Consider the following 144,179-nt stretch of genomic DNA (forward strand, 5'->3'; position numbering starts at 1 on the left):
ATTAGACAATCCCATGGTATATCGTATTTCTCTACAACTATTCTAAATAGTCAGAGAAGGCAATGGCACCCCACTCCAGTACTCTTGCCTGGAAAATCCCATGGATGCAGGAGCCTGGTAGGCTGCAGTCCATGGGGTCACTAAGAGTCGGACACAACTGAACGATTTCACTTTCACTTTTCACTTTCATGCACTGGAGAAGGAAATGGCAATCCACTCCTGTGTTCTTGCCTGGAGAATCCCAGGGACCGGGGAGCCTGGTGGGCTGCCGTCTATGGGGTCGCACACAGTCGAACACGACTGAAGCGATTTAGCAGCAGCAGTAGCAGTATTCTAAATAGTAGATAGACTTGTTATATTTTAAATGCAGACTAGTTTACTCCCCATAATGCAGACTAGTTTACTCTCCATAGTTTCAAATGAGATAGAAGAACTGTTGTCTTCCTTCAAGACATGGGAAATGGATTTTTATTATTCACTCTGTTTCCTCAATCTATTGCAATGACTTTCAAACTTTTTGACCTGGGATATGAAATTACTTTTACCCTAAGTATACATATTTGCATCTAGATGAAACTACTGAGCAGTTCATATATAATGCTAATTTATTGGTTTTCCCAGTCACAGGGAGTTTAATACAGGAGCTTGCTGTGTTTTTTTTCCTAGTTTATTTTCACAGAGTTTGTGTTTTATCATCCTTAGGTCACACTTTTAATATCTAAATTTGACCTCTATTTCCAGTAATATGGCTGGAAAGTCTATCTTAAACAAATCCTCTCATTAAAGACAACTGAAAATGCAGATTATATATTTAAATTAAAGAGTAATAAAGAGCTAATGAGATAAGAAACACCAGTCTAAGGTCAAAGAAAAATAATACCCCAAATGTTGAGGAGAAAAATTAAACTTGTTTTTTCATGTGAGCATTTGTCCAACCAATGAATCTCAACTGTATATTTGACAGAATTGTGTGCAGGGAACTAGAAGTGGGGAGATAGAAGTGAAGATACAGGTCCAGCCAAGCAAGAAGACTAATAAAGTGCTTTCTGCTGCATAAAGTTAGGGGTTAAGGAAGTAAATTCACAGAATAAGAGGGATCCAGTAATGAATGACACCACTTAATTGCAGAAAGTGAAGAGGAATTAAAGAGCCTCTAGATGAGGGGTGATAGATAAGAGTGAAAAAGCTGGTTTAAAAGTCAACATTCAAAAACTAAGATCATGGCATCTGGTCCCATCATTTCATGGCAAATAGAAGGAGAAAAAAAGAAAAGTGGAAGCAGTGACAGATTTTATTTTCTTGGACTCCAAAATCACTGTGAACAGTGACTTCAGACATGAAATTAAAGGACGGTTGCTCCTTGGAAGGAAACCTATGACAAACCTAGATAGCATATCTAAAAGCATCACTTTACTGATGAAAGTCCATAGAGTCAAATTTATGTTTGTTCCAGTAGTAACATATGGATGTGAGAGCTGGACCATAAAGAAGGCTGAATGCTGAAGAACTGTGATGCTTAAGAGTTCACTGGACTACAAGGAGGTCAACAGTTAATCTTAAAGGAAATCAACCCTGAATATTCATTGGAAGGACTGATGTTGAAACTTCAACACTTTGGCCACCTGATGTGAAGAGTCAAGTCACTGGAATAGACCCTGATACTGGGAAAGATTGAAAGCAAAAAGAGAAGAGAGTTGGCAGAGGATGAAATGGTTAGATATCACCAACTCAATGAGCATGAATCTGAGCAAACTCTAGGAGATAATGAAGGACAGGGAAGCCTGGCATGCTGCGGTCCTTGGAGTCGCAAAGAGTTGGACACGACTTAGTGATTGAACAACAAAGTAATAAATCTACATGCTTCCTACTTCCAAAGGTTAAACGGAATTCACAGTATTGAGCAGTTCAAGCAAGGAAAATGCTTAAATGAAAAAATAAACTACCGAGAAACCTTTCATCCTATATGTAAAAATGGTAGTAATCAAAGTTAATCATGTATTTGATATGCTTAATAGCAGCTAATACATGATTGAGACCCATTGGGTAAATGGCAGATGGAAAAGAAATTATCCAGAATGTAGTTCAAAGATACAAATGTGAAAAAAATCTGATTCAGTATCAAGAATTCAAGGTTCAATGCATTCTAGAAAATATTCAATTCACTGCATTAACAGATTAAAGTGGAAAAACTATGATTTTCTAATAATTTACTCCTTGGAAGAAAAGTTATGACCAACCTAGACAGCATATTAAAAAGCAGAGACATTACTTTGCCAACAAAGGTCCGTCTAGTCAAGACTATGATTTTTCCAGTGGTCATGTATGGATGTGAGAGTTGGACTGTGAAGAAAGCTGAGCTCTGAAGAATTGATGCTTTTGAATTGTGGTGTTGGAGAAGACTCTTGAGAGTCCCTTGGACTGCAAGGAGGTCCAACCAGTCCATTCTGAAGGAGATCAGCCCTGGGATTTCTTTGGAAGGAATGATGCTGAAGCTGAAACTCCAGTACTTTGGCCACCTCATGGGAAGAGTTGACTCCTTGGAAAAGACTCTGATGCTGGGAGGGATTGGGGGCAGGAGGAGAAGAGGATGACAGAGGATGAGATGGCTGGATGGCGTCACTGACTTGATGGACGTGAGTCTCAGTGAACTCCGGGAGTTGGTGATAGACAGGGAGGCCTGGCGTGCTGTGATTCATGGGATTGCAGAGTCAGACACACTGAACGACTGAACTGAACTAAACTGAACTGATGAAATGTATTATTGTTAAAGAAAAATTTGATGATATTTAATGTTTTTCTCAGTTCCCTTTTAAGGAAGCACATACTGCCCCCAGAACTGGAAATGCTGTCAGCAGGTTGCCTTTAATTCTAACCCTTCAGTCTGCTTTAATACAGCGAGCTGCCTCACCCAAGGGAACAGCTTCTCTAGAAAAGTCCATATCCAGTGACTGATCACAGTAGGGGAATACATTTTGGACACTGAGCTTTATGTGAGACAACTTTAATAGGACATGTCTCTGCAGGGGACTCTCCTGAGTCACCCAAGGTTGGGTCACATTGCAGTTTGATGTTCACTTCTATTCAATCCTGTTTCTGCCAACTCTCCTCCATGCATTGACAATTGAGGATATTCTGAATGTCAAACGTTTGCTTCAGGAATTGCTTCTAGGAAATAAGTGTGTAATAATAACCTATCTAGTAAAACTATGGACTAATAAAACCACAACTTCTATATGGTGAATCATGGAAAAAAGTAATCTTCAAAAATTTGGCAAAAAGAAATACTATTGGAAACTGCATTAATGGCCATAATCCTTCCTTCTGAAATTTTTTTGTAGCAGTCCTCCCCACTAAAAAATAAATGGAATTTATTTCTTTGTACCTTGATCTCAAATTTGGCCATGTGACTTGTAACCAACAGAAAAAGACAGAAATGATGGTATGCCAGTTACAAGCCTACACTTTGTTCATCATTATAGCTTTTAATCATCTTTGAAATAAAGCATCTAGCCAGTACCATAAGGCAAAGAATAATTTAAAAAATACAGTACAAGTTAGAAAAATAACAAAAATTAGTGTAATTATTTGTAACTGTTTATACACACACACACACATATATATAATGATTTGTATTTTAAAATAATTTTTGCTAAAGAACTTTATATAATTGTTATGTGTGGCATAAAGAAAAATAAACATTGCAGAATCTAGGAAATAAAGTATCAGAAGGACAATTTAGGATACTTCATCACTGAATTAATATATATTTGTTATATACATTTGTATGTGGTAGAATATCAAATAGTCTAAAGAATAACGTTCAAATTCAAAGAAGTATCTAAAAAGGTTTCTGGATACGAAAAATATACAAATTATAGCCACAAACACCAGCAATATTTTAAAATCAAGCAGTGTTAATATGTCAGATATTATATTTTGGAAAAGCTAATATTTTAGGAGCATAAAATTTGAGATGTAGCTTGGTATTTATTTCATAAAGTTTCAAAACAATCCATAAAAATAGAAAAATCATTTTTATGATTAAAGATGAATCAATATACGGAAACAAAGTATTCATGAACTGGAGAACCCCAACAATTTATATTCTTTCCAAAATAATGTGTGAATTGAATGTAATCTTAATAAAAATTCAAAGATTCTTTCTGAACAATTTGCTAGTTGGCAAAACAATTTCATAAATCTACAAAGGGTCAAAAAATCAGTTAAGTATTGCTTAAAAAAGAATTGTAAGATGAGAGAAATTGTTCTGTAGGGTCTCAAGATATATTATGGAAGCGTGATGTTGCTACAAGTATAAACACACAGACATGTATAAGAGAATTACAATATTGAAACAGCTATGCTTAAAAGGGCAGTAAATATATGATATAAGGGGCAGTACAACTCAGTGGGAAATGAATATGTCAATGGAATCATTATACAATATTGGTGAAAAAAAATGATCACTACTTTTACCCTACATAAAAATAAGTGTAAATATAGAAAAAAATATATAAAAACTTAAAGGGTGATATCGGAAAAAACCCTTCATTTTGTATACTTGAATTTATCTAATAAAGCACAAGAAATAATAACCACAGAAAGTAATTTGCTAAAGTAATTTAAATGAATGACATTAATACTCAAAGGAGGGTAAAAAGACAAACCACAGTAGGAAAATAATATTTTAACACGTATCATGAGCAAAGAATTAGTTTCCAAATAGGTTAAAAAAAATTGACAAGTCAAAAACACACAGTAAAAAAATTTGGCAAAAGAAATGAATATGCACTTCACTAAAGAGAAAATCCGGACAGCCTATATATAAATTGAAAGTGCTCAGCTTCTTTAGATATCACTGAAATAAAAAACAAATTTATAAAATATTACTACACAGTCACTGAGCTAAGTGAAATTTTAGCCTCAGAACACTAAGTGCTGGTGAAAATGTATAGTAATAGAAAGTCTCATCTAGTTGGTGAGAACAGAAACTACTGTAATGACTCTAAAAAAAACATGTAGTAGGATCAAATCAAAATGAATTTGCACCCAGTATAACTGAAAATATATATTCACACATAAATTTGTATAGCACTGCTCAGAGCAACATTATTTATAATAGCTCAAATGTGGAAACAACCCAAATAGTCATCAACTATTAAATAAATAATGAAAATGTGGTATATCCACACAAATAGTATTTAGCCATAAGAAGAATGAAGTACTGATATATGAACGGATGCATCTTGAAAATATTTTGCTCAATAAAAACATGCTGCATAATTCTATTTACAGGAAATTTCCAAAATAGGCAAATCTATAGAGATAACAGATTAGAAGTCCCCTACAGCTAGGAGTGGGATAAGCTAAAGTGTTTCTCCAGTAGTCATGTATGGATGTGAGAGTTGGACCATAAAGAAAGCTGAGCACCGAAGAATTGATGCTTTTCAACTATGGTGTTGGAGAAGACTCTTGAGAGTCCCTTGGACTGCAAGGAGATCCAACCAGTCAATCCTAAAGGAAATAAATCCTGAATATTCAGTGGAAGGCCTGATGCTGATGCTCTAATACTCTGGCCATCTGATGCAAAGAGCCAACTCATTAGAAAAGTCCCTGATTCTGGGAAAGGTTGAATGCAGGAGGAGAAGGGAATGACAGAGGATGAGATGGTTGGATGGCATCACCGACTTGATCAATGGACATGAGCTTGAGCAAACTCTGGGAGATGGTAAAGGACAGGGAAGCCTGGTGTGCTGCAGTCCATGTGGTCACAAAGAGTCAGACATGACTGAGTGACTGAACAACAATAAAAATGAGGTTGCTTTGGGGTAATAAATATATTAAAAATTAACTGTGATAAAAGTTTCCCAACATCAAACCTATAAAAAGATCAGTGAATGTTACACTACAAATGGTGACTATCATGATGTATGAATTCTCAGTCAAAGAAAGGAATCTTAGCATTCCCAAAGACTCAGCAATTCTATACATACATACATACATATATATATATATATATATATACACACACACACAGTGTATATATACACAAATGCTACAGTCCTTGGTGTCACAAAGAGCTGGACACAACTGAGTGAGCACATATGTGTTAGATATATATGTTTAACATAAATTCATATTTTATGCATCTCCTCTATATACATGTAGAGCTCTAACAGAATTATTTATAATAGCTGCAAAATTTTAAGAGGTTTATTAAGAGTGAATGGGTTAATATGTTTTGATAAATTCATACAAATTAGTCTATACTGCAGCAAACATGATTCCACAAGAAAATATGGATGGATGTCACAAACAGTATTGAGTGAAACGAGGCACAAAAAGCATCTAGTGTACTTTCATTTCTGTTCAAAAGACTAGCATAACTGAACTATAAATAATAGAGATGCATACATTGGTGGTAAAATCTGTAAGATAAACATTGATTATCACAAAGGTCAGGAAAAGTAGAGACTGTTTCTTTGGGGTAGAAAAGGACTTTCAAAAGCACAAAGGCATATAAGAGTATTCTAAGATGTTGGTAATGGTCTATGATGACTTCAGGGATTTTAATATTCATAATTACTCTTCTCAGTATTCATATATACTTTTTCTACTCATAATTATTTATTATATAATGCAAGGAAATGCAATATTTTTAATGTGCAACACAATTCCACAAGTGATCATTAAAATACCTTGAATATTAATTCTCTGCTTACAAATAAAATTTAGCAAGCAGGTAAAGTTGCAAAAACTGAATTTTAATAAAGGGATAGATGGTATATGTGCATAAATATATAATATATATAGCTTGATATATAGCTTGTCCCACTTGTTGATTTTGCCTTTGGTACTATGCTTTTGGTGTGATATCCAAAAAATCCTTGGCAATACTCAAGTCAAGGAACATTTTCCCTATATCTTTACCTAGAAATTTTAAAGGATCAGGTCATTTAAGATTTCAAATCAATTTCAAGTTAATTTTTTGGTGGCTTTTTATAAAGTAGAAATCTAATTTCATTTTCCTGAATATTGTTATTCCGTTTTCTCAACACTATTTGTTGACAAGACTATTACTTTCACATTGAATGTTGTTCTTGGCTCCCAGCAAATATTAGTTGACTATCAGTTCAGTTCAATCACTTAGTCATGTCCAACTCTTTGTGACCCCATGGAATGCAGCATGCCAGGCTTCCCTGTCCATCACCAACTCCCAGAGCTTGCTCAAACTCATGTCCATTGAGTCAGTGATGCCATCTAACCATCTAATCCTCTGACGCCCCTTCTTCTCCCACCTTCAAGTTTTCCCAGCATCAGGGTCTTTTCCAATAAGTCAGCTCTTCACATCAGGTGGCCAAAGTACTGAGGCTTCAGATTAAGCATCAGTTCTTTCAATGATTATTCAGGATTTATTTCCTTTAGGATTGTCTGGTTGAATCTCCTTGCAGTCCAAGGGACTCTCAAGAGTCTTCTCCAACACCACAGTTCAAAAGCATCAATTCTTTGGTGCTCAACTTTCTTTATAGGCCAACTCTCACATCCATACATGACCACTGGAAAAACCATAGCTTTGACTACATGGACCTTTGTTGGCAAATTAATGATCTGCTTTTGAATATGCTATCTAGGTTGGTCATAACTTTTCTTCCAAGGAGCAAGAGGCTTTTAATTTCATGGGTGCAGTCACCATCTGCAGTGATTTTGGAGCTACAAAAAACAGTCTCTCACTATTTCCATTGTTTCCCCATCTATTTGCCATGAAATGATGGGGCCAGATGCCATGATCTTAGTTTTCTGAATGTTGAGTTTTAAACCAACTTTTTCACTATCCTCTTTTACTTTCAACAAGAGTCTTTAGTTCTTCTTTGCTTTTTTCCATAAGGGTGGTATCATCTGTGTATCTGAGGTTATTGATATTTCTCCATTAATCTTGATTCCAGTTCGTGCTTCATCCAGGCCAGCATTTCTCATGATGTACTCTGCATATAAGTTAAATAAGTAGGGTGACGATACACAACCTTGACTTACTCCTCTCCCTATTTGGAACCAGTCTGTTGTTCTATGTCTGGTAAAATAACTGTTGCTTCTTGACCTGCATACAGATTTCTCAGGAGGCAGGTCAGGTGGTCTGGTATTTCCATCACTTGAAGAATTGTCCACAGTTTGCTGTGATCCACACAGTCAAAGGCTTTGGCGTATTCAATAAAGCAGAGGTAGATGCTTTTCTGGAACCCTTGCTTTTTCGATCATCCAGCAGATGTTGGCAATCTGCCTTTTCTAAATCCAGCTTGAACATCTGGAATTTTATGGTTCACATACTATTGAAGCATGGCTTGGACAATTTTGAGCATTACTTTGCTAGTGTGTGAGATGAATGCAATTGTGTGGTTGTTTGACCATTCGTTGGCATTGCCTTTCTTTGGGATTGGAATGAAAACTGACTTTTTCCAGTCCTGTGAGCAGTGAAACCATTGCTGAGTTTTCCAGATTTGCTGGCATATTGAGTGCACTTTCACAGCATCATCTTTTAGAATTTGAATTAGCTCAATTGGAATTCCATTACCTCCACTAACTTTGTTCGTAGTGATACTTCCTAAGGCCCACTTGAGGATGTCTGTCTCTAGGTGAGTGATCACACCACTGTAGTTATCTGGGTCATGAAGATGATTTTTTTTTATAGTTCTTCTGTGCTACCTCTTCTTAATATCTTCTGCTTCTGTTAGGTCCATACCATTTCTGTCCTTTATTGTGCCCATCTTTGCATGAAATATTCCCTTGATATCACTTATTTTCTGAAGAGATCTCTAGTCTTCCTCTTTCTATTGTTTCCTCTATTTCTTTGCATTGATGACTGAGGAAGGCTTTCTTATCTCTCCTTGTTATTCTTTGGAACTCTGAATTCAAATGGGTATATTTTCCCTTTCTCCTTTGCCTTTTGCTTTCTTTTTTCTTGGCTCATTGTAAGGCCTCCTCAGAAAACCATTTTCCCTTTTTGAATTTCATTTTTTGGGGGCTGGTCTTATTACTGCCTCCTGAAATAGCAACCCACTCCAGTACTCTTGCCTGGAAAATCCCATGGATAGTGGAACCTGGTAGGCTATAGTCCATGGGGTCTCAAAGACTCAGCCACGACTGAGAAAACTTAACTTTCCCTTTCATACAATATCACACACCTCCATCCATAGTTCTTCAGGTACTCTGTCTATCAGATCTAATCCCTGAAATCTATTTGTCACTTCTACTGTATAATCGCAAGGCCTTTGATTTAGGTCATAACTGAATGGTCTAAGGTTTTCCCTACTTTCTTCCATTTAAGTCTGAATTTTGCGATAAGTAGTTCATGATCTAAGCTATAGTCAGCTCCTGGTCTTGTTTTTGCTCACTGTATAGAGCTTATCCATCATTGGCTGCAAAGAACACAATCAATCTGATTTCGGTATTGACCATCTGGTGATGTCCATGTGTAGAGTCTTTCTTCTCTTGTGTTGTTAGAAGAGGGTGTTTGCTATGACCAGGGCATTCTCTTGGCAAAACTCTATTAGCCTTTTCCCTGCTTCATCCTGTACTCCAAGGCCAAATTTGCCTGTTAATCCAGGTATCTCTTGACTTCCTACTTTTGCTTTCCAGTCCCCTATAATGAAAAGTACATCTTTTTTGGGTGTTAGTTCTAGAAAGTCTTGTAGGTTTTCATAGAACTGTTCAGCTTCTTTAGCATTCCTTTTTGGGGGATAGACTTGGATTACTGTGATATTGAATGGTTTGCCTTAGAAATGAACAGAGATCATTCTGTTTTTGAAATTGCACCCAATTACCGCAGTTTGGACTCTTTTGTTGACTCTTTAGTTGACTATATGTGGTGGTTTATTTCTGGTCTCTCTATTCTTTTACATTGGACTATGTGTCCCTTTGTATTACAGTACCATAGTATTTTAATTACTCTAGCTTTCTAGCATAGTTTGAAATGAGGACATGTTATGACCCCATCTTCATTCTTTTTTCTCAGTGTTGTTTTGCTTATTTGAGATCTTTTGTGATTCTACACAAATCTAGGACTGTTCTTTCTATTTCTGTGAAGATGTTTTATACACATGTACACAAATACAGATACACAATGGAATGTTATCTAGCTATGAGAAAGAAGAAAATCCTGGCATATGTGATGACATGGATGCACCTTGAGGGAATTATACTAAATGAGATAAGCCAGGCAGACAAAAAACAAAAAAAAAAGATATTTTATTATATCATTACATGTAGAATCTAAAAAATCTGAACTCTCTAGAAACAGAAAATAGAACAGTTACTGAGGCCTGAGGATGAGGGAATTAGGAAGATGTCATTTAAAGGTATAAACTTTCAAGTAGTAGATAAATAAGTCCTGAAGGTCTAACACACAGCACACTGGTTATAGTTGAAATTAAAATTTTTATACTCTTTGACATACTCATCATTTTCAAACAGATAATTATTTCTGTAATAGGGACAAAGCAAATAATTCTTTGTGTAATGAAATATTCAATATGAAGTAAGTTTGATCCAAATCATTTGACTTAGCTTCTAGATATTTTCTTTGCTCATTGCAATCAGAGAGGCATACAAATTACAAATCAGATATATTTCCTTGTTTATATGATCTCAAATTGAGAAAATAAATATTTTCCTAATGTATATTTAACAAAATATTAAAATATAAGAATTCCTACAGATATCCAATTTACATTTTAGAGATGTTTATATATGTGTGTATACATATATAATATATATTTATATATATGCTTGTTTTTCCTTTTGTAAAAAGTTTAGTCAACTACATAGCATAACTGTCAATAAAAAGAATAATGTAACCATGCTCCCTTAAGATTTTACTGATATTTGAATGTCCACCTATTAGAATACTTCTGAAAAGACCAAGCCTAATATTACAAATATTCTATTTTGTGCCAAATTTAATAATTATTTAAAATAACCTATTTAATGTCATTTTACTTTTATTTAAATATGTAAATTAATATGATTTTTATTATATATATAAATATATATTAAAAATATGTTTGTATTTATGTTTGGAAATCTTTTATTTCAATACGAACTCTGTGGTTTAGAATGAGTTAACATTTGGTAACCTAGATTTTTCTTTTTTTTTTACTATAATTATTACATTAATTTCACTGTTCTATTAAAAATAAATGACAATTCAGTAAGATTAAAAATATAAAACCTTATCCAAATGACTATCAAATAATGCTAGCTTATATTTTATTTATAAGTAACTTTGAAGATACAAATAAAACAATTATTTATTTCTACTAATCTGGCTCCACCTACATGGGTATATTATATAATTATGAAAGTATTGAGTCCTTTGACCAAGGGTGTTTAGTATCTTGGAGGGAAGTAGACTTTGAAATATGGAAGACCTTCTGTAGTTAAATTTTAATTATTCATCTCTAGTTCTCAATCAGGAATGTGGCTGACATGGAAGCCATTCCCCATTTTAGGTAAGACCAAAGTTCATACTTGTGAATTTTTAGACAGTGTTGTCACCAAAAGAGAGTAGTTTGAGAGGAAAAATGAGACTTTAATCAGACTATGTGAAATATTATGATAGATTCACATTTTTCATCTTGAACACTAAAGTGTGCATTTCTGAGAAATTTTAGAGATGAGAGAAACTAGAGATTTGAAATTCTTTTTTAGTATTTTACTAGGATAAAACTACTCATTATACTATACCAATATCTGAAAAGAAAATTACCCCATCAATGGTAACTTACTAAAAATGGAATCAATTATCCATTTTAGAAAACAATGAATAACTGTGATGATTCAAGGAGTTCTTTTATAAAGCTTTGTCAGTTATCTTAAATATAAAGTTAAACTGAAACTCAAATCAGCATGTTTGGGATATATTTGGTATATATGTCATGATAGGTGAAGCCTAGAAAGTCATAATTTTCATATTACTATGAAAGTGAGCACATATATTAAATATAGATTTTGGGAAAAATTAATAAGTATGAAAGCTTTATTGAATCCTTAGTTTTACTCTTTTCCTTCTTTTTTACATTGTTTTACTATGTATATGTGTGTATATATTCATATGCATACCTGCATATATATTCATATGCACGTATCCTACTGGCTCTGTTTGTGTTAGAACCCTGACTTTCAGTATTTCTGTTAGGAGTAGGAGAAATGAAAAGAAGTGTTTTTAGGACATGAGTTGAGGGTAATAGGTAGCCAGATGATAGGAATGTGGTCAAAGTTTTGGCAGTCTCTATGAAACTAAAGTCAAGAGTCAAGGCTATGGTTTTTCCAGTGGTCATGTATGGATGTGAGAGTTGGACTGTGAAGAAAGCTGAGCACCGAAGAATTGATGCTTTTGAACTGTGGTGTTGGAGAAGACTCTTGCGAGTCCATTGGACTGCAAGGAGATCCAACCAGTCCATTCTGAAGGAGATCAGCCCTGGGATTTCTTTGGAAGGAATGATGCTAAAGCTGAAATTCCAGTACTTTGGCCACCTCATGCAAAGAGTTGACTCATTGGAAAAGACTCTGATGCTGGGGCATTGGGGGCAGGAGGAGAAGGGGACGACAGAGGATGAGATGGCTGGATGGCATCACTGACTCGATGGACATGTGAGTGAACTCCGGGAGTTGGTGATGGACAGGGAGGCCTGGCGTGCTGCAGTTCATGGGGTCGCAAAGAGTTGGACATGACTGAGCAACTGAACTGACTGACTTACTGATGAGACTAAAGAAATTTTTAGAAGGTGGTAATAGATTCAGCGGCAGCTTGGGAAGATAGGTAGTAGAAGTCAGGAATGAGTTGCATGAAGACTGTGGAGATTGTTCAGTTATTGATAATGTTATTTATCTAGGTAAGGTGGATGAGTACAAGATATTGAAAATGATGGAAAGGAGATGAGGAGCCAATTGAAAAGACTCTGTGCAATGAGAAGATACTGAAGTAATGTAAGGATAAAGACGATAACCCTGGTGAAAACATTTATGATGAATTAGAACTTAATGCAAGTTTTGTAAATGTTTAAAATTGCAAAGTTTTCTGTGTAAATGTGATGCCATGCACCTCAAAAGGGCTGTGGTATTTGAAGGAAAGAAGGGAAATAGCTTGGAAGTGAGAATGAAAAACAAGGTAAGTAAAGTATGTCTCAGATAGCTCCTGTGCAATGCTGATGGCTTAAAAAGAAAAAAAAAAGCAGGATGTGCAAAATATCTCATGAGCTTAGGAATACAGGGAGGAAGTATTCTCAGGAGAGAGTGAAGTTTCTTCTAAAGCCTGAAAGTGATGGGGAAGCACACAGCAGAGATTGGGAATATATAAAATGATAATGTTGATGGAAGATGTTCCATTGAGAAGAGTAGAAGTGTCTGAATGATAATGACAGGTGGAGAATTGGGTCATCTTTCCATGCTTTACATATAAAGCCTAAATGATTGTAAACTTCCTGGGACAATTGAGTTTCTGGTAATGAAAACAGTTCTAAATAGGCTTCTACAGTAAGATGGTATTAGTTTCATTAGTTTTTAGGGAATCTGTTTAGTCTTTGTGGATTTTGGGGAAAGAATGATTGTCTGATTAGAAGCAAATCAAATTACATAGAAATGCCTTAGTTCCTGCTGATGAGACATTTAGACAAGACCTCATTTTCTAAATTCCTATTAGAATTCTTTTTAAAAGGGAAATAATAAAAGCCAAAATAGACATAAAATGAGAATAAGTAGGTGGTATGGGGAATATTAAAACACAAACATGCCCTGTATGATATTGTTTAATCCACTTATTGATATAAATATAAATTGTGAAATACATGAAATATATATCAGGTGTTCCATACATGTTTTTGAAGTGATAAAATCTTAGTTTAAGTGAATTATGTCCATCCATTTTTAAAAACAAAAAATCAGGTATATTCATGATTGATTAAATTACTTTGATGGATATTGTCAGAAGAATTTTCGAACCTCTACTGACTTTAGTCAAGGTTTCAATTTTTGAAAGTTATAATTGGAATGCTTTAGGAACATATTTTTTTGCACCCACTTTTATGAATAAGGAAGTAGAGGCTTCATGGTATGCTGATCTCTTTTTACTTTTTCTACAAATATAAGAAAACAAGAAAATTCTAAAAGGGTAATGGACGGAATTAATACCTATTACATTCTATCGCCAAGCTTATCATGAATTAGAGTACTTTCTATATCATAAAGAGACTATCCAGTGTTCAACAATATTTATTTTTGTCTATTAGTAAGTCCTTGGCCAATACACTAAAGATAAAAAGGATTGCTAAAATATAATTAATTTATTCATTTGCTTGTATACTAAATACTTAATTTTGGAAAGATTATTCTTAATAAAATGTTGAAAAAAGTCTGATGGAGGAGAAACTGCCTTCAAGGGAAGCAGAGAAAAATCAAAATTACATTAATATTCAACCAAAAGCAAAATGAAGAGAGAAATATATGAGAACAAATAAGCAAAAACAACAAGAAAAAAGCAATAAGAAAAAGTTATGAGAATAACAATATCAAAAAAGTCAAGAATGACAAGAAAAATAAGTGAAGAATAAATAGAAAAATGCAGCTCTAAATTAAAAGGAATATAAGTAAATTCTATATGGTAGGGATTGCTTATTATCCAGACTTGCATTGTCCAACAGTCACAAAGCCCATGAGAGTATGTAAAATTGTTACTTAAAATTAAATAAAATTTAAAATTCAGTTCTTTAGCCCCCACTCAATGACTTGTATGTAACAGACAGTGAACCTGTTTTGAAGTTGAATGATAAGAAAGTTAACTTTGTGGACAAAATGGATAAAATTCTCCTAAACATTCAGAGAATTTATCAACTTAACAACTAAGAGCAAATATTAATTAAAAATCAATATTAATAATAAGACCTACATGGTTTTAGTCATTTGTTTAAAAAAAAAATGCATTTCCCTGGACTCTCTTTGCATCCCCAATTAAATCTCAGTGATTCAAAACTACTGAGCACATTAATTAAGGTGCCCAAGGCAGTTCTTCAGAAGCCTCCTGTTACTTGTTGTAGCAACATATTCTCTTGCTTCTTTAAAAAAAAAAAAAAATCACAGTTGAGAGAAAAGGAACTCTATTTATTGATATATAAATAGATGAAAATAGAAAAGATAGGTTAGACATTGTGATTTTGATTCAATTTAATCTGCTGCTATTTCAACTACTGTACTAAGCCCTGGGAATATAAAAATCTATATACCAGTATTCAAGAAACTCTGTCTTAAACAATGGTCTTTGACCAGTATGACAAAGCATGGCACAGCACAATGGTGTTTCCTAAACCCTCTCCAGCTATGTGCCACATTTTGATAGACGTATAACATGTACTTTGATTTTAAACTATATACACCTATTTTTATGGCCACATCTGTCAGGCTGAATGCTACACTGTTTGCAGAGCAAGGTACAACTTGTTTTGTGTCAGAGGTAAGAGATGAAGCATAAAACTAAATGAAAGTCAAAGAAAGTATTTTCTGGAACATGCAAGAAACTTGGCCTCATGAGAACATAAGAGAGTTTATTCAAGGCAGTAAACATTCCTCTCTAAAAAACAACCTGGTGTTGAAGGGTGAACATTAAGTGCAGTAACTGGATTCTTTTATAGACACTCTGAGACATTGTTATATTGTAGAGATTTTGTTACATTATAACTGACTTGTGGGTAGTATTGTTTTCAGTCTTAATTCTGTCAAGCACAGTTGCCAAAACTTCTAGTAGAGTACTAACCAGTAAGTCATAACATAAAAATAGTATGAAACACATATAAACAAAACTTTAAAAGCAGTTTAATAGACACATTAGCATATGTATATGATTGGAATCCTAAGGCTTCAGAGAAAGTGCCATAAAAGAGGTAATATCAACAAAGAGCAGAAAGAAATTTCTTGGAAAAGAAGTGGTGAACTGTTGCAAATGAAATTGAGAACCAGTATTGGTTTTGCCTGAAGGTAATTTGAAATGTAGGAGTACATGGACCATGGGGTATGAGGCTCGTTAAAAAACTATGAATACAATGCCATGGAACTCTGTATATCTCAAGAATTGATTAAGATATTTTAATTGAACAGTGAAACCCATGATGTAATAGTTTAGGATTGGTACTCAGTAAGACAAAGCTTTTGAGATGAGGGTTTTGAAGCAAGCTTATGGAGTGATGAGCTACTTTATGTAATATATTGAAAAAGATAGCAAGTGTCATGATTTTTAATAATGTCTTCAGAATGTTCCTGAAATTAACAATAAGGTTATTTGCAACTTTTATCTTCCAGAGATTAGTAAAGTCATGTTAAACAATACTGGAGTGGCTAGCCTATCCCTTCTCCAGGAGATCTTCCCGACCCAGGAATTGAACCGGGGTCTTTTGCATTGCAGGCGGATTCTTTACCAATTGAGCTATCAGGAAAGCCCATTAAACAATACACTAGATTGCAAAACCATGTTAGTGAAGGCAACCAAACAGCAAAATTATACTAGAGCAGGCAAGAAGTTGGAGCTTCCCATGAGGCTCAGTGGGTAAAGAATCCACCTGGAAAGCAGGAGACACACACAATAGCCAGTTTGATCTCTGGGTCAGGAAGATCCCCTGGAGGCGGGCATGGCAACCCACTCCAGTATTCTCACCTGGAGACTCCCCATGGACAGATTTGCCTGGTGAGCGATAGCCCATAGTATCACAAAGAGTCGGACACGACTGAAGCAACTAAGCAGCACACAGGCAAGAAGTTGAGTGTTTGATTGTTTCTGTTGACAGTGCACCACCCGCAACCCCCAGCTTCCAGTCTAAAACCTGAGCTGAAGGTGGACCATTCATACCTGTGAACATAACCGATCCCACTCTTCACTACTATTTGAGGTGTCTCAATGTTGTATCGAGTTCCAGGAGTTGTTGTTTGACCTTTTTAAGTGTCGTGTTTTCCTGTCTTTTTGCTTGATGACTTTGTTAGAATATCTAATCGTACAGCAGCTATGCAGAAAATTATTTTTTTTTTCCACAGAAACATTTAAGACAGTGGAAATCATACATCTACACAGCACACAACAGATGAAAAATAAGAGAATTATTATCAGAGTTTATAGTCTGTGTTTAAGTCAGTAGCCAAAAGTGCTCAAATTAAACCAAAAGAATAGATCCCATTTCCAATCCAATATGTCCTCAGAGCCCAATTTAGTTATATTAGCCAAGTTGCCTAATTAAAATGTCTTTGTTTTTTCTCAGATCTTTTTTTATTAATATTAAAGAGCCTAGAGAGATCTGCATGGATATAAGGATCCCATTCTTTCCTTAAGACAGCACATATTTTCCCTCGAGAGGCTAATATTGTACCTGAACTGTTTCTATTCAGAATCACTGCCTGTTCAGTTTCATGGGTGAAGACATTGTCTAGCACTTCTTCTCTTCTCTGACCGAATCACTTAGGATTTCCCCATATCCTGGGCATCTTGTAAAGCACAGAATGAAGAGGTTTGAGGAGAGGAGAAAATAGAACCACCTCGATGGGTTAAGAATTTCAGTTCTGAAAATGAGGTCCAGTATCTAACAACAGGGCACGGCTCACCTGTAATGGCATATCTCCAGGAAATCAAAATTTTAGTATTAAAATAAATAGATAGACTTAAGCAAAAGAAAAGTAAAGCTTCTTACTCTTAAGACAATAGCCAGGACATGGAAGCAACCTCGATGTCCATCAGCAGATGAATGGATAAGAAAGCTGTGGTACATATACACAATGGAGTATTATTCAGCCATTAAAAAGAATACATTTGAATCAGTTCTAATGAGGTAGATGAAACTGGAGCCTATCATACAGAGTGAAGTAAGCCAGAAAGAAAAAACACCAATACAGTATACTAACGCATATATATGGAATTTAGAAAGATGGTAACAATAACCCTGTACATAAGACAGCAAAAGAGACACTGATGTATAGAACAGTCTTTTGGACTCTGTGGGAGAGGGAGAGGGTGGGAAGATTTGGGATAATGGCATTGAAATATGTATAATACCATATATGAAACGAGTCACCAGCCCAGGTTCGATGCACGATACTGGATGCTTGGGGCTGGTGCACTGGGACGACCCAGAGGGATGGTATGGGGAGGGAGAAGGTAGGAGGGTTCAGGATGGGGAATACATGTATACCTGTGGCAGATTCATTTTGATATATGGCAAAACCAATACAATATTGTAAAGTTAAATAAAATAAAATAAAAAAAAACAGACTGAAGGGAGATGGTTTCCAAATGTTCTATAATTTTCTTCTAAGTTTTATTTCTATGAAGGCAATTTCATCAATGTTAAAAAAAAAAAAAAAAAGCTGGCTCTAACAAGAGATCCTGCAGTATTGTTTTTGGTGGAGATAGGAATTTCCTTTTCTAATAATGAAGTAAAAGAAGAATTTAAATTTATGGCTATTTAGCCTGTTGGAGCATGTGTCATTTAAAAGTTACCTAATGACTGAATATGGAGAAGGCAATGGCAACCCACCCTGGTACTCTTGCCTGGAAAATCCCATGGATAGAGGAGCCTGGTAGGCTACAGTCCATGGAGTCTCAAAGAGTCGGACATGACTGAGCACCTTCCCTTTCACTTTTCACTTTCATGCACTGGAGAAGGAAATGGCAACCCACTCCATTGTTCTTGCCTGGAGAATCCCAGGGACGGGGGAGCCTGATGGGCTGCCGTCTATGCGGTCGCACAGAGTTGGACATGAATGAAGCAGCAGCAATGACTGAATAAGCCAGAAAACAAACAAATTCATCATAAAGAAATCATACAAAGGTAAGCTCAGTGGCTCCCAAAAGAAAATGCTTACAAACCCAACAATTCATTTTATTATATGCATTAGCCAGTACCTGAATAAATTGTGTCCAGGTATTAGACTCATACCAAGGCACGATTAAAGCTTCAGAAACAATATTAAGAAAGATTAAAGGGTGACATTTTTTTGCCCCATGTATCTTGGGTAGAAGTTGTCTACATCTCATATAACCAACTACTTGATTCAAAAGTCTAGGGTATAAGCAAGATCCTACTGTATAGAATATAGATTCAATATCTTATATAAATCATAATAGAAAATAATATAAAAAAGAAGATATATATGTATAGCTAAATCACTTTTTTGTACAGCAGAAATTAACACAAAATTGTAAACCAACTATAACTTCAATCAAAAAAAAAAAAAAATGTTGGGTAGAAACTACCTCTACTTGGGTAGAGAGACCTCTGAGGTCTCAATGGAAAATGATTCCAGACAGTTACTAAGAGTTTTCAACTCGAGATTAGTAACAGAGACCATCTTTCAGTGATACAGGATTGTTTTCCTTCTTTAGCTGAAATACATAAATAAAAGCATCAATTCCTCAGTTTCATTACTGAAATAGCTAAGAATATCTGACAAGATTATTTCTATCAGTGTTTGAGGACTGTCTACTGGCTCTTCCATCACACCATTTCTCCAGGTGTTGAGACATGTCAGGATGGTTTAGGGAGATGCTGAGAAGGGCTGACTGTATCTGGTGCTAACAATGGGTGTGTTACAAGAATCACCTGAAATATATGGTTATGTCTGCTTGCAAGAATGTGGAGTGTAGAATAGATTCTATCACTGACCTGTTATTAACTAACTCATGATGGGAAAGTTAAAGCATCCAGTAGGAATTTCATTAAAACCAAAGACCATTCCTTCAGCCAAGAAAGTTTGAAAATCTCTGAGAGTATGACTAATTTAATTTTCAGAATTCCATTTCTTCATTATACCTTTGCTGAATAATCAGCTTTATATGAACTGTAAAGTGTCTGAATAGTGGTAGGGTTTTGTAACACTCTCTAAGAACAGTTTCAATCATATGGGTGCCTCTGTCACTAGGCTTCCGTGATAGCTCAGTTGGTAAAGAATCCGCCTGCAATGTGGGAAACCTGAGTTCGATCCCTGGGTTGGGAAGGTCCCCTGGAGAAGGGAAAGGCTACCCACTCCAGTATTCTGGCCTGGGCAATTCCACGGACTATACAGTCTATGGAGTCAAAAAGAGTAGGACACAACTGGGCAACTTTCACTTTCACTTTCTGTCACTAGAAAGACGCCTTGGAATTTCTGAGTTTGGGAATACCAAATCAATTTTTTTTTTTTTTTTTGCTACCATGTGAGAGATAGCCCTTTGAAGAGAAAATGCTAACAGAGAATAAGCAAACAATGACCATCATGTATTCAAAACCCACATCAGAGATAGTTTTATGAAATCCAGTTGGATATGCTCAAAGGAGTCCTAAGGTTTGGGCTCTTCTATATCATACCTTTATTTTTCATCATTATGGTGATGACATACATCAGAGGCAAATCTAGGAGCTTCACTATAAATTTTCCACAACAATTTTCATTAAGTACTGTGGCTAGCTTGTCCTTGCTGGGGTGGTAATTTCATGTCAATTTTTTGCAAGTCTCTACTTGAGGTCGTCCAGGCCTACTTAACCTCTTGCCCTAGAGTGCCAAGTGTTATTCTCATGCTTGGCATTTAGATTCTTCCACTATCCCTTTTCTATTCAGGAGACAATGCTGGGAATTCTAAAACTGTCTCTCTCAAATTTTCCAAATATTTGGTCTCTTTGGTGTATCATGAGGGCTAGGATTGTATTATTGTAGACTGTCTGGAAAAGCCAAGGAATTTATCTTTCTTATCAATGCTTTTTTGTATAAAGTACAGTTATGATAGCCACAGCTATAGAAAATTTCTTTAATCTCTTGATCATTCTTAATTGGGGTGCTGTTGAAGTTAGAAAGCTTTGTGGTTTTCAAAATTTTCCAAATTCATGGATGACTCCAAAATAGTATCTTCTATCAATATACAAATTATTAGTCTTATCACCAGCTAACCAACACATACTCTAATGAGCTTGATTTAGCTCTGTCCCTTAGCAGATTGTCCTATGAAAAGAATTACAGTAAATTCCACTTTATATTCCTGTTTCATTTTTAAAGTATAACCCATTTGCAAATAAGATTTTGTCTTACTTTTACTAAAGGTACTTCTAATAAGTCTGTTTTGTTTATTTCTGTTGTTGCTGTTGTTTATGTTTTCTGTGTTTAGTTTTTGCCTGCGAGGATACTAGTAGAAGGATTGTGAAAAGATAAAATAAGTCCTTCTCTCAGGCTTTGACTATTGGCTTTAATGCTTTTTTTAGCTTCTGGTTTTAAAGCGTATTGTGAAAGTTTCAGTCAAAGATTTGTTAGGTTTAACTAAACCTTCAGGGGTTCAACCCCCATAATCCTATCTATAACAGGAAATTTTGCCTACAAGTCATCCAGCACTTTCTTGAGATATTTAATCTGGGTTTTAGGTACAGGATACCTGACAGTTAATGTTCAAATTAAATACAACCACATTGGGAATAGAGGAGGCCTCAGGGATTTCTAGGAAGAGATCAAGATTTCATTAATATGGCAATTCTATTTATACTGTAAAGTATTCCCTATGAAGTTATTGGGTGTGGCATAGAGAGGAGGAACAGATATTCCCTGGTTAAGGTGTGAACATAGGGATGTTGTCCAGGGTACAGAGAATGTGTTAGAATTATTGCAGGTAACTATCATACAACCTGAGTAGTTTTTGACTCCATAAAGCATTTCTTTAACAACTGTAAGTTAAGGTCAATACTGTAGCACCTGCAACAATTCAATTTTTTGCAGAATTGTTCTCTAGCATATATAGAAATTTATCCTTCTGAATTCAAGGACAAAATGGGAAACTGGGTGTTTGATTTCTCCTTAGTACCTTCACTGATTATTCCATTTTTTTTCACCATCACTTTCTGTAGGCCAATTTTTTTTCTAATAGTGTTTTTCTTCAGTGTATCTACAACTATCTTTCTCGAGGGACTTCCTACTCTGGTGTTTAATGCCTGGGGTAGGAGCACCTGGTTGTTTTATCTGAATGGCCATCAATTTATTCTTAGTTTTATTCTGTTCTGGTAAGGTTTTTTGAAAATGTTCAATGATATTGGAGGTCTGACAAATATTAAGGTTTGTTTACAATAACAATATAAAAATCATATTATTACAGCACATACTTTTAGAAAGTACTTATAAATACTGTTGCAGAGATGTGAAGATTTCTTTCCTGAATATTTTATACTCAAAACCATACTATAACAAACCCTTAATGTATCTGTCCATCAATGCATATTGATTGCATTTTTATCCATGATATATTACAGTGTTTTTACTGTGAATCCACACTTTGTTGTCAAAGCAACATAGAGGTTCATTTTTAATTTAAATGATCAACTAAATACAAATAATGTGACAGAACACATTACAATGGTATGTGTTCAGAAAACAAATGTCTAGGAGTCAAACTATAGGTTAAAAGTTATTTAATTTTATTCCTATAAGCATCATAAAAGAGATCAATTTAAAAATGAGATTTGATTTTAGCATTTCATTAGGGTACGTCTTAAAAGAAGAAGGAACCAATTCAAGGACATTGTACATAGATGCATATCCTACGTGTATAGAAACAAAATGTGAGACAATCAAATAAAAATTTGGACTCTGTGGGAGAGGGAGAGGGTGGGATAATTTGGGAGAATGGCATTGAAACATGTATAATATAAGAAACGAATCGCCAGTCCAGGTTCGATGCAGGATACAGGAAGCTTGGGGCTGGTGCCCTGGGATGACCCAGAGGGATGGTTTGGGGAGGGAGGTGGGAGAGGGGTTCAGGATTGGGAACATGTGTACACTCGTGGCGGATTCATCTTGATGTATGGCAAAGCCAATACAATATTGTAAAGTTAAAAAAATAAATAAATTTAAAAAAAGGAAAAAAAATATGTTTTCATTAAAAAGACTCAAGTTTCTCAGATCCATCAAAATCTAAAGAGAGACTCAATGCTGAGTGACCTATTTGTATGAATACATAGTCATCCTTAGAGATATACTATAGGACAACAATGTTGGAATTACCAGCAATAGTCTTTTCTTTTGGAATCTGCTCAGATGAAATCTTTAGGGAAAGTAAAAGTGTAAACAACCATGATACATTCTTTAGGAGGCAAAGATCTATAATCCCACAGCCAGATTAGGAAATGATAGCAGCCATTAGACCATGTTACCAATATATTCCTCAGGGTTCTTATTCATGATGGAAGAATATGAAGGTAAATTAAGTGGCTGTTTACTTTTTTTAAAGCTAAGCATAATATTTTAACCAGGCTCTCTAGTTAAAATTCTGCATGTACTTCATCATTAGAATGCTAGAAATACAAAAATAAAAAAGAAAATGAAAACTAAGTAGTTTAAAACATTGTCTGTCATATATGGAAGATGAAAATCTCAGTGAGCATTGACGTTTAGAGGTACACAGTACAAATTTGCATTCAACAACAATAATTCAATGCCATGCATAGGATAAAGTGCACTCTTCTGATTTGCAAACATTATATTCATATATGTATATATGTATCTAGGTTTCTATGTATTATGTATGCATGCATCTCTCACATGCAGTTGTAGACACATATGTATATACTTTTATTTATATATATGACATATATATGTATAATAATTTTAGTTATATACATGTTTATCTGTATTTATTTTTATATGTGTATAAATCATATATATATATACACACAAAATTTGGAGAAATATTTCTCTATAGATCTCTCACATTTCTGTCCATATTGAACACATTTTAATGTTCTTTGTTCCAAACCTACTTTTCTGGAATGTCTGTATAGAAAATAGCATTAAAGATGAATTTTCTCTTCTAAGCAAAGGGCGTCTTTGCTCAAAGACTGGAAAGAGAGAGTGTCTCCCTTAGGAGTAACAGGCAGGCAAGCTTATTGTCCATTATAAACGATATAGGTTTCCTAAGTGCATGATTCTTCTTCTATATCTCAACCTGCTGTATGTGCAGGTATCATCCATCTTTCTTTGTCACCCTGTGGGAATTGGGGTGTGCCAAACTGGACCAAAAGTGTTCATGCTCTGACTACTGCCATTGCTGTGAATATATTCTCTGACCTAGGAGTCTTGTATCTTCTGTCTGAATTCATGAAACTGTTGGAAGCAGGATTGTTCATTTGCAAGTTAGGTCAAATCTCAGACCCTTGCTACTCTTGACGTCTATTAGATATGCCATTTGAGAACATAGCTTTATGGGTATAATTGCTGTAATAATGGAGGGTTGGCTTGTATTTTCTGTGTTTTCACACTTTAGGATACTCATGATAATCACAACATGCCTACTGGCTCTTTATACCTTTTATAAAATAGGATACATGAGAGAATTCTGATCATATTACTATAGCTTTGGAAATGTTAAAGTAACTATATTCATCCCAGGTTATTTGGTCTCAAAGGATACACAAAGAAGCAAAGTTAGTTTTAATAGAAAAACTTCAGGGAGCCAGACTGACCTCAGATTCTGTTGCTATCTTATCCCAAAGGAAACATCACATCATTGGTTGACTACAGATTTGTTGCTAAGGTAAGAATCTTAGGAGAAAAACAATTTGGAGAACGCTAGGGGAAAGTCTTGTTCTTAAGGTCTTTATGAGTGGCTTGAAAGAGTCTGCCTTAATTCTAGAGAATGAGAAATATGAAGGGATGTTTAGGTTTCTCTCTTTCTCTGTGAAGAAAATAATCTCATCTACTTAGTGAGAGGGAATGCCTGACTTTTAGGAGCCAAGTCGATCTGGAGGTAAAAACTTTCCATTTAAAAATCATCCCTGTAAACCAGAATACCACCCACATCTTAATTCATAGATTCTTGTGCTAAAATGTGCAGCAAATCTACATGTTAGCAGCTCAGATAAAGCCCCAGCCATGTATCTGCTCCCCAAATTCTAATTTCTCAGTTTGAAACTGGATATAGTTAGTCAGGATTGGAAAGATATGAAAGCTTAGGCTTAAGATAAAAAGGTGATTCTGCTAAGTTTTTTAGATTTGGATATATTAATTAAAATCAGATGGATGCTATAGGTTGATCCACAGTTGGACTTTGCTTTTGTTTTTTTATTTGTCAAGAACCTGGAAATGAGAAGTGATTAAAATCATCACAAACCTATAATCATGAGAATACAAAGAAGGTCTTGCCAATGTAGTTTACTTCATGCCAAATAAAATCTTCCTATGATTAAACTCTTGCTTTCCATTCTGATGGGATCCCCATGATGTAATCATATGAACATTTTTAAATCACAAAAGGATTTTACTAATGTCCCATGCAGATACTTTAAACTGCTTCTCTATTCTTAGGATAAAAGCCAGTTCCCATAGAAGGTTGCAGAAAGTCTTCAGGTTGCTGATGCCTGTTTATTTTCTTAGGCTCATTTTCCCTTCCAGCTTCATTAAATGCCTTCCCCTCCAATTTCCTTTAAGAATCAGGTCAGTGTCTCTCCTTAAAGTACACGCAATGCCCTTCTCTTCCTCAATTTAGTTTAAGTACTCTCTTGGTATCTGGTCATAGCACTTAGTGTATTAAATTGCAAACATTTTTCTACTTCTGTTTCCTTCAGTCAACTGAGCTCCTTGAGAACAGGAAATTTGACACTCATTGTACTTACTCCACATTCCAACCCTCAGCATATAGTAGCTGCTGAATAAATGCTTTTAGAATAATAGACCTCCATGACATGCCAACTAAGTCACAGGACAGCATTCTAAATCCTAAGGAAGTGATGGGAATGGAAAGAAAGATTTCTGACAGAACTTGTGAAGGATGAAGTCTAGAATCTATAGTTTTAAACCTCTAGGTAAATATGAAAACTCACCTGATTGAGAACCTCTTCTCTAGCTCCTGTGTCCTGTGATTTATTTAGCTTTTGATTTTAGGTACTATTTTAAATTTTCTCGATCATTCCCTCATCATTTTATAAGTAGATGATTGTATTGGATTTTCTAGGTTAAACACTATAAAATTCTAATAGTATTAATACAGCAGATTAAATATTTGAATTAATCTGGTCATGATGTTTTTCTTTTCCTAGACAACAAGAAATGCCATCTTAAAGAGCACAGTTTTTTTGTTTCCTCTGAGTGAAAACTTTGAAATGATTAGGCACTTGTAAATGTCTGTCCAATTTGTATAGGTAAGTTGTATTTGCATTGTTAATTGTCTATTATTCTGTTCATTGACTAGTTCCTTTATAAAAAAGAGCGGGATACTTAACATTTTTGAGAAAAAATGGTATAAATGTTTAAAATGCACAATTAAGTTATAAATTGTATCATCAATTCTGTTACCTGCCAGTGTTAAATTTAACTGGGTACCATAAACATTTCTGTGAAAATAATGAAATAATGATACATATTTGGGATTACTATCTGGCACACATAAAAAGATAAATGCAATCACATGGTTACAGAGTATGTATTCTACAGAGTATTGATTCTATTTTCTTTTTTCTTACAGTATGCTTGCTTCACCTTCACCTGTGTTCATAACTGTGAGCCAAAAGTATTACATTGTTATCAGCAAGTTAGATGAGATAAGAAATCATGGCAGCAAGCATGTTAGGTTAGTCTTTTCTACTTTTGAAAATGCTAATTATTGGTCAAATGAAGAAAAACTTCTGCAAAGAATACCAGACTTTGTAACTGTTTATTATTTTCTCCATCTCCACCAAAAGCCATCTTTTTTAAAACCCTTTAAAAAGCTCCATTTAAAGTATTACTTTTCAAAGATTTTAAAATACTGGCTGTATGAATCAATATATGATGAGCCATGCAAGGTGTATCAAATCAGAACAATTTAATTATGCTATGACTAACATAACTATATGATAACAATTATAATTATGATATAACATATATATATATATAACATAAATATAACTATGATATAACATATAACTTATGATAATTATGAGGGCAGAGAATAAGAAATTAGTGTGCTGGGCTGTGCTGTGCTTAGTCGCTCAGTCATGTCCAACTCTTTGCTACCCCATAGACTGTAGCCTGACAGGCTTCTCTGTCCATGGGGATTCTCCAGGCAAGATGCTGGAGTGGATTGTCATGCCGTCCTCCAGGGGATCTTTCCAACCCAGGGATTGAATCCAGGTCTCCTGCATTGCAGACAGATTCTTTACCATCTGAGTCACCAGGGAAGCTCAAGAAATTAGTGTAGGCAATGATTGGAAAAAAAAAAAAAAGACCTGTCTGGTTTCTATGTCCTATTCAATTAAGATATCTCACTTTTTCTGATAGGGATTACTCTGGGCAACACTTCTGCTCTACCATTTTGAAACTATAGCTCCTTAAGAGGGAAAAATAAAATAGATGAGAAATTAAGAACAGTGATGGAGTTGTAGTTGGAGGGAATTTGAATTTGAACTAATTGTCCTATACCGGCATGACTTAAAGAAGCGTAACCATCTTTGGCTTATCAATAGTGTGATGATTTTAAAAATAGTAACACAATTCTTTGATGCTACTGCCTTCAGGCTGCAATGGCTCTGCTCCCTTTCCTTCAATCTGGTGATTGCTTTCACCAATACAGTTTGATAGAAGTGACTTTACATGACTTTCTAGACCAGGTCATAAAAGGGATAAAGCCTCTGACTTATTCTCTTGGCTACTCTTGCTTGAGATCTGAACTCAGAAAACTGAGTATTATAAAGACTGCAAAGAAGCCAGTCCACATGGAGAGGGCATATTTAGATATTCTGTTGGAAGGTCCTTGTTAAACTCAGTGTTGCGATCATTCCAGGTCAGGTAGCAATCATGTGGGTGAAGAAATCTCCGAATGGTTCCAGGATCCATTCATTCAGTTATCCTGGGCCTGAAGTCTTTTGCAGGTGTAGTTTCTGGCATGAGGAGGAAAGATAAACCATCTCCTCTGCAATTAATTCCTCATCCACATAATATGTGAGCATGACACAAAGTTTGTTTGGTGCCACTAAACAATGGGGTACTTTGAATATCAAAGTTACACTATGTACTGGAAGCAGTATAATTCTAAGCATAAAATATGTAGTATGTATTAATACTATTATCCATTACTATTCCAACATTGTAACTGTTGACTCTTTAAGAAAATGTGACAAAATAAACACAGAAGCATATATACCATTCTAACAATTTATATTTATGAAATAATCATAGTCATGGTTAACATAAACAGTTATTTTAAATAAAAATACTAATTTTAAACATGAGGATAAATGTTTATAAATGTTTCATTATTTGCATGTTTCTTTAGCCTAGTTCTAAACTGCTTCAAGTTCTGCAAACTAATTTGGGAGTAAACTAATGGATATAGATCCTCACCACTGAATTTATTCAGTTGTTTTCTACAATCTAGTAAAACCATTCACCATGCTAATGCCTGTCTTTAATAATCTGAATTAATATAGGCAGAGAGAAGTTGCTTGCCAGTTCTTATAATCACAGGCTTTCAGAAGCTAGTGAGAGAGATGTAAATGTGAAGCAGTTTGAAAAGATTCCACACAGCATTTCCATAGAATTAAGAGTTTTTACAGGATGAGAATGAGAACAGGATCTTTTTCTGCCTTATGTAATAAACCTATATTATGTTTATGCTCTCATGAGAGGATCTTCAATCTCTAGAAGACCTGAATCATACAGCTTAGAATTAAAGCCCTGGCGACTAGTTTATGGATTTGTACCCCAATCTCATCCAGCTAGTAAGTGAATAAATGACATATGAATTGCCCATAGGATAGAATACTACTCGTGTCTCAGTCATGTCTGATTCTTTGTGACCCCATGGACTGTAGCCTGACAGGCTCCTCTGTCCATGGAATTCTCCAGGCAAGAGTATTGGAGTGGTTGCCATTTCCTCCTGCAGGGGATTTTTCTGACCCAGGGATACAACCCGAGTTTCTTTTGTGTCCTACATTGGCAGGGGCGGGGTGGGGTGGGGGGTAGGGGGGTGGTTCTTGACGACTAGGCTAGTGCCATGTGGGAAGCCCGGGAAGCCCTAGAATACTACTAGGGTGTAACAAAATGTTGATGTATATCTATCTTAGATGGAACTCAGAATGACTACAACATTTTTTCTCTATGGGGACTTTCAACATTTGTTCTGATTTACCTCCAATTTCGAGATACCAAATGAAAGACAAGAGACAATGATGCCCAAGTGATGGGAAGGAAATGAGATGGGTACTAGGTTTTCTCCAACTTTTGATCTTGAGAGAGTTTCCAGAAGGCAGTGCAGGAAGAGAGACTTCAGTTAGGACCCCCTGGGTTCCATGAGGTAAAGAGAGAAAACCAAGAGACCAGGGAGAAAAAGGTCATTACCAGAGAGATGAGACATCCTGTAATGGGAAGTCTTGAGATCCACAGATGGAAGTGCCCAAGGATTCACCAGAGCATTCATCAGTCCAGGCATGAGTACATTACCTGGGACTGGGGAAGAAACACCCTTGAAGGTTAGAGGTAATAGTGCCTGATGCCAGGGCAGTGCATATGCTAAACAGATTGAAAATTTCTTGATTCACTGGGGAGAATACACAGAAGGGTCCTGCCTCTGGAGGCACTGTTCTGGTCCTGCCTAAATAAATCTTGAAGCAAGACTTGAGAGGATCAAGCTGATTCCAAGTAACCTAGCTATGCCAGACAAGAAGTTTCAGGAATAATTCTAAACATACAAAAATATCCAGCTTCCAACATTTAACAATTTAACATTCCAAATTTAACAATTTCTAGCATCCAGTAAGAAGCTAGCAGGCATTCAAAGAGCAAAGAGAGCACTTATGATCCATAATAATATTAACAGAATGTAATCAATTTAAACTCAACCCAAAATGACTTAAGTGTTAGAAATAGGAGACAGGAATTTTTAGATGGTTATTTTACCTGTATTCTATATATTAAAATGGTAAGAGGCTCAAAAGATACAAATTATGTCTATAACTCCTAAAGATAAAAATTATAAGGTCTAAAGGTGAAAAATACACTGGATGGGATTAAAAGATTAGATGTTACAAAAGAAAAGATAACTGAACTTAAATACATAGTTATGGAAAATATTCAAAATGAAATAAAGCAAAGAGATGAACAAAGAATTAGTGAGCAGTGAGACAATGTAACAAAGTTCCAACTATGTGCACAATTGGAACCCTCAAAAGAAAAGAAAAGATAAATTTAAATCATGGCCAAAGATTTTTTTTAAGTTGTACAAAACAAAGAATTCAAAGATCCATGAGGCTCAGCAAACCACAATAATAAGAGATATGAAGGAAATTACAACAAATCACAATGCCAAAAGTAGTGGTAAATAGAAAATTGTAAAAGCAACTGAACTAAACCAGGGAAATTGAACAAGATCAGTGGAATAAACCAAGTTAAACATCCTGGGTGGGATATTGTACCATAGCCTGTAAGTCGTCCTTAAGAAGGGAAGTGATAAAATATAAATGAGATAATTTTTGGAATTTCTTACAATAGAATATAAATCAAAGTAATTTCAAAAAATGTTTGTCTAAAAATGAAATAAAATACATAGTAAAACACATGTTACTTCATAGCTATATAATCACTCTTTAATTTCATAACTATAAAACATAAATAGACTAACCAGAAAGAATCAGTTTATTATACACCGTATGATAGGCTGAATCTGTTTAACCTATGTGCCTCTCTTTTAAGAAAATGAGACGAGAAGGATTTTTGAATGCCTTTCTTTGTTCAAATCATTTTAAGCAATTTATGATTTTGTCCTGCTTGGAACTTGTTTACCTTTGTGTTAACAATCCTTTCTTCTTCTTTTAAAACAGCCTAACTACTGTAGTGCGGACTTCTGTCAGCCATCACGCACTGAATCTAGAAATGCTGGAACAATAACTCAGGGCTCCTGATTGACAGTGACTGCTACCAAATTAGCATTTCCATGGAAGCCAGCATCAGTTATCCTCAACAGACATTATCCTCATCTGAGATTTTCTGAACTGTTTTTCAAAACAGGCCAAATCACCCAGCATGCAAATAAAACAAAAGAAGCTTTCTCTGAATATACTATCAGGATATAAACAAGGGTCTTGTGTTGTTTTAGGCTATACAGGGATCTTTAAACTTTAAGACATAAAACAGAGAAGATTTTTTGTATTAGACACACTTCTTGGAGTGGGATGATTTCACTTTAGCATATTTAATAAATAACACTTGCACTGAGTTGAGAAAATTTATGTTTTAAAGCTGATTAGTAATGAATTGTCAGTACATCTGTCATGAAAATAATGAACCACGTTAGGGTTAAATCTGAGCAGAAGTAAAGTAGCATGAAAGAACACCTCATAAGGAATCAAAGTGGACTTTTTGTATTTTGAAACCTTTGGTAAGTCAAAAAAAAATGCATCAATATTTAAATTACAGTAATTTTCACTAGATGTTATTTGAATTCTCTTTTAGCTTTCAGACTTGGAATTTAAAATACACACAAACACATATGTTCTTTGGTCTCCTCTATGTCCAGTGTTATCTTCTATTTGAATTACCCCATTTAAAGTGGATTTGATAACAAACCTTAGGATTACCTAGTTTAAATTTTGTGTCAATGATATTGTTTAGAACTGCCCAACTCCTCAAAATCAGCATTGTGTGCTGTCGGATATCTCAACAGATTACTTTTTTTCTTTGAACTCTGAATAGTATCTGGAGGTTCTGAAACAACTAAACGCACTTCTTAAAGTTAATGTCTTATGAATTAAGAAACCAAAGTTATGATGTAATACAGAACAGAATTCTGAATCAAATCTAGTATAATATCAGTTCTATGATAACTGGCTGCAATTTTATGTATTATCTTTTAATAGATACACTGCTGCTGCTGCTAAGTCACTTCAGTCGTGTCCGACTCTGTGCGACCCCATGGACAGCAGCACACCAGGCTCCCCCATCCCTGGGATTCTCCAGGCAAGAACACTGGAGTGGGTTGCCATTTCCTTCTCAAATGCATGAAAGTGAAAAGTGAGAGTGAGTTGCTCAGTCGTGTCCGACTCTGAGGGACCCCGTGGACTGCCACCCACCAGGCTCCTCTGTCCATGGGATTTTCCAGGCAAGAGTACTGGAGTGCGGTGCCATTGCCTTCTCCGATAGATACACTGACCTGAGTCATATTCAAGTAAAGCTTATGCTTACTCTGTAAATGTGTGTGTGTGTGTGTGTGTATATATATATATATATATATATATATATATAGAGAGAGAGAGAGAGAGAGAGAGAGAGAGGCTTCCCTTGTGGTTCAGACAGTAAAGAATCCACCTGCAATGCAGGAGACCTGGGTTCTATCCCTGGGTTGGGAAGATCCCCTGGAGAAGGGATAGGCTATCCACTCCACTATTTTTGCCTGCAGAATTCCATGGACAGAGGAGCCTGGCAAGTCAGGGTTAGGGGTCAGAAAGAGTCTTAATTATGTTCTCAATGTAAATTCATAACTGAATAAATGCATAATTCATTTTTCAGGGGTCCAAATACAGAAAGGCATCATTTAAACTATACTGTCATTGTTGGTAGTCTTGATTAAAAATTTCAGAATGCATATTTCCTATATGTAGTATATTTACAAAATAATGATAATAATATGTACAAATAAAAAATAAGATTGTGTATGGTGCTGTTGCTTCAGTCGTATCAGACTCTTTGTGACCCCATGAACTGTGGCCCACCAGGCTCCTCTTCCATGGAATTCTCCAGGAAAGAATACTGGAGTGGGTTACCATGCCCTCCTCTAGGATCTTCCCGACCAAGGGATCAAACCCATGTCCCTTACATCTCCTGCATTGGCAGGCAGGTTCTGTATCACTACCTTCACCTGGGAAGTACATTGAGTTAGATTCCAAACAACTGAAAGTAAGTATACTATTTGTACACTTTATTTTTTTATTAATTTATTTTTTACTAAAGGATCATTGCTTTACAGAATTTTGCTGTTTTCTGTCAAACCTCAACATGAGTCAGCCATAGGTACACATATAACCCATCCCTGACAAAGAAAATTTGTATTTGAGAAATTGTCTAGATTAATTGCTCTACATTTTTTACTACGTATTTCCAACTTGGATGATTAGTATTATCATCAACTGACATTGGCACTTCCATCTTAAATTAATCATCTTTGCTTGGAATTATTTCATTTAAACTTGCTTTGATAATTAGAAATTCCTTGTCTAGAACTCATTTTTTAAAAATTATTATTCTCACTGTGATAGTAACTTCTTAAGTACCAAGTCTTCAAAAATCTCTCTAATATGACTTCATAACATGTGAAACATTTTATCCTTTTACTTTAAAGGAAAACATATATAATTTTATCTATGTTCTAAATATAATTTTATTAAATAAAATACATACATAAATAACTATTGTAGGAAATAAAAAAAAGTTAGGGTATGTACTTTAACAGAATGATGGAAATTTGATATATTCTTTTGGTTTAAAATTTTAAAAGTTGCCTGTTATATCATTATAGCTCTTATTTTTATGCACCTATTATAAAGAATAAAACATAATCCCTGGTGGCTCAGATGGTAAGACATCTGTCTACAATGCAAGAGACCTGGGTTTGATCCCTGGGTCGGGAAGAGTCCCTGGAGAAGGAAATGGCAACCCACTCCAGTACTCTTGCCTAGAAAATCCCATGGACAGAGGAGCCTGGTGCAGGCTACTGTCCATGGGGTCGCAAAGCGTCAGACACGACTGAGCGACTTCACTTCACTATAAAGAATAAAGAGATTTTTCATTTACAAGTAACAGTAAATTAAATGCTAGTTTTTATTGCATCTAAAATTTTTAATCAGACACCCCAACTACTTGGCTAAAGTAATGCCACATATTCCTGTTAGTACATGATTAACTAGTATGATCTGATTCCTTGAATTGGTTGTAAGTAAATATGGCTGGTTCTCTTCTACTTTTGCATTTATTTGCTAACTACTTACTCCTCATAACAAGAAATCTACTATTGCTACCATGAATTATCTGAAGAGTATAGCCTGCTTCTATACATCAAGCAGTTGGATTTTATATTGCTGTGACATTGGTATTAAAAATGGATCCATGGTACTGAAGCATTTATTTACAGGGCAGCAGTGGAGAAACAGACATAGAGAATAGACTTATGGACAAGGGGAGAAGAGAGGAGAGGGTGAGATGTATTGAAAAAGTAACATGGAAACTTACATTACCATATGTAAAATAGATAGCCAATGGGAATTTGCTGTATGACCCTGGAAACTCAATCAAGGGCTCTGTATCAACCTAGAGCAGTGGGATGGGGAGGGAAATGGGAGGGAGGTTCAAAAGGGAAGGGATACATGTATACCTATGGCTGATTCATGTTGACGTTTGACAGAAAATAGCAAAATTCTGTAAAGCAATTATCCTTCAGTTACAAAAGATAAATTAAAAAGAAAAAAAGTGGATCCAGCTCATTCTTATTTAATGCCTTCTGATCTTCTGCCCTTTGGTTGTTCTTGCATCTCCAGTGTTACTACTGTACTGAACTCTTGTACATTTTGGCTCACAAGAGATTACAGTCCTTGAATCAAAGTTTAATGATAGCTGACTGAGTCAAGAAGCCAAAAAAAGAACAAGGTAACCCCCAAAGAATTAGACTATAGGAAACAATAAAGAAATGATCATAAATTAGTCAACAAGAAACAGATGAATGAATGTGGGATTGACACAGGGTATGAGAAACTACAGAAGAAAACTGTGATTAATATTTCAAAATATTTTCCTGCCACAATTATTGCTTTTACTAACAAGACAATTCCACTGTATATGATGTAATATTTTACTTGAATTTACTATGCTAACTTCATTCACCAAAGATTTTCTCACCATAGAAAATTATTTCCATCTCTATAACTACTATTTTTTTTAAGTTAGCAGAAATTTTAGAAAACCTGACACCATAAAACTTCTAGAAGAAAACAGAGGCAGTTCACTTTTTAATATTCATTTTAGGAAAAAAGTTCTTTGATATGTCTCCTCAGGCAAGGAAAACAAAAGAAAAAAATAAACATATGGGACTACACCAAGCTAAAAAAACTTCTGCACAGCTAAAGAAACTATCAATAAAAAGGCTGCCTACTGAATGGGAGAAGATATTCATAAACTATATATAAACTATATATCTGATAAGGGGTTAATATCCAAAATATGCTTAGAACTTATGCAACTCAACATCAAAAAACAAAAAAACACATGATTTGATTAAAAAATTCATAGAAGGACAGACATCTTTTTTCCAAAGAGAACATACCAGTGCCAACAAGACATACGAAAAGATGCTCAACATCACTAATCATCAGGGAAATACAAGTCAACACCACACTGAGATATCACTTCACATCTGTTGGATTGGCTATTATCCCAAAGACAACAAATAGCAATTATTGGTGAAGGTGTGGAGAAAAGGGAATCCTTGTACACTCTTAGAGGGAGGTCATGATGGAAAACACTATGCAGATCCTCAAAATATTAAAAATAGAACTACTATAGGATCCAGAAATTCCACTGCAGGGTATTTATCCAAAGAAAGCAAAAAAACTAATTAGAGCAGAATTATGCAGCCCATCTTCAGTGTAGCATTACTCACAATAGCCAACATACAGAAGTATCCTAACTGTTCATCAATAGATAAATGGATAAAGAAGATGTAGTATAAATACACAATGGACTATTATCTAGCCATGAAAAAGAATGAAATAGTGCCGTTTGTGACAACATAGATGGACCTAGAATGTAATATGCTAAGTGAAATAAGTCAGACAGAGAAAGACAAAGACTGTATGATACCACTTATGAGTGCAATTTAAAAATAAAAGAAATGAGCAGGCACAACAAATCAGAAATAAAGTCACAGATACAGAGAATGAGCAGGTAGTTGCCAGAGGGGTAGAGAGTTGGGGAAGGAAAGCAAGAAGTGAGGGATACAAAGAAGTATAAATTACCAGTTACAAAATAAATGAGTCACAGGTGTGAAAAGTTCAATGTGGGAAATATAGTTAATAATTATACAGTATCTTTGTATGATGACAGATGGTAACTAGACTTATTATAGGGTCATTTTGAAATGTACACAAATACTGAATCACTAGCTTGTGTACCAAGAATTAACATAGTGTTGTAGGTCAATTATACTTCAAATACAAACAAACTCAAAGAAAATTAATCAGATTTGTGGTTATCAGAGGCAGGGGCTGGGGAAAGGGAATTGAATGAAGGTAGTCAAAGCATAAAAACTTTCAATTAAAAGATAAACAATACCAGGGATACAACGTTCAATATGATAAATATAATTAACACTGTTGTAGGTTATATATGAAAGTAAAGAGATTAAATTTTAAGTATTTTGAGAGGAAAAATTTTTTCTATTTCTTTAATTTTGTATATTCATAAGATCATGGTTATTCACTAACCTTGTGGTAATCCTTCCTTGATGTATGTATATCAAAACATTATGCTGCACTTCTAACTTCTGCAGTGGTATATACCTATTATATCTCAGTAAAAAATGGAAGAAAAAATAGAAAACACTACTTAACATTATTAGAAAACATTAACTAATAGCATGGCTTAATAAAAACACAAAATATATTTAAATTTATTCAATTTAACACAGTGATTTTTCTGTCAGTTAAAAAAATTATGATAACCACGGAAAGAAAAAGAAAAATAAGTAAGGTCAACTCTCTGTGCTCAAGGAATTTATAATCTAGTAAGGCAGGAAAGAAGAACACTTAAAATAAATATACTATAATAATTATATTTAAGGTTGCCATGATTACAAGAGTAATAAAATAATATAATTTACATTTAATAGAGAGGGATATTATTTTTGCTTGAATAATTATGAATGGATTTATAATTTGAGGTGGTTTATGCAGTTTAAAAAGTAATTATTATAGATCAATACAAAGAATTCTTTTTAATGAAGAGGAAAGAAGACATTTATCTAAAATTACCGGGCATTCGAAGAGCACACTGATGATAATATACCTAATTGGTCTCAATCAAAAATGGAAAACAAGATACACTATTTAGGATAAGTATAAAAATATGCCATTGACATAAACAGGTATTTTGTGGAAAGAAAAACCCCGAGTTAATGGGTGATTATTAATTTACCAAGAAAACATGATTTTTACTGGTGATGGCTTTATATAAGTTAGTCTAAATATAAGATTCCTATTATACTAGTGAACTAGAGCTGCCATTGAGGCTTCCCTTGTGGCTCCCCTGGTAAAGAATCCGCCTGCAATGCTGGAGACCTGGGTTTGATTCCTGGGTTGGGAAGATCCCTGGAGAAGGAAAAGGCTATACACTCCAGTATTCTGGCCTGAATGATTCCACGGACTGTGTAGTCCATGGGGTCGCAGAGTCGGACAAGACTGATCGACTTTCACTTTCACTTTCATAGCTGCCATAAAAAATAGCACACGCTGGACAGCTGAAACAACTAGCATTTATTTTCACAAAAATCTGGAGGCTGGATGTCCAAGATCAGGGTATGGGCAGGTTGGGTTTCTCTAGAGATCTTTCTCCTTGGCTAGCATATGGCTGCATTCTTGCTTTATCCTCATATGGCCTTTTCTCCGTGCATATGAAATATTCTCCAAGTGTTTCTACCTCTTACAATGCTATCTTACAATGATATCAGTCCTGTGGTATTAGGATTAGGGATTGGCCCTGAAGGACTTCCCTGGTGGCTCAGACGGTAAAGCGTCTGCCTACAATTCGGGAGACCTGGGTTCAATCCCTGGGTCAGGAAGATCTCCTGGAGAAGGAAATGGTAACCCACTCCAGTACTCTTGCCTGGAAAATCCCATGGATGGAGAAGCTGGGTAGGCTACAGTCCATGGGGTTGCAAAGAGTTGGACACGATTGAGTGACTTCACTTCGCTGAAGGCCTCATTCAAATTTAACCTCCTTAAAGGCCCTGTCTTCACATATAGTGACACTGAGGATAGTGGCTTCAGCCTGTGAATTTTGAGGGAACACAATCGGCCCACAACGTAAGTTTGACAGATTTTTATGAAAACAGAGTAGATAGTGATATGCACAAATGTAGACAGCAGAAGTGGATGGAATGGCTGAAACCCAGATTTGGCAGCAGAGTGAAAATCAGAGGAGAGACCATGGAGTCTCAAATAATGCCCAGGTTTCTTCTTGCTATGTGGACACAAAGACTAGATCACTTGAGATCAACTATATATTCTTTCATGGAAGTTTACCGAACAATTATTAGTTTGAGTAACTTAGTAGATGCAGTACATCTGCCTGGTGAAGGTATTTCACAAGCTCCCACATAATGTCCTTAGGAATAAGAAGTCATTTTGTTGGAAGGCAGGGCATTGGGGCGGAATTGTCAATGGTTGATCATGTTCAAAAAAATGTATAATTACTGAAAAATCTGTCAAGAGAGAAGATAGATTCTGGTAGTATGCAACAGAGGTTTTTGCCCCTGCTCTGTTTCACATTTTTATCAATGGCTTGGATGATTAAAATTGCAGACAGCACAAAACTAGAAGTGATAGCTATTATGTTGATGACAGACATCAGATGCAAATAAAACAAAGGATATCAGATGTCCTATGAGAGTTACATCTGAAAATCAACACAGTGTATCAAAGCAGATTTATACAAAGTCATCTAACAGACAGACAATGTCCTAAGCTTCATGAAAACCTACTTGTAATTTGGCTGAATGCATTATCTTGTGTCTGAAAAGAATTTGTCAATCAAAAATATGAAATATCTATCATGAGATTGTAAGAAAAATTTTAGTCCCAAAGGCAAACATTGGTGGTTGTCATTCTTACTCTGGTCAGAGGATAAAGAATCTTTGTCAATGGGTTTTGAATATTCATGTTCCATCAGCAAGATGATAATTATTAATATTTGTATGAACATATTAATTGTTGTTATCTTGATACCAATAAATATCTGATTCATCTAACTGTGCTTATCCTTATAAAATGCCCTTAAAACAACTTTCTGATTCTGTTATTGTTTTCCATCATGGGTCTACCTAGGGGGAGAAGATAGGCTGCTAATACTGAGTCCTTGATTCCTTCAATCCATTCTTTTAAGAGTTCTAATTTTATTTTGAACAGGTAAACTGAAGTGCACAGGCTGTGACGGACCTCGCAGAAGCATGGCCAAGAGGAGCTACCCCATGTCCGAGGTCAGGGGCTGTGGCCAAGAAGAGCAACCCCACGTCCAAGGAGCCATGGCTGTGCAGATGCAGGAGGGCCAAGAGAATCTACTTGATGTTCAAGGTGAGGAGGACTGGCGGTGAGGAGATACCCCTTTTCCAATGCAAGGAGCAGTGGCTGCGCTTTACTGGAGCAGCCCTGAGGAGATACCCCATGTCCAAGGTAAGAGAAACCCAAATAAGATGGTAGGTGTTGCAAGAGGGCATCAGAGGGCAGACACACTGAAACCATACTCACAGAAAACTAGTCAAGCCAATCACATGGACCACAGCTTTGTCTAACTCAATGAAACTAAGCCATGCCCTGTGGGGCCACCCAAGATGAGCGGGTCATGGTGGAAAGTCTGATAGAATGTGGTCCACTGGAGAAGGGAATGCCAAACCACTTCAGTATTCCTGCTTTGAGAATCCCATGAACAGTATGAAAAGGCAAAATGATAGGATACTGAAAGAGGAACTCCCCAGGTCGGTAGGTGCCCAATATGCTACTGGAGATCAGTGGAGAAATAACTCCAGAAAGAATAAAGGGATGGAGCCAAAGCAAAAACAATACCCAGCTGTGAATGTGACTGGTGATAGAAGCAAGGTCTGATGCTATAAAGAGCAATATTGCATAGGGCCTGGAATGTCAGGTCCATGAATCAAGGCAAATTGGAAGTGGTCAAACAGGAGATGGCAAGAGTGAACGTCAACATTCTAGGAATCAGTAAACTAAATGGACTGGAATGGGTGAATTTAACTCAGATGACCATTATATCGACTACTGTGGGCAGGAATCCCTCAGAAGAAATGAAGTAGCCATCATGGTCAACAAAAGAGCCCGAAATGCAGTACTTGGATGCAATCTCAAAAATGACAGAATGATCTCTGTTCATTTCCAAAGCAAACCATTCAATATCACGGTAATCCAAGTCTATGCCCCAACCGGTAATGCTGAAAAAGCTGAAGTTGAATGGTTCTATGAGGACCTACAAGACCTTTTAGAATTAACACCCAAAAAAGATGTCCTTTTCATTATAGGGGACTGGAATGCAAAAGTAGGAAGTCAAGAAACACCTGGAGTAGCAGGCAAATTTGACCTAGGAATACGGAATGAAGAAGGGCAAAGGCTAATAGAGTTTTGTCAAGAGAATGCACTGGTCATAGCAAACACCCTCTTCCAACAACACAAGAGAAGACTATACACATGGACATCACCAGATGGTCAACACCAAAACCAGATTGATTATATTCTTTGCAGCCAAAGATGGAAAAGCTTTATACAGTCAGCAAAAACAAGACTGGGAGATGACTGTGGCTCAGATCATGAACTCCTTATTGCCAAATTAAGACTTAAATTGAACAAAGTAGGGAAAAACACTAGACCATTCAGGTATGACCTAAATCAAATCCCTTATGATTATACAGTGGAAGTAAGAAATAGATTTAAGGGACTAGATCTGATAGATAGAGTGCCGGTAGAACTATGGATGAGGAGAAGGGGACGACAGAGGATGAGATGGCTGGATGGCATCACTGATTCAATGGACATGAGTCTCAGTGAACCCGGGGAGTTGGTGATGGACAGGGAGGCCTGGCGTGCTGCGATTCATGGGGTCGCAAAGAGTCGGACACGACTGAGCAACTGAACTGAACTCAGAACTATGGATGGAGTTTCGTGAATTTGTACAGGAGACAGGGATCAAGACCATCCCCATGGAAAAGAAATGCAAAAAAGCAAAATGGCGGTCTGGGGAGGCCTTACAAATAGCTGTGAAAAGAAGAGAAGGGAAAAGCAAAGGAGAAAAAGATAGATATAAGCATCTGAATGCAGAGTTCCAAAGAACAGCAAGAAGAGATAAGAAAGCCTTCCTCAGCAATCAATGCAAGGAAATAGAGGAAAACAACAGAATGGGAAAGACTAGCGATCTCTTCAAGAAAATTAGAGATACCAAGGGAATATTTCATGCAAAGATGGGCTCAATAAAGGACAGAAATTTTATGGACCTAACAGAAGCAGAAGATATTAAGAAGAGGTGGCAAGAATACACAGAAGAACTGTACAAAAAAGATCTTCATGACCCAGATAACCATGATGGTGTGATCACTCACCTAGAGCAAGACATTCTGGAATGTGAAGTCAAGTGGGCCTTAGAAAGCATCACTACGAACAAAGCTAGTGGAGGTGATGGAATTCCAGTTGAGCTATTTCAAATCCTGAAAGTGATGCCATGAAAGTGCCACACTCAATATGGCAGCCAATTTGGAAAACTCAGCAGTGGCCACAGGACTGGAAAAGGTCAGTTTTCATTCCAATCCCAAAGAAAGGCAATGCCAAAGAATGCTCAAACTACTGCACAACTGCACTCATCTCACACATTAGTAAAGTAATGCTCAAAATTCTCAGGAACCAGGCTTCAACACTAAATGAACCGTGAATTTCCAGATGTTCAAGCTGGATTTAGAAAAGGCATAAGAACCAGATATTTAATTGCCAACATCCACTGGATCATTGAAAAAGTAAGAGACTTCCAGAAAAACATCTATTTCTGCTTTATTGACTATGCCAAAGCCTTTGACTGTGTGGATCACAATAAACTGTGGAAAATTCTGAAAGAGATGGGAATACCAGACCACCTGACCTGCAACTTGAGAAACCGGTATGCAGGTCAGGAAGCAACAGTTAGAACTGGACATGGAACAATGGACTGGTTACAAATAGGAAAAGGAGTACATCAAGGCTGTATATTGTCACCCTGCTTATTTAACTTATATGCAGAGTACATCGTGAGAAATGCTGGGCTGGAATCAAGATTGCTGGGAGAACTATCAATAACCTCAGATATGCAGATAACACCACCCTTATGGCAGAAAGTGAAGAGGAACTAAAAAGCTTCTTGATGAAAGTGAAAGAGGAGAGTGAAAAAGTTGGCTTAAAGGTCAACATTCAGAAAACGAAGATCATGGCATCCAGTCTTGTCACTTCATGGGAAATAGATGGGGAAACAGTGGAAACAGTGTCAGACTTTATTTTTCTAGGCTCCAAAATCACTGCAGATGGTGACTGCAGCCATGAAATTAAAAGATGCTTACTCCTTGGAAGGAAAGTTATGACCAACCTAGATAGCATATTCAAAAGCAGAGACTTGCCAACAAAGGTCCATGTAGTCAAGGCTATGGTTTTTCCAGTAGTCATGCATGGATGTGAGAGTTGGACTGTGAAGAAAGCTGAGCACCGAAGAATTGATGCTTTTGAACTATGGTGTTGGAGAAGACTCTTGAGAGTCCCTTGGACTGCAAGGAGATCCAACCCATCCATTCCAAAGGTGTTCTTTGGAAGGAATGATGCTTAAAGGTGAAACTCCAATACTTTGTCCACCTCATGTGAAGAGTTGACTCACTGGAAAAGACTCTGATGCTGGGAGGGATTGGGGGCAGGAGGAGAAGGGGACGACAGAGGATGAGATGGCTGGATGGCATCACTGACTCGATGGACGTGAGTCTGAGTGAACTCCGGGAGTTGGTGATGGACAGGGAGGCCTGGCGTGCTGTGATTCATGGGGTCGCAAAGAATTGGACACAACTGAGTGACTGAACTGATCTGAAACTGTTGTTCTGGCTTTATAGATGAGTTTTAAGAGCTTGATTAAATTATGTCACAAGCGAATGATGAATCAATTCTGAATGTAATTATACAGTTTACTAACCCTACAAATATGAAGGTCAGATCTTGAACCACAATAAATTCATGAACATACAAGTAGGATAATGAAAAGACTGTTGAGGGACAACCCCTGGCAATTCCCAGGGGACACATCACTAAGCACACCATTGTTCTTTACTCCTCAAGGTCCATGTTTATTTTAGTTTTATTTCTAGCATATATTCAAATCAACAGTAAAAGCAATAGTGATAGTAATCCTCACCAACAAACAAGGAAAAGGTTTAGGTTTTCTGACTACAAGATAAGACAGTAACACACAATATGAAAGGAAAGAAAGACTATTGCACTTTTAATAACCTTAAGCAATCAATGTATACAGATAAATTAATATATTAGACTTTATGCTTTTAAAACCAGTATGGTAATGAGAGCTTCTTGTACAATGTTTTAAGAAATATATTACACAAAATCCTGTTAAGAGAGAAGCAGCTAGATTGATAAATCTAATATATACAATTAAAATGTAGTTATAAAACATCAAAAAGTGAAAGTCACTCAGCTGTGTCCGACTCTTTGAGACCCCATGGACTGTCCATGGAATTCTCCAGGCCAGAATACTGGAGTGGGTAGACTTTCCCTCCTCCAGGGGATCTTCCCAACCCAAGGATCAAACCCAGGTCTCCTGCGTTGCTGGCGGATTCTCTACCAACTGAGCTATCAGGGAAACGCATAGGCAAAATGTTAAGAAATAAAACAACATATGCCTGAATATCCATCAACTAGCTTAACATTATCAATCCTGTTGAATTTTCCTCCCCAATCTACTTCCTTTATTCTCTTCAGAAAAGCTTCATTTATCCTGCGTTTTATGTGTATTATTCTGGTTCATTTTCTGCAACTTTGTGAGTTACAAGGATACTGTGATATTACTTTATATGTTTTAAAACTTTCGAGAAGTTGAACTTATATGTCCTCTGCAACTTACTTTTTTCAAGAAAAATTATTTGTAAAGTTCAGCAATATTAAGATGTTGTGCAATATCATTCATATTTGCTTCTGTGCAGTGTCCCATTATATGAATACACATGAATGTGAATTATTATTCTCTGTCAATAGATATAGAGACTGTTCCTCCCACTTTTTTTTTTATTTCAAGTAATGCTATGAATACTTCCATACATGTATCCTGTGTACTTTTGATTTTATCTAGTATACACACCAGGAACAGAATAACTGGTACATAGATTATACATATTTAAAAAATTTTACCAGTATTTTTTTCTACTTTTTACATTACCAGTAATTAGTTGTCCAGTAATCTCCTAACTTATCTTTATACTTGGTACTCCGACCACAGATGAATATGAATACTGCTCCACATTCTCACCAAACTTTGATACTGTGGTTTTGGTCATTACAATAGGCATGAAAATATAGCTGAATTTGCAATTCTACAATTACTAATGAGGTTGAATTTCTTAGATTTCTTCTATAAACCTTTGATGTGTCACTTTCTGTGTATTACTGCTTATAACTTTTGTCCCTTCCAACTGATTTTTTTTTCTGAGTCTCATGATGTAGTTATTTATGTTTATTATATTTTAAACTTTTGCCATTTTAACATGTTATCAGGATTCAATTTTTTAAAACAATTTTTTTTATTGTTAAATGAACTTAGATTTACAGAAAAGTTGCAAAGATGAAACAGAGTTCCCAGTTCAGTTCACTCACTCAGTTATGTCAGATCTCTGCAACCCCATGGACTGCAGAATGCCAGGCTTCCCTGTCCATCACCAACTCCCGGAGCCTACTCATACTCATGTCCATCAAGTCGGTGATGCCATCCAACCATCTCATCCTCTGTAGTCCCTTTCTCCTCCTGTCTTCAATCTTTCCCAGGATCAGGGTCTTTTCCAGTGAGTCAGTTCTTTGCATCAAGTGGCCAAAGTACTGGATTTCAGCTTCAGCATCAGTCCTTCCAATGAATATTCAGGACTGATTTACTTTAGGATGGACTGGTTGGATCTCCTTGCAGTCCAAGGGACACTCAAGAGTCTTCTCCAATAGCACAATTCAAAGCATTAATTTTTTGGTGTTCACCTTTCTTTATAGTCCAACTCTCACCTCTATACATGACTACTGGAAAAACCACAGCTTTGACTAGATGGGCTTTTGTTGGTAATGTTTCTGTATTTTAATATGCTGTCTAGTTTGGTCATAGCTTTTCTTCCAAGGAGCAGGTGTCTTTTAATTTCATGGCTGCAGTCACCATCTGCAGTGATTTTGGAGCCCCCCAGAAAATAAAGGCTGTCACTGTTTCCATAGTTTCCCCTTCTATTTGCCATGAATTGATGGGACCGGATGCCATGATCTTAGTTTGTTGAATGTTGAGCTTTAAGCCAACTTTTCACTCTCTCTTTCACCTTCATCAAGAGGCTCTTTAGTTCTTCACTTTCTGCCATAAGGGTGGTGTCATCTGCATATCTGAAGTCATTGATATTTCTCCTGGCAATCTTGATTCCAGCTTGTGGTTCCTCCAGCCCAGCGTTTCTCATGATGTACTCTGCATATAAGTTAAATAAGCAGGGTGATGATATAGAGCATTGACATACTCCTTTTCCTATTTGGAACCAGTCTGTTGTTCCCTGTCCAGTTCTAACTGTTGCTTGCTGACCTGTGTACAGGTTTCTCAAGAGGCAGGTCAGGTGGTCTGGTATTCCCATCTCATTCAGAATTTTCCACAATTTATTGTGATCCACACAGTCAAAGGCTTTGGCATAGTTAATAAAGCAGAAATAGATGTTTTTCTGGAAATCTCTTGCTTTTTCGATGATCCAACAGATGTTGGAAATTTGATCTCTGGTTCCTCTGCCTTTTCTAAGATCAGCTTGAACATCTGGAAGTTCACAATTCATGAATTGCTGAAGCCTGACTTGGAGAATTTTGAGCATTACTTTACTGGCATGTGAGATGAGTGGAATTGTACAGTAGTTTGAGCATTCTTTGGCATTGCCTTTTTTTGGGGTTGGAATGAAAACTGACCTTTTCCAGTCCTGTGGCCACTGTTGAGTTTTCCAAATTGGCTGGCATATTGAGTGTAGCACTTTCACAGCATCATCTTTCAGGATTTGAAATAGCTCAACTGGAATTCCATCACCTCCACTAGCTTTGTTCGTAGTGATGCTTTCTAAGGCCCATTTGACTTCACATTCCAGGAAGTCTGGCTTTAGGTGAGTGATCACACCATTGTGATTATCTGGGTCGTGAAGATCTTTTTTGTACAGTTCTTCTGTGTATTCTTGCCATCTCTTCTTAATATCTTTGGCTTCTGTTAGGTCCATACCATTTCTGTCCTTTATCGAGTCCATCTTTGCATGAAATATTCCCTTGGTATCTCTAATCTTCTTGAAGAGATCTCTAGTCTTTCCCATTCTGTTGTTTCCCTCTATTTCTTTGCATTGATTGCTGAGGAAGGCTTTCTTATCTCTGCTTGCTGTTCTTTGGAATTCTGCATTCAAATGGTATATCTTTCCTTTTCTCCTTTGCTTTTTGCTTCCCTTCTCCTCACAGCTATTTGTAAGGCCTCCTCAGAGAGCCATTTTGCTTTTTTGCATTTCTTTTTCTTTGGGATGGTCTTGATTCCTGTCTCCTGTACAATGTCATGAACCTCCATCCATAGTTCATCAGGCACTCATTCAGATCTAGTCCCTTAAATCTATTTCTCACTTCCACTGTATAGTCATAAGGGATTTGATTTAGGATTATTCAGCCATAAAAAGAACAAAATATGCCATTTGCAGAGACAGGGATTGACCTAGAGACTGTCATACAGAGTGAAATCAGAAAAACTAATATATTAATGCATGTATGCTTAATCTAGGAAAATATTATAGATAATCCTATTTGCAAAGCAGAAGTGTAGACAGACAGAGAATAAATATATGGCTGTCAAGGGGAAAGAAGAGGGGTGGCATGAACTGGGAGATTGGGATTGACATACATTCACTATTGATGCTATGTATAAAATAGATAACTAATGAGAATCTACTGTGTAGAACAGGGAACTCTACCCAATGTTCTGCAATGACCTAAATAGTAAGGAAATCCAAGACAGGGGGGCTATATGTAAACAATATAGCCAATTCCCTTTGTTGTACATCAGAAACTAAGACAACATTGTAAAGCAACTAAACTCCAACAAAAATAAAAAATAAAGCTATCAGGTTCCTGGCTCTAAAAATTAGTAATAATAAAGGCTCTATTTTTACCATCTTTGCTGACATAGGTAAAACTTCAGCTTTTCAGTTTAGACAATGCAAATTTATTTGAGTATATGCCAATTAACTCACAATGATCAATACAGATTTAATTGAAGTACAAAATGGAATTTGGAAGGCAGAAATAACTGAAATGAACATTACATTTGTTGAAGAATGTTAACAGTTGTCATCAATTTCCCTTAAAGATTAGTAAGGTAGAAATATCTTTATTCAAAAAAACCCAGCACAGTCTCCACAAACATTCACAAATCCGTATTTTCATTTATTCCTAAAATTAGGCTAAACTCTTCAGCACTTTGTATATAGAAAAACATATTGGCCTCATTAAGGTTAGTAATGAGAATTGATTTTCAGGGTATAATCTCAATTTTATGCATGTCATTCTAACTGGGCTAATGAAATTATTTTGGTAACCAGAAGCATTTCAGTCTGGCTATCTGAAGAGCAGCATTTTACATGAGCTGCCAGAAATAAAAGCATTCATTTGCACTTCTAGACAGAAAATGTGGGTGTCTACAGGCTGCCATATAGAACTAGAGAAACCAATTGGACAATAAAAATCTTTAAAGTGTCTCTCCAGATGGCTGAGCTGCTGTTCCTTCACGTGAAACCACAACACCCTACTTGAGGTGATGGCATTTCTGGTTGTGTATGACAATTCAAAAGAAACGTTTAGAATTCAAAGAACAGTATTCAGCTCTGTTGGCGGCCAATATTTTTAGAATGATTTTTGGAGGTGTAATATTTATTATACCCCTGATGATTGGGATATACAAGTTTCTTCAAAAAACTAAGTAAACATGAGCTTTCTTTACAAACAGAAGCAAATTTCTAATATCATACAAAAGAAAAAATATGGCAAAGAGATGGTAAGATTAACAAACGATATTCCATTGACAGTCAACAGCACTTTTTTTTTTTTTTTTAAGAAGGAATGAATCAAAAACATGCTTTGTGTTTGGCATGATAAAAATATGTGGGTGTCAGGATAGCTTTTATGAAAAATGACTAAATGATTATACAAATTTTATTCTCAGAGACTGTTGTCTGAAATGGCAGCCAATAGCTTCTGGATATATTAGATTTTATTGGTATTATACAGATGCGTATAATTACTGCTTTGCTTTGCTTGAATAGAAGCCATCTGTTTATCTTAGGATGATTAGAGCATTTAACAAATTTAGTCCCTTTAGCATAAGCAGAATCTGAAATTGCATTTATTTATTTATTTATTTTTTCATTTCATGAGATTTAAGGGAGAACTATAAGAAGGAGTCCCTCGATACCTAAACTTTTAAAACCCTGGACTGTGAAAAATATTGACATTGACAGTTAAAATGTTTTTTTTTTTTTTTGTACAGAAGATTGCATTCAATTCATTTTATTAAAATGTTAGATTAAATATGAATTTGTTCTACCTCTAAATTGACCCAATGTGTTTTATTGATTCCTTTATTTTACTGAAGTTGAAAAAAAATTTTTTATTGATTCAACTTCTTAATGTTATCGACTACATGAATCAATTTTCCAATATTGATTCTTGAAAATGTAGAAAAGAATGGTCTGATCTGATTTATACTTTTTAAAACAGTGGTTGTTCTAATTATTGCTGCATAATAAAACAGCCTACAATATTAACCAATAAATATCTTGCTATATTTAAAAATTTTGTACATCAAGAATTTGGGGACCATTCTACTGAGTAATTCTTCTGCTTCAAGTGGTGCCAACTGACATCATTTGATGGTATTCAGCTGATGGATGGAATCAACCAGCAGTCTAAGATGGTTAATCACATTCATATTTGAGGGCCTTGGTGGGAATAGTTACAAAATAGTTACTCCACTGGGAGCCTTTATACATGGCCCATTATGTGTTGTGGGCTTCTTCAGAGCATGGCATCCTAGGGGTTGTTGAATTTCTTATATGACAATTCAAGACCCCAAAGAAGAGTAGAAACTGTTAGTGTTCTGAAGTCAAAGTGTAGTCACTCAGTCATCTGACTTTTTGTGACCTCATGGACTATAGCCCATAAGGTTCCTCTGTCTGTGGAATTCTCCAGGCAAGAATACTGGAGTGGATAGTCATTCCCTTTTCCAGGGAACCTTTCTGACCCAGGGATTGAACCTGGGTCTCTTGCATTGCAGGCAGACTAGTGTTCTGAAAGACTAGACTAGTAATGCTGTAGATCACTTGACAATATTCTATTGTTCTACCAAGTCATTAAAACTAGGTCATGTTTAAGGGAAATGAATGAGATCCCACCTTTGAATATGAGGAATGCAATTAGTTTGGTATTATGTTTTATCTTCTATAAGGTTGAAGGCACATGTCTTAGCATTTTCCTTGGCATGTATTTTAATAAATGAGTTTGGTTTCTCCTTTATCAGTTTAAACTGTAATGAATACCTTTTCTATACATGTACATTAAAGTTATAAAATTTTGTATAACTGCTTAAACAATTTATATATCTATGGAAGTATAATAAAATATCTACTATGATTGTGGCCTTAGGCTTAAGATTTTTTATCACATATTTTGGGTCTGGTTTAATAAAATATTTACTATGATTGTGGCCTTAGACTTAAGATTTTTTTATATATTTTTAGCTCTAGTTTTAGGTATATAAAACTCATTTATTTGTACACTATTGTGGAATGCTTCTTTTATCATTAATTACCTATTCTATCATTTCTTTAATACTTTATTTAAATTATATTTTTATAATTTTTGTGTGGAAAATTCTACTTTCTTTGGGTTAGCATTTCATAAAACTTTTTTTTCCAAACTTTTACTTTAATTTTGTTTTAACTATGTCTTAAAAGATTTAAATAGCCTTAATAGTTCTATAAAATTATTTTTAAACATTCTGAATATAATTGAGTATAATCCTAAAAACTTACAAATAAATTCATGTTTAACATCCTTTATCTTAGTTTATCTTTTCCTGTGAAAGCATTCATTCTAATGTTAAAGTTTTTCTATATGCAATCTTTGTTTAATCTGTGGATTTGGAAACAACACATATTTTAACTCTTTTATTGCCTGGCCATATATATTTAACATCAATACTGAATTATAACTATAATGAAGTCTGACCTTTTTTGGTGCATTGATTTCAGAATAAGTCCCTCAGAATGAGATTAAGTCCTTAGCCCTTAGCATCAGTATTCACTAAACAATATCTCGAGTCTGCCATCCCCCAATTCGTTTGTTAGAGTTGTCGAAACTTTTAACTTCAGCTTGTTAGGCTATACCATTTAGCCATGCATTTAATATTTTTATTTTATATTATTGATTAACTAAATTCACCAACATTTCCTATCAATATCTTAGCTTAGTTTTTTGTTTGGAGAAGGCAATGGCACCCCACTCCAGTACTCTTGACTGGAAAATCCCATGGACGGAGGAGCCTGGTAGGCTGAAATCCATGGGGTCGTTGAGAGTCGGACATGACTGAGCGGCTTCACTTTCACTTTCCACTTTCCACTTTCATGCATTGGAGAAGGAAATGGCAACCCACTCCAGTGTTATTGCCTGGAGAATCCCAGGGATGGGGGAGCCTGGTGGGCTGCTGTCTATGGGGTCGCACAGAGTCGGACACGACTGAAGCCATGCAGCAGCAGCAGCAGCAGCAGCAGTTTTTTGTTTATTGTATCTTACACCTTTGTTTGTATGCGTTTTTCTTTTGAAACCACATCATTCTGTTTTTCTTTGAGTGAATAACTGTGTCCCAAAGACTATGTTTCCCTTAATAATAATTTAATTCAATTCAATATTCTAGCCTGAAAATTACTTTCCTTCATTACTTTTATGTTTACTGTCATTGTATTATGTTTTTAGTGATAACATATTTAATAGATATGAGTTCAGTTCAGTCACTCAGTAGTGTCTGACTCTTTGCAGCCCCATGGACTGCAGCATGCCAGGGTTTCCTGTCCATCACCAACTACTGGAGTTGCTCAAACTCATGTCCATCGAGTTGGTGATGCCATCAAACCATCCAATCCTCTGTCGTCCCCTTCTATTCCTGCCTTCAATCTTTCCCAGCATCAGGGTCTTTTCCAGTGAGCCAACACCACAGTTCAAAAGCATCAATTCTTCGGTGCTCAGCTTTCTTTATAGACCAACTCTCTTGTCCATACATGACTACTGGAAAAACCATAGCTATGACTAGGCAGACCTTTGTTGGCAAAGTAATGTCTCTGCTTTTTAATATGCTGTCTAGGTTGGTCATGGCTTTTCTTCCAAGGAGCAAGAGTCTTTTAATTTCATGGTTGCAGTAACCATCTGCAGTGATTTGGGAGCCCAAGAGAATAAAAACTACAACTGTTTCCATTGTTTCCCCGTCTATTTACCATGAAGTGATGGGACCGGATGCCATGATCTTAGTTTTCTGAATGTTGAGTTTTAACCCAACTTTTTCACTCTCCTCTTTCACTGTCATCAAGAGGCTCTTTAGTTCTTCACTTTCTGTCATAAGGGTGGTGTCATCTGCATATCTGAGGTTATTGATATTTCTCCCAGGAATCTTCATTCCAGCCTGTGCTTCATCCAGTCTGGCATTTTGCATAATGTATTCTGCATATAAGTTAAATAAGCAGGGTGACAATATACAGCTGTGATGTACTCCTTTCCTGATTTGAAACCAGCCTGTTGTTCCATGTCTGGTCCTAACTATTGCTTCTTGACCTGCATACAGATTTCTCAGGAGGCAGGTAAGGTGGTCTGGTATTTCCATGTCTTGAAGAATTTTCCGCAGTTTTTTTGTGATCCACACAGCCAAAGGCTTTGGCATATTCAATAAAGCATATTTTTTCTGGAACTCTCACTTTTTCCATGATCCAACAGATGTTGGCAACTTGATCTCTGGTTCCTCTGCCTCTTGTAAATCCAGCTTAAACATCTGGAAGTTTATTGTTCACATACTCTTAAAGCCTGCCTTGGAGAATTTTGAGTTTTACTTTACTAGCATGTGAAATGAGTGCAATTGTGAAGTAGTTCGAACATTCTTTGGCATTGCCCTTTGGGATTGAAATAAAAACTGGCCTTTTCCAGTCCTGTGGCCACTGCTGAGTTTTCCAATTTGCTAGAATATTGAGTGCAGCACTTTCACAGCATCATCTTTTAGGATTTGAAATAGCTCAACTGGAATTCCATCCCCTCCACTAGCTTTGTTCGTAGTGATGCTTCCTAAGGCCCATTTGACATTGCATTCCAGGATGTCTGGCTCTAGGTGAGTGATCACACCATCATGGTTTCCTGGATTGTGAAGATCTTTTTTGTACAGTTCTTCTGGGTATTCTTGCCACCTCTTAATACCTTCTGCTTCTGTTAGGTCCATACTATTTCTGTCCTTTCTTGGTGCCCTTCTTTGCATGAAATATTCCCTTGGTATCTCTAATTTTCTTGAAGAGATATCTCGTCTTTCCCATTCTATTGTTTTCCTCTATTTCTTTGCATTGATCACTGAGGAAGGCTTTCTTATCTTTCCTTGCTATTCTGTGGAACTCTGCATTCAAATGGTTATCTTTCTTTTTATCCTTTGCTTTCAGCTTCTCTTCTATTCTCAGCTATTTGTACGTTAGCAATTCTATAAACTTTAAATGTACACAAATCAATCTTTTAAATAGCATGTAAAGGATATTATTATTGTTTCCTCTTCATAGATCACAGACTAAATCATGGTGAAAGGGGAATGCAATTAGTATACCAAATCTAATCTTTATGTATGTAAACACATTGGTACCAAGATATTGGAATTTTTTTAAAAATGCCATTTAGTTTTGATTAAAGAAAGTGCTATCCAGACAACTGTCACCTCCTGTATATATTCTGTATTTTGCCTCCACTGAAAGTTAGTTGCTCAGTTGTGTCCGACTCTTTGTGACCCCATAGACTGTAGCCTGCCAGGCTCCTCTGTCCATAAAATTCTCCAGGCAAGAATACTGGAGTGGGTTGCCCAGTAGTTTATATATATATATATATATATATATATATATAATCCCTGAATAATTTCTCCTTACTCTCTATTTACATTGTTGTTTTTTTTTTTTTTTTTTTTTTTTACTTTAGCACCTGAAATATATCTCAGTTTTAGGATCTAAGTTATGAAGTTTCTGTGTTCTTTTATAGAAATTCTTATTAAACATTTACAAAGAACTCTTAATCTAGTCTTTCAAAGTTGTTAATTGGACTTTTATTTGCTTAACATTTACCTTCCTCTCTCATGGGGTTTCTCTGGTGACTCAGATGGTAAAGAATTCACCTGCAATGTGGGATACCTGGGTTTGATCCCTGGGCTGGGAAGATCCTCTGGAAAAGGAAATGGCTATGCAGTCCAGTACTCTGGCCTGGAGAATTCCATGGACAGAGGAGCCTGGCAGGCTACAGTTCAAGGGGTCACAAAGAGTCAGACACAACTGAGTGACTTTCACTTTCCTCTCCTGCATCTTAATTGTCAGTATCTCATTCACAATTGGAACATTTAATTATTTTTGATGATAGTCAATTGATATTTTTCAGTTTTTTTTTGAAAGAATTTCTGTTGCCTTCTATATTTTTGAATAACTTTTTATAAACACTCACTTGAAAGTCTATTCAGATTAATCTTATATTTGAAATTCATATGGAAGCATATATATTTTGCTTTTTTACATCTGTCTTATGCTTAGAGTTCTTTTTATACTATTTACTGTCAGATTTCTTTGTGTGAATTGTAGTTTGATCATTTTTTCCATTACTCTCTATCTCTCTGAATACCTTTATCTCTTTAAACACTTTTTTATTTTTCAGTTAGCTCTTCCCTTGTGGTTTCCTGTCCAAAATAAAGTTCTTTAATTTTGGTTTGGGGTGATTTTGTGGGCTTATTTTGGGGATGTAGAAAATCTGTTGTTCAAAATAGCAGGTGGCCTGGCTCACTCTCTGGTTAAGGGTTTGTGATTTCTTTTCCCACCTGCCTAGACTATAGTTTCATAAAAGCTTTAGCTCTGGGAGAAGGTCAGTATAAGCTTTATGAAGCCCTCTTTTTAAAGCTGGGGAGAGATTATGAACTGCACACTTGATCTCTAGTTTCTATCCATGAGCCCGACTCTAGTCATTTTCAAGGTTTGAATGGAAGTCTTTTATACATTTTTTTCATGGTTTCCCTGTAAGAACAGAACTCCTGGCAACTCCCACCCACTTCCAGATCAAGAGTACAACAGGCCATGGTTTCAGCTCTGCTCTCTGCTATCTATTTTAGTGTTAACTTTGATTCTCAAAAATCTCACTTGGGAGTGCTGACTTCCATATTTTCATTTTATATATTTATGTTATATTTCATTTTATATTTATTATACGTTAACTTAGGATTTCTATGATTTGGAATAGAAATGGAGTGATTAAAATTACATGACAAAATTATCATGAATGAGAGTTGAAATTTAAATCATATAAATTTTATAATTATTAATTGAAATATTTTATTTTCAATCTTTATAGTTTGCTTCATAGAGTCATAAAGGAAATAATTTGATAAAATGTTTGGGTAAGTTTTGTTTTAATTTTAGATACCACAAAAAAACAGTTTAGTTTGCTTTAAATTTCTGCCAAGTAATGTATGATTAAACATATACATAAAATGTATAATATAGAAACATATATATTTTATATGTAATATTTTTCAAAAGACAATACTGATAATTTGATACAATGTTTGGGTAAGTTTTAATTTTACATACTACAAAAAAACAGTTTACTTTGCTTTAAGTTTCTGCCAAATAATGTATGATTAAACATATACATAAAATGTATAATATATAAGCATATATATTTTATAGGTAATATTTTATATTTTTCAAAAGACAATACTGAGAGAAGTATTTAGGAATTTCCATTAATGCTTTTTAAAGAAAATCATAAGCAGTTATATACAGTATCCTTAATTTTGTCAATTATCAATTTCTTAATAAATCTGCATACTTATGAAACATAGAATTAAACAAAGCAGTTCCTGTTCATATTTTGTTTCTGTGAGGTATTAAAATGAACACAACAAACATAATATGTATGTACCTGCTAAGTCACTTTAGTCGTGTCTGACTCTGTGCGACCCCATAGACGGCAGCCCACCAGGCTCCCCCGTCCCTGGGATTCTCCAGACAAGAACATTGGAGTGCGTTGCCATTTCCTTCTCCAGTGCATGAAAGTGAAAAGTGAAAGTTAAGTCGCTCAGTCGTGTCTGACTCTTGGTGACCCTATGCACTGCAGCCTACCAGGCTCCTCCTTCTACGGGGTTTTCCAGGCAAGAGTACTGGAGTGGGGTGCCATCACCTTCTCTGAATATGTATCTAACCAGTCCCTAATAGACTTAAATCAGGAGTATCATCTCCCCAGGACTAAAATTGTGTCCTCTGGGTTTAACCCACTTCATTAGTATGTTCCCAATTTATAGCTCTAATGTTTGTAAAACTGTATGGATGATCAAGATTTTTTGAGTTTTGTTTTCTTCTAATATTTCTTAAGAAATAGAATGACATAAGAAGGGGAAAACATTTAGAAATGGGGACAATATAGAAAAAATTAAGTTTGCAAGTGGAACAATTTATTATTTCCTCATCCATACATTCAGCAAAATGTACTATTTTCTAGATGCTGATATATGAATGAACGTATGAATATGGGGATGAGAGATGGCTTAAAGGATAATCACGTAAGGACATTCAGCAGGGCATCAAAACTGCTTAAGCTTAGGAAGTTATATAATTTTAGGTCTTACATTTAAGTCCTTAATCCATTTCCAGTTAATTTTTGTGTATAGTATAAGATAAGGGTCCTGTTAATATTTCATTCATTTGCATAAGGATATCTAGCTTTCTCAACACCATTTATTAAAGAGACTACTCAGAACTTAATACAATGGTATCCATAAGGCCACAGTGAATAGTTTAGTAATTCTATCATTCACATTAATCCAAATCTTTTAGAATGATTATAATAAATTTTCAACTCTTCTATTACCCAATTTTGAAGATTTATAGGAGACCTCAAAAGTACATATATTTTAGGTTACTTCTGAGAATATAGATATTGGATACGTAGGATATTGATGGAGACTGGGGTTAATTACTGATATTATTAACAGATGCTATCATTGTCAACACTATGGAAAACAGTATGAAGTTTCCTTAAAAAGCTGAAAGAAAATAGAGCCAACATATGATCCAGCCAACATACAACAAGGATCCAGTAATCCTTGTTATATGTCTGGAAAAAAACAAAAACTCTAATTTTAAAAGGTATACACACCCCAGTATTCATAGCAACACTATTTACAATAGCCAAGGAACAGAAATGGCCCGAGTGTCCATCAACAGAACTTGATGATGGCCTAAGAAGATGTGGGCCAACGGAATGTTTATCAACTATATAAAATGAACTGTCATTTGCAGCAACGTGAACCATGAGAACTTATGCTTAGCAAAGTAAGTCAGAGAAAGACAAATACTATATGGTGTCACTTATATGTGGGGTCTTAAAAAAGAAAACGAATGAAATAAATATACAAAACTGAATCAGACTTACAGACAGAAAAAAAAAGAAGTATGGTCACCAAAGGGGAGAGGGGAGTGGGGAGAAACAAGTTAGAAGTATGGGGTTAACAGATACAAAATACCATATGTAAAACAGATAATCAACAAGGATTTACTATATAGCACAAGGGAATGTATGATATCTTATAATAACCTACAATGAAATGCAATCAGAGGGAAAAAACAAGCTGAATCACTATGCTGTATACCTGAAACTAACACAATACTGTAAATCAACTGTACATCATCAACAACAAAAAATTAGTAGGCAACAGAACTTTCTTTATAACTCTTGACCAAATAGGACAAAATCCTTCAAGAAGGTGATGAAGAATGTTAAAATTAAAAAAAGAAAACAATCCAGACATTAGCCTCTCCTCTGATACAAATTCAAGTACCTTAGGTCTCCCAGTTAAGACCCTTCTGAAAATAGACTTACTCTGGATAACAAAAGATCATCATTGAAGAACCCACATTTCTGAAAATCCTTCTGTTCCTCTTCCAAAAGTGACCCATTGTATACAGAATTCATCCTAAAAATCATCTGTCAATGTTCCATTTCTCTTGTGTGGTTCTTAGACTTTCGCTTATAGTAATTATTTTCTGCTGCTGCGTTTCCTTAGATTGACAACCACGATCATCCATACTTTGCCAGCATCATAAAATGCACTCAGTCTTTAGCATGGCTAACTGTCTCCAATGGTTTTCATCACTTTCAGATCAGCAGCTGTCAGAATTACCTAGAGAATATGAGTTCCGGTACATTTTCCTTTAGCTCATAAGAAATGTGAAATGTAAAAAGCAAATATACGAGTCTCTGATTTTAGAAAATTAGAGATCGGTACAAAATGTGTGTATGTGTGTATGTGTGTGGGTACACATGTGCTAAGTCGCTTCAGTGTTTTCCAACTCTGTGCGACCCTATGGATTGTAGCCTGCCAGGCTCCTCTGTCAATGGGATTCTCCAGGCAAGACTACTGGAGTAGGTTGTCCATGCCCTCCTACAGGGGATCTTTCCAACCCAAGGATCCAACCTGGGTCTCATATCTCCTGCATTAGCAGGCGGGCTCTTTACCACCAGTGCCAACCCCTGGGAATCCCTCAATACAAAATGCTGACTGCTAAAAATTCTTCATTACACTCAAAAGCTTCACAATGTATTTCACTATTCTATATGGTCTTTTTAGTATGTTAGTAACCTGCCTTAGGAGAACACTATCTGTACTTTTTTATATCTACTGAAATTTTACTTCAAACTTTGCCATTGTGTTTCCTTTATTTTTTCACATTATAGTCTGCTCTATGTGGCATTTCCTTTCTTGGTATTTTTACTTTTTTCTAAGCAATCCAGTTCACAAAATCATGTACCAATTTTTTTTCTGAGTTTATAAAAATATTAATAGATTCCACTGGAATATGAAAGTAGAAATATGCTTTATTATACATTTTTTGGCACCATTACCTGTGTTTTCCATCTGGCATGCAACTATCCTTCAAATATTTCATTGCACAACACAGCAGCTGGTTGTAAGAGTGGATTATGTAATAATATTCTTGGACGTTGGAAAAGGATGAAGAGAAAGGGGCAAGGAAAAAGCATTATGAACACTTGCTATAATAATATGCAATTTATATACATTTCTTACATTAGAAGTATTAATTGAATGTCTATCATATTTTTCAATGATAATTTTATACTTAATAATAAACTTTTAGAATAGCAATTAGACATAAATTTTTAATAAATATCTGCCATTCCCTTACCCTCCAGTGTAAGGGATTCCGTTTCTTAGATGACTGAGTTAATGGTAATTGCAATTATTTGTCTAATATCAAGCAGTATTTTCCCACATATTATACAATTTATGCAAATAAGAATTTAGAAATGTTTTAACATATGGTTATATGTGTCCCTGGTGATTAAGTCCCTGTAGGTAAAGTGGTCTTCCCATGATGTGCTCTAATGTCTATGGTTTCATTTCTCCTTCCTGCTAACATAAGCACCAAATCTGCTTTCCATATCCTCAGAGTGTTACTCTGGAAAAACTCTTTAGCCAGCTGTCCTGGTTGATTACATTTTAGAGGTGATATTTCAAGAAACATTAATGGTTGTAAAATGTTGTTTTAATTTTTTCTTATTTTTCATTCCTTTGGTCTCTGTCTTTCTTTGGTGGTGTTTTTGCTGGGGGGAGATGTTAGAAAGTACTTTTGGAGATATTTAAACTAATCAAGTTGTTAATATCCAATAATGTTTGTCAAGCACTTAAATCTGAATCTCTAGTTGTAATCTAGTCTTGACATACCTTGGTTGTCTTAATCAATCTTTACAAAAATCCTAGAATACAGGTTTTATCGTGATCATAGGATATAAATATTATGCCCACAGCCTCCCAGTGAGACTGGGAAGAACTAAGATTCTGGTCCTCCTCTGTATCCTGACACAATCTCCTCCCTCACCCTAGGTCACCTCATGCAGACTGAAGTGAAGTGAAGTGAAAATTGCTCAGTGATGTCCAACTCTTTGAGATCCCATGGACTATACAGTCCATGAAATTCTCCAGGCCAGCATACTGCAGTGGGTAGCATTTGCCTTCTCCAGGGGATCTGCGCAACCCAAGGACTGAACCAAAATTTCCTGCATTGCAGGTGGATTCTTTACCAGCTGAGCCACCAGGGAAGCCCAAGAATACTGGAGTGGGTAGCCTATCCCTTCTACAGTGGGTTTTACTGATCCAGGAATTGAACTGGGGTCTCCTGCATTGCAGGCGGATTCTTTACCAACTTAGCTATCAGGGAGGCCCATATAGACTGAAAACATTCAAATGTATATTTCTTGCCATGACCTCTTTCTTGCCAATTCAGGGATTCTATTTTTTTTTATGTTAATGGGTTTCTGAAACTTAAAATATTCTGCCCCAAATTATTTACTGTATGTATTTATGTATGCACATATATGGGGCTTCCCTGGTAGCTCAGCTGGTAAAGAATCTGCCTGCAATGCAGGAGACCCCAGTTTGATTCCTGGGTCTGGAAGATCCCCTGGAGACAAGATAGGCTACCCACTCCAGTATTTTTGGGCTTCCCTGGTGGCTCAAATGGTAAAGAATCCACCTTCAGTGTGAGAGGCCTGGGTTCAATCCCTGGGTCAGGAAGATCCCCCAGAGAGGGACATGGCAACCCACTCCAATATTCTTGCCTGGGGAATCTCAATGGACAGAGTCGAGTTGGATACAACTAAGCACAGCACAGCACATGTACATATATGCTGTAACCTGATCTATTTCAGAGCATGACAATTTCATTTACCCAGGTGTTCAAGGCAAACATGTGAGAATATTTTCTTTCTCTTTTGCCCTACATACAAGCAATCAGCAAATCTTCTCAACTATGCTTACAATACAGCATGCACTGCTGTGCTTAGTCACTCAGTTGTGTCCTACTCTTTGTGACTCAATGGACTGTAGCCTGCGAGGTTCCTCTGTCTATGTAAATTCAAGATATCTGAGGCTATTTTACATTGCTTCGTATATATAAACCGAAGGATTCCACTTAACTGGGAACTTTTGTGTTGCTATAAGAATATACATATGCAGACCACTTAACTTTATGTACTGTCATCCTAGAGAATTAGTCATTTCTGTGAGAGGAAAAAAAAAGATATATTAAATACGTACAGATACATATTGTCACATCTGTGCAATATAGTGTTTTTTGAAATTTCATCTCTTAAGATGGGACCTAGAATGCATTGAATTCTTGAAAAAAATTTCATAGTTAAGGAGTCATTTTTACCTTAAAAAGTTAAAAATTAAAGCACAGAATATCGTACATTGATGATATGAAAGCAACTTTCATTTAAGTGTGACTGATTAGGGAAGTGGCCTTTTTTATTTTCTATTTATTTCCTCCCAAATAAGACGTTTGCAAAGTCCACTGTTACATCATTTCTTTGATCTTTTAGGTGATTTTCATTTTCAATTTAAATTTATTTACTTTAATTAGAGGCTAATTACTTTACAATATTGTATTGGTTTTGCCGTACATCAACATGAATCCTCAATGGGTGTACACGTGTTCCCAATCCTGAACCCCTTCCCACCTCCCTCCAGATACCATTCCTCTGGGTCATCCCAGTGCACCAGCCACAAGCATCCTGTGGATCAAACCTGGACTGGTGATTAATTTCTTATATGATATTATACATGTTTCAATGCCATTCTCCCAAATCATCCTCCCACTCCCTCTCCCACAGAGTCCAAAAGACTGTTCTATACATCTGTGTCTCTTTTGCTGTCTCGCATACAGGGTTATCATTACCATCTTTCTAAATTCCATATATATGTGTTAGTATACTGTATTGGTGTTTTTCTTTCTGGCTTACTTCACTCTGTATAATCAGCTCCAGTTTCATCCACCTCATTAGAACTGATTCAAATGTTTTCTTTTTAATGGCTGAGTAATACTCCATTGTGTATATCTACCACTGCTTTCTTATCCATTCATCTGCTAATGGACATCTAGGTTGCTTCCATGTCCTGGCTATTATAAACAGTGCTGTGATGAACATTGGGGTACACGTGTCTCTTTCAATTCTGGTTTCCTCAGTGTGTATGCCCAGCAGTGGGATTTCTGGGTCGTATGGCAGTTCTATTTTCAGTTTTTTAAGGAATCTCCACACTGTTCTCCATAGTGGCTGTACTAGTTTGCATTCCCACCAACAGTGTAAGAAGGTTCCCTTTTCTCCACTTCCTCTCCAGCATTTATTGCTTGTAGACTTTTGAATAGCAGCCATTCTGACTGGTGTGAAATGGTACCTCATTGTGGTTTTGATTTGCATTTCTCTGATCATGAGTGATGTTGAGCATCTTTTCATGTGTTTGTTAGCCATCTGGATGTCTTCTTTGGAGAAATGTCTGTTTAGTTCTTTGGCCCATTTTTTGATCGGGTCGTTTATTTTTCTGGAATTGAGCTGCAGGAGTTGTTTGTATATTTTTGAGATTAGTTGTTTGTCAGTTGCTTCATTTGCTATTATTTTCTCCCATTCTGAAGGCTGTCTTTTCACCTTGCTTATAAAAAAAAAAAAAAAAAAAAACTTGTTTGCAAAAGTTTTTAATTTTAATTAGATCCCATTTGTTTATTTTTGCTTTTATTTCCAATATTCTGGGAGGTGGGTCATAGAGGATCCTGCTGTGACTTATGTCGGAAAGTGTTTTGCCTATGTTCTCCTCTAAGAGTTTTAGAGTTTCTGGTCTTACATTTAGATCTTTAATCCATTTTGAGTTTATTTTTGTGTATGGTGTTAGAAAGTGTTCTAGTTTCATTCTTTTACAAGTGGTTGACCAGTTTTCCCAGCACCACTTGTTAAAGAGATTGTCTTTTCCCCATTGTACATTCTTGCCTCCTTTGTCAAAGATAAGGTGTCCATATGTGCGTGGGTTTATCTCTGGGCTTTCTATTTTGTTCCATTGATCTATATTTCTGTCTTTGTGCCAGTACCATAATGTCTTGATGACTGTGGCTTTGTAGTAACGCTTTAAGTCAGGCAGGTTGATTCCTCTGGTTCGATTCTTCTTTCTCAAGATTGCTTTGGCTATTCGAGGTTTTTTGTATTTCCATACAAATTGTGAAATTATTTGTTCTAGCTCTGTGAAAAATACCGTTGGTAGCTTGATAGGGATTGCATTGAATCTATAGATTGCTTTGGGTAGTATACTCCTTTTCACTATATTGATTCTTCCGATCCATGAACATGGTAATTTCTCCATTTATTAGTGTCCTCTTTGATTTCTTTCACCAGTGTTTTATAGTTATCTATATATAGGTCTTTAGTTTCTTTAGGTAGATATATTCCTAAGTATTTTATTCTTTTCATTGCAATGGTGAATGGGATTGTTTCCTTAATTTCTCTTTCTATTTTCTCATTATTAGTGTATAGGAATGCAAGGGATTTCTGGGTGTTGATTTTATATCCTGCAACTTTACTATATTCATTGATTAGCTCTAGTAATTTTCTGGTGGAATCTTTCAGTTCAGTCGCTCAGTCGTGTCCGACTATTTGCGACTCCATGAATCACAGCACACCAGGCCTCCCTGTCCATCACCAACTCCTGGAGTTCACTGAGACTCACGTCCATCGAGTCAGTGATGCCATCCAGCCATCTCATCCTCTGTCGTCCCCTTCTCCTCCTGCCCCCAATCCCTCCCAGCATCAGAGTCTTTTCCAATGAGTTAACTCTTCGCATGAGGTGGCCAAAGTACTGGAGTTTCAGATTCAGCATCATTCCCTCCAAAGAAATCCCAGGACTGATCTCCTTCAGAACGGACTGGTTGAATCTCCTTGCAGTCGAAGGTACTCTCAAGAGTCTTCTCCAACACCACAGTCCAAAAGCATCAATTCTTCAGCGCTCTGCTTTCTTCACAGTCCAACTCTCTCATCCATACATGACCATAGGAAAAACCATAGCCTTGACTAGATGGATCTTTGTTGGCAAAGTAATGTCTCTGCTTTTGAATATGCTGTCTAGGTTGGTCATAACTTTCCTTCCAAGGAGTAAGCGTCTTTTAATTTCATGGCTGCAGTCACCATCTGAAGTGATTTTGGAGCCCCCAAAAATAAAGTCTGACACTGTTTCCACTGTTTCCCCATCTATTTCCCAAGAAGTGATGGGACCGGATGCCATGATCTTCGTTTTCTGAATGTTGAGCTTTAAGCCAACTTTTTCACTCTCTTTTTTCACTTTCATCAAGAGGCTTTTTAGTTCCTCTTCACTTTCTGCCATAAGGGCAGTGTCATCTGCATATCTGAGGTTATTGATATTTCTCCTGGCAATCTTGATTCCAGCTTGTGTTTCTTCCAGTCCAGCATTTCTTATGATGTACTCCGCATATAAGTTAAATAAGCAGGGTGACAATATACAACCTTGACGTACTCCTTTTCCTATTTGGAACCAGTCCGTTGTTTCATGTCCAGTTCTAACTGTTGCTTCCGGACTTGCATACAGATTTCTCAAGAGGCAGGTCAGGTGGTCTGGTATTTCCATTTCTTTTAAATTTTCCACAGTTTATTGTGATCCACACAGTCAAAGGCTTTGGCATAGTTAATAGAGCAGAAATAGATGTTTTTCTGGAACTTTCTTGCTTTATCTATGATCCAGCAGATGTTGGCAATTTGATCTCTGGTTCCTCTGCCTTTTCTAAAACCAGCTTGAACATCAGGAAGTTCACGGTTCACATATTGCTGAAGCCTGGCTTGGAGAATTTTGAGCATTACATTACTAGCATGTGAGATGAGTGCAATTGTGCGGTAGTTTGAGCATTCTTTGGCATTGCCTTTCTTTGGGATTGGAATGAAAACTGACGTTTTCTGGTCCTGTGGCCACTGCTGAGTGACCTAGAGCCAGACATCCTGGAATGTGAAGTCAAGTGGGCCTTAGAAAGCATCACTACGAACAAAGCTAGTGGAGGTGATGGAATTCCAGTTGAGCTATTCCAAATCCTGAAAGATGATGCTGTGAAAGTGCTGCACTCAATATGCCAGCAAATTTGGAAAACTCATCAGTGGCCACAGGACTGGAAAAGGGCAGTTTTCATTCCAATCTGAAAGTAGGACTTATAGTCAAATATAATTTTAGAGTAGCAAAACTAGTATGTCTTTTAAGCAAACTTTTTATTTAAAGTATAACGTGCAAATTAAAAAAAAAAAAAAAGAAAGAAAGGCTAAATCTTGAGTATACAAATTTTCAGAAAGTGAACCAACCTATGTAACCAGCATCTGGATCAAGAAACAGACTGCAACTGCTTCCCTTTAGAGCCCCTCATGTCCTCTTTCACCCCCGCCCTTCACAAGTAACCACTCTCCTACCATCTAAACACCTAACTTTGTCAACTACATTTTTGAGCTTCCCTGGTGGCTCAGATGGTGAAGCGTCTGCCTGCAATGTGGGAGACCTGGGTTTGATCCCTGGGTTGGGAAGATCTCCTGGAGAAGGAAATGGCAACCCACTCCAGTATTCTTGCCTGGAGAATCCCACAGATGGAGGAACATGGTAGGCTACAGTCCATGGGGTCGCAAAGAGTCAATACTGAGAAGAAACTTGGCTTTAGGGAAGTATAGTGATTTAGGAAAATCAGGAGTAGTGGGCAATGGAGTGTGCCAGGGTAAGAGGCAAGGTAAGGGCAATGCCTTGATTTGAATATGTATATTTTTATCATACAAGAGTCTCAGTGTCCCATGGAGGTGTGCAGGTACTTTAATCAGGCTACACATGGAAGTAGCAAAGAGAAAAAACAGAGGTTGAGAAATATTAGGCACCTACTTAGATATCAGAAGGTATCTAAGAAGTGCTGTTGCGGAATAGAAGATGCAGCCAGATGAAATTAAAGAGGACTAGACCAGTTTCTGAGTGCTCTGTATGGGGATCCTTGAATAAATTCCAAGGATCTGTTTCCTGGGCCACTTCCTCATTCTACCTTTCCCTCTTGGACTAAGTTTAGACTTGAGCACTTACTGGACAGTAGATGGTGAGAGTAGGGTGGTTTGGAGTGGTGTCAATGTGTAGCTGCTGCTGCTAAGTCGCTTCAGTCGTGTCCAACTCTGTTCAACCCCATAGATGGCAGCCCACCAGGCTCCCCCATCCCTGGGATTCTCCAGGCAAGAACACTGGAGTGGGTTGGCATTTCCTTCTCCGATGCATGAAAGTGAAAAGTGAAAGTGAAGTCGCTCAGTCGTGTCCGACTCTTAGCGACCCCAGGCTCCTCCACTCATGGGATTTTCCAGGCAGAGTACTGGAGTGCGTTGCCATTGCCTTCTCCAGTCAATGTGTACAGACATGCGTTATTAACATTATTATGAATCATAGTTCCCATTATATAAAGACTTCACACATTTATCCATCTAGCTTACTACTGGTGACATTTAGGGCATTTTCAATTATTTTCTATTAGGAATGATGATTTTGAATTCATATTTATACCTTTCTTTTGCATATATTCAATCACTTTCTTTTTATGTAGTATATTTTCCTTAGGAAAAAAATTCCTGGCTTACAAAGAATGAGTGTGCTTAATTTTTTAGATCCTGCCAAATACTTTTTCCGAAGTGATTATAGCATTTTTATGCTTCTGTCATCAGTATATGAGAATGCTCATTTCTCTACATCATTATATTGTCAGTTTCTAATTTCAGTCATTACTAAGTGTAGAATAGTATCTAATTGTGGTTACAATTTGCATTTTTCTTATGACATGAATTTAAACAGCATTTCTTATATTTCTTGACAATTTTGATACCACTGGTGAAATGCACTTATAATTTTGCTCTTTTTTCTTTTGTTTTAAAAATTGTGAATAGGTTTTACCTGTTACTTGTATAGTCTAGATCAAGTTCTTTATTACATAAAGTGTAATTAGTTTGAACATTCGGTGGACTATCTTAAACTCTAGTGACATCTTGCATCTTATTTATGAATTTGGCAACTTGTGACTTCTCCTCTCTCATTTTTCCTTAATCAGTCTTACCAGAAATATAAAAACTTTATTATTCTAAGGAAGGTAAAAATCTTGTAAAACATCAAACTACAGCAAGTTTAGATAGTATTCTTACTATCGTTGGAAATATCTTTAGATTTCAAGCTCTTAACCTTTTCAGTATTATGTTACTGAGATAGTTTAGAAATGGTTTAAGAATATAAACTTACTCAGTTTTTTAAAAATATAAGTTATATAGTAATGATTTTCAAGTGAATGAAAATGTCTGATCCAGTCCCTGAAATCTTCCAACAACCTAGAGAGGTGAGTATTATAAATTTCAATTTGGAGTTCAAAAATGTTTGTTAAAATGTACATATTCAGGTGCCACTTCACAAATATCTAATCAGATTCTCTGGTAGTGTGGTCTAGGAATTTGAGTATTTAATACAGTTGATTTATTTGTACATTCAAGTCTAAGGAATACTGTACATGAAAAATGTCTCTAAACAAGTATTTATCATTTGATATACTTTATTAATATTAAATCATAATTTAAATGGTAGAAATAAATCCTTATATGACTACCATGTAAAACAAACAGCCCTTACTAATTTTACCGCTATTGAGACTTTATAGGCAGCTACTCAAACTGATTTTTATGAATCCAGAGGATTTATTATAATACAACCTTCTGCCTCTATAAAAGAGTTAAAATATTTTTCTCAGAATTTTATTTCATCAACTTCTATGGACTTTTGCATGTACACAGTGGCTACTTGGAATCCATTTAAATCAAGACTTTGAGACTTTGTGTTACAGAAAGCACCACAATGTCATGTTAATCAAGTTAATCCAAACTTTAAAAATTATTGATGGAGAAATTTTTATCTGAGAGACTCAAAAGATGAACAGTATTTGCCTTATCTATAATTACAATTCAGGAAAACTATAAAGTAGGGCAAGATACAGAACACTCTTCTAGGGACCATTTGAATTTATAAATGGATTTTAATCAGCTATCCTAATCATGAAATAATCAATATGTTTTGGTAATAGTATACAAATTTCCTGGTTAGATTAATGCTTTCCCTTATCTGCACCTTGCAAAAAGACTAGTCAGTTTTGTTTTTCTTCCTTGGGAAATATTTTCAATACACCACTCTTGTCTGAGAGAAACTTAGTTTACAATTTAATAACCAAGAAATTATACAAGGTTTTTCATTAAAAGATAAATTTTCATGCCTTATTATTCCAAAGTTTTCAAATGTTAAACTAATATTTTAGAATCAAAACTGTCCCAATTTATATAGGATGTAATCTTGACCAAAAATTGTACCCCTTGCTTTAAAGATATTAATCTACATATTTTAAATTTTAATTATATAACACTATAAGATGTCCCATGAGGTTTAGATTAATTCCTCCATTGTCACTATGTAACATTTGACCTTAAAACTAAATTTCTCATATTCACATATACATATATGACAAACATTTCCAACAGCTAGTCACCAAACTTAACTTTACAGGATATACAACTAGATTGAATTTTGTAGAAAAAAAATGACACCAAGAAGGCAAGCCTTAGAACCAAACTGAAAAGAATAATTTCAGTTACTTTAACAGTCCTGCTTTTATACTCCAGAACACACACCCAACAATTCAGGCTGTCCTGTGTAAATGTACTAACGAATTTAGAACTTAGACATTCATAAATGAAAGATTTAACATTGAAATTCACTGAACTATCTCTTAAAGTACACATTTCCAGATCCAGACAGAATACTAGATAATTACATGTAAAAGAGTGAAATTAAAGCACTTCCTAATACCACACATAAGCTCAAATGGATTAAAGATCTAAATATAAGCCCAAATAGTATAAAACTCTTATAGGAAAACATAGGCAGAACATAAATCATAGCAAAAATTTTTGATCCATCTCCTAGAGTAATGAAAATTAAAAAAAAAAAAAAAGCAAATGGGATCTAATTAAACTTAAAAGCTTTTGCACAGCAAAGGAAACCATAAACAAATGAAAAACAACCCACAGAATGGGAGAAAACATTAGCAAATGAAGTGACCAACAGGAATTAATTTCCAAAATACACAAAAAGCTCATGCAGCTCAATATCAAAAGAACGAAGAACCCAATCAAAAAATGCGAAGAAGACAAAAACAGACATTTCTCCAAAGAAGACGTAGAGATGGCCAAAAAGCACATGAAAATATTCTCAACATTATTCATTATTAGAGAAATATAAATCAAAACCACAATGATGTATCACCTTACATAGGTGAGAATGATCAGCATCAAAAAATCTCAAACAATAAATGCTAGAGAGGGTGTGGAGAAAAGAGATTTCCCCTATGCTGTCAGTAGGAATGTAAATTGGTACTATCATGGAGAACAGTATGGAGATTTCCTTAAAAACTAAAAACAGAGCTAGCATATGATCCAGCAATGCTACTCCTGGGCATATATCTGGAGAAAATGATAATTTGAAAATATAGATACACCCCAGTGTTCATTGCAGCACTGTTTACAATAGCTAGGATGTGGAAGTAACCTAAATGTTTATCACTGGATGAATGCATAAAGAGGATGTGGTACATATTTATAAGGGGATATTAGTCATAAAAAGGAATGAAATAATGTCATTTGTAGAAACATGGATAGACCTAGAGATTGTCATACTGAGTGAAGGTAGTCAGACAGAGAAAGATAAATATCATATGAAATCACTTATATGTGCTATCTAAAAATATGGTACAAATAAACTTATTTACAAAACAGAAATAGAGTCACAGATGTAATAAACAAACATATAGAAGGGGGATAAATTGGGGATGGGGATCAATATATATTTACATGTCCAAGAAATGAACATGTATAATAAATAACTGTATAGACATTTCGGTAAAGGTAGTTCAACCACACTTTCAAATAGCAAAAAAAGACTTGTTAGTTATCAAAATTTGGCAAACTAATCTATGGGATTAATTCATTTAGGTGGATTTAATTCAACTGTAAACAAATAAATAAACAAAAAATTCTGGCTATGAGGAAGTTTCCAAATGTTACCTAGGTTGTTTTTGCTTGTGTAAATATCCTTGCCTTCCTCTGCTGTCTGATACAGTTGCTTAAACATTAATTCCCAGTGATCATCCTGAGATGTCATCCAGCAGATGGCATGTCAAGTAGAAACAGTAGCCTCATAGTCAATTTAGCCCCTCTGGGAATGTGGTTCAACCCAAAGGAAAGACAGGAATTATTGTGAAGAAAATGTTTTTATCCTTGTTTAGTGGAAAGGCTAACAGATGGATACCAGTAGCCATTACCCAAAGTTGAACAGAATATGCATTTTCACAGCCGAAATCATAAGTTTAAGAAACACCTACAGATCATTTAACTTGTTTTACCTAATATCTGCATTAATTTGGTTTAGGGGAGACTGTTATCCCTGATTAGTTTTCGGCTCATCAGTTTGCTAAAGAACAAGAAATAAAAGTACACACAAAACAAGAGAGAACACATCTTGTTGTTCCACAGACTGGTTTATAAGCAGTTGTAGTTTATAAACTCTTGTTTTGCTTTTTCTCAGTTACTAGCATATAAAAGATGAAATTACCCTGTATATGAATAAATTCAAGTTATTAAACTAACTTCAAATTATTGAAATGTACAATCTAAACTAATTTCAAATTATTGAAATGTAGACTCTCATCTTGCCAAGTCTTTAGAATTAACTTCTATTAACGTAAAACTGAGAAGTTAGAGTAACTATCTAAATGGCACTAGAAATGAAAGAAAAGTACAAATATAAAATATAGGACATTCTAAAAGACAAGGACCTGGCTTTTGCAACAATCAATAGTAGAGAGTAAAAGGAGTGAAAGGGACACTATTGCAGATCAAGAGACTTAACTTGATAAACACCAAACAAAATGTGGCCACATATATAAAATCATCATTGAGACAATAAGGGGCACTTAATTATGCTTTGGGTATCAGATATCAGCAAAGGAGTGTTTTTAATTTTTAGGAGCTTTCACAATTGTTGTGTTTATGTTATCCATGTATGGGGCTAAGTTTGTCCTGCTTCTTTTGCTTTAGCTGTGTTTTAAATTTTTCAGTTATATCAACTAAAAGATTGTATGTGTGTGTATATATATATATACACACATATATATATAATGGAGTCCCTTCTTAAAATTATTGAGTAACTCTTCACAAGTGGTAGTGGAAATTTCAGACACTTTCATTTCTAAATAAGGCCCTCTATGAACTAGAAGTTCTTACTTTTCTTATTCATTCACTCAAACCAAATTACTTCAAGTTTCAGAAATAGTCACATATCAGAACTATTTGCCTTTGCACAGGCTTTACCTTCTGTCTGATTGTTATCTGCTATTTAAAATCAAAAACAAACAAGAAAATCTGACTTTTTAAGAGCATGTGTTAGTCTTGCTCTAAGGGAAATCACCTCTGATTAAATAGCTGAAAAATGCATTCTTGTACAGAAAAAAAAAAAAAGAGAGAACACTAGTCATTAGATAAAAATGAAAAAGAAGATCTGGTTAAAAAAAAAAAAAAAAAAAACATTAAATTGAATGAGACATATACTGAAAGCCAACTGGACAGATGGGTGAAATTTAACGCCTCTCTTTAGATGCAATTTGTATATACATATATTAATACATTTAGGCTTTTAATCCAACCAAGATTTATGTTAATTTAAAAAGCTTGCTTTGTTTACAATTTGATATGTATCTTCTTTGTATTCCCATAGTCTTGTTCTTGTGACAGGATACCTTATTCATCATTTCTTAAATTCTCTTTTGTGTGATTATATTTAAGTTGAAAGTCTGATTGATTTCATATGATTTATAACTTTATACCTACCACAATGTCTGACTTACTCTACATACTAACTAGGCATTGGGGAATTTGGTTTGAATTAAAGAATTATTTAGAGGATAATAGGAGTGTGAGAATATACACACAAACTTTAGGCAAATCCAGATCTATTAAAGTGTTAATTTTTAGTAAAGGAATGGAAAATTAAAATATTTTTATGTGCATTTTCTAGGTAGTGAATGACTTTGCTACTCTTTTAAAGATGATCAGTACTGTGCTGACTCTGAAAACTGGTCCTAGTTTATTTTTATTTTTTTACATGTTTTATGGCATGAGCAGTTCAAAATCACAGTTTTAATATACATCAGTTTCTGGTTTTTAACTTCACATCTTTGAGTTGTAAAATTTACCCTGGGGATTAGAAATATATTCTTATATTCCTTGATCTTTTCTTATATCTTAAAATGAAGGCCAACAAAGAGACTGAATAAAAATAGATAATACCAGAAATAGTGTATCACTCAACTGATAATGGGTAGCTTGTTAGTCAGAGTTGAACAAGACCTTTGATTGAGGTCTACCTGAGTGGCAGGCTCAACACTGAAATTAGAAAAGATATAAAATTTCAAGTCAATCAGATACCACAAATGTTAAGGCGAGAGAAATTTAAAATAAACTCTTCATGGCTTCCATGAAAGGAAAGGCCTTTATAAATATGACTATTTATAAATAGAAGTACTTATGAAATGAAAAAATACATTTTTGAATGTAACTGATAACAAACAGAAGAAATAGTTAATACTTGCAAGCATTGTCCTACAAAATTTTTGAGGATTATGTGATTTAGCACATCAGTTGTGTGATAAACAAACCAGAAAGAACTTCAACTTTAGAGAAGAAAACTAAGATGCATGAAAAGCAAGTAATGCCTTCAAGCAAGCAAGTCATTGATGTGAATTTCAAAGTGAGAATTCATGCTCTAGATCTTTTTTTCTGAATTATTATTCTGTATTATACAGACTGTCAGCTAATCTCCACAATTATGTTGAAAATTCACAAATCCCAATTAAGTACTTAGCTTAAGAGTGATATGGAAAGAATCCTTACTCTACTCTAATTACAGCTAAATTGTTACAGCCATGAAACAATCTCTTCTCCGAGCATGCTCATATGCTCAATATATTTGTCTCTTTCTTCTATGTATTGTTCAAATTCTATCCAAACTTCAATATGTAATTTAAATGCTACATCATGTATTACACTAAATAAAAAACATCTCTTTCTGCTTTAGGTTATTGTAGCACTTTCTCCATAATCTTATTATGAAACATAATATCTTACAAAACATGATACTTTATGATAGTGAAAAGGGAATACAATTTTCTACATTCTGACTCTTCAACTAGCCACAGATATAGACTTGGTCTTGGGGCCTCTGAGTCTCGATTTTTTCATCTTAAAATTAAGTTTATAGCCTGACAACATAATATTAAGTATGATAGTTTATACAAGATATGCAATACAGAGTCTGAAACACCATAAGAACTAAAAATATGTTCTCTCTCTTTTTTTTTTTTTCCTTCATTAATCTGAGAAGCATCAGTTGTGGGTTTTGTCACAGTTGTTAGAACTTCGGCATTCTCCTTGCCTTCATGCCTGCATGCATTCATTATTTGTTAGAGGCCCATAATGTACAAGACACTACATTAGAAACTAGAGAAATATTTGTATACAAGTGAGATAGAGATACAACTACCCAAAAATCTTCGTGGAGCGTGGTGCCTGTCTAGCTTCAGGTCAAATTAATAGTGATTTCTTAACAACAATGTATATCAAGTATATCAATGTATATCTCATATCTCTTCTTCTTATAATGGCATTAGTTCCACCAAGAGAGCCTTATCCTCATGACTTTATCTCACCTAATTACTACCCAGTATCTACCTCCAGCTACCATCACATTAGAGATTTGGGTTTCTACAAATGAAATTGGGGTAAGACACAAGTATTCAGTCCATAACAAATTTGTTAGTGATAGTTCTAGAAGCTAGCCAAAGTAGGGAATTCAACCACTTATACACTTGATGTTACTTAAAAGAGAAAATAAATAAGCTGCTCAGAACTGGTTTTTTATTTTGATTGAAGTTAAATATCTTCTTGTGCTCATTCATAAAATGAATCAAGTAGCATGTAGTGAACAATGACCTTCAAAGCATGACTACCATCAATACAAAGACAAGTTACATTCGGTGCTTTCTTAAAGTATATTTAAAATAAGCTAGTGACATAATGCATAGAGAGTGAAGTTGCTCAGTCATGTCCAACGCTTTGCAACCCCATGGACTGTAGCCTACAAGGCTCCTCCGTCCATGGGATTTTCCAGGCAAGAGTACTGGAGTGGGTTGCCATTTTCTTCATGGTAAGAGTTTAATCATTACAGTTCTATGCTGAACCAGTCTTTGACCTTAGGTCAATTACTTTCTTTTCTGTGACTCATTTCTTGTGTCTTTAAAAGGAAGATATTAGACTAGATAATTTCTTAGGCCTTTTCAGTTCAAAATATATTGAATAAATTTTGTATAATTAATTTGCTACAGTTGCTAACTTATATCATCATATACTCAATAAAAAATGTCCTAGAAGACTGACATTGCCACTACTTCCAAACCATTTTGGACAAGAATTATTTCTATCATTTCTTCAAAATAAGTTTGATTCATATGACAGATAAATAGATGAAGAGTGGGAGATAGGCAGGGCTGGTCTGATAGTTAATTGCAGTGGAAGTCCCAGAACTCAGTTTCTCCCACAAGCCTGCCCTTAGTTCTGCAGAGTTGTCTCTGAGATAATTTTACTAAACACTAGTACTCCAAAACAAAACTGAAAATAATGGTAGTGAAAGTGTTAGGTAGTTAGAGTAAAGAAAAAAAAAAAAGTCCAAAATGGCCACTAAAAAAATGGCAGCTAAAAGGCAGACAAAGGAATGAAACAGTTTGCACAAAACAAAAAAGGGAAAATCTACAGCCTGGAGTAAAAAAAATTTGGTGGGGAGAAAACATTCTTAACATGACCCCTTCCCTGGTTGGTCTCAAATACAAGCCCTGTTTGACATGGAACAGAATGTATCAGTCTCTGCAGACTGCTTGGGTGAGGAACAAAAACAAAGGACATAAAGAGAAAAAAACTAAAATGGGCTGGGTCCCCTCTCACATCTCAGGAGTATATTTTCATGTTACTTGTTTAATAAATCCTGCTTGCATGAGCTTTCCTGGTCTGTCATTTTAATTCTTTCACTAAAACAAGAAAAGGAACACGAAAAGAGCCACACCTGACAAAAAAAGCATACAGGCATTGAGACCAGCCATTCCCATGCTTAAATTCTGAATTTAACATATGTTAACCATATAGGGACACATTCAGATTCTATGATGGCTTCACATAATCTGGGAGGTTCTCTTTTTAAAAGGAAGCCATAGAACCATAAATACAAAACTGTGTATAAGATCCTCCCAGCCAAGAAGGGATTGGATGTTGAGGGGGAGTCCTCAAGTTTAGCTGAGTGACTTAGGATATTTAGTGAATCTAAACCTCAGTTTCCTCAGCTTCCAAATGAATTGAGTACATCTCTTGAAGTTGACTATGAGAAGTAAGTTAGATAATATTTGTAAAGCATGTAGCAAAGAGAAAGGAAATTCAATATGTATTAACTCTACTATATTTGTGTCAAGGTTTTGTTAAAGACCAATTATACCAGACAAAGCTAAATAGACAAGAAAGTTTTTGTTAAAAACTATTGAAATCTCTCTATGGGAGACAGATTGATTCAACTGTATTGAAACCACAGGCAGGAGGGTTTTAAGCACCGGGATGAGCTAGTGGAAAAGTACTAGAGAACAAGCTAGTGGAAGTTGATCAGTGTAATTAGGCATCTGTGTTTACTCACTGACACTTATCAAAGTTGGTTTCTCACCTCCCACAGAGGCTAGAGGATAGGAATGTTCAAAATTTTCCACTGAAATATAACTATGTTTTACTCTTATTTAATACCAGCAAAGCAGAATCAGAATATATCTTGGGCTGTATAGAAACTGAAAATTTTCTAGAAACTTTAAAGTTTCTGAAATATTTATATTGATGATGCTTTACCCATACAAATAACCTAGGGAGGGTTAGGCATCTCTTCTTATTGGACAACATACCAAATAATCCTAATTATTTTTAGTATTTCTCTTTTTAAAAGGCAAAAGAAAAATTTTTGTGAATTTCCAGGGATCCTCTGGAAAGTTCCAAAGTCAATTTGAGATCAAGCAAATTTCACTTGGAATTCTATTTTGAGATGGCAAAGTTTTTAAATCAGAAGTTTTTAAAAATTCAGAATATTTGGGCACTTGTAATCTGATCATGAGTCACCAAAACATTACTTGGTTACCTATTTAACCAAAGTATCAGAGGAGTTTAAAAGGCAATATGGGTGGTAACATGATTGAAAAAACAAAATTTATAGCTCTTTTAAATGTGAGAAGAATTGGCTCACTTAAATAATCAATACATATTCAAGTCAACATGAAATATAAGAAGTTATTCAATAAAACACAGAAACTTTACTTTCTAGGAAAGTTACTTATAAGGAAAATAAAACCTTTTACAATTGTATTAGGAACAAACCAATAATCTAGGAAACTTTTGGCATTTAACAGAGAGAACACAAAACTCTAGTTTCGCATCAGGACATCATTGATACTAAAAGTCATTAAAAAAGTAAAAGACAAATTAACCCAGTATTAACTAGCTCTGACCACACAAAATTATTCTGCAAACCTACAAATATTCTTACCATTCAGATTTTATCATACATTTTCTTCTCACTCAAGAGCAACCAGTCACTTTAATTTACAATGATATTACTTTTTTCCCCTTAAAATACACCCAGCATAACTTACACACTTTTTTTTTTTAAACAAAAACACATCCTACACTCTTAATATACATTGCATACAAAATTGTTTTGCTTTACCCTAATTGTTTCTGGTAGATTCATTTAGATATGTGGATTATACTTTTTAACCCCTAGTAGGTTATGGAGCAAACAAGGAAATAGATTGTTGTGAACAGTCTTATATCAGAATTCTATAGCAGACAAGTTTATGAATATACCGTCTCACAATTTTTTATAGGTATACGCGTTCTTATGGCGTACTTTCTCCATATGGCAGCAATAATATATTTAATAACAGACCCAACATTTTTAGCCTCTAAGTAACAAAAATATAAGAAAAAATTATACAAAAGATGTATGCTCTTTGGAAGAAAATCTATGACCAACCTAGATAGCATATTAAAAAGCAGAGACGTTTTGTCCAACAAAGGTCCATCTAGTCAAAGCTATGGTTTTTCCAGTAGCCATGTATGGATGTGAGAGTTGGACTGTAAAAGAAAGCTGAGTGCTGAAGAATTAATGCTTTTGAACTGTGGTGTTGAAGAAGACTCTTGAGAATCCCAAGGACTTCAAGGACATCCATCCAGTCAATCTTAAAGGAAATCAGTTGTGAATATTCACTGGAAGGACTGATGCTGAAGCTGAAGCTCCAATACTTTGCCCACCTGATGTGAAGAACTGACTCATTTGAAAAAAAACCCTAATGCTGGGAAAGACTGAAGGTGGGAGAAGAAGGGGACAACAGAGGATGAAATGGTTGGATGGCATCACCAACTTGATGGACATGAGTTTGATTAAGCTCCAGGAGTTGGTGATGGACAGGGAGGCCTGGCGTGTTGCAGTCCATGGGGTTGCAAAGAGTTGGATATGACTGAGCAACTGAACTAAACTAATACGAACTTAAACTACTGCCTAACAAAGGTTTTAGTAGATTATTTTAGAAATTACCTAGATATTTCATTAATATTATTTAATTTAGCATAATTCTAATATTTTCCTTTACAAAAATATTTTGGAAAGTATTTTTAAGCAGAAGTAGAAGATATAATTATGGTTGAAATACAGTTATTCAAAATAAATGTTCAGAATAAGATTGATAGTCTTAAATATCTAGTAGATACCTGTTTGATCATAAACCCAAGTAAAATTTTAAAAGTATGCTTTTATTACATTTAATCATGATAAGTCAGAAAACCACTGTTTTTATTTTTATGTGGACTTGATTTTTTAAACATTTGGATTAATTTTATAAGAATATACATTATTTCTGTATCATGCAAAGCTCAGTGTGTGTGTGTGTTTAATCTGAGAAGTTCAGTAATATTTATTTCTCTAAGCCTATTGTAATAGAGTTCCTTTAACCAGAAATTATAAGTTAATTTAGTAATTCCATCCATAGGCAGGAAAAACATCAGATCATAGAGTCAACAGGAGTCTTTAAAGGAGGAGAATTAGAAGAGTAAGAAATTCCCATGGGGGAGAGACACACCAACTAACCAACCAAAAGTCAAACACAATCTCAGCACATGGGGACTTCCCTGGTCTTCCAGTGGCTAATACTCTGAGCTCTCCAATGCAGGGGGCCCAGATTTGAACCCTGGTCAGGGAACTAGATCCCACATATCACAACTAAAGATCTTGCATGCCACATCTAGAATTCCACGTGCCACAGCTAAAAATCCCACATACTGCAATAATGATCAAAGATCCCACATGCTGCAACTAAGATCTGGTGCAGCCAAATTAATCAATAAATATAAAAAAAAAAATCTCTCAGCACACGACAAGTACTCTAAGTACCATAAAACCAAAGTTCAATCAAATAAAATCTCATTACCATCAAAAATATGATTAGAATTAAAGTCAGTTACTTACCATGCTTCAGGGATCAGATGTCTGAAGTACTGAATCAGAAATCAATGGTTCCCTGATCTATCAGTCAGGAGTGAGGATAGAGGCTTTAAAGTTGAGCACCAGGAGCCTTGGGTGAGAGGCCTGAGGTCCAGTGATGAAATCTATCCTATCTGAGGTGTGACACCAGAGCTGTCAAAGAAAATTTGCAAAAGACAGAGTTAGGTTGGCAAGGTTACTGGGGAGAAAGATTAAGCTGAACATCATAGAAACAAAAGGTGAGTGGATTTTCAAGTGCAAAAGTGATCTTGTGAAAAATACTAGAGGGCTTTATTTAGGTCCTCAGTTCATCTAATGTGATTAGGCCATCTCTGCTTGTTAATTGGAACTTACTGAAATTAGATTCCAACCCTCTTACAGAGACCAGGAAGTAGGAATACAAGTTCCTTTGATGTTGTAATTCAAAGGATGTCTCACAGGTCCTTGAAGACATTTCTGGACTATCAAACTGATAAGAGGCTTTGAGATCTATATACACTTTAAGGGTCATTGACATCATCAAAATTAAGCATGTCATAAACCATCATTAACTGAAACAAATACATTCTTAAAAGGCAAAATAAAAGCTATTCATCTTACAGGTTCTTTTTTTCTTTTTTTAATCCCTTTTCTAATTGTATATGATGGTTGCTCAAAAATAAGGTATAAAGTGAAAAAATCGGTCTCAAATCATTAAGAACGCAGAAATCAGATTCAGTATCCAGAGGGCAATCAATGTAACTGAAGAACACAAGATAAAGAGTATGGGAAAGAAATCAGGTTATAAATAAAGGTGAAAGGTAAAAGAAATAGGAGAGTGAAATTATTCAGGCTCAGAATGCATAAATAACCAGAAGCAAGCAAAACACAAGAGACAATGCCTGAGAGGATTAAACTTTTGCACGTGTTTAGTAGTTTTCCTCACTGCCTTAACCCAAGGAAGAGGAATTGGCTCATGCCTAGACCACAGGCTTCCCTTGGACCTAGGTTAGACATGTACCAGAAATTAACTTGTAAAATTCAACTTTTAAAATTTTTATGAAAAATCTCTTCTGAATGGATTAACATGATTATATTCCTCAGTTATATCTTGATTTCTTTAAATACTCTATTAAACAATTACCAAATTTTCACTGTTATATTTGGAAACCAAACTATTTTATGATTCACTGAATATGTGGTATGAAAAGACTTAACCAATTTTTGTGTTAAAACCCCACAGATTTTATTTCCTGGAGAAAAACACCATGCATCTCATTGATGACTCATAATATGTACAGAGGACATGTCAACACTCACCAAATATACTTTGCTCTAAAACATTTATCTATATATGTGTACACATATGTATATTACATATTTAGCAAGCATTTTTAAGGACTCAACTCAGCAGTGGTCACAGGACTGGAAAAGATCAGTTTTCATTCTAATCCCAAAGAAAGGCAATGCCAAAGAATGCTCAGACTACTGCACAATTGCACTTATCTCACACGCTAGTAAAGTAATCCTCAAAATTCTCCAAGCCAGGCTTCAGCAATACGTGAACTGTGAACTTTGTTCAAGCTGGTTTTAGAAACGGCAGAGGAACCAGAGATCAAATTGCCAACATCCGCTGGATCATGGAAAAAGCAAGAGTTCCAGGAAAACAACTATTTTTGCTTTATTGACTATGCCAAATTCTTTGACTGTGTGGCTAACCATAAACTGTGGAAAATTCTGAAAGAGATGGAAATACCAGACCACCTGACCTGCCTCTTGAGAAACCTATATGCAGGTCAGGAAGCAACAGTTAGAACTGGACATGGACTAACAGACTGGTTCCAAACAGGAAAAGGAGTACGTCAAGGCTGTATATTGTCACCCTGCTTATTTAACTTATATGCAGAGTACATCATGAGAAATGCTGGACTGGAAGAAGCACAAACTGGAATCAAGATTGTCGGGAGAAATATCAATAACCTCAGATATGCAGATGAACCCACCCTTATGGCAGAAAGTGAAGAAGAACTAAGAACTGCTTGAAGAAAGTGAAAGAGGAGAGCGAAAAAGTTGACTTAAAGCTCAACATTCATAAAACTAAGATCATGGCATCTGGTCCCATCACTTCATGGGAAATAGATGGGGAAACAGTGGAAACAGTGTCAGACTTTATTTTTTTGGGCTCCAAAATCACTGCAGATGGTGACTGCAGCCATGAAATTAAAAAAACGCTTGCTCCTTAGAAGGAAAGTTATGATAAACCTAGAAAGCATATTCAAAAGCAGAGACATTACTTTGCCAACAAAGGTCCGTCTAGTCAAGGCTATGGTTTTCCAGTGGTCATGTATGGATGTGAGAGTTGGACAATAAAGAAAGCTGAGTGCCAAAGAACTGATGCTTTTAAACTGTGGTGCTGGAGAAGACTCTTGCGAGTCCCTTGGACTACAAGGAGATCCAACCAGTCCATCCTAAAGGAGACCAATCCTGGGTGTTCATTGGAAAGACAGATGCTGAGGCTGAAACTCCAATACTTTGGCCACCTCATGCAAAGAGTTGACTCATTGGAAAGGACTCTGATGCTGGGAGAGATTGGGGGCAGGAGGAGAAGGGGACAACAGAGGATGAGATGGCTGGATGGCATCACCAACTCGATGGACATAAGTTTGCGTGAACTCCGGGAGTTGGTGATGGACAGGAAGCCTAGTGTGCTGTGATTCATGGGGTTGGAGAGTCGGACACGACTGAGCGACTGAACTGAACTGAACTGATTTTTAAGGACTAGAAAATAAAATGGGGCATAGAAACCTGACAGAATATGGCATGCTGAAATTTATTTGAATCACTATTAATAAATTATTTCTAGGCCATGAAAAATTTTCTTAGCAAGCAAAAATGTCATTTGTTATATAATAATGAGTATACCTAACCCTGCTTTATTTTTGGAAACATTAATAATGCCCATAAACTGCTGAAACACAACAAACCATAAAATACTTCAGAAACTAAAAAAGTAAAATTGAAAATTTGGTCATTTGGTGTTTGTTATGGTGCACACAATATATCAAATATTTTCAATTATTTTTAAATAAATATTTTGGAAATATTTTTGAGCATGTATTAAACATTGACAAATATATTAGCGCAAAAATAACAAATGAAAACATATCATACATAGAATAATGGTGCAGTTACTAGATTTATATAAATAATAAACAGCTTACTACAATAAACAGCTTACAGTAAACTGCACGATTTCCTATAAGAGTGTTTGATATTATCTATGCTACAACTCTCAATATCTTTACTTCATAGTCTGAGAAGACAGGATATTTAGAAGCTTCTCTGGGGGACAAGAGTGTGTATTTCCAAAGACTTTTTCAGCCTACTTGAAAATATGTTTTGATACACACTGTCAGTGAGTATTGCTCTATATTCCTTTTGCTTTTGTTTGCTACAGAGATGATTAATTCTTCTTTCAGTGTCACTGATCAAATTAATTTATGTGAGTGCATTCTTATTTTAAAATCTTCCTAATTTATTTCTTTGACATCTTTCCCAATCTTATTCATAACAACAACAAAATATGTGGCAAGTGAGTGCATTAGAAATGTAGAAAATAAATCAGCATGTTGGGTCAGATCCATGATTGATATGCTTTGATCCTTTATCTTTATAATTGCATTAGGGATGAATTTTTGAAAATTCCCCACTGATTTTCCTCCAGCATGGCTAACTTTTTCATGGCATATTGCTGAATCTCACAAACATTGGTTCAATATTGATGGGAAGTTTCAAAGTTGAGTGGAGGTTGTTGAGAGGTCAAAACTGTTTTGTGTTCTGTAGAAACCAGGGTCAGATACATAATCCCTATTTGAGTTATACTATTTGCTTAGAGGATTAGTACTTCCTGAACTTAGATATCTTAAAGAAATTTTATTTAAAAAATTTAATTGTAGTTCCTCATTGGGTCCGGGATATAAGTCCTCTAGAGTTTGAACCATAGATAAACTCAAATTAGAGACAACCACTGTTCCCCAAAAAAATCACACTGCCAGTCTTCCTACAGGTTAAGCTGTTTACTTACTCATTTTTATCTGCCTCCCCGATTTTCTTTTTTAGAATGTATTCTCTCCAAGTAAGCTACCCAGCTTTTCATGCACACTGATAGGTATTCCTAGGTCATCAGAGAAGTTTGAACATGTCTTCATTTTCCCCTGCAGAACCAATTTAGAGTCAACCTGAATAGTCCCCTACTGAAATTTAAAACTTTTATATAGTCCTTCTGATTAAAATTATCCATCTTATGACACTTAGAATCACTACACTTAAATATGGATAGAAACGCTTTGGATTTATTGACTAGCTTTCTTCTTTTACTTTCTTCTCATCTACTGAATGTGAATATAATAAACACTGACCTTTTATTTTTTCCTCCAAGTGAAATTATTTATTCTTTGTTATTCATATTTGTATTCTAAAACTATATGTAAACAACCCCTCACCAATGATGGGAATAAAGGGAGTTCATTCTAGGTGAAATAATTTCCTCTGCTATGCTGAGTGCTACAGAAATATGAACTTCTTTGTTTTTTATGTAAATTGAACTTGAGACTCACCGATGGCCTCCCAGCAGCTCAAGAGACATCTTAAACACTGCACCATGGTACCCTGGTCTTGCTTTTAGCTAGCCTAGAATTTAAGAACATTCTGGAAGTAATATTTGCAAAAGTTTCTTTACTGATCCTCCCTACAGGAAAAAGGGCGGTTTGTTTTATTAAGAGTGAAAAAAAACTGGACTTGTTCTAGTTCCCTCGAATCTAAGTATGCTGGAGATTACAAGCTTATTTGATTTGCTCCTTGTTTTTGGTCTACTTTGGCAGACTCAGAATGTCTATGCAGGACCTCACTCACCTCACAGTTCAACCATAATGTCCAAACCCAGAGGTAGAAATGGTTTCAAGTTCAGGTCATGTTCTCTCACTCAGCCTGACTGGAACAAAGCTAATATGTTGCTCCTCAGTTTACATTTCTGCCTGTTGTTCAACTGGTTTAAAACTAAGCTTTGACTGTGATGTGATTAATTTCTAGCATTATCCCAACTATGTTAACATTTATTGAAAACTTACCATGGATCTCTCAAGCACTTTTCTTATAACTTAATTTTTATGTAATTTCTTTTTAGTAAACTCTGATGCAGGTATTAGTACACCCATTTTACTCCTGAACAAAAGAGTTTCTGACAGTTTACATATCTTGGCAAATTTATTTAACTTACTACATCTAGTGCATAGTAGAGTTCTTATCAGAGCCTCACATCCTTCATGTTTTGCATGAATTGAATAGTAAAAAGCTGATGGCCTATCAGAAAATCACTCAGTTCAGTTCAGTTACTCAGTCGTGTCTGACTCTTTGCAACTCCATGAACCATACCACGCCAGGCCTCCCTGTCCATCACCAACTCCCAGAGTCCACCCAAAGCCATGTCCATTGAGTTGGTGATACCATCCAACCATCTCATCCTCTGTTGTCCCCTTCTCCTCCTGCCCTCAATCTTCCACAGCAACAGAGTCTTTTCCAATGAGTCAGCTCTTCCCATCAGGTGGCTAAACTACTGGAGTTTCAGCTTCAACATCAGTCCTTCCAATGAATACCCAGGACTGATCTCCTTTAGGATGGACTGGTTGAATCTCCTTGCTATCCAAGGGACTCGCAAGAGTCTTCTCCAACACCACAGTTCAAAAGCATCAATTCTTTGGTGCTCAGCTTTCTTTATAGCCCAACTCTCACATCCATACATGACCATTGGAAAAACCATAGCCTCGATTAGATGGACCTTTGTTGGCAAAGTAATGTCTCTGCTTTTTAATATGCTGTCTAGGTTGGTCATAACTTTCCTTTCAAGGAGCAAGCATCTTTTAATTTCATGGCTGTAATCACCATCTGCAGTGATTTTGGAGCCCAGAAAAATAAAGTCAGCCACTGTTTCCCCATCTATTTGCCTTGAAATGATGGGACTGGATGCCATGATCTTAGTTTTATGAATGTCGAGCTTTTAACTTTTTCACTCTCCTCTTTCACTTTCATCAGGTGGCTCTTTAGTTCTTCTTCACTTTCTGCCATAAGGGTGGTGTCATCTGCATATCTGAGGTTATTGATATTTCTTCCGGCAATCTTGATGCCAGCTTGTGCTTCTTTGAGCCCTGCATTTCTCATGATGTACTCTCGCATATAAGTTAAATAAGTAGGGTGACAATATACAGCCTTGATGTACTTCTTTTTCTATGTGGAACCAGTCTGTTGTTCCATGTTATTTATGCCTCCCCCCAAATTATTAGAAGCTTGCATGAAATTGCATTGGAAAATTTTGCCCTCATTTCAATCCTCTTTTCCAGGGTATAACATTAGTGAAATAATTCCCAAAGACTAAACATTCTTGTAAAATATTGTCTTAGCTGAAGGAAAGTCAGATTAAATAATATAGAAAATGTTATAATCAATGAAATCAAATAATTTCTTTTTCTATTTTCCAGTTGGTTTCAGTTATTGAAGTAGTTTTGCCAGTGGTACTTCTCCTTTGTGTAATATATATTATAATAACAGAATTGTCTTTAAATCAGAATAGTAGAAGGGAAAATATAGCAAATTTAACACATGTATCCCCATCCCCCCCCACCCAACTCACAGGACAGATGCACACACACGTGGTTAAAACTAATTATAACAATATTGTGAAATGCTTTAGTTTTTATATTGATTTGGATTAATGATACCTTTGCATATGTGGATGTTCTGAAACATTCAAAATTTTAAATGTCAATGGATTCTCATGTCATCTAATCTATGCTATGGGCTTCCCTCATGGTTCAGACAGTAAAGAGTTTGCCTGCAATGTGGGATAACCAGGTTCTACCCCTGGTTTGGGAAGATCTCCTGGAGAAGGAAATGGCAACCCACTCAAGTATTCTTGTGTGGAAAATCCCATGGGCAGAGGAGCCTAGCAGGCTACAGTCCATGAATGGAGTTGCAAAGAGTTGGACATGACCAAGCAACCTCACTTTTGTTTTCTTTCATCAGAAGTATAAGAGACTAATGATGATTATATTACATGAGAAATTGTTTTTATGAAAAAAAGTGTTTCTTAAAAAGGTATTATATGATGAAAAACAAAGTTTTCTCTAAGATCAGTAAAAGATAAGGATGCCCGATCTTGCCACATTTATTCACCATAGTATTGGAAGTCCTAGGCAGAGCAAATAAGCAAGTAAAAGGAATAAATGACATCTAAGTTGAAAAAAATAAAACTGTTACTATTTGCAGATGACAAAACCTCATGTGAAGAGTTGCCTCATTGGAAAAGACCCTGATGCTGGGAGGGATTGGGGGCAGGAGGAGAAGGGGACGACAGAGGATGAGATGGCTGGATGGCATCACGGACTCGATAGACATGAGTTTGAGTGAACTCCGGGAGTCGGTGATGGACAGGGAGGCCTGGTGTGTTGTGATTCATGGGGTTGCAAAGAGTCAGACACGACTGAGCGATTGAACTGAACTGAACTGAACTGAATATCAGATAGAAAACCCTAAAGTTGAAATAATTCAGTCATGCTGCAGGGTACAAAAATCAACAAAAGTCTGTTGTATTTATACACACTAATAAATAAAAGAAAAATATATTAAGAAAGAAAAATAATTTTAAAATAATATTAAAATTAAAATTAATATTAAAATAATCTCATTTACAGTTGCATTAAAATAACTTAGGAATAAATTTAACAAAGAAATTGAAAGGTCTATACACTGTTAACTATAAGATATTAATAATAGAAGCAGAATACAAAGGAAAAGTAATCTGTAATCACTGACTAGAAGAATTAATATTGTTAAAGTGTCCATACTACTTAAAACAATTACATACCCAATGTGATCACTATCACAATTCCAATGATATTTTCCACAAAAACATAACAATCCTAAAGTTTGTATGAAACCACAGAAGTGTCCAAGAAGTCAAAGTCATGTTTAGTAAAAAGAACAAATCTGGAGGCATCATGCTCCCTGATCACACCACATAACAAAACTCTAGTCATCAAATGAGTATGGTACTGGCACATAGGTCAATGGGACAAAATAGAGGGCCCAGAAATAACCTATGCTTTTACGGTTAATTAATATACAATGAAAGGGGCAAGAATATATAAGAGGTAAAGGACAGCGTCTTCAATAAATGGTGTTGGAAAAACAGGACAGACACATGAAAAATAATAAACTGGATCACTTTTGTATAGCATACATAAGAATTAACTCAAAATGGATTAAAAAATTAAATGTAGTACCTGAGACCATAAAACTATGAGAAGAAAACATAAGTGATGAGCTCTTTGACACTAGTCTTGTCATTTATTTTCTGAAAATGATACCATAATCAAAAGCAAGAAAAGCAAAAGTAAGTGAGACTACCTCAGACTAAAAAGCTCTATACAGCAAAGGAAACTATCAACAAAAGAAAAAAGTAATTGACAATGGGAGAAAACATTTGCAAGTCACGTATCTGGTAAGGGTTAATATAAAAATATAAGTATTAAAAGAACTCATGCAACACTATTGCAGGAAAAAAAGTTTGATTAAGAAGTCTTAAAAGACCCAGCACAAGCACAGGAATTGAAACTGTAATCATGACCAAGTGGACTTTATCCCAAGGATGCAAGGATTCTTCAACATTTGCAAATTAATCAATGTGATATGCCACATTAACAAACTGAAAGTTAAAAACCATATGATTATCTCAATAAATGCAGAGAAAGCCTTTGACAAAATTCAACATCCATTTATGATAAAAACCCTCTAGAAAGCAGGCATAGAAGGAACATACCTCAACATAATAAAAGCTATATATGATCAATGCACACCGAACATTATCCTCAATGGTGAAAAATTGAAAGCATTTCCCCTAAAGTCAGGAACAAGACAAGGGTGCCCACTCTCACCACTACTATTCAACATAGTTTTGGAAGTTTTAGTCACAACAATCAGAGAAGAAAATAAATAAAAGGAATCCAGATTGGTAAAAAAAGAAGTAAAACTCTCACTGTTTGTAGATGACATGATCCTCTATATGAAAACCCTAAAGATTCCACCAGAAAATTACTAGAGCTAATCAATGAATATAGTAAAGTTGCAGGATATAAAATTAACACACAGAAATACCTTGATTTCCTATATACTAACAATGTGTATAGTTAGTGAGATGTTACTGAGAAAACAGAAAAGTAAATTAAGGAAACAGTTCCATTTACCATTGAAATGAAAGGAATAAAATACTTAGGAATAAATCTACCTAAGGAAACAAAAGACCTATATATAGAAAATTATAAAACACTGATGAAAGAAATCAAAGAGGACACAAACAGATGGAGAAATATACCATGTTCATGGATCGGAAGAATCAAAATAGTGAAAATGAGTATACTACCCAAAGCAATCTATAGATTCAATGCAATCACTATCAAGCTACCAATGGCATTTTTCACAGAACTAGAACAAATAATTTCACTATTTGTATGGAAATACACACACACACACACACACACACACACAAACCTCGAATAGCCAAAGCAATCTTGAGAAAGAAGAATGGAACTGTAGGAATCAACCTGCTTGACTTCAGATTATACTACAAAGCCACAGACATCAAGACAGTATGGTACTGGCACAAAGACAGAAATATAGATCAACGGAACAAAATAGAAAGCTCAAAGATAAATCCATACACCTGTGGACACCTTACCTTTGACAAAGGAGCAAAGAATAAACAATGGAGAAAAGACAATCTTTTTAACAAGTAGTGCTGGGAAAACTCGTCAACTACCTGTAAAAGAATGAAACTAGAATACTGTTTAACACCATACACAAAAATAAACTCAAAATGGAATAAAGATCTAAATGTAAGACCAGAAACTATAAACCTCCTAGAGGAAAACATAGGCAAAACACTCTCTGAAATAAATCACATCAGGATCCTCTACAACCCACCTCCCAAATTAATGGATATAAAAGCAAAAATAAACAAATGAGACCTAATTAAACTTAAAAACTTTTGCACAATGAAGGAAACTATAAGCAAGGTGAAAAGACAGCCTTCAGAATGGGAGAAAATAATAGCGAACAAGCTGACTTTATTTTTCTGGGCTCCAAATTCACTGCAGATGGTGATTGTAGCCATGAAATTAAAAGATGTTACTCCTTGGAAGGAAAGTTATGACCAACCTAGAAAGCATATTAAAAAGCAGAGACATTACTTTGTCAACAAATGTCCGTCTAGTCAAGGCTATGGTTTTTCCAGTGGTCATGTATGGATGTGAGAGTTGGACTATAAAGAAAGCTGAGCACAGAAGAATTGATGTTTTTGAACTGTGGTGTTGGAGAAGACTCTTGAGAGTCCCTTGGACTGCAAGGAGATCCAACCAGTCCATCCTAAAGGAGATCAGTCCTGGGTGTTCATTGGAAGGACTGATGTTGAAGCTGAAACTCCAGTACTTTGGCTATTTGATGTGAAGAACTGACTCGTTGGAAAAAAAACCTGATGCTAGGAAAGATTGGGGCAGGTGGAGAAGGGGACGACAGAGGATGGGATGGTTGCATGGCATCACCAACTCAATGGACATGGGTTTGGGTGGACTCCTGGAGTTCATGATGGACAGGGAGGCCTGGTGTGCTGTTGTTCATGGGATCACAAAGAGTCGGACACGACTGAGCGACTGAACTGTATTGAACAGCAAACAAAGCAACTGACAAAGAATTAATCTCAAAAATATACAAGCAGCTCAGGCAGCTCAATTCCAGAAAAATAAATGACCCAATCAAAAAATGATCTATAGAACTAAACAGATATTTTTCCTAAGAAGACATACAGATGGCTAACAAACACATGAAAATTTGTTCAACATCACTCAGAGAAATGCAAATCAAAACCACAGTGAGATACCATCTCATGCCAGTCAGAATGACTGCTGTCAAAAAGCGCTAAATGCTGGAGAGGGTGACGGAGAAAAGGGAATCCTCTTGTACTGTTGGTGGGAATGCAAACTATTACAGCCACTATGGAGAACAATGTGGAGATTCCTTAAAAAACTGGAAATAGAACTGCCTTATGACCCAGCAATCCCACTGCTGGGCATACCTACTGAGGAAACCAGAACTTAAAGACACACATGTACCCCAATGTTCATCGCAGCACTGTTTACAATAGCCAGGACATGGAAGCAACCTAGATGTCCATCGGTAGACGAATGGATAAGAAAGCTGTGGTACATGTACATAATGGAATGTTACTCAGCTATTAAAAAGAATGGATTTTAATCAATTCTAATGAGTTGGATGAAACTGGAGGCTATTATACAGAATGAAGTAAGTCAGAAAGAAAAACACCAATACAAATATTATTATATACATACGGAATTTAGAAAGATGGTAATGATGACCCGATATGTGAGATAGCAAAAGAGACACAGATATACAGAACAGACTTTTGGACTCTGTGGGAGAAGGTGAGGGTGGGATGATTTTAGAGAGTAGCATTGAAACATGTATATTACCATATGTGAAACAGATCACCAGTCCAAGTTCGATGCATGAAACAGGGCACTCAAAGCCAGTCCACTGGACAACCTTGAGGGATGGGATGGGGAGGGAGGTAGGAGGGGTTCAGGATGGGGAACACATGTACACCCATGGCTGATTTAAGTCAATGTATGGTCAAAACCTCTACAATGTAAAGTAATTAGCCTCCAATTAAAATTGATTAATTAATTTAAATAAAAGAAAAAAAAATAAAGTGAGGACAACTAAAAAAAAAAAAAAGTGAACAGATGATTTGAATATACATTTTTTCCATAGAAAATATCAGATAGCCAGAAGGTACATATTAAGGTGCTGAACATTGTTAATATTAGGGAAATGCAAATCACCTCATGCCTTTTAGAATCAGTTCAGTCCAGTTGCTCAGTCGTGTCCAACTTTTTGTGACCCCATGATCTGCAGCACGCCAGGCCTCCCTGTTCATCACCAATTCCTGGAGCTTACTCAGACTCATGTCCATTGAGTTGGTGATGCCATCCAACCATCTCATCCTCTGTTGTCCCCTTCTCTTCTTGCCTTAAATCTTTCCCAGCATAAGGGGCAGTCTTCTCCAATGAGTCAGTTCTTTGCATCAGGTGGCCAAAGTATTAGAGTTTCAGCATCAGTCCTTTCAATGAATATTCAGGACTGATTTCCTTTAGGACTAACAAAAAGGCAAGAGGTAAATGTTGAAGACGATGTTGAGAAAAGGGAATCCTTCATGCACAGTTGGTGGAAATGCAAACTTGTGCAGGTACTACGGAAAACAGTATAGTAGCTCCTCAAAAATTAAAAATAGGATTACTACACGATCTAGCAATTTCACTTCCGGGTATTTATCTAAAGAAGATGGAAACACTAATTCAAAAAGATGTACGCATCCTCATGTTCATTCCAGCACTATTCATGGCAGCCAAGGTGTGGAACAATTTAACTGTCCATAAGTGGATGGATGGATAAAGGTGCAGTGTATATATGTATCATGGAACTTATTCAGCCATAAAAAAAAAAAATGGCATTTGCCATTTTGACAACATGGATAGGCCTTGAGGACATTATGATGTTAAATACCATCGAGGAAGAATGTCCTAAAGCCAACTATTTTGATGCAGTTTTTGCCTTTGCAGAGATTCCTATCAAAATTTTGAGAAGCAAAATTCACTAAAATATCCTGCTAAATTAAATAAGGCATTACGTTTTGAGGCACATAATTAAGAGTTGATTTTGACTCCACTCAAGCAATGGTGTGGCCCTGAACAACTTAAATAAATTTTTAAGCTCTTTGTTCTTATTAAAATTGGGATAAAGATGCTTAGATATGTTCTAATTGATTGAAATATACATAAAACACAGGCACATGAAAATGTGGGTTGTAAATATTGCTTACATTTTCAGTTTGCAAAAATACTTCAGTTAACATAATAAAAACTCCCCCAAAATGGGATGCTTTACACATACATTTTTCCACAGAGCCCCAGACTTCAGTGTATAGCTCTAGAAAGCCTACTTCCCACTTAACAGTAGAAATGGCTGTTAAGGTCTTTTATTATTATAACTTTGCCAACATTTCTCATGTTGTATCAGTTGACATTGCTTTAAGTATCAGTTTTGAAAAATGAGTTCTATGATAAATCAATGCCATCAGTTCAGTTCAGTTCAGTCACTCAGTCATGTCCCACTCTTTGCAACCCCATGAGTTGCAGCACACCAGGCCTCCCTGTCCATCACCAACTCCCGGAGTTCACTCAAACTCACATCCATCAAGTTGGTGATCCATCCAGCCATCTCATTCTCTGTCATCTCCTTTTCCTCCTGTCCCCATAGAAACTCATAATCCCTAAATCTGAATTCTATCATGCTCAAAGCACACCTAGCTATGCACTATCTCAGTGAGATCTGAAATCAGCTGTTACAGAAGACCTGAATACTCCTAGAATACAAAATTGTTGTTTCTATGTTTTATCCCCATTAAAATGTTGTGTTTAAGAGTATGGAGTTTACAGTCAAATAGCCTGGGCTTGCATTATTGTTTTAATCCTTTCCACCTTTGATTTTGGAGAATTCTATCAACATAACTTCATCTTGAAAGACAGCGTGGTGACTTACACATGGACATATAATTTAGGACACTGAGAAATCCAAATCCGATTTTATTGAATGAAAAAACAAAAGTATTTTGTGAATAACTCTGAAACAACTGTGCTTTATGGTTTTTCAGGCTTAGCTTCCAGCACAGTCATGGATGATTGTGAAGGCATTTATGGAATGTGACAGAACTTTCCACTTCATAGTGAAATATGGAGAGGGCAACAGTATTGCAGAGAAGTATCTTTATGTTTCTAACCTCTAATAAACCATTTAGTATGTCCCCCATTTTTCACTTTCAATATTAGATTTATTTTAATATCACAGTAGTTGCTAGTTCAATTATGAGAGTTTCTTTTTAATATAGAAAATGCTTTATTTCCCTAATATTGTAATATGGAGGCATAAATAATATTGGCATTAATACAAAACATTTATTGAACCTCACTCTAGGCAATGCTTATATGTGACAAGTGCTTAAGAGTGATGGATTTGATCCCACACGAAGTTAATTAAGTTATTTGGGCACTGCGTTTCTATTTGGAAAGTTTCCCTAAAAGCTCTCTTGTAATAGCTGATTGTATTTCTATTTTATATTACTTGAAAGCCACGGCTGATGCTTATTCCATACCTGGTTTCCCACCACATGTATCACTAATAATTCTTGTGACTTATAGCAAATATATCTTTATAATTGCTTGTAGGATAAGACAGCATTTTTAGGAGGAGAGAAATCTACGTTTTTCAGAGAAATAAATTCAAGCTTTTCCTTCATTAATAATTTGGGAAGTAGAATAAAATGAAATAGATTTATCTAACAATTTGAGGTTACAGAGTAGATTTAACTTTTTCAGTAGGTCAATGTAATACTAGGAAAATAAATACAGCTTTCCCCCCTTGCCAACAAAGAAGCTGACAGGAATCAGAATATTTTAGAGGTCACTTTTTTTTTTTTTTTTAAATTTTGGACTTACTTTGATTAAAACGAAATCTCCTGTCCCATCATACAAAGCTGACAGTTCACTTAGCTGTTACATAAATGGTGCAGAAAGCACAAAGACAAATTCCTATTTCTGGGAGAAATAAATAGATTTCTTTAATCAGTACCTATAGCAACTGCAGTACCAAATATTCACTTAGTACAAACATTCAACTCTAAGTCAAGTACAGAAAAATAAGTTCCATACAGCTGCTTCCCTGTTCTCCCTCCATTCAGGAAAAAGCTGTTGACTATTTTATATAATTTTTGTTTAAATTAAAACCCATAGGACAAGACTTGGAAATTTGCTTTGTGCCGAATAATATTCACATTTTGTTTATATTAATATCTTTTGAGTGTAAACAGCATGAAAATACTTTTTTCACTTGATATTAACTTTTAGGATTTACTATCCTTACAGTTGTGGTTTTATTGTAATACAAAGGTTAAATTTTGTTGTAGATAATTCTAACTATAGCTGTGAGGTGCTCTCACTTTTGTACAATGTTCTTTTAAGTTTAAGGCAGCATTCTTTTCCAACATAGTCAATCTATATTATACTCCTAACATGATCTTACCTTGCCCTTGATAGCTTCTTAGTTATCCCTATTAACATTGTTCTTCTCTTGAATTATAGAATTAAGAGCTGGAACACTACTGAAATGATTTGTACAGTGCTTTACACGTGAATGGCTTATTTGCTGCTGCTACTGCTGCTGCTAAGTACATGAGTCGTGTCCAACTGTGTGCGACCCCATAGACTGCAGCCCACCAGGCTTCCCTGTCCCTGGGATTCTCCAGGCAAGAACACTGGAGTGGGTTGCCATTTCCTTCTCCAATGCATGAAAGTAAAAAGTGAAAGTGAAGTCCCTCAGTCGTGCCCGACTCTTAGAGACCCCAAGAACTGCAGCCTACCAGGCTTCTCCATCCATGGGATTTTCCAGGCAAGAGTACTGGAGTGGGGTGCCATTGCCTTCTCCTATTTCTTAGTATAATTAGCTACCTGGATTTCTTTACAGATTTTAACCCAGAAGTACAGGAAATGGCAATTTCAATGGAGAAACCTCCTTTCTGGGAACTTGGTCTTTTTATTGTCTATATCCCTTATGGCAGAAAGTGAAGAGGAACTAAAAAGCCTCTTGATGAAGGTGAAAGAGGAGAGTGAAAAAGTTGGCTTAAAGCTCAACATTCAGAAAACGAAGATCATGGCATCCGGTCCCATCATAGGAAATAGATGGGGAAACAGTGGAAATAGTGTCAGACTTCATTTTTCTGGGCTCCAAAATCACTGCAGATGGTGACTGCAGCCATGAAATTAAAAGACGCTTACTCCTTGGAAGAAAAGTTATGACCAACCTAGACAGCATATTGAAAAGCAGAGACATTACTTTGCAAACAAAGGTTCATCTAGTCAAGGCTATGGTTTTTCCTGGGTCATGTATGGATGTGAGAGTTGGACTGTGAAGAAGGCTGAGCGCCGAAGAATTGATGCTTTTGAACTGTGGTGTTGGAGAAGACTCCTGATAGTCCCTTGGACTGCAAGGAGATCCAACCAGTCCATTCTGAAGGAGATCAGCCCTGGGATTTCTTTGGAGGGAATGATGCTGAACTGAAACTCCAGTACTTTGGCCACCTCATGCAGAGTTGACTCATTGGAAAAGACTCTGATGCTGGGAGGGACTGGGGGCAAGAGGAGAAGGGGATGACAGAGAATGAAATGCCTGGGTGGCACCACTGATTCAATGGACATGAGTATGAGTGAATTCCGGGAGTTGGTCATGGACAGGGAGGCCTGGCGTGCTGCGATTCATGGGGTCGCAAAGAGTTGGACACGACTGAGCCACTGATCTGATCTGATATCTCTTTGCATCTCTCCTTTGGTAGCCTCATCCCACCTTCTGGAATTAAATGTAGGAATTAATCCATGCTCACATGACTGAAATGTACGTTATTAGTCCAGGTCTTGTTCCCCAAATCCACACTCAAATTGGAGCCTCACACTTACTGTTGCTACTCAAAGGCTGAATAACAATCTCATACCCTGTGAAGCAGGGCAAAGACTAATAGAGTTTTGCCAATAAAATGCACTAGTCATAGCAAACACCCTCTTCCAACAACACAAGAGAAGACTCTACACATGGACATCACCAGATGGTCAATACTGAAATCAGATTGATTATATTCTTTGCAGCCAAAGATGGAGAAGCTCTATACAGTCAGCAAAAACAAGACCAGGAGCTGACTGTGGTTCAGATCAAGAGCTCCTTATTGCCAAATTCAGACTTAAATTGAAGAAAGTAGGGAAAACCACTAGACCATTCAGGTATGACCTAGATCAAATCCCTTATGATTATACAGTGGAGGTGAGAAATAGATTTAAGGGACTAGATCTGATAGACAGAGTGCCTGATGAACTATGGACGGAGGTTCATGACATTGTACAGGAGACAGGGATCAAGACCATCCCCATGGAAAAGAAATGCAAAAAAGCAAAATGGGTGTCTGGGGAGGCCTTACAAATAGCTGTGAAAAGAAGAGAAAGGAAAAGCAAAGGAGAAAAAGAAAGATATAAACATCTGAATGCAGAGTTCCAAAGAAGAGCAAGAAGAGATAAGAAAGGTTCTTCAGCGATCAATGCAAAGAAATAGAGGAAAACAACAGAATGGGAAAGACTAGAGATTTCTTCAAGAAAATCAGAGATACCAAAGGAACATTTCACGCAAAGATGGGCTCAATAAAGGACAGAAATGGTATGGACCTAACAAAAACAGAAGATATTAGGAACAGGTGGCAAGAATACACAGAAGAACTGTACAAAAAAGATCTTCACGACCAAGAAAATCATGATGGTGTGGTCACTCACCTAGAGCCAGACATCCTGGAATGTGAAGTCAAGTGGGCCTTAGAAAGCATGACTATAAACAAAGCTAGTGGAGGTGATGGAATTCCAGTTGAGCTGTTTCAAATCTTGAAAGATGATGCTGTGAAAGTGCTGCTCTCAATATGCCGTAAATTTGGAAAACTCAGCAGTGGCCACAGGACTGGAAAAGGTCAGTTTTCATTCCAATCCCAAACAAAGGCAATGCCAAAGAATGCTCAAACTACTGCACAATTGCACTCATCTCACAGGCTAGTAATGTAATGTTCAAAATCCTCCAAGCCAGGCTTCAGCAATAAGCGAACTGTGAACTTCCTGATGTTCAAGCTGGTTTTAGAAAAGGCAGAGGAACCAGAGATCAAATTGCCAACATCAGCTGGATCATAGAAAAAGCAAGAGAGTTCCAGAAAAACATCTATTTCTGCTTTATTGACTATGCCAAAGCCTTTGACTGTGTGGATCACAATAAACTGTGGAAAATTCTGAAAGAGATGGGAATACCAGACCACCTGATCTGCCTCTTGAGAAATTTGTATGCAGGTCAGGAAGCAACAGTTAGAACTGGACATGGAACAACAGACTGGTTCCAAATAGGAAAAGGAGTATGTCAAGGCTGTATATTGTCACCCTGTTTATTTAACTTATATGCAGAGTACATCATGAGAAACGCTGGACTGGAAGAAGCACAAGCTGGAATCAAGATTGCTGGCAGAAATATCAATAACCTCAGATATGCAGATGACACCACCCTTAAGGCAGAAAGTGAAGAGGAACTAAAAAGCCTTTTGATGAAGGTGAAAGAGGAGAGAGAAAAAGTTGGCTTAAAACTCCACATTCAGAAAACGAAGATCATGGCATCCGGTCCCATCACTTCATGGGAAATAGATGAGGAAACAGTGGAAACAGTGTTAGACTTTATTTTTTGGGGCTCCAAAATCACTGCAGATGGTGACTGCAGCCATGAAATTAAAAGACTTTTACTCCTTGGAAGAAAAGTTATGACCAACCTAGATAGCATATTCAAATGCAGAGACATTACTTTGGCAACAAAGGTCCATCCAGTCAAGGCTATGGTTTTTCCTGTGGTCATGTATGGATGTGAGAGTTGGACTGTGAAGAAGGCTGAGCACCAAAGAATTGATGCTTTTGATCTGTGGTGTTGGAGAAGACTCTTGAGAATCCCTTGGAATGCAAGGAGATCTAACCAGTCCATTCTGAAGGAAATCAGCCCTGGGATTTCTTTGGAAGGAATGATGCTGAACTGAAATTCCAGTACTTTGGCCACCTCCTGCAAAGAGTTGCCTCATTGGAAAAGACTCTGATGCTGGGAGGGACTGGGGGAAGGAGGAGAAGGGGATGACAGAGGATGAGATGGCTGGATGACATCATTGAGTCGATGGACGTGAGTCTCAGTGAACTCTGGGATTTGGTGATGGACAGGGAGGCCTGGCGTGCTGCAATTCATGGGGTCACAAGGAGTCTGACATGACTGAGCGACTGAACTGAACTAAACTGAACCCTGTGTGCCCCAACTGAACTTGCTTTTCTTGCCAAACAGGCTTCACTTTTCATCTCTTTGCAGTCTCATGTGAGATAATGGCCATACTTTCAGTTACTTGGGCTGATATTGGTATCATCCGTGTTCATCAGAACTGTCCATAACCAGGAACTGACCATTTCAAGCTCTTCTACTGCTGCCACCAAGGTTACCATGCGGGTACTGGAATTACCTTCAAAGAGGTCTCCCTAATTCTACTGCTACTCATACTTGCCAGTCTTTATAGACCAAATGACTTTTTGAAATGCAAGTCATGGCATAACACTTTTGCTCACTTCCCTTTAACTTCAGGTTGTATTTCCTGCAAGGTCCTACATAGCAAAGTCCCTATTATCTTACCACCCATCCCAACTGTCTCTCAGGTATGTAGACAAAGCCTTCCTTGACATTCCTGGAACATGCCAGGTATACACCTCTCTTAGTTACTCTGCCCCAGTTATTCCCTCTGCATGGATCACTCTTTCCCCAGATAGGCATATGGTCAACAGACCCAGTTCAGTCTTTATTCAATTGTCAGTTTCTCAGGGAGGCATACCCTGACCACCTTATTTCACAAAGATACATCCTTACACCTTCATCCTCCACATCTTCCCTCTTCCCTAGTTATACACCCCTGACCTTATTTAGCTTTTTCTATAGCATTTACCACCCTTGGATACTCTATATTATACCAGTTTTATTTTGTTAATTCTCTTTTGTCTGTCTTCACTAAAACTAAACATTATATATCACCTTATTTTGTTCTGATGTATCCAAGTGCCTGCTCAAGCGCTTGTAGGTGTATAATGAGTATTTTTTGAATGAATGAATACATTTCCAATTAATCTCAAGTCATGCAACCCAAGCTTGTAGCTAAATATTCCATTCAAGTTTGTTTGTGACATTCCATTGCTATTTTAACATTCCCAATTTGTAGAAAAATTAAGAATGCTTTAGATACTCTGGAAACTCAAGTCTTATATATGCCTTGCTACCTCATTCACATTGAATTGTGTTATTTTAATTCTGTTTCTGAAAAAGCAAACACTCAGTTATCTCATATATTTACTGCAGTTTCAGTCAAAGTTTATTCATGGCAGGATCTTTCTTGAGATGACTTCTATCTTTAAATCTTTTTTTCCTTATATTACTGCATCCTTTTTTTTTTTTTTTTAACTCAATAGCATATGCTTCAGGTAATTGCTTGCCTGATCTCTGCCTTAATATTTCCTATTTTAATTTTGTTTTCATTTCTTTTAGAATGTGGAAGAATCACTTATTTTCCTAAGCTTATTTATATGGCCATGTTAATTTGTGATTTAACATAAATAATAATCAGTTCTCAAGTGTAAATGGCTTCTCACAATAAATTATTCTAGATTATGAGTGAGGAACCATCTGGTTAGAACTCAGTGGAATTAATTTTCAGCATCACATTCCCGAAGTTATGGGTGTGATTCCTGATTCATTCTGTGTTGAAAATATGCCCCTGAGTGCTGTTATGGAAGACAAAGTACCAGTGTCAGTGGTCTCCTTGCAGAATGTCATTATAAGCAGCAGCTATGCCACAATGAAAGTGTAGCTGGCAGTAAACCATGAGCCATATCAATTACATTTGAAAGTAAAATATTCCCAGTAATGAAATATATTAATTTGCAGTGAAAGCTATTGAAATTTTTGGAAAATGAGATTTCCCTTACCCTAGTGCACCTTAGGAATTTTTGTATTCCTGCTAGCCTATTTGCTTCATGCTTTAAATATTTTGCTTTCTAAAAATGATGGCTGTGCTGACAGTTCCTTCCTTCCTTCTTTTGCTTGGAGAAAATCTCAGGTAATGGAGATGAGGTTCCTAACTAACATCTCACACTAAAATTTCATTTGTGGACAAGTATCTGTCAGACATGACTCTAATAAGACACTCAAATAGAGATATGTTGCAGGTAGTAACTGATACTTTCAGGTGGTAGAACTTTCACACAAGTCATATCTATCTGAATCATCTAAAGATGAGTTTAACATCTTCATGAAATTGAAGGTTATATTATGCAGGAGAAAAGAATTTCTTACCCTCAATACATTTTTGAAACAGAAATCATTCAATGTGAGAGTCAGTTACAAAATTCAGTAGTTTTTAGCTGTAGCAATATTGAACCAGCTTCATTCTAAGACTTTATTTCAAGGAGAATTTTTGATAATGACTACATGTATTTATTTATTAGTTAAAATTTTAAGTAAAATATGCCTTTTATTAAGCTAATTGCCTTATTAAAATATTTTTGTTAATTTCTATGTACTGAAGTGGGGAAGAAGTTATTATTATTGGGCCTGATTTGAGGCAAGATTATATCTCTACAGGGTTTTTGTCAATTCTGTGTTTGTCTGTGGAATTCAATATCTTTCTCTAAGTATTCCCAAATTTGTGATTCAAATCTTTATCCAAGCTATTCTTGACTCATAGTGCATGTGTAATGAATAGCGTTTTGTTAAAACAATAAAAAAGTGCCTGTCTTATGTGCATCTATGCACAAGATTTATCCTCAATTTATATCCTCTTCTGCACCATTAAATTAAAATTCACTCACAATAAAAGATCTGATATATATAAGTACATCTAGCAAACTAAACTTTCATATGAAAATATAGTTGAAATAATATCTAAATAATTGAGTTTTCTTTCTTATTAAAACTACTAAAAGGCTAAAAATTATATTACATAGAATTTGGCCAAGATATACACATTGGAAACTCTATTCTTCCTATAGCTCCATGAGGGAACAATATTCACAGATAGTAAAACATGAAAAAACAAATTCAGCCCCGTGGTCTTTTGTTAGAATTGAGCCGTATGGAAATTTCCAATGTGAAAATTCTGAATGCAGGGTAGAATCAGATAATGTCTTTCTTTTCTGTTCAATAGAGTTCTAAGATTCCACAAACAAAGTAAGCCCAGGATAACACACAAAGTCTAGGTTTGTAGAAACCACAGTTTGAGGAAAGACCACATTTACCAGGTTCAGAGGAAAAGGACTGGGAGAGAAACCAAAAGCAGTGATTCCATAAAAGTGGGAACAGCTCAGGCATGGCCGCTCTCTGCCTGTTTTCCTCTGTATGTTAGCATAAGATAAAGCATCCAACAAGTGCAGGGAGATCTCTGGGAAACCTAAAGAAACATCAGTGCCCTAATCACTGAATTTGCATAATATCATGGATATTTTAACAAGACTAAAATCAGAGTCTTAGGCTATCTTTTATCTCTGCCATTTCTTAGTACACATTTGCAACAGTTTTCAATTGTATTAACTCCTAATCTTCATAATGGATTTCAAAGTGCCCCTCATTACACTAAGATCAGAAAAAAATTTTAGTCTAAGTTTTGCTACTTTTTTCTTTAACCAAAGGCATTTATTCTTTTTTTGAAAATCTTGTTATATCTAAATATGATAGAACAAAAATGCTCATAATTTCAAATATAATTATTGATAGTGACAGCATTTTTTAATATTTGTTTTTGTATTATTTACCTATGCCTGCATATTTGATGTCCAACTATATATAATTAAGAACTATTTATTTTGGACATGCATGCATGCTAAGTCACTTCAGTCATGTCTGACTCTGCGACCCCATGGACTTAGCCTACCAGGCTCCTATATCCATGGGATTTTCCAAGCAAGAATACTGGAGTGGACTGCCATGCCCTCCTCCAGGGGATCTTCCTGACCCAGAAACTGAACCCGTGTCTTTTACGTCTCCTGCATTGGGAGGTGGGTTATTTACCACTGAGCTACCTGGGAAAGCCCTATTCTGCCCATATATGTTTATATTTGTAGGCACTGTTCTTGACACCAAGATCTCAGCCCTAATAACACAAATCAATTGCTCTAATGGAGCTCACATTCCATTGTGAGAAAGACAGGCAATAAAAAACAACAAAAAAATTAATATACCAGAACAGAATTCAACAAAATCAAAACTATGGTAAGGGGAAGATAGTGGTGGGGACTGGGATAGAATTTTCCATGTCAGCATTGCGGAGGAAGAGTCCTCAATAGTGGGACAAAAGTACAGAGATGTAAATATTGAGAGCACTTTCCATATTACAAGTTTAATGTCTATTTTAATGGTTTTACAGTATACCTCTGCATTTATGTGCAGTCATATTTACTTAGATGGCTATTGTTTGATTTTCAGGTTAACTTTTTTATGATATAAATGGATTGCTGCCATCTTATGTAGTGTAAGACTTGCCCATACCCCTAATATTTTCCTGAGAATAAGCATTTAAATGTAGATTTACTATGTCAACACTTACTATTTATAATGATCTAGTAAGCAATATTGGTCTGCTTTCCAGAATGCATGAAACATTATATATGGTTTCTAGAAGTACATCATCTTGCTCAACTCCTTATATGAAAGTAAATATTGCTGATTATTTTTTTCTTTTTTACTTTTACTAATTCAATAGAAAGAAAGCAGTTTTTCTGTTCTTTTAATTATTGTTTTCCTGAATACTAGTATAAGTGACCATGTGGGCACACTTTTTCTTCCTTCCCAGTTTGCAATTTCTGTTCAAGTGCTCAAGTACCAGTTATTTCACTCTGACTCCTCAGTCTCACCTTATGCTTACTTACTCCCAGTAGTCTTTCATTATTGCACAGTAGTTTAGAAACTCTTCCGGTAGGAATAATAAGCCCTGCAAACAAAATTTTAACTTCAACAAAAAATAAGTTTTAGCCTCAAATGAAAAATAAGTTCAGCAACCCAGTTATTTGAAGGGGCCCAGAGATAAGACATACAACCTCTTTCCTGTCTACCTACTTCACAGTGACCTCAAATGGGTCCCCTGAATTATTTTTTTTAATATCCTACAGGAAGAAGTATAGACTGTAGATTCTCCCCAGCTTTGTTAACTTTAAAACTTTTATCTCTTGTCTTCTACATTCTAGGCACAGACCTCAAATTGAAATTTTCTCTATGCATGTCATAATCTCACTTACATTCTTATCTTTTCCTTCTAGACAGAATGCACTCTCCCCACAGGGTCCACTTCAACTCCAAAACTGTTCTCTGTTTAAACCTTAATGTAGTAAGACTTGCTCCTAACTCCCTTCCAATCTGGGCCAGGAATCCTTGTTCCATTTTCATGGTAGAGTGTAGCATTCTCAGCCTACTTCTATCATCATAACCATATAGTTGCTTTTGGTCTCTTACACTAAAATTTCTTGGGGATGTAGATAATGTCATATGCATTATATTTGTTTTCAGCATTCAGTGAATGATCATGAAATGATTCTTAAATGGAAACAGGAAAAGTTTTGCCTTTCACTAATTCCTACATCTTCTTAGAATTCCCTTAAACATTTAAACAATTCATCTCTCACATCAATGCCTGATTATATTAAGAGAAAATTACAAAAATGATATTTAGTGCTAAAAAAAATCCAATATTTTTCTCTGGCCTACTAAGCTAAAGTCTTCTGTCTTTAATCACAGTCTGATAGTTTAACCTGTTATGGAGATGACCTGCCTGCAAAATCTGTGAACCATTCAACATTTTCTGCCACTGTTTCCCAAGCACCTGCCAGTAGTCATCGCATTATGGACTTCCTCTTTCTTCATGACCTTTATCTGCCTTAATTGTTTTCCCTTTAGTTAGTTAGTGTTAGTTGCTCAGTCATATCTGGCTCTTTGAGACTGCATGGACTGTAGCCTGTCAGGCTTCTCCGCCCATGGGATTCTCCAGGCAAGAATACTAGAGTGGGCTGCCCTTTCCCTCTCCAGGGGGTCTCCCCAACCCAGGGATCAAACCCAGTTCTCCTGTGTTGCAGACAGATTCTTTACCTTCTGAGCTACCAGGGAAGCCCTTTAGACCATATAACATAAGATAAATATTAATGAGTATGTATAGATATGAATAATTCAATCAAATATAGGAAAGAGGAGAGTTAGCTCTTTATTAAAGAAAAATTTGTATTAATATTATTTAGAAGAAATTAAAAAAAACCCTAAATCACTATTAAACAAACATCACAGTAATGATTTTTCCAGGCACAGTCAACCAAGGATTCTAAAATCAGTAGGGATGATGGTAACAATAACCCTGTGTACGAGACAGCAAAAGAGACACTGATGTATAGAACAGTCTTATGGACTCTGTGGGAGAGGGAGAGGGTGGGAAGATTTGGGAGAATGACATTGAAACACGTAAAATATCATGTAAGAAACGAGTTGCCAGTCCAGGTTCGATACACGATACTGGATGCTTGGGGCTAGTGCACTGGGACAACCCAGAGGGATGGTATGGGGAGGGAGGAGGGAGGAGGGTTCAGGATGGGGAACACATGTATACCTGTGGCGGATTCATTTTGATATTTGGCAAAACTAATACAATTATGTAAAGTTTAAAAATAAAATAAAATTTAAAAAAAAGTGTAGAGAGCTAATGTATAATGTGATGGTTACAGTTTATAATACTGTGGTGAACAGTGGAAATTTTCTGTGGCTAGAATTCAAGTATTATCATATACACACACAAAAAATGGTAACTATGTAAGAAAAATATATGTTAGCTAGAGTGACCGTAATAAATATTTCACTACATATATGTGTATGAAACTATAAGCACTGAATATATAAAATTTAAACTAATTATAGAAATAAAAAAATCTGTGAGAAAATTTAATAGATACTTATACCAACACATTTATCAATTACAAAGTGAGTAAGTCACTTTACAGTCTGGCCATTGAGTTGTTTGGTTAAAAATACTATAAAATCAAATGTATACATTTTTATTCCATCTGCTAAGTATTTATGTATAAAATCATTTTGCCCATTTATAATCTATTAAGAAGATAGTAAAAGACAAGGAAACCTGGCATGTGGCATTCCATGTCCATGGGGTTGCAAAGAATCGGACATGACTTAGCCACTGTATGAGAAGAATTGCACTGAGATGAAATTATATACAAATTTTAAAATCACGTGTGACCATTTTTGTATTCAAGAATTTTACATATATACAAATCATGTTGCTGAAAATTAATAAAAATCAGAAATTAGAAAATTTGTCAGCGTCTGAGGTGGGGGTTATTCTGAATAACCAAGTACTTTCATCTTACGGACATTTTAGTCACTGGTTTTCTTTTGTGTGGCATGGTGTTAGGACAAAAATTAGCTTGACATGTCATTGTTATTTATTAAACTAATAAATATGTCATTTGATGTATAGTAAGTGAAGTATCTATTTACTTTATGAAGTAAATAAAGTGTTTATTCACAAACAGAATCGTAGCACATTCTGTTTGTGAATAAATAGACTCTTTCCTAACAAGATAAATGACTAAATCTTTCTTCATAAGTAAAATAATGACCCATGGTGTAGCAAGTGAGGTCAATTACAATCTTAAAACCATAGCAATTTAGCAACCCTTTTTAGGTGTCATGCTTGCAAAGAGAAATTCCCAGAGCCACTGGATGTTTATTAAATGCCACACTGCTGATTCTGCCAGGCAGACCCCTTCACAGATGGCACATATTTAGCTACATTTCTGCAATTTATTGCCCCAGGACAGATGTCCTATAAACAATCTTATTTCCCTTGTGAGTTGCTATTTTATTTGAGAGGCAGTGTTCAAAAACAGATAAAACACAAATGTCCTAATCTTTTCACCATATACTTTGGTCACCTGATGAATATTTCTGCCATAATTCTAAAGTTTCCCCCAACATATAGCAACTACTTTAGTACATCAGACTATTATAATCAAATTTCTTTAATCTCTAAGTAAACAATTTTTTGACGTTTAACTATACTGATTAAGTACAGATGCAAATTCATGATCATTAGTCAGTTGTCCTCCTTTTAATTTACAAAAAATATGCATTCCCTATTATGTCCTAAACTAAAGCCCCTGTTCTTTTTGCATATTTTAATATACTGACCTATTTTTCTTAATAATATTTGAAAATAAACTGAAAACTATTAACAAAAACATTTAAATCACCTGGTAAAGGAGATTTAACCCTGTCAGTTTAACAGATGTTTAACAGTGGAATTATAGCACATGGTAATACATATCATTTGGGTTTACATGTGGATGTGGAGAAAAAAATAACTTTTTAAATACATAATTTTATTAAATAAAAGTTTATATTGTACCCCTTGCCTGTCTTCTTTTGCTCTTCTCTCCTATTATACTGCCCCAGTTATGGGGAGTAGTAAGATGTTGATATTGTCTATGCATTGACATCTAGAGTCAGAAGATATGGGAGAATCACTTCTTCCAAGAATAGTCCCTCATGGGGTTCTCTGTGGGGACTGAGGAAGAAAAGGTTGTAAACCAGATACCAAACCACATCGACTGAGGTGCATGTTACACTAAAATTCTATACTGGAAGGAATGGTTTGATTTTGCTTCCTTAATGCAAAGTATGTTTTATAAATGAATAATGAATCTACTTCATTATATTTGGGAACAGAGGTTCTGAAGTGTCTAGCTTTTTTTTTTTTTTCTGAAAACACCTAAAGAGTAGCCTGTTAGAAGCACTTGAAATCCCTTTGCTTTGTGACCAAAACAAAAGCAATCACCATCTCTGTACTATAATTCATAGAAAATACCTCCATACCCCATCTGTCTTCAGGATCAAAAACAGTGAAAAAAAAAAAAATTCTCTGCTTGAATCTGTTGGCCAGAATACCACATTTTCACTCTGAATTCCATGACAATTGATTTAAAAATTATGTTTAACACATTAACCTTTGGTAATAGAATTTTATATTTGAGGGGCTCAGTGATCACATGGTCACATTTGTATATAAATATTTCTAGTAAAAAATAGACAAAATTCTTAGCCAAAGACTTCCTTTATAGGATGATGAAGGAATACTTCAATTTTTCTGAATTTTTTTTTTATTCCATTTATGTCAGATCCGAGCCTAGAGAGGAAACTAATTCTGTTCATTCTCCCCAGTGGAATCCAGGCTACCTCTGGAGAGCTTCCTGTGAGTTCATTAAATTGTCTAAGCTTGAAAACACAATTAGGGTCATTTTTCAATTTTTAAAGATTTTAACTAAAAGGAAAGTGAAGGAGCTATTCAAAGTTATTGATTATTATGCACATCATTGGTAGGGAGTCCAATCTGATTCACTTGTAACCCCATAATTTGTCTATGATCCTCTTAGTTTTCTCCCTTTGAATTCATTTTAATGTAAACAAACATAAAGCCAAGAATAGATAAAACTTTCAAAAAATATTATCTTTCTCAAATCTCCAAGTCTCTGAAATTACTATTCTATTTCATTCAGATTTATTTGTTTTTATTATTTTCCAATCTATAATCTTTCATTTTAAAAAACATAAGCCTTAACGATCTGCAATTATGCATCATTCTGATGATGGGGGCAACCAAGGAGAGCAGTTATGATCTTCTTAGTTTTTAACGTACTTCATATTCATAGTGATGACTCAAGCTGCACAGGATAAAATAAAAATTTCTTTATGCAAAGTATTTAAAGTTTCCAACAGATTGTTTTTGTTTCAGGATTAGTGCATTTACTGGTGAAGTGACTAATCCCTAAGATCCATAAAACAATAACATATAGTTGAGCTTATGAATACTCATTCTAGGAAAAATTTACCTCTCTTGACAGTTACATTTTATGAATCGCCTTTGGCCCTCCATTCTATGTAAACGTGTTCACAAATGAAATACACCAAACTTGAACATGGCCTATATATAAGCATGAAAAATCCAAACAAGGAAAATTTCAGATGTGTTGGGTATAAACTATCCAAGAATGTTTGGAGATTCAAAGATCATATTGCCACTAAAGTAGGAAACGTTATTAATTTGGATAATATGTCAAACATGCAAGTGTTGAAGGCATTGGAATTGTTTAACCTAGGAAAGAGACAATTAAGACATACTTCTTTAAATACTTGAAAAACTTCTCTTTCAGTCAGATTAGATAAGGTTATAGGAAGTCTACCTGTACAATATCACTAGCTTGAAAGCAGTAACTACCAACCAGTCTCAGGTAAGTGGTAGTTCTCACTACAGTGTCCTCTCTTAGGAACCCAAAATGATGAATTTTCCATCACGTGCAGTGTTGCTAGGCATCACAACCACGGATAAAAAACATGGCACAGGATATAGAACCTCTTCATGGTATCTCCCCAGATAGCTTATACCCTCTGAAATCTCTCATATTTTATTACACAAAGTCACAAGATCCTATTTTATTTAAAGGAGATATGGAATTGTAGTCCTACAATGTACCCAGAAAGAGGAGAGTCAGAAATGTTTTGTTTTTTTTTTTTAAAAGAAAAAAAAGACACATTAATTACCACAACTTCCATGCAGAAAATCGATACCACCTCACTCTCTCTGAGACAGGCAAGTTGGTGTATTTATCGGTATAATACTCCCAAGAGTGGATGCAGATTCTTATACCTTCAATTACGCATATAACAAAGATAGGTAATATGCATTTTAATTAAGTATTCTATAAGCAAGTAAAATATAATTCAAAGGTAAAAAATATATTACAATTATACACAGAGATATCTTCTTCCCTATGTCAATCATCCTACTCTCCCGCCTTGTATAAGTAACCATAATAATTACTATATAGTTCTGGAGATTTTAATATTAGTTCAAATATTTATTCTTAAATATCCTTTTCTAATAGAAATTAAAATTCACAAAAGCATATTACAATTATATGTGTGATTAAACCAAACATTTAAATACCCTTTGGTACAGATAAGATTTATATAATACAAACATTCTTAAATGTGCCCTGTAATGCCCAGGAAATCATTGATATGAAGAGAGCAAATTTAGAAGGATGATATTGAGTTCACTAATATTAAAAACTGTAAGTGAATCAATTTTTTTGTACTTCATTAGTCACAATTTCTAAAGATTAAGATGCACCAGTATCTTGTAACTCAAGATACTGATTTGAGATATTGAAAGCATAGAGAGTATATATCTTCACAATTAATCCTAAGAAGCATCTTGAATTTTGATGGTAGTTCTGTCTATAACTTAAGCAAAACATTTAAGCATTCCTCAGAGGTCAATAAGAAAGATTTCCAAAACCATGACCTATACCTTACAAACAATGGGAGCTCTTATGCTTTTCTTGTGGTTTATAGTTTAATAGTTAAGAGAGTAGATCTGTGAACAGACTGCCTCTGTTCATATCCCAAACTAGCCTCTTAGGAAATTTGTCAACCCCTGTGATATAGACTGTTTGTATACCCCAGTTCTTAGGTTGAAGCCCAGTCACCAACATGATAGTATGGGAGGGTTAGAAGGTCATGAGGACAAAACCCTCATAAACGGAATTAGTGACTGGAGAGAGCTTTATTGTCTTTTCACTATAAGAGAAGACTATTGTCTAGGAACCAGGACGTTTCTATACTAGGCAGTGCATCAGCTTATGCCTTGATCTTGCATTCCCAGCCTCCAGAGATATGAGAATTTCTGTTGTTGATGAGCCAAATAATCTATTTCATCTTGTTAAAGTAGCGCCGATAGACTAAGATGCCAGGCAGATACTTAACCCTTGTAAACCTAGGTTTTTCTTATCCCCAACATGAAGAATAACTGTATTATCTTAATTCATACTTTTTTGTGATCACTCAGTAATTTAAAAGTAGGTAGTGTTATAGATGTGTGCCTTAACTTTTTAATTTCTCAGAATAAAATTTGATAATTTCTCCAGTTGTATACTGTCACTCTCTAGTTCTGTGTGTTACCCTTAGCTATGACACTTGGTAGAAATTCTCATATGCTACCTTTGAGTAACTATTACTGAAATGTGGCACCACACATCACTGGGACCCAGTGTTAGTCTGAGCTGACTGTTGCCTCTTGCAGAACCTTTAAGGGCTTACAAGGAAAAACAAAAAGGTTAATAGTTATAGTTGGCAAAAATAAAAGAACATGCTTGAAAGATGACAACACACTCCTAATAATCCATATTCTGAGACTTCATATCTCCCCTGACTCCTCCTTCACTACTGTGGTTAAGTACAATCTCTCGCATTTGTTTCCCTTCCAACATTGCCCTCTTTATGCTCGGAAAGATTGAAGGCAAAAGGAGAGTGTGGTAGAGGATGAAATGGTTAGATAGCATCATCAACTCAATGGACATGGATTTGAACAAATTCCAGGAGATAGTGAAGGATAGGGAAGCCTGGCGTGCTGCAGTCCATGGGGTCACAATTAGTCGGACGTGACTTAGCAACTGAACAATTCCCCTTTAAAATTATTAAAAGTTACTGTTCTCATCCCCTTTATAAATAATTTTAAGCCATATCTATTCTGAGTCTGGACTCAGATTAACTTTCCATTTTTTCCTCCTCAGACTAATCCCCAACATAAGTATTGCTTCAACCCAACTGTTTCACAAACTCCTCAAAAATGATTTGAATTTCCTATTTTTGTGCCTTTCAACCTGTGATCTCTAAAAGATATTTCCAGTTTCAGACAGAACCTTGGTTATTTTTAAGCTATAAATTAAAATGCCATTTAAAAGCCTCACCCATTAGCCCTTACCAAGTTTTATTCTTTCTCTAATTGCAATACATGTTAACTCTACCAAATGTTTAACACTTAGAGATTTTAAGCTGATTACTAAATTGATATTCTTAAGATATATTTGACAGTCTTGCCATCTGCATTTCTGATAACTTATTTTATCCCTACAGTTCCTAGACTAATGTTTTTCATAAATAAATATTTTTGAATAGTCATTCTTTCATTCATTCTGGAATGAAGACTTTTCTCTGAATAGATGCACAGTTGAGTTCAGTCACTCAGTCGTGTCGGACTCTTTGCGACCCCATGAAACACAGCAGGCCAGGTCTCCCTGTCCATCACGAACTCCCAGAGTTTACTCAGACCCACATCCATAGAGTCAGTGATGCCATCCAGCCATCTCATCCTCTGTCATCCCCTTCTCCTCCTGCCCCCAATCCTTCCCAGCATCAGAGACTTTTCCAATGAGTCAACTCTTCACATGAGGTGGCCAAAGTACTGGAGTTTCAGCTTTAGCATCATTCCTTCCAAAGAAATCCCAGGGCTGATCTCCTTCAGAATGGGCTGGTTGGATATCCTTGCAGTCCAAGGGACTCACAAGAGTCTTCTCCAACACCACAGTTCAAAAGCATCAATTCTTTGGCACTCAGTTTTCTTCACAGTCCAACTCTCACATCCATACATGACCACAGAAAAAACCATAGCCTTGACTAGACGGACCTTTGTTGGCAAAGTAATGTCTCTGCTTTTGAATATGCTATCTAGGTTGGTCATAACTTTCCCTCCAAGGAGTAAGCGTCTTTTAATTTCATGGCTAAAGTCACCATCTGCAGTGATTTTGGAGCCCCCCAAAAATAAAGTCTGACACTGTTTCCACTGTTTTCCCATCTATTTCCCATGAAGTGATGGGACCAGATGCCATGATCTTCATTTTCTGAATATTAAGCTTTAAGCCAACTTTTTCAGTCTCCACTTTCACTTTCATCAAAAAGCTGGGTGCACAAATGTACACCTGTGTGTACCTGTGTTTATGTACATATATCTGTGTATGTGTGTGTGCATATGAGAGGCTGATTCAAAATAATGCAGACATTATCCAAAGCATTTTAATTTGTTCTTCTAGACAAGTGTGAATGAGAGAGTCATGGCCAAGTAAATATGCCCAATCATATATTCCATGTGTTGGATGCAGAAAGTGAAGTGCAGAAGCACATCAGATCTGATTTTGGTGTATAACTCTATTATCTCACATTTGACCTTTTGAAATGGCTTAGCATGGAGTGAAATATGAGCACACATTAGGGCACTTTGGGAACTGTTCATCCCCATGCTAAATACATTTAGCTTGAATATGTTTTTTAGACTTGCAGTTCCAGATCTCAATGATCATCATTATCTCTTAAGAAGGTTAATTTACAAAATTCTCGATCCCTGTATTAGGGATTATTGAATCATTGTCAGTAGCCTCTGGAATCAGCATTTCTGGAATGCTATTCAGGTGATCCTTTGGGAATCTTTGTTTCTAAGGATACAGAAGTTCTACAGGCAAACATGAGACAGCCATAAATATGTATTTTTGCTGCTAAGGGTAGGCTGCGTGCTTGTCACTGAATATGTAAGCATTATTATATTTGGGGTTTTTCTTACTAATCCTTAGTCACTTTCAAATTATAGGAGCTTTCAGAATATCATAAATTTCCATGTCTTAAGTATTGTATTTAATATAAAAATATACTTCAGAAACGATATGGAAATATAAATGCAGCTCAGAAACATTTGCGCATGTTACATTTAACAATTACAATATTAACAGTTTGGGACCTTTTCTAATTTTTTACATTTCTATTTGAGATACTATTTTATACAAGCAGATGTACAGCATCAGAAATGCCTATCAAAAAAAAAAAAAATCAAGCAAAACAACGCGTGCCCTAAAAGCTGAGAGTTATGTTTTATTTGGATACCTTACTGAGGACTATAGCATGGGAATTAGTCACTCTGGTTACTTTTAGAAACTATTCCAAAGAGGGAAGGTTGGAGTCTGAGTATAGAGAAGATTTTGCTTAGAAAAAAGAAAAAACAGAAAACGATATGCAGTTGAACATCAAAAGGTTACTGCTAATCACACACACAAAAAGAGATCTCACATAAATGACTATAGTGCTTTTCTACATATGGGAAGATGCAAGACTCTGGGCTTATTCCTTAGATAAGCAGCTTGACTATCTAGGGCCAGGATTCTGTTTTTCTCCATCCTGAATTCCCCTCAGGGTGTACCATCAGGAGTGGCTGCTCAGGCTGATGGCTTAATGGAAGATAACAGTCTTTGTTTACTGGACTTGCAGGCAACTTTTTATTTTTATTTTTTCTGTTTACAGAGGGATAGCTTGGGCTAAAACTCAGTAAACTTGGAATAAGCCCTTGTTAAATGAATACATGGAGGTCCACAGTTAGCATTTTTCTAGACCTGACTGAGTGACTGAACTGAATTGAAAGCAATACTGGAATTGTGTGTGTGTGTGTGTGTGTGTGTGTGTGTGTGTGTGTGTGTGTAAAATAAAGAGAACTCCTCTGTCTATAAACAGGTTCACTTTAAGTCAAAATTCCATCTGTGCATGGTGATGGGAGAAGTGAAATCTCCTTGAGAGTTTTCTAACTGACATTTCTGCAGAAACCCAGTTTAAAGCTGTGGAATCTGAAATGAAGTAAAACAATCCTACCAAAATTACAACTTTATTTTAATGGGATTGTTGTAGGAGAGAGGATACTCTGAAGAAACTCTGAAGTTTAAACAGAGACCACGAGTGTCACACAATGCTTGTCAGTGAGGATTTCATGAACACATAAAGTAGTTGATCTGTAACTGCAATTCTAACATCCAAACTGTATGGTCAGGCCACTCTAGGTGGTGGTTCTCTTGCTCTCTGTACATCCCCTGCTAGACCAGAGCCTGCTCCACTTACACCTTCTCACATGACTGACCTTCCTATGTACTTTCCCCAGGCCCTAGCTAGTGATTGGTCTTATCAAAGGAGTGTTGAGGGGTGTGCCCCTCTGCTAGTTTTCCTAGTAACCAATGAGCCAATTGGATATCAATTCCCCCATAACTGGCAATATCCCCTTTGCTCAGGATGGGGAGACTGCAGCCTCATTTTGCCTGCCTCTGCTGTACATGATGGGGTGTCACTCCAGGACGTTTCAAGACATGAAAGGTCCACCTTATCCATTGTGTCTGTCACTGACTCCAGGTTCTTTCTTAGGACTCGAATATGGGCCTTGTGGCCCTGGTAGATGCTGCCCAACACAAATTTTTTATGTGCCTTTCAGGGCTCTGAGGTCTAGTGTATCTCTTTTGCATTTCTCAACTAAAGCGAAGATTATCCTTAGTGTAGGTAATTACCCATGGAATGAAAGACAGTTACTTATATACAGTTGAAGAAATTTTCCTCTACCATTCTAATTTTTCTTTCTGTTCTAAGAAAGAATTTGACATGAGCTAGATTGACAGGAGAAAAACAAACAAATTTTAATAACATGTATATATGGGAAAGATAAAATTGCCAACTTGAGATCAAATTGCCAATATCCAGTGGCTCAAAGAAAAAGCAAGGGAATTAAAGAAAAATATCTACTTCTGCTTCATTGACTATGCTAAAGCCTTTGGTTGTGTGGATCACAAAAAACTGTGGGAAATTCTTAAAGAGATCAGATTGCCAGACCACTGTAACAATTTCCTGAGAGGCCTGTGTGCACGTCAAGAAGCAATAGTTAGAAATAGACATGGAACAATGGACTGGTTCAAAATTGAGAAAAGAGTAGGTCAAGGGTGTATATTGTCACCCTGCTTATTTAACTTATATGCAGAGTACATCATGCAAAATGTTGGGCTAGATGAAGCACAAGCTGTAATCAGATTGCAGGGAGAAATAACAATAATCTCAGATGCAGATGACATCACTTTAATGGCAGAAAGCAAAGAGGAACTAAAGAGCCTCTTGATGAAGGTGAACGAAGATAGTAAAAAAGCTGGCTTAAAACTCAACATTCAAAAAATGAATATCATGCCATCTGGTCCCATCACTTCAAGTCAAATAAAAGGGGAAAAACTAGAAATAGTGATAAACTATTTCTTGGGCTCCAAAGTCACTGCAGAGAGTGACTGCAGCCATGAAATTAAAAGATGCTTGCTCCTTGGAAGAAAAGCTATGACAGGCTTAGACAGCATATTAAAAAGCAGAGACATCACTTTGCTGACAAAGGTGAGTTTGTACAGTCAAAGCAATGGCTTTTCCAGTAGTCATGTATGGACGTGAGAGTTCCATAAAGAGGACTGAGTGCTGAGGAATTGATGTTTTTGAACTGCGGAATGGACTGGTTGGATCTCCTTGCAGTCCAAGGGACTCTCAAGAGTCTTCTCCAACACCACAGATCAAAAGCATCAATTCTTTGGTGCTCAGCCTTCTTCACAGTCCAACTCTCACATCCATACATGACCACATGAAAAACCATAGCCTTGACTAGACGAACCTTTGTTGGCAAAGTAATGTCTCTGCTTTTGAATAGGTAGGTAGAATAGGGAAAAGGAGTCCAAAATGGCGGTGGCTAAAAGACAAGGAAGGGGAAAGCCCATGGAAATAGAACAAAGGAAGGTCAGAGGAAGTCTGAGGACCAGAGTGAAGACTTCAGGTAGAACAAACAGCACTCCTGGCTAAGCCCAATTTGCATAGGGCAGGCCCAGGTGGAGGAAAAAACATATAAGAGGAGGAGCCAAAGCGCTTTCTTGCTCTCTTTCTCTCCCGCATGCATATGCTCCTTCTCTCTCTCTCCCTCTCTCATTCTCTCTCTCTCCCTCCCCCATGCGCTTCTCCACTGTCTTCTCTTCGAGTCTTTGGGTTGGCATGCCCTCACGCTTTGAGCATGGATTCTCCTTCTATCTTCTAAATAAAATAGAGCTGTAACACTGATTTGCCTAAGAGTTATAACACGATTTGTCCAAGACCAGAGAGCTGTGACAGGGCAAGGGCTTTAACGTCCGTTGCTCCAAATCTTTGTTGTGATGAGACAAAGAACCAAGGAACATACACTCACGTGACAATGTGATTTAAAGAAGGATGTAAAAACTTCTATAAGTCCCACTTTGAGGGACTTACAGTTTCCTTACCCCTCTCAGAGTCTATGCTGAGAGCCTTGTACTTTTCTCCTCTTTAAAAGATCCTATTCACTTGCTACCATGAGTGCTTGTGTGTTCATGGATTCCATTCTTCACCTCTGCAGACAAGAACTTGGATTCCCATCTCACTACAATCCATGGAGTTGCAAAGAGTCAGACACAACTGAGTGACTGAACAACAATACAGGGGAGAGACCAGGAAAACTGAGTAACTCACTAAAGTGACCGAAGACATCACTGTAATTAGCATTTTCAGCTAAAGAATAAAGAAGATATTGGAGATAATGGTTTGAGACCTCAAAAGAGGGAGGAAATTCACATAGAGATGGAATGAATGTATTTGAGTAAACAAATATTTACTGGGTCATGTAGAGACAAAGGATTACAGTGTAAACTAATTTCTAGGTCCTGCTGAGTTCCCTTCACTGTGAGTAGTCCTTATTCTTCACAGATATTTCTGGTGATAGCTGGAATCAGGGAGTTCTTTATTTAACAAATTATTTTAGGTGGATAAGGGGAAAGTCAAAGTCTCTTCCTAGATCTTTTGGACCTAGGTTGTTTTCCTAGCACATATGCTTCCCATGTGGTGCTAGTGGTAAAGAATCTGTTGCTAGTGTGATATATGTATGAGATGTAGGTTCAGTCCCTGGGTCAGGAAGATCCCCTGAAGGAGGGCATGGCAACCCACTCCAGCATTCTTGCCTGGAGAATCCCATGGACAGAGAAGCCTGGTCCATAGGGTTGCAAAGAGTCAAACATGACTTCAGTGACTCAGCACACACCCACACAGATTGTTTTCAACTTGAAACAATCTCATGCTAGAGAGACATTTTGGGGTGGCAAATTGTGCTCTCCTATACAGTCAAACCTCTTCCCCAAGACAAAATCCAAAGCTTGGAGGAAACCTTGAGTTGACTGCTACCATGTGAAAATGCCTGTGTCTTGAAATAAAAGACATTTGTGTTAACGACATTAGAATCATAATTCTGACACTAGAGTCATAGGTCTGGTTATGACAGTGTGGTAACTCCAAGGCAAATATCAGTTATTCGCATTTTAAAAAGTAGGTCCAGGATGCCTATGTGTTGAAATTATTATTGAAGCAGTTTGCCTGTAATTATTACTTTGACAGATTTGCTAGGTTTAAAGAACCTGCTGTCAAGTTCAGAACAACAGGGGGTGGAATAATAAGTGATATTTATAAAGAGAACCAATAGGATCTCTTTGATGATTTATTTACTTCTAGAAAAAGTATGAAAGATGCTCTAAGGTGGCATATTAAGTTCTTAACTTTTATTCTGAGCTAAGTTTATTTACATTTCTTATAAAATAAGATGTTAAGAAAAAAAGAGATAAATTGAACTGAAGAACTGCTCTTCTGAGAAATTAAATACAAATATTTACTTTGTTTTGAAAAAGCGGTCTTCATAAAAGTGGGTTGTTTTTTTTTTTTTCAACTCTCTGTAAATAAATAGCACTTGTAAGTTGTACTATATGCCAGACAATGTTCTGAGTGTTTTACATATATTAACTTTAATTTTTACATATACTAACTTTAAATCTATTGGTAGGGCCTTACTACTTCCATTTTACAGATATAGAAGCTCAGGAACACAATGGTTATGGGTGCTGTTCAAGAGCACATAATTTGAAACAGAGTATTTGCCATATCAATAAACAAGGATATCACAGTCATCAGCTACTGTGGTCCCCCAAATGTGAACCCAGAGGATGCCCAGGAAGAACAATGCCTGCAATCTGGCAGTTATCAGGCTGCTATCACTCCCTATGGTGAGCAAGAAACTAAGGATGTGAAAAATCAATGCAGGATTCTGGCTCCAGATAGCTGAAATGTATATGAAAGGAATGATTTCAGTGAGCCCAGACTCTTGCATCTTCTCATACACAGAAAAGCACTCAGTACAGTTCAGTTGCTCAGTCGTGTCCGACTCGTTGAGACCCCATAAATCGCAAAACGCCAGGCCTTCCTGTCCATCATCAACTCCCGGAGTTCACTCAGACTCACGTCCATCGAGTCAGTGATGCCATCCAGCCATCTCATCCTCTGTCATCCCCTTCTCCTCTTGCCCCCAATCCCTCCCAGCATCAGAGTCTTTTCCAATGAGTCAATTCTTTGCATGAGGTGGCCAAAACCTGGAGTTTCAGTTTTAGCATCATTCCTTCCAAAGAAATCCCAGGGCCGATCTCCTTCAGAATGGACTGGTTGGATCTCCTTGCAGTCCAAAGGACTCTCAAGAGTCTTCTCCAACACCACAGTTCAAAAGCATCAATTCTTTGGTGCTCAGCCTTCTTCACAGTCTAACTCTCACATCCATACATGACCACAGGAAAAACCATAGCCTTGACTAGACGGACCTTTGTTGCCAAAGTAATGTCTCTGCTTTTCAATATGCTGTCTAGGGTAGTCATAATTTTCTTTCCAAGGAGTAAGCGTCTTTTAATTTCATGGCTAAAGTCACCATCTGCAGTGATTTTGGAGCCCAAAAAAGTAAAGTCTGACACTGTTTCCTCATTTTTTCCCATGAAGTGATGGGACCAGATGCCATGATCTTAGTTTTCTGAATGTTGAGCTTTAAGCCAACTTTTTCACTCTCCTCTTTCACTTTCATCAAGAGGCTTTTTAGTTCCTCTTCACTTTCTGCCATAAGGGTGGTGTCATCTGCATATCTGAGGTTATTGATATTTCTCCTGGCAATCTTGATTTCAGCTTGTGTTTCTTCCAGTCCAGCGTTTCTCATGATGTACTCTGCATATAAGTTAATTAAGCAGGGTGACAATATACAGCCTTGATGTACTCCTTTTCCTATTTGGAACCAGTCTGTTGTTCCATGTCCAGTTCTAACTGTTGCTTCCTGACCTGCATACAGATTTCTCAAGAGGCAGGTCAGGTGGTCTGGTATTCCCATCTCTTTCAGAATTTTCCACAGTTTATATGATCCACACAGTCAAAGGCTTTGGCATAGTCAATAAAGCAGAAATAGATGCTTTTCTGGAACTCTCTTGCTTTTTCCATGATCCAGTGGATGTTGGCAATTTGATCTCTGGTTCCTCTGCCTTTTCTAAAACCAGCTTGAACATCAGGAAGTTCACAGTTCATGTATTGCTGAAGCCTGGCTTGGAGAATTTTGAGCATTACTTTACTAGCATGTGAGATGAGTACAAATGTGCGGTAGTTTGAGCATTCTTTGGCATTGCCTTTCTTTGGGATTGGAATGAAAACTGACCTTTTCCAGTCCTGTGGCCACTGCTGAGTTTTCCAAATTTGCTGGCATATTGAGTGCAGCACTTTCACAGCATCATCTTTCAGGATTTGGAATAGCTCAACTGGAATTCCATCACCTCCACTAGCTTTGTTGGTAGTGATGCTTTCTAAGGCCCACTTGACTTCACATTCCAGGATGTCTTGCTCTAGGTGAGTCGTCACACCATTGTGATTATCTGGGTCATGAAGATCTTTTTTGTACAGTTCTTCTGTGTATTCTTGCCACCTCTTCTTAATATCTTCTGCTTCTGTTAGGTCCACATCATTTCTGTCCTTTATTGAGCCCATCTTTGCATGAAATGTTCCCTCGGTATCTCTGATTTTCTTGAAGAGATCTCTAGTCTTTCCCATTCTGTTGTTTTCGTCTATTTCTTTGCATTGATCACTGAGGAAGGCTTTCTTATCTCTTCTTGCTCTTCTTTTGAACTCTGCATTCTTTATCTGCATGCTTATATCTTTCCTTTTCTCCTTTGCTTTTCTCTTCTCTTCCTTTCACAGCTTTTTGTAAGGCCTCCCCAGACAGCCATTTTGCTTTTTTGCATTTCTTTTCCATGGGGATGGTTCCTTAATTTGAGATATCTGGTTTTCCTTAATTAACAATAAGCTCAGACTATCTGCCCCTTGTTGCAATCTTCTATACAACCCGATTCCTCCCCACCTCTTCGAAACAGTTCTTTAAGTGTCACTTGAAATGCTTTGAGATGCTGTCTCCTAGTCTTAAAGTCCTAAAAATTCTGACAGAAGACAACAGATTCTCATCCTTTAGGTTGTGATTATTATTTTAGTCGATAGTAGTAAGGGATGGAGTGTGAGCTGAATCAGAGTTGTGGATAGTATCTGAGTGGGATGGTGTCATGAAAGGCTTGAAAGGCTTAAGCACATGGATTCTGGGGCACAGACTGCCTGGGATCAACTACTGTAATACCTCAAAGGAGTCTTAGCTATTTAATGTAAAACATTTTTTAAATCTTTTAGAATACTACTTATTTATTTGGCTGTACCAGGTCTTGGTTGTGGTATGTAGGATAGGATCATTAACTGAGGATGGTGTGATCTAGTTCCCTGACCAGGAATTGAACCCAGGCTCCCTGCATTGGGAGTACAGAGTATTAATCACTGGACTACCAGGAAAGTCCCTTAAAATATCCTTTTAGAATCTTCTTAAACATCATGATTAGGTTCATCAGCTTTTTAATATCACATAGCGAATAAATTTTAGAAGTAGAGAGAGAAAATAGGTGCTCTAAGTTCTAATAAAGCATTTCATATTCTTGATGCATGTGTGGCATCAGACTTGACTTTCAAACCAATTATAGGTGAGGGTGTGGTCTAACCGTCTGCTGGGTCACCACAAACATTTAACCAATATCCACATTGTAAAAAGCTAAGTATTAATCATTTTCACTATACCATTATGAAATTCAAAGATAATAGTTTTCTCAGATTGGACTGGTATAAATACATGCAATGCCTTAAAAAGGTTTACCTTTTACTCCTTTTAACAAATTAATATAGTTAAGTTTGAAGTCTTAAAACAAATATTTATGAAAATAAATAATTATTCCAGAATAGAAAATGGGATATTTTTATTTTCAATAATGGCAGGTTCTCAAAAGTAAGAGTTGAATTATTATATGATCCAGTAACTCCACTTCTGTGTATATACCAAAAAGAATTGAAATCAAGGACTAAGATAGCTAGCTATACACCCATTTTCATAGTAGCATTATTAACAGTAGCCAAAAAGTAGAAAAGGTATAATGTCCATTGACAGATAAATGTGCTGTGTATATACAATGGAATAGTTTTCAGCCTTAAAAGGAATGAAATTCTGACATATGCTACATCGGTTAACTGTGAAGACAATTATGTTAAATAAAATAAGCTAGGCATATAGGTACAAATGTAATGTTGCTTATAAATTTACACAATAAAAGTTTAAAAAAATTATTCCAATGGCATCTGGTATCTTGTGTCATTTCTATCTTTTTATCATTTATATATATATATATATATATATATATATATATATATATATCATATATATATATATTTGAATTTGCAATGTCTTTTCACATGTTATCAACCTAAACATGGCTTTTGTCCCAAGTTAACAGTGTGGATTGAGTGTCTTCCTGAGTTTTTATATTCTTTCCTCTAATAGGGAGGCTCCAATTCTAACAGGGTTTTTGACTTAAGAATATTCTTCCACATGAATTTATAGAATATTACTGCCAGAATTGACTTCAAAAAAATTAAGGTAGCCATATTTACATTTTTCTTCCTTGCTTCCTCCCACTACATGGTTTAATATAGTGTAAAAAGAAAAAAAAAAAAGGAAAAGGACAAAAAAGACAAATAATCACATATTATAAATATTTAAGAAGTTAAATCCTGTGAAAGCTACATTTCTACCTATACAATACTTAATATTTTCCAAAGAACACATTAAATACCACGGACATGATGAACAAAATTCTTTCCCTGAATCTAGTTTAGTTTTTTCTCCTGCTCTAATATAAACTGTAGGGAAGCAGTATTTGCCACCCAAAAATGTCTCTGACATGCAGACAAAAAAAAAAAAAAAAATGGAGCCTGTCATGTCAGTAAATGAAAGAAGTTGCCTAGCCTTCCTATAAACAAAGAATGTTGCCCTGCATCAGTCCAACAGTCACTGCATTCACCTTTGATGACGTTCCCTGAGGGGAATTCAGGATGGAGGAAAACATCATATTGGCCCTACTTAGTTAAGATGCTTATCTAAGAAATAATTTCAATAAATCCAGACTCTTGTACTTTCCCATATGTAGACTAGCACTAAAATCATTAACTTGATACATATTTTCTTGTGATTGCAGTAATCTTTTGATATTCAACTACACATTTATTTTTGTTTATGCATTTTCAACAAAAGCTTCTAACTTCACCCTGACCCCTTTGCCAGAGTTCCTCAGAGCTATCTGAGAGGCTGTCTCCAAGGCTGCAGTCCTCAGTAAGTTTCCTGAATAAAATATAAACTTACACTTTTAGGTTGTGTGTTTTTCTTCAGTCAACAGGCATGTGGCTTACTTCACACTGAAAATAATCAAAATCCAAAAGTGAGAAATTTGTACCTCCTCCTTAGGTGCCTAAAGAACTTAGATGGAGGGTCTGTTCCAGAATAGAGCTCTCAGCAGAGATATCTGCAGTGAATATGGGATAGGTGTGGTGGGGATAATGGGGCTTAGAGGTGAGAGTCCACTCTGCCCCATCATCTCAACAAGGCACAACAAACATTTGTTTATCAATACTTTGTTTTTCTATCTCCATGTGGATTTCATCACTCCCATTTACAAAGTCCAAAACCACTACCCTCAACATCCTCCTTTGTCTTTAGCTGAAAAAGTGAAAAGTTAAAGTGAAGTCGTTCAGTCGCGACCGACTCTTTTTCGACCCTCTGGACTGTAGCCCGCCAGGGTCCTCCGTCCATGGGATTCTCCAGGCAAGAATACTCGAGTGGGTTGCCATTTCCTTCTCCAGGGGATATTCCCGACCCAGGGATCGAACCCATGTCTCCCGCATTGCAGGCAGATGCTTTAACCTATGAGCCACCAGGGAAACCTCTTTGCTGCTGCTGCTGCTGCTGCCTCACTTCAGTCGTGTCCGACTCTGTGCGACCCCAGAGACGGCAGCCCACCAGGCTCCTCCGTCCCTGGGATTCTCCAGGCGAGAATACTGGAGTGGGTTGCCATTTCCTTCTCCAATGCATGAAAGTGAAAGTGAAAGTGAAGTCGCAAGAGCACTGGAGTAGGGTGCCATTGCCTTCTCCGCTATTTAGCTGAGGAAGGTATTTAAGATGAGGACTCTGGACACTTTCTTTAGTTACTCCTCAGTTTTTCTACATCTCACCCATATGTATGCATGTTATTAAACTTTTGTTTGATTTTCTCCTGTTAATCTGACTCACATCAACTTAATTCTGCAGTCTACCCAGGAAAACATAGGAGAGTAGAGTAAAATGCCTTTCTCCCCAACAATCGGTATATATGAACACAAAGAGGAACAGAACTGCTTTCTATTTATATAGAGAAGATTAAATTCTATAAATGATCTATAGAACACAAAAACAAATTAGGTAAAAATAACAAGCCACTTTCACATGCATAAGTAGGAGATAATTAACCCCACTCATCCAAAAATATAAATTTAAATATCAGAGGAAGACTAGGATGTAGGATATAATATTGACTCATTGTATTTTTATGGAATAAATATGAATCTTTATGCATTTAGCAAAACCCATAGTGGTACTGATTGAATAGGCAAAGAAAACACTAAGGTCACTACTCCTTCCAGGGGAGACTTGGCCTCAATATAATGGTAAATTCTATTTATTTCTGCAGTCATCTCAAAATCAGTAGAAGTTAGCATTTTAATGAGGAGTATTGAGGTCATCTTTGCAAACTAGGGCTGGCTCTGATTGCTTGCATGTCCTCATCACAAATGCTTTAACATTAGAGGTGAAAACCCTCTAGTCATCTTAATTTTCTTCCACTTCTTTTAGCAAACGGACTGCTTGCAGAGTGAAAATAAGACATTTATCATGTTATGAACTCCATCAGCATAATTAGTTACATTGTAGTCTGATACATTATAACAAGGCTTTAGGGCCTGTAGAATTACAATAAGGAGTGGAGCTGGAAGCCGAGCCTTTTCTTAAATAGCACATTTGAAGAACACAAAATCTATTGTCTTTTCCAACAAATAGTTCAGTCTCTTGTATTTCTCTGTACTCTAAGTAGACTATTTTGTATTAGAAAGAGAGTGGGTGAGGTGTGTATGAATACCACTGCATGTTAAACAGCCAAACCATCCTAACATAAAACACCACATTTAAGTATTTGTTATAGGATTGTTACTTTAAGACACATATGGCGTTTTAGTATGCTAGCAATTAAGAGGGTATTTTATTCCCTTTTTGGAGCTTGCCCTAGATGATCTATCCTTTTTCTTTTTCTCTTTTGTTTTGTTTACATCCCTAGGCTTACTAAGAAATTATGCCTCATATTTTAAACACATTTCCTTTGCCATGAAGCAAGCCTCTGAAGGGATATACTTTGTGCATTATAGTTAATCATATTTTTATAATAGATACTATCTTATATTATGCAGATTAAAAAACACTGCAATTTAAAAAAGACAATTACATATAAAATCTTGCCATAGACTTTTTGTGTTTCATTCTCTCTTGCCCAGTTTTATAGTGCCTGTTCAAAGCAAGGATCTTAGAAATGGACGATTTGGTTTTACTGTCTACTTAGTAGTCTTAACACAGTATTAAGAGCATAAAAAGCATAAGCTAAAGATGTATATGATAAATTATGAGTGTATGTGAACTTTTTTCCTAATTTGGAAATCAATTGGTAGAAATTGTTTATTTTTGCTATATTAGTGTCTAAAAAGAAAATGATGACATTTAGATACCCTATACTAAGTCTCAACTGCCTCACAAAGTAAATTATGGCATTATCATTTACTAACTTTATATGACCTTAGATGTAATATGGGCATTAAAGTTATTACATTTCTGTTAGTATATGGGCACTAAGTGTATTAATGGTCAAAATGAAATGAGGGAAGTGGGCAGGGAGCAATCTTTAAAAGAATGGCATAGGCCTTAAGGACAGACATAAACTGGCCAGAACCAATGAGATCCAAGATGAAAGATTCAACTTCCAGTGGACCTTGAGCCTCATTGTAATACATTAGCATATGCTAAATGACACACCCTGTAGGCATCATGACAGTTTGGAGGTTAACCATAAAAGACCAAAATATGGGCATGGCCTAATTCCTAGAAAACTCTGCCTCTTACCCCAAAGGTTGGAATAATCCTCCCATCCATTAGCCTATGGAATTACCCAGCCCATTAAAACTAATCATCCCATATTTTGGTGCCTCTTACTTTCTGAGATGGCCCACATACTGTCTGTGGAAAGTGTTTCTCCTCAAGCCATTATTGCCTTTTGAGATGGATTGTGTTCTGTTTGTAGAATGTATATCTCTCTAAATAAATTCACTTCTTACCTATCATTTTGTGTCTTACTGAATTCTTTCTGTGAGGAGACATCAAGATCTTAAAATTAAGTCCTGCAGGTGTGTGATCTTTATTAAAAGACAGTGAATTTAAAATCCCAATCTGGGTTTTGGCAGGGTTCAAGTCTTGGCCCATGAGTTCAAGTCCCAATCTAAATGGTGTGGTTTCAGCACTGTGAAACTCAGTCTTGGATTTGCTTTGGGGTTTTATATTATTTATATAAACACTTTTAATCTTTCATATATGTATTAGACAAATGTGATGACATAGGTAAGTGACTAGCATTTTAAACTGATACTATTCATATTTGAGATTCTACTCTACTATTTTAAAATAAATTTAATCAACATTGATTCTCATCACTTCTGCATTAAAATATCTCATGAAATGCTCTGAACATAAGGAGGCCTTAAATGAATATCTACTCAATAAAATTGGTTTGAAAAGTTATTATCTTAAAACCTTATACATCAACCTTTCTTCCTAGACATATTTAGCCATGCAACACATTCAGTTATATTAGGAGCAGACGGAAAAAAAAGTAAAGAAATCAAGAGACAAGTTTTATAGAAAAGAGTTAACTCTAAATAAAGACAGAGGTTATTGATCAAAGTGAAATTTCTAACCTGACCCAAGCCCTTTGTTTTCATAGCACAAAGACCTGAAAAGAGAGAATAAACAGTTAATAAATACTGCTGTTATTTGGTACCTGAGTACCTGAGGTCTTTTATATAATCTTTCCCCGCATGGCAGGCAGAGCAACTGTAACAAAATTATAACTTTAGGAAGGGAATATGGAAGCACAGAATCAGAAACACTGAAGTGGGAAAGGAATATAAAAGTCTTCCAATCCAAATTCCTCATTGTTACAATGGGTAAAATGAAGCCAGATAGTTTGACTTGTAAAAAATGAGACCAAAACACTATTATTCAAATACTCTTAATTTCTCTTTTATTCTCATTTCAATTTTTGAATTAATTGGGTTGGCCAAAAAGTTGGTTCATGTTTTCCATAAGATAGCATGAAAAACATGAACAAATTTTTTGCCTAACCCAATACTTCTTTTATCAAAAAACACTTTCCAACATTTCCTTCCCAAGGATGGTTTACTGAAGGATCCAGCTGAAAATAATTTGCACACAAAATACCATGCCCTCAAAAGTACATGCTTTTACCTTAGATTTCTGTGGGCATGAGCCATGAACACCATTGAAGATAAAAAGATTTGAGGCTAATAGCTTTTATATGCTGTGCATGTACCTACAAAGTGGATGTGCTAGATTTTGTTACTAAACACTGATGCCTGCTTAATCTTCAACTTACAAGTTTCCAGGTGTAACATTTTCAGATATCTGTGAACTTAATTAATGATCATCTATTAAAAGGGAATTCAATTTTTGTGTATAAGTAAACTCAAATTTGTTTTTTGGCTTCTAGGTTTGCATCACTTTTTATGAGATATAAAGGGGTAATACTTTTAAAAATATCATGAATATAGTAGTTAAATATTGTTAAACAGATTTTTTTTTTTTTTTTTACAATTTATGCTTTAATAGTTCTTAATTGCTTGAATAAAAACAAAGGACAGTTCATATGAAGTTAGCAAAGAGTCCCCATGCTGCCACAAAAGATCTGACATGTCCAAATAATAAATAATTTAAAAAGAAAAACACCCAAAGGAAATTGTAACCGAGTAAGACACTAGGAGGATTTGCCAGGACACACTCCATCCCCATATCTTGTCTTAGCGTACCTAAATAGTAGTATCTGAAACAAATTTCCTGAGTGGTTTTTATCAAATGGAGGAAATTAACTACTTGATGACCATAAGCACAGTAGCCCAGAGACCTACTGGAGCCTAAGTATTGATAACATTAACCCCTTGACACTGGCCTATTTACTTCATCATCAACCAACATTAAGTATTATTTTATATAAAAATATAACTGAAGTTGTCACAGAAGAGATGCTTTCTCCAAATTATACAGAATCTAATTGGAAAACAAGATTAAAATCCAGCTTCCCTCTTTTTGTGTGCATTGTTCTTTTTAGTACATTTGTTGCCTCATTGCACCTCATCTACTTGACAATGAAATGAGCAATTTTATAGTTTTTAGTATCTCACAGGTTTCTTTTCATATTACCATAAAGTAGAATCTTGAGTACAACAAAAGGCAGAGCCAAATGACATTTACATGTATGAATGACTAATATTCTTCAGCAATAAGAGGACTATCCTCTTAGCCATGCAGGGGTTTCAAACGATCCCTTTATCCACACTGTTCATACTGTTTTTTCTCTCAATTATACCACCAGCACCAACTGAATTAGTTCCCACCTTTCCATTTCTTTTACTTTCATTTTACACATAGTACTCCTCTGTACCAGGACCTTAGCCTCTGCAGTGAGAATTCATGAGGAGATGTATCAAGAGGTATAAATATATACAGCATCAAAAGCTGTGAACAAATACTGTTTGATTCTACTTACATGAGAAACCTAGGCTAGTTAAATTCAGAGTCAGAAAGTAAACTGGTAGATGCCAGGGGCCTGGGATGGAGGGGTACAGATGGAGAGGGGCAAATGGGGACTTAGTGTTTAATGAGGACAGTTTCGGTTTGAAAGGTGAAAAGTTTGGGAGATGGATGATGGTGAGAGTTGCACAATAATGTGGGTGTACTTAGTGCCATTCAGAGAAGGCAATGGCACCCCACTCCAGCACTCTTGCCTGGGAAATCCCATGGATGGAGGAGCCTGGTGGGCTGCAGTCCGTGGGGTTGCTAAGAGTCAGACACGACTGAATGACTTCACTTTCACTTTTCACTTTCATGCATTGGAGAAGGAAATGGCAACCCACTCCAGTGTTCTTGACTGGAGAATCCCAGGGATGGGGGAGCCTCGTGGGCTGCCGTCTATGGGGTCGCACAGAGTAGGGCACGACTGAAGCGACAGCAGCAGCAGCAACTTAGTGCCATTGAACCATACAGTTAAAAATGGTTAAAATAGTATGTTTTCTATCGTGTGACTTTCACCACAATTAATAAACACTAAAAATAGAGGTATAAATAACTTAAATATGTTAGAAATGCATTCTGTAAGGTCAGTGTGTATAGTGTCACGTAAGTATGCATCTGCTAAGCTGAACTAGCTTCTCATTAGTTTTAAAGCATCCAGATGTGTCCAGATAAGTACCACCTGTGCCTTGAATAAGACCAAAGCAGAAAAAGACTTGGAGGGCATCAACTATTTTTGTAACAAGAACATGTCTTCCATGAAATTCAGTTGCTATGTCATAAAATTAGCAAACTGTGGCAACATGTAGTCATATTCTAACCAGTAGTTTATATAAATAATGAAACTATGACATATGCAGATCAGCAAAGAGAATCAGTTTGTAACAAGCTTAAATTTTTCTTCTTTGGGCCAATATTTCTCCCTTTAGTGAGGCCTACACACAATTGAGAACTGAGATTGTTTGTAGTTATTGAGCATGCAATGATAAGACACGGTAGCTACTTTGAGGGTAGGAGAGATGGAGAATATACACATGAACAGTCATAATGCAATGTGAGATATACTGTGCTGGAGCTACACAACAAGACATATAACTGTGGCTAACTGATCTCATCTTGTGGAAGATCACAGAAAAAGACACCATTCATTGAAAAACATGGAAAGATCAACTCAGTATCATCATTAACCAGCATTATTACTTTACTAACAACATAATGCAGCCATAGTGAAATATGCTACGATGTAAAAATAAATAAATGAACAAAATGTATGCTACAAATTGTTCTGTATTTAAAGTATGGCCTTTTTGAAAACAGAGGAATTCATCACGCTTGGATATATAGAAAGAAAACAGATATGGAAAGCAAGGATCAGCTACTGAAAGAATACATTACCATTGATAGTGAAATATTTTAGGTTAATGTTATGGAACATCACAAAGTTATCAAAAACTATATCGTTATAAAGAGAACACAAAAAATGGTTAGGGATATTGAAAGTAATTGGCAGGGACTTTCCCGGTGGTCCAGTGGCTAAGACTTCCTGCTCCCAATGCAGGGGTCCTGGATCCAATCTGGTCAGGGAACTAGATGTCATGTGCCTCAATTAAAAGATCAAAGATTCTGAGTACTTCAACTAAGACCCAGGGCATCTAAATACATATGTAAATATTTTAAAAATGAAAATAAATGGAGTAGGGGGTCTATAGGAAAAGTTTAAAGTAAATGTGAGGATGAGAAAGAAGAATTGCTATGGCAACTTTTGGAATCATTGTTAGGCTTGTGGTATTGCAGTCATGTGGAAGAAAGTATTATCCAGATAGGTCTCCAAATTGTTTCAGTTGAATATATGATAGTGACCATGAAAGAGTTAATGTAAAATAGAGGATGGTCACTTCAGTCGTGTCCGACTATTTGCGACCCCATGGACTTCAACCCACTAGGCTCCTCTATCCATGGGATTCTCCAGGCAAGAATACTGGATTGGGTTGTCATTTCTTCTCCAAAATAGAGGATAGGAAGATAATTATAAGATTACTTTTGGAAATTACAGGTGAAACATTAGAGTACAAGAAAGAGCATGCGAGCTGATTGGGAACGCATGTAAGATAAGAATATTAGAATATGAATAAAAGCAGCTTATGGTATTGAAACAGGGCAAGACCCTATGGTCCTTGCCCCCCATGCCCTCTGCCTGCCTTTTGTCAGTGAAAAAATTTAATCAAAGAATAAGTTTAACCTGAGAAGTGAGAAAATACAGAAGTAAAGGAAAAGAACCAAAGGAGACCAAATAATAATAGTCTAGTCATTAAGAAGAGTCAAGGACATTTAGTTCCTTCTCAGGGTCTATTGATAATATTCTGAGCTGTATCTTGTGAGCTCTCTTATAGAACTGAAACCCCACCAGGTGGAAGAAGTTAACTACATGATGACCAGACTGTAGTCCTGACATAAGCAGCCACAATTCTGAGAACAGGCCTCAAGGAAATGGGAACAAATGGACCTTGAAACTGAACACTAACTGTATCTAAAACAATCCAGATGATGCTGGTCAGACCACTGATGACCAATTTCAAGATGACTATCAGAGCTGACTGCTCTTTCTGCATGTAGCCCCCTCCCTCTGTATATAAAAGCTCTTGCTCCCTGATTACCGGTGGGGTGGGGTGGGGTGGGGTGGCGTGGGAAGAGTCAGCCTTTGGACAGGCACATACCCTTCCCTACCTCCGCACCAGGTGGCAGTATCAAAAATAAAGCAAACTTTCCTTTCCAACAGCCTGGCCTCTTCAATGGCTTTTAAGCAACAAGCAGTTGGATCCCACTTTCGGTTATAATGTGTCATATTGACATGCCTGTGGGAGATAAGTAGAGGGAAAAAATAAAGTTAAAAGCAGAACATACCTAAAACTGCAGAAGATGGGGGTACAGTAGGGGAGACAGAGAGTGAGAAAGTGAGAGAAGGAACTAACTTTTCAAACATTTTGGAAAAAGATTTACAGAAATATCACAAGGACATTAGAGATTTTCCATAAACTCTTTACTTGGTTTCTTCTAATATGAACATCTTATACAGCCGTGTGGATTTCTCATTACTTCAATAACAAGTTACCACAAAATTAGCGACTCAAACCAACACAAATTTATTAACTTACAGTTTGGGAGGTCAGAAGTTCAAAATGGGTCTCAAGTTGTCTGCAGTGCTGTTATCTTTTCTGGAGGCTCCAGGAGAGAATGTTTTTTTTGCCTCGTCCAGCTTCTCAAGGGCACTGGCGTCCCTTCCTTTTATCTTCAAAGACAGCAATAGCCAGTCAAATGTTGTGGCCCAGTGTAGGCAGCCCCAAATATGCCTTAATGGCATATTGATGATTTTGAATTAAAGTTTCCTAAAAAACAATTTAGGAAGCAATTCAAGCTAATGCAGGAGGCAGAGTCTGAACCTCCTTTCTGTCTCTCTCTAAGCTGTTTTGATCTTCTACATCAAGCCCAAATGCTTAGTCTTCACTGTGTACCCAAAAACCTAATTCACAAGAGGGGTAGGGGGGAGAAATTTCCCCTGCCTACCACGGATCTTGATCATTCTGCCTAACTTGATACTGAGCCTCCTGCCCTCCTTCTCCGTATTTAAGGGACCTGTAATTACACTGAGTCCACCTGGTTAACCAAGGTCATTCCCCCTAATTTAAAGTCACTCTATTAGCAAACCTCATACCATCTGCTGCCATAATTCTCCCCACCTAACATCATGTATTCACAGGTTCCAGAGATTAGAATGCAGACAGCTTTGGGAAGGGGGCCATTATTCTGCTTACCATCATAACTATGGTTTCTTTGCCAAAATGAAAAGTATAGTGATATAGACATATTATTATTAACTAGCATCCAGATTCTAGTTGCATTTCACCAGTGTTTCTACTATTTTCCACAACACTATTTTTATATAATAGGTAAACCAGAGTAGTAACCTGCTCAAAAATGTCTGGTTTGAAAGTTTGTGTGAAATGAGCGCCAGGTCATAGGTTTGGCCATTCACAAGTCTCATCTGATAGAAAACATCCTAAATGCAATATAACAGCCACAATGATGCTCATAATGTCCTAGGAACAGACACAAAATAGCTATCCAATATTCTAAGATATAAAAAATTTAGATAATACATTTTCTTGGAATTTTCTTTTTACTGTTCAAACTATTGCTGCCCAAAGGACCGAATTCTCATTATTTTTACTCTTCCACTCAGATTATGTTTTGTCTGGATTACTCAACAGCTACCTAACAAATCTTCCTACTTCTGTTATTTTCCATCACAACACATATTCCACATAACAGTTCATGACACCTTCTTAAAGTGTCATGTTACTATCATGCCCTGAAACTCCAAAAGTTTTTTTCCAAACTAACAATAAAATTCCACCTCCCTAACCTAAACTGAAAGTCTGAACGTGATCTATCTCATGTTCCAGACCTCACCTTCTGTCACCATTCTTCTAGTTTATTCTGTCCTCACTGTTTCTACCTAATATTTCTTCTCCTTTAAATAATTTTCCTGTAAGTATGTGCAGGCTTGCTCTATTATTCCTTTCAGATCTCTGTTCAAATGTTGCCTTTTTTATAAGGTGTTCAAAAAGAAATCTAAAATAAGAAGTCCTATAAACCTACCAGTCTTCTCTCTCTTTTTCACTTCTTTAATATATCATTTAGCACTATTTGCATATTAGTTTTAAATATTAAAATAAAGTTAAAATAAATTGCATACAATGAATATAACAGTATTTCCAGTTATTATTCACATGGTTTCTAGGTGTCAAGCATTAACCTAAGCATTTTCGATTAAACAATTTGCTCCCAACAACTATCTGAGCTAATTAGCATAAGTATCTTTATTCTACATTGAGAAAACCAAGACACAAATGAGTAGGTAACTTGCCTGAGGACAGCATGACCTTATAGAGGCAAAACAAAGCATCCAACCCTATTGGCAGTTTCTGAATCACATGATGCTTACCACTATGACGTGCTATCTCTTAGGCAGGGATAAAAAAGAAAAAAAAAAAAAAAACAACTTTAGTAACTTAAAAAATATATTTAAAATCAGTTTTGTCTTTACTTATTTCCATTAAAAGATCTGGACCATTAAAAGTTAGGATATTTCTAAACACCATCCTAATTCCTTTTAACAGCTGAAACCTCTGCTTTATCCAATTACTTTTACCCAATTCAGGCCCTTTAAATTTTATTCTCTTGATTATTGTATATATAAAATAGTCTGAGAGCCTCTCATGTGTCTTTCTAGATCTAATTTTCTAGTGACTGTGTCTAATACAGGCAGTTTGTCTCTTCTCCATTCCTTTTGTCTTTCTCTTCAGTCTGCCATGTGCTTAATCAAATACACTACTTTCATTTTACAACTCTTACATGCCTTAACTGAATTCTTCAATCTGAAAGGAATGTTTTGTAGGTCCTTATTTCATTGAATAGTTGAGTAGTGGGTGGCTGGCAATCCAAGAGCCTATCTGAAGACATTCTCGTACACATGGGTCAATGCTCTTCTGAAATATTTGCTGCCTTTTGAAGTTTCAAAACTGAATAAGATATATATCAACAGCAAGAGCCAACTTTTAATACAACAAAAAATATTTCAGATTGCCTAGCAATATAAAACCAGAACATTCTATTAGTATGCATGTATGCTAAGTTGCTTCAGCTGTTGGGAGCTCTTTGTAACCCTATGGACTGTAGCCCACCAGGCTCCTCTGTCCATGAAATTCTCCAGGCAAGAATGATGAAATGGCTTGCTATGCCCTCCTCCAGGGGATCTTCCCTATCCAGGAATTGAACCTGTGTCTTCTGCATTGGCAAGTGGGTTGTTTACCACTAGAGCCATCTGGGAACCCATTCCATTAGTATAGGTGAGAGTATTTTTTCTAGAATCCCCTGGTTCATTTCCTTGAGTTCCCTTTACCCTTTGGTGCACACTTGGGAGATTGGCTCACACAGGTACCCATTGCTAAATCTAACTATCCAGTTATTAAAGTACCACCAATTTGTATCTAGTCCGATCTGCTTCAGCAGTTGCATTTAAATTTGTCATATCTTGTTGATAATATATCCTGCAAGATGGTGCATAAGTGGAAACAGCTATAATCTTACAAACATAGACTCCTGTGACTCCTTGATATAGTTTCCATTTCTCTAAATTCTTATCTCTGAAGGAATTAAACCTATAATAAATTTGTTTAAACAGTTCCAAAAAAGCACTTATTTTAAAAAGTTCCAGAAGACCACATACTTTGTCTAGGATAGGCAGGAAAAAGTTCAGTTTACTGAATGCATGTGCTGGCAGAAATGATGGTTAATTTAATGACCTGTACTATAACTGTATAAAAACTAAATTATAGACTACTTTGGAAAGGTGTTTAAAAAAATCCATGCAGGATTTAGAAAAAAAAAAAATCTAATGCAGGTTACAGTTTTAAAGGATCTATTTTGATTTTCTCAAAGGAAATAATTATTTTCACTCAGACCTACAGTGTATGGTGCTTATTGGCTTGAATTTATTCTCTTAGTGACAAGATAATTCTTTTATTCATTAAACTGAAGAGTTCTTAGCACTTAATATTCAAGCTCATAATTCCTACAAGCATTCTGTTTCAGTAATATTAGATTTCTTGACACTATTAGACAGGCTTTGCAAATGTAGCATCAAAATACATTACATGGCACGTGGTTCATTTTAAGGAGGTTTTTTATATTTGAAAGACACCTTACCTCCTGATGTGATAAAATGTATCATAATATTACTTTAAAATATCTCAAATAAGAAATATATTTCTTGACACTTAGAAAAAAAAACCTTTTCTTTTTTTCCCTCTGAAACTGATTTTATGTGGCCAGATATATTCAAGTACTGTTTCAGGAAGATTCAGTATGGCAGCTCACCAAGGCCTCTATAAATAAGTGCTGGGGGAAAATCATCACAAAACCTCTCTAGAGTCTAGCTGGCCAAATGAGAGATAACTCAACAAAAATATGGCTCTATAGATATCTTTTCCAAGCCCATTATATATCAGTACCCTTTCCCCTTATAGAATCCACATCTGTTCTTCAGGTGCTTCCATCAAGCTCATTTCCTTTGTATTGATAAAGGAGTCTTGGAAATACAGTAGTATTTCAGTTAGATTTGGAATATCTTCCCAAACAGAATTTATGACGAAGTCTGGGTCGGGCACAGGAGGGCCTAGAGGAGCTATCCCGCGTTGAAGGTCAGGAAGGGCGGCGATGAGGAGATACCCCTTGTCCAAGGTAAGGAGCAATGGCTGCGCTTTGCTGGAGCAGCCGTGAAGAGATTCCCCACACCCAAGGTAAGAGAAATCCAAGTAAGATGGTAGGTGTTGCAAGAGGGCATCAGAGGGCAGAAACACTGAAACCATACTCACAGAAAACTAGTCAATCTAATCACACTAGGACCACAGCCTTGTCTAACTCAATGAAACTAAGCCATGCCCGTCAGGCAACCCAAGATGGGCGGGTCATGGTGGAGAGATCTGACAGAATGTGGTCCACTGGAGAAGGGAATGACAAACCACTTCAGTATTCTTGGCTTGATAACCCCATGAACTGTATGAAAAGGCAAAATGATAGGATACTGAAAGAGAAACTCCCCAGGTCAGTAGGTGCCCCATATGCTACTGGAGATCAGTGGAGAAATAACTCCAGAAAGAATGAAGGGATGGAGCCACAGCAAAAGAATACCCAGCTATGGATGTAACTGGTGATAGAAGCAAGGTCTGATGCTGTAAGGAGCAATATTGCATAGGAGCCTGGAATGTCAGGTCCATGAATAAAGGCAAATTGGAAGTGGTCAAACAAGAGATGGCAAGAGTGAATGTCGACATTCTAGGAATCAGCGAACTCAAATGGACTGGAATGGGTGAGTTTAACTCAGATGACCATTATATCTACTAGTGCGGGCAGGAATCCCTCAGAAGAAATGGAGTGGCCCTCATGGTCAACAAAAGCATCCAAAATGCAGCACTCGGATGCAATCTCAAAAACGACAGAATGATCTCTATTCGTTTCCAAGGCAAACCATTCAATATCACAGTAATCCAAGTCTATGCCCCAACCAGGAATGCTGAAGAAGCTGAAGTTGAACGGTTCTATGAAGACCTACAAGACTTTTTAGAACTAACACCCAAAAAAGATGTCCTTTTCATTATAGGGGACTGGAATGCAAAAGTAGGAATTCAAGAAACACCTGGAGTAACAGGCAAATTTGGCCTTGGAATACGGAATCAAGCAGGGCAAATGCTCATAGAGTTTTGCCAAGAAAATGCACTGGTCACAGCAAACACCCTCTTCCAACAACACAAGAGAGGACTCTACACATGGACATCACCAGATGGTCAACACCGAAATCAGACTGATTATATTCTTTGCAGCCAAAGATGGAGAAGCTCTACACAGTCAGCAAAAACAAGACCAGGAGCTGACTGTGGCTCAGACCATGAACTCCTTATTGCCAAATTCAGACTGAAATTGAAGAAAGTAGGGAAAACCACTAGACCATTCAGGTATGACCTAAACCAAATCCCTTATGATTATCCAGTGGAAGTGAGAAATAGATTTAAGAGCCTAGATCTGATAGATAGAGTGCCTGATAAACTATGGAATGAGGTTCGTGACATTGTACAGGAGACAGGGATCAAGACCATCCCCATGGAAAAGAAATGCAAAACAGTAAAATGGCTGTCTGGGGAGGCATTACAAATAGCTGTGAAAAGAAGAGAAAGGAAAAGCAAAGGAGAAAAGGAAAGATATAAACATCTGAATGCAGAGTTCCAAAGAATAGCAAGAAGAGATAAGAAGGCCTTCTTTAGCGATCAATGCAAAGAAATAGAGGAAAACAACAGAACGGGAAAGACTAGAGATCTCTTCAAGAAAATCAGAGATACCAAGGGAACATTTTATGCAAAGATGGGCTCAATAAAGGACAGAAATGATGTGGACCTAACAGAAGCAGAAGATATTAAGAAGAGGTGGCAAGAATGCACAGAAGAACTGTACAAAAAAGATCTTCATGACCCAGATAATCACGATGGTGTGATCACTCACCTAGAGCAGGACATCCTGGAATGTGAAGTCAAGTGGGCCTTAGAAAGCATCACTTCGAACAAAGCTAGTGGAGATGATGGAATCCCAGTTGAGCTATTCCAAATCCTGAAAGATGATGCTGTGAAAGTGCTGCACTCAATATGCCAGCCAATTTGGAAAACTCAGCAGTGGCCACAGGACTGGAAAAGATCAGTTTTCATTCCAATCCCAAAGAAAGGCAGTGCCAAAGAATGCTCAAACTACCACACAATTGCACTCATCTCACATGCTAGTAAAGTAATGCTCAAAATTCTCCAAGCCAGGCTTCAGCAGTACATGAACTGTGAACTTCCTGATGTTCAAGCTGGTTTTAGAAAAGGCAGAGGGACCAGAGATCAAATTGCCAACATGCACTGGATCATGGAAAAAGCAAGAGAGTTCCAGAAAAACATCTATTTCTGGTCGCAAAGAGTCGGACACAACTGAGCGACTTCACTTTCACTTTTCACTTTCATGCATTGGAGAAGGAAATTGCAACCCACTTCAGTGTTCTTGCCTGGAGAATCCCAGGGACGGGGGAGCCAGGTGGGCTGCTGTCTATGGGGTCACACAGAGTCAGACACGAATGAAGCGATTTAGCAGTAGTAGCAGCTGCTTTATTGACTATGCCAAAGCTTTTGATTGTGTGGATCACAATTCAGGATGGGGAGCACATGTATAACTGTGATGGATTCATTTTGATATTTGGCAAAACTAATACAATTATGTAAAGTTTAAAAATAAAATAAAATAAATAAATAAATAAATAAATAAACTGTGGAAAATTCTGAAAGAGATGGGAATACCAGACCACCTGATCTGCCTCTTGAGAAATTTGTATGCAGGTCAGGAAGCAACAGTTAGAACTGGACATGGAACAACAGACTGGTTCCAAATAGGAAAAGGAGTTCGTCAAGGCTGTATATTGTCACCCTGTTTATTTAAGTTATATGCAGAGTACATCATGAGAAACGCTGGACTAGAAGAAACACAAGCTGGAATCAAGATTGCTGGGAGAAATATCAATAACCTCAGATATGCAGATGACACCACCCTTAAGGCAGAAAATGAAGAGGAACTAAAAAGCCTCTTGATGAAGGTGAAAGAGGAGAGTGAAAAAGTTGGCTTAAAGCTCAACACTCAGAAAACGAAGATCATGGCATCTGGTCCTATCACTTCATGGGAAATAGATGGGGAAACAGTGGAAACAGTGGCTGACTTTATTTTTCTGGGCTCCAAAATCACTGCAGATGGTGACTGCAGCCATGAAATTAAAAGACACTTACTGTTTGGAAGGAAAGTTATGTCCAACCCAGATAGCATATTCAAAAGCAGAGACATTACTTTGCCAACAAAGGTTCGTCTAGTCAAGGCTATGGTTTTTTCTGTGGTCATGTATGGATGTGAGAGTTGGACTGTGTGGAAGGCTGAACGCTGAAGAATTGATGCTTTTGAACTGTGGTGTTGGAGAAGACTCTTGAGAGTCCTTTGGACTGCAAGGAGATCCAACCAGTCCATTCTGAAGGAGATCGGCCCTGGGATTTCTTTGGAAAGAATGATGCTAAAGCTGAAACTCCAGTACTTTGGCCACCTCATGGGAAGAGTTGACTCATTGGGAAAGACTCTGATGCTGGGAGGGATTGGGGGCAAGAGGAGAAGGGGACGACAGGGGATGAGATGCCTGGATGGCATCACTGACTCGATGGTCGGGAGTCTGGGTGAACTCCGGGAGTTGGTGATGGACAGGGAGGCCTGGTGTGCTTCGATTCATGGGGTCACAGAGAGTCGGACACGACTGAGTGACGGATCTGATCTGATCTTAGTCCATTTTACCTTATTTTCAAGTATGAATTAAACACAAAAATGCAAATAAGACTGCAGAGGGAATTGGCATTGTATTGGCAAAAGAAGCAGAGGAGCCATGCAGCAGAATTTTGAGGAATTTGTCCTAGGTAGGGTATAGTTATGGACTTCATTGGTGGCTCAACTGGTAAAGAATCTGCCTGCAGTGCAGGCTTCTCAGGTTCAGTCCTGGGTTAGGAAAATCCCCTGGAGAAAGAAATGGCTACCCAGTCCAGTATTCTTGCCTGGGAAATCCCATGGACAAAGGAGTTTGGTGGGCTACAGTCCATGAGGTCACAAAAGAGTCAGACACAACTTAATGCCTAAGAACAACAACATGGTATAGCTACTACTACATTAAGGGAAAAGTCAATGAACCATGCACTCCCCATAAATAGAAAGAGCTTGCTTGGGAACTGAATAGAAGATGTCCACTCCAAACACTTTGTTAGTCAAGTTCTAACTCCAAGGGTGAAGGATCAGGACCAAAGGTATAGAATATATCATCATCTCTGAAATAATCAATGGTAGCACCTCTTTCTGACCTATATTTGAACTAGCTATGCACACCAGACAAACAGCTAGAAACAAAGATAACTAATTCCACCATGGAAAAATGAGGACACTGACCTACTTCATTCTCGGTTACCACTGTTGTCATTTGCTTTTTACTCACTAAGTCCTATCTGACTCTTTTACAACCCCATGGACTGTAGCCCACCAGTCTCCTCTTGGGATTCTCCAGGCAAGAATACTGGAGTGGGTTGCCATTTCCTTCTCCAGGGGATCTTCCCAAAGTAGGGACTGAATCTGTGTCTCCTGCATGAGCAGGTGGATTCATTATCGTTTCAATATTTTTAATATGAGATAAAATTTACTGAGATAATCAAAACTAGTTTTTTGGGGTTTTTTTTTTTAGTGAACCTAATTACTGTCTTGACACTCCATTTAAAATGGGTTAATCATATCTGTTCAAGTAAACTCATCAATTTGGAAAAAAAGCAAAATAAAACTTGGTCAATTGAGACTCATGCTCTTCATGTTATCTTACTCTGGTTGAACATAAGGGTCACTGAGGCAGAGATACTGTATTTCTAGGAAACTCAGTTGTCCTGGTAGGCAGGCACAGACTTTGAGTAGTAAAAATGTCAATTATGTGTCCAACTATGGTGCCTTGAGATGTTTTGCTGCAGTTTACTTGCAAATGTAGTAAACTGTCCCCAACACAAATAATCTGTGTTCCCACTAGTTCTCCACTTGTAGAGCCTAGGAGAGTGACCACATATCCAGGTTTTGTTGAGATAGTAAATGCCTTTTGCACAAGCTTAATCATTAATAGTTGCTGTTGTTTAATTACTGAGTCATGTCCGACTCTTTTGAGACCCCCATGGACTGTAGCCCGCTAAACTCCTCTGTCCATGGGATTTCCCAGGCAAGAATATTGGAGTTTGTTGTCATTTCCTTCTGCAGGGCATCTTCCCAAAGCAGACACTGAACCTGTGTCTCCTGTATTGTGAAGAGTATTCTTTACCACCGAGCCACCAGAGAAGCCCAATTACTAACAGTACTTCTGATTTATCCTGAGGTACCTTAGTTTGGTTGGCAAATTATATTGCCATCTTAGATCTAGGCCAGTTTCTGCTACAGAGTCCCCTCATTACAACTTTGTGACTACTATAGAACAATTGTTCCTCTCCTCAGAGCAATTTTCCTCCTCTTCAGTGTCACTGGAACATTCAGTTATTCAGCTCAGCCATAGTGATACTGACTGAATTCTTTTTCAGTTGTCCAGAGGGAAAAGGTGTACAGTTTGATGTGTCTGTGTCCTTGGCTTCTCAATTTGTTGGTATTTATCACATGGCTTCAATGTTAAATATGACATTGAGGGCCAGGAAGCAGAGACTGCTGCTGCGTCACTTCAGTCGTGTCCGACTCTGTGTGACACCATAGACGGCAGCCCGCCAGGCTCCCCCGTCCCTGGAATTCTCCAGGCAAGAACACTGGAGTGGGTTGCCATTTCCTTCTCCAATGCATGAAAGTGAAAAGTGAAATGGAAGTTGCTCAGTCATGTCCGACTCTTCACGACCCCATGGACTGCAGCCTACCAGGCTCTTCCGTCCATGGGATTTTCCAGGCAAGAGTACTGGAGTGGGGTGCCATTGCCTTCTCCATAAAAGTCCTAACCACTTCTAAATCTTGATTTATTTTCTAATTTATCTTTCAGACCTCTTAAATTATATAGTCTATTGATGACAGGGCCTGGGTGATGGGAGGAATGAAAATTCTGATCAATTACATTTTCAAAATTATATCCTACCAAAATTTGCTTTACAACTTCAAAGGACAAAAACTTTATCCTTCTAGTTACATTTCTTGAAAATTCTATGGGGGCAATATCATATTATGTAATCCAACGGGGAAGCGAAAATCTAAGTATGATCTATATGAAAGTGAAAGTGAAGTCGCTCAGTCCTGTCCGACTCTTTGCGACCCCATGGACTGCAGCCTATCAGGCTCCTCCATCCATGAGATTTTCCAGGCAAGAGTGCTGGAGTGGATTGCCATTTCCTTCTCCAGGATGATCTATATGGTCTGTATTAAATGAGACAAACTCTTAGGCCTCAGGACCTATTTCTTATGGCCATTGACTATAACTCTGTATCTCAGTTTCATAAAGGCTTCTAAAATTTTGGGGTTGGGTAACAAAGATATAAATATGTGTGTGTGTGTGTGTGTGTGTGTACACACATATTTCAATCAAAATGCAATAGCCTCTGTGTGACCTAAGGCATTATGAATAACGAACCCTAACATTAAGGATTTAGATCAAGTTAAATCTTGATATACAGCAAAAATAAACTCTATTCTGTGGGAATGAATATAGGAAAAGCATCAGATACATGCAATAATACAAAAGTTTTTGAAAAAGGAACTGTCAGGTATCACACATCTTTTTACATAAACAGTTGTATCAACTAGTAACACATTAAGATTAAAATTGAAGATTAAAATATTTTATATAAAATTATTGCTGTAAATAATATACTATCTGAACTCAGGAGAGAGTGTATAGAGATAAAAATAGCAATTCCAAATTGAAAAGTAGAATTGAGCCAATAATATAGATGTTTCATAATTAGAATTAGTAAAGGAGAAGACAGAAAAATTGTCCAGAAGTTATAGACTTTAAGAAATGAGATGATAAAAGAATGAGTAATAAATAGTAATATAAGAATACATGTAAAAGTATTGCAAAATTAGGAACGAGGGGATCCAAGAAATAAACAATGATCAAAGATATAACTAAAGGAAGCCAAACACTCTTAAGGTAAAGATTGTTGAATAAACACAATTGCAAAGGCTTAGGTATTATCAAAAATAAATTAACAACATTACTAAGCACATTTGATGTAAATTTTGAATTTTAATGATAAGAAGAAAAACACTGTAGTACTAATACCTGTATATTATGAAAATAATTTACTCCATTAAATCAACTCTAAAATCAGATCAGATCAGATCAGTCACTCAGTTGTGTCCGACTCTTTGCGACCCCATGAATCGCAGCATGCCAGGCCTCCCTGTCCATCACCAACTCCCGGAGTTCACTGAGACTCACGTCCATCGAGTCAGTGATGCCATCCAGGCATCTCATCCTCTGTCGTCCCCTTCTCTTATTGCCCCCAGTCCCTCCCAGCATCAGAGTCTTTTCCAATGAGTCAACTCTTTGCATGAGGTGGCCAAAGTACTGGAGTTTCAGCTTTAGCATCATTCCTTCCAAACAAATCCCAGGGCTGATCTCCTTCAGAATGGACTTGTTGGATCTCCTTGCAGTCCAAGGGACTCTCAAGAGTCTTCTCCAACACCACAGTTCAAAAGCATCAATTCTTCAGCGCTCAGCCTTCCACACAGTCCAACTCTCACATCCATACATGACCACAGGAAAAACCATAGCCTTGACTAGATGACCCTTTGTTGACAAAGTAATGTCTCTGCTTTTGAATACGCTATCTAGGTTGGTCATAACTTTCCTTCCACGGAGTAAGCGTCTTTTAATTTCATGGCTGCAGTCACCATCTGCAGTGATTTTGGAGCCCAGAAAAATAAAGTCTGACACTGTTTCCACTGTTTCCCCATCTATTTCCCATGAAGTGATGGGACCGGATGCCACGATCTTCGTTTTCTGAATATTGAGCTTTAAGCCCACTTTTTCACTCTCCTCTTTCACCTTCATCAAGAGGCTTTTGAGTTCCTCTTCACTTTCTGCCATAAGGGTGGTGTCATCTGCATATCTGAAGTTATTGATATTTCTCCCAGCAATCTTGATTCCAGCTTGTGTTTCTTCCAGTTCAGCGTTTCTCATGATGTACTCTGCATATAACTTAAATAAACAGGGTGACAATATACAGCCTTGACGTACTCCTTTTCCTATTTGGAACCAGTCTGTTGTTCCGTGTCCAGTTCTAACTGTTGCTTCCTGACCTGCATACAAATTTCTCAAGAGGCAGATCAGGTGGTCTGGTATTCCCATCTCTTTCAGAATTTTCCACAGTTGATTGTGATCCACACAGTCAAAGGCTTAGGCATAGTCAATAAAGCAGAAATAGATGTTTTTCTGGAACTCTCTTGCTTTTTCCATGATCCAACGGATGTTGGCAATTTGATCTCTGGATCCTCTGTCTTTTCTAAAACCAGCTTAAACATAAGGAAGTTCACGGTTCACATATTGCTGAAGCCTGGCTTGGAGAATTAGTAGAAAAAATAATGGAGTATCATTTATGTGGCTTGGAGAGAAAATGTTCATAAAATGTTATTTCCAAATTCAAACCACTTCCAAGACTTTTTGAGATATTATCAGAAATGTATAATTTAGAAGACAAACTGCTACTGAACAAAGGAGATATTATAATTTGCAGTTGATATATCTGTTTACATTCAAAATCCAAAGAAATAAATTGTAGATTTTAGAATTCATAGCATAATTTTGCTGTCTCTGAACAACTCTGAAGATGTTATGTTAATGCTAAAGGAGTTATTAAATTATTAATTTGGAAGTAAAAATGAAACATGTAATAGAAACAGTATAAAGTAGCTAAAATATGTTTAGCAGAAATAAGTGGGATTCATAATGAGGAAATAATACATTTTTAAGCAATAAACCCTTATGGCAGAAAGTGAAGAGGAACTAAAAAGCCTGTTGATGAAAGTGAAGGTAGAGAGTGAAAAAGTTGGCTTAAAGCTCAACATTCAGAAAACGAAGATCATGGCAACCGGCCCCATCACTTCATGGGAAATAGATGGGGAAACAGTGGAAACAGTGTCAGACTTTATTTTTCTGGGCTCCAAAATCACTGCAGATGGTGACTGCAGCCATGAAATTAAAAGATTCTTACTCTTTGGAAGGAAAGTTATGACCAACCTAGATAGCATATTCAAAAGCAGAGACATTACTTTGTCAACAAAGGTTCAGATATCTAGTCAAGGCTATGGTTTTTCCTGTGGTCATGTATGGATGTGAGAGTTGGACTGTGAAGAAGGCTGAGGGCTGAAGAATTGATGCTTTTGAACTGTGGTGTTGGAGAAGACTCTTGAGAGTCCCTTGGACTGCAAGGAGATCCAGCAGCCATTCTGAAGGAGATCAGCCCTGGGATTTCTTTGGAGGAAATGATGCTAAAGCTGAAACTCCAGTACTTTGGCCACCTCATGGAAGAGTTGACTCATTGGAAAAGACTCTGATGCTGGGAGGGATTGGGGGCAGGAGGAGAAGGGGACAACAGAGGATGAGATGCCTGGATGGCATCACTGACTCAATGGACGTGAGTCTCAGTGAACTCTGGGAGTTGGTGTTAGACAGGGAGGCCTGGCATGCTGAGATTCATGGGGTCACAAAGAGTCGGACACGACTGAACAACTGATCTGATCTGATCTGAAGTAATAAAACATTTGAAAAAAGAAATGATGCAGATGAAATTTTTATAGTTTTCTAAAACACTTGAGAAGTTAACATTTTTAAATATTCCATTGGAAGTTTTAGAAATAATAATAAAAATATTTAAGCTTTGTATTAAAAAATGAATGAAGCTGTTAGCTTTTTAAAAATGAACAGAGAAAATGCAAAATAGAAAGGGCACAACCTTTCATTTATAAGAGGAATAAGGTCTAAGAACATGGTGATTATAGTTGATAACACTGTGTTGTATATTTCAAATTTCTAACCGAGAATTCCACTAAAACAAAATAAGAAATAAACAAAAAGCTAAGGTGATAGGTGTGCTAATTAACTAATCGGAGGATCTTTTCACAATGTATACATATATAAAATTATTATGAAGTACACTTTAAATATCTTATTTCTTTATTTGTCAATTAAATCTCAGTAAAACTAAAAGAAAATAAATATAGACAATGCTCAAGGAAAATTGGGATAAAAACAAAATAAAACATATTTTTATTCTTGCCATTCTACTTATAAGAATTTTTTGATAAAATTATAAGTATGTTTAAAATATACGTTATTGTTTAATGTCCACAGAAATGTCTTTCATATAGTCAAGTTGTATTTAATAATTTAAGCATTCACTCTCTGTCATATACTATAGCAAACAATAAACAATTGTTCACAGTCAGG

The sequence above is a fragment of the Bos indicus genome, chromosome 12, assembly GCF_029378745.1.
Source record: "Bos indicus isolate NIAB-ARS_2022 breed Sahiwal x Tharparkar chromosome 12, NIAB-ARS_B.indTharparkar_mat_pri_1.0, whole genome shotgun sequence".
NCBI lineage: Eukaryota > Metazoa > Chordata > Mammalia > Artiodactyla > Bovidae > Bos > Bos indicus.